A 144179-nucleotide genomic window follows, 5' to 3' on the forward strand; every position below is an offset into this window, starting at 1 on the left:
ATACCAAGCCTGGGAATTTAAATTTACAATAAGCACACCCTATTCCCATTGTGATGTACACTAGTTTAAGAACAGCTGACACCCAGGACAGCATTAATTTGGGAATGTTGTTGAATGGGTATCTCCCAAACTTCTCGAATAAAATACACAGACCACCAGTCTTCCCTAGACCTTCTGACTCAAGAAGGCTGAATCGAGACCTAGGAATAGGTGTTCTTTAACAAGCAGGCCACTGTTTTATCTTCAAAGTCAGGGGGAAACAACTTAGATGATTATATTTAGGCAAATATTGCAATGTAATACTTAAGGCCCTGGAGTTGCAAAAGAAAGGTAAACTACCAATAGGAAAAAAACTGGCTATTTTTATACTGATATGGCAATGTTTGGGAAACACAACCCTGAGGTTACCTTCTCAAGCTCCACCTCATTCCCACTGAAAAAATTTCCCCTTACTTTTAGGATAAAGACAAAACTCCTGGGGGAGGGTATAGCTCAATGGTAGAGTGCGTGATTAGCATGGGTCCTGGGTCAATCCCCTCCATTAAAGTAAATAAGTAGTGCTTGCCTTGGGAGCACATGTTCTAAAATTGGAACGATACAGAGAAGATTAGCATGGACCCTGTGCAAGGATGACACAGAAATTCATGAAGCATTCCATATCCTCACAGACATAGTAAACAAACTTATGGTTACCATGGGAGAAGGGAGTGGGAAGGGATACACTGGGAGTTCAAGATTTGCAAATGTTAATTACTATATATAAAATAGATTAAAAAACTAGTTTCTTCTGTATAGCACAAGGAATTAAAATATTTGTACTAACCTATAATGAAAAAGAATATGAAAACGAATATATATATGTATATGTATGACTGAAACATGCTGTGCACCAGAAATTGACACATTGTAACTACAATTAAAAAACAAAAAAATAAAGATTATAAAGTTAAAAATTTTAAAAATAAATAGGTAAATAAATAAACCTAATTATCTCCCCCTCCCAAAACAAATAAACAAAAAACAAGTAGTAATAATAATAATAAGACAAAACTCCTTCCCAGGGTCTACCTTGCCCAGAGGCATGGTTTCCTTCCTACTGCTTCTATGTATCCATCCAATACTCATCTTTCTGGCCTTAATTTGAAGGTAGCCCGTATCTAGTCCAAGACGAATCTCTCTACCCTTGGTGCTCCTGAACACATTTCCTCATTTGTAAAATGGGAATAATAATAATACCTATGTCACAGATGGTTCAGGATTAAATGAGGTCAGTCAAGTAAGAAGAGCTCTCTGCTCAGAGGCTGGCACAGTGAATGACAGCTATTATTTAATCAAATCAAGCCCTGTTTCTCCTTCCTTGCATTCAATACAGTTCTTCAAACCCACTTGTCATCCGGTTTCTGCACTCACCATTTCAAAGAAACTGTTTTCCCTAGGCCCACCGATTGACAAGTACAAATGACAAATTTCAGTCCTATCTGATTGACCTTTCTGCGCATACTAGACATTGCTGCCCACTCCATCCTTTGAAATCCTCCTTTGGCTTCCCTAAAGACAGTGTATTCTGGTTTCCTCATACTTCTCTGGCCAATATTTTAAAGGACCTTCTGTGGTTCTTTCATTGATTACTTTATCAATTAAAAAATGTTTTAATTTTATCAGTAATACATGCATATTTCTGTGCCAATGACAACTACTCAGCAAGGCCTTCTTTGACCATTAAATTAGCACCCTCACCCCATACCCTCTCACATCACTGTGTTTTGTCTTCGTAGTATTTCTCTCACTCTTATTCACTTGTTTATTGCCTTCCTCCCCCACTAGATTCTAAACTCTTTGAGGGAAAGGGGTATGTTTTAGTCACTGCTGTATTCAGAGCACCAAGAATAAAGCCTGGCACTCAGTAGGCTCAAGCAATACTTCTTGACTAACTGACTGAACTATCCCCCACATTCAGTCAGTCGCTTATAGATCTTACCTCCTACATCCTGAAATCTTTGCCCACTGTTCTTGCCTTACGACTGACTCATGTATCTTCCTAGATGGCGGCCACAACCATCTCCAGTCCTGTTCTCCAATCCATATCCCAAATCACTGCTCAAGTGATCCAAGTCCTCCAATAGATCCTACTGCCATTCAGATTAAGTCCAGATTCTTAAACAAAGCATAGAAAGCTCTCCATGATCTGGACCCTGGCTAATTCGCATTTAGCTCTTGCCAGCCCCTTCCATGTGCATCACGCTCTTAACCATCCCTAACTATTCACAGGCACATTAGTAACGTGCTCTTTTCTCTGCTTGGAATGACGCCTACTCCCTACCCCTCATGCCTTCATCTCTGGGGAGATCTGTCTCCTTTATTTCCAGAGTTGGGGCTACATGTCCCCCTCCTCTGTACCTTTATAGGGCACTACCTTTATCATTTCACTTATCACACTCTTGTGTGAACTAGTCCATCTCCAACACTGTATTCACAGCACCCAGCATGGTGCTTGGCCCAGAGTTGCCAAGAAATGGTTATTGAAAGGAAATCCACAAATCTAGCTCTCATATCCAGGCCTTCACCCCAAAATGCTTTACCTTTTCTGCTTCTACACCCTGACAGCTGTGTTGCTGAGTACCTTTGGAGAAAAACCACACAATAAAGTAAATGGGCACCATTTTAGATGAACGGTCTTTAATCTCATTTGTGCATTTGACACCTAGCAATTCTTTTATGGGTCCCTGGTTAGCTCCAGCTCCCATTTCTCTCAGTGATCATTAAAAAAAAAAAAAAAACAAGAAACACTTCAACATTGACAGAAGGGTTTACAGTGAAAAGAATGTGCCCTCCCCACACTCTATCTCACTCCTAGGGGTGTTAACAGTTTGAAGTGCATCTTGGCCAAATCTTCTCTGTGAGTGTGCAAATATGGATTTACACCCTCTTTGCCCCCTAAATAAAGGAAATCCAACACCACCTATTCTTCTGATTTATTTTTTCAAAAATATCTTTCCACATTCGCACCTAGAGATTTTCCTCATTCTTTTTTTGCAATTGCACATTTTTTTCACTAGCTGAATGTACCGTAATTCAACCTCTGTTACTGCCGGACATTTAACTGGTTTCCCGTTTTTCACACTCTCCCTCAATAGTTCAACACTTTTGTTCAAGCTCCCATCGCATTTTTGCTTTTCTCACTAGGATGATTTTACCTTTTTCACAGAGGAAACGGACGCTATGAAGTGTGAACTCCTCCAACTTCCTATCTCCTTCATCTATACACTGGTCTGTAACTCTCTCCTTCCTTTTCTTTGTCTCAGGTGGAAAAGATCGCTTCTCCTATGGGAGGAAATGCTATCTATGCTAACATTCCTTCCTGTTTTCACAGGGGTCTTTCTAACCATTATCTTCTCTTGCTTTATTTATTTATGTGTTTTCTTGTTATGTTTTTGTTTTGGGGGGAGGTAGTTAGGTTTGTTTATTTACTTATTTCGATGGAGGTACTGAGGATTGAACCCAGGACCTCCTACATGCTAAGCAGGCACTCTGCCACTGAGCTATATACCCTCCCCGCTTCTCTCAGTTTTTTTCCCCAGCCCCTCCCTTCTCTACTGCTTTCTCCACTAAGCCTATGTAAGCATGCTTATTTACCTGTCATCTTAAGACTCTCCCTCTTTTACTCCTCACAGCCTAGCTTCTGGAATGAGTAGTCTAAGACCTCCATTGTCACTTCCTCATCTTCCATCTGTTCCTCACCCTCCTGCTGGCTGGCTTCCGATCTCATTGCTCTAAAACCACTTTTGCTAGCTAAGGTCACCAGGGACCTCCTAGTTACCAAACCCAAAGGTTCTCTCTCTCAGGCTTTATTTTACTTGACTTCTCTGGAGTATATCTGCTAAGCCTTTTTTCCTTTTTCCTTCAAAGTCCTTCCTTGGTTTAAGAAATACTCACTCCTCAGAAGTTTTCCTTCTGTTTCTGACCACCCTTCAACAAACATTGGTCTTCACCAGGATTCTGCCCTCCACGCTCTTCTGACTACACAGGCTTCCTGGGTGAGCTCAGCTGCTCCCAAGTTTGCACAAATCTTAAGCTTTCTATGTATCCTACTATAAACTTACATGCTCCCAGTCGAACTTAGCTCTCTCTCCTACATTCCGCCTTCAACCTGTTCAGTGAATGGCATCACCACTTGCACAGTCATCTAAGTCAGAAACCTAGGTTCCCCCTTGTTTTCCCTACTTTCCATTATCCAGTCAGTCACTAAGAGGCACCTCTCTCGTTCCATCCCTACTGCCAATGACTCAGCCAGTTTTAAGTCTCCCTCATCTCTCACCTGGCTTCACCCCTCCCGAGTCCACCCACATGCACACTTGTGCCAGTGAGCTAAAACAAGCATTTGATCTTGAGCCTTGTGATCACTACATTGCATGACTTCCTTATACTCCATCCACCCAGAACTGCTTGTTGTCTCATGAACAGACTATGTGGTTTCAAGCCCCTCAGCATTCTGCTCCCTCTGCCTAGAATGCCTTCTTCCCCCCAACCCCCGCTCCCCTCCCCTGGCAGACTCCAACCTATTCTTAACCATCTATCTGAGGGGTCTCCTCTGTGAAGACTTCTCATCCTCACTCCATAAGCAGAGTTGCTAACTCCTTCCTAACACCATGAAACCTTGTGAATATTGCAATGATCACTTTTTCTTAAACTTATTTACATATATTTCTACCTCTCATTCTAGATCTTAAGTGCCCTGCAATCAGAAACTCTTACTTCCGTATCAGCGTCTGGCAGACTGCTTGCTAAAAATAAAAGGCTTGATAAATGCTGAATAAATGAATGAATACCATGGACCCATCCAATCTCCTCAACCAAAATTCTGGAAGCCACCTTCCATTCTTCCTTCTTCACCCCGCAAATGCCAACTGGTCATCAAGGCCTGTTGATTCTACCCCCTAAAGGTCTCTCAGATTTATCCTCCCAGTTTAGGCTCCCTTACCCCTTGAACTAGATGTGCCCCCTCCAAACCATTCTCCATACTACCGCTGGAATTTAAAAAAAATTTTATTACAAAAATACATTCTTGTAAAAAAATTCAAACAATACAGAAATAAAAGCACAATACTCGACCCAGTACACAAACAATCATATAGCCCCCATCCCCTCCAATCCCATTCCCCAGAGGTTATCACTGTCAAGTTTTGCATATATCCTTTCAGACCTTTTCCTTTGCATTTACAAATATATATAAGCACATATAAATATACGCACATGGTTTTGTCATTTACAAAAATGGGATCACACTTGTTACATATGATTCTTCGATTTCCTTTCATTCATTATACAGAAAATTTCTAAATCACAAGTCTGATTATATTATTCCACTCAAGCGCTTCATTTCTTATAATATAAAATTCATGCACATTAAGTATCAAACTCAAAGCTCTTGGTGATAAGCTTCCTGTCCATCTTCCAGTCACATCTCTAGCCATTCATTTCAGGATTAAAGGACTGGAACATAAACCACCTTAAATCCTTCTGGAACAAGGCAGGTACAAACAAACAAACAAACAAACAAACAAACAAACTAGGAACACACTCTGCTATTTCTAGACTTCAGCCTTTCCACTTCGTGTTACACTCTGCCTGGACTTTTCCATCTGGCAAGCTCCTACTGGATCTTCAACCATCAGCTTAAAAATTACCTCTAGGAAGACTTCTCCGACTTTTTCAGACATAATCACGCCTCTGTCTCCCCTATACTTTATATCTAGCTTCTTAATTGCACTTATCTCACAGTAATGATTTATCACCATGTTTTGAATTCCAACCCCCTCCCCCAACTTGATGGTGAGCTCTTTGGGTAAAAGGAATGTGTCTTATTTAACGCTGCATCCCAAGGATCTGACAGAGAGCTTATCATTGAGCAGATGCTCAATAACAAATCTGTTGAGGATTTTATGATTCTAGGAAAATTTACTGTGTGCCTACTCTTTGCAGAACCACATCCTAAGCATGAAAAGAAACGGAAGACACAGTCTTCTCCCTAAGGAACTTAACCATTTCCCTACTGTTTTCCCTGGTGGGGGAGGGACAGAACACATTTACATGGCAACGTATCATTTCTGATATACAGGCTGTTTCAAAAATTTATAGCTGTCTGCCTCCAATCCATTTAGGAACAAGGCATTGTATAGTCAAATAAATAATAAAATAATGGGCAGTTTGTCCAATAGCTTTATGTTTTTAGTGTGGCACAGGGTCCACCAGAACTCAAGTCTCTGCCCCAGCATGGGGGCTGTCACCTGTTCCGGCCTGCAAATTAGAAAACTGAGACGATACCATGCATGGAAATTTTCTAATACATCAAGAGGACAGAAAGCTATTAGTTCTTTCATAATTTCTCCTCCTTCTCCTAGAAAAAAAACGATGGCAAAAGCAATAGGTGGAGGTAAAGGAGGGCACTGGAGAAGGAGGAGACTGCTCACTTTTTGTTAGCGGTAGAGGGTAGGGGGTACTTGGTTTTAAATCAAACAGTGGCACTGCCCCAAGAAGATCAGGAGAGCCAATTTATTATCATTTACTATTTTTTAAAGGCTAAGGTGTTAATCTGGTGACTTCAGGATCAGACACTGTACAAATATAAACAAATGGGGGAAAGGTGAATCACCTAGGCTGGAGAACAGGGAAGGCTGACCAAGGAGACCCAAAGGAAGCCTCATTCATCAGAGTCCAAGTCACTGTCCCCAGCAATGGAGTGGAAATCCTCACTGTCCTCCTCGTCCTCTGACAGGTGGACCTGGCTTAGTACGCTCGGCCCAGAACGCTGCTCTTCCTCCTCCTCATCTTCTTCCTCCTCTGATACCTCATACCCACCGATGCTGCTGAAGCTTGTGTCTTGGGTGTTCGACTTGGGATCAGGCTCCTCATAGCTCCCATAACTGAGAAGAGAAACATGTCATCTCTCAAGCTCGACACCATCCTCTAGCTGACCAGTCCCGCTCTAGGTGCCGCCAAGGGATCTGCCCATCTAACCGCCCCTGGGAGCTAACATGGCTGGGTCTGGACTGTTCTACAGGTCCCCGAGAGAAAAATGATCCTGTTCAGAAACATCAACTTGCCAACTTCATGTACGCAAGAACCTGAATGAAAGAGACTCCCATACACCTGGACAACACCCTGCCAGCTTACGTGACCATAAATGCTCTGACAGCTTCATAGTTTCGTCTGCCACTCACAGCTTCCTCATCTACATAGCCAAGGAGTCAACAGTCCTGGAGATCCTACCTCTTCACTATATCTCTCCATCTGTATGTCTCTATCCCCTCCTTTCCATCCCTACTCTGCCTGCCTTGGCTTGGTCCTTTGTGATCTCAGGCCTGCACCACTGAAATCAGTCTTCATGCCTCCAGTCTTGTTCTCCCCCAATTTATTCTTCACATTTCTGCCAGAGTGCTCTTCATTTTTTGTTTGTTTGTTTATTCTTAATTTGACTTAAAAAAAAATCACACAAGTAATGCATGCTCACTGGTTAAAAAAAAAGTCAGAATATACACCAGAAAAAAAGAGAAAAAAAATCACCAATAACTCCACCACCCAGAAATAATCTTTTGGTAGATGACCTTCCAAATTTTTTTCTATGCACTTCATTTCAATGCTTCAACATTTTTTTAATTTACAAAATTGGAATACTCTACATACTCTTCAGGAATCTGCTTTTCCCCTAATGTTTATAATGAACATCTTCCCACGTCAGTAAACATACATCTAGAGTGTCATTTTAACAGCTGCATGGTATTCCACTGTATGGCTGTAACAGAATTTAATTCACAGTCTCTTACTAGGACATTTAAGCTTTCTTCAATTTTCCCACTATTAAAACGATGCTGTAAGAAACATCCTTATACAAACATCTTGATGAAGGTTACTTTATTATTCCCATGGAATAACTTCCTAGGTATGGAATTTGGGGGCCAAAGGGGATGCACAGTTTTTAAGTTTTTGACTTACAATGATAAATTCCTGTACTTCTCTTGCCCACCCCATTTTGTCAATTTACCAACCAGTGGTTTGAGAATGTCTTTTTCCTCTCGTCCTTTCTAATACTGGGCATTATCATTCGTTTAATCTTTGCCCATCTTCTAGGTAAAAAAATTGCATTTCATTGTTTTATTGCATTTCTTTGATTCCTAGGGAAGCTAATTTTTCATATATTTATTGGCCATCTGCATTTCTTTTGTGGATTGTTCACTCATGTCTTTTACCCAACCATTTTTCGGGGCACAGAGCAATCTTCCCAAAATAAAATGCTGATCACACCGCTCTCATTCGATGTCCACCCCAAACTTTCAGGCCCTTCATGATTTGATCCTTACCTACCTCCTTAAATCATCTCTGTCACACAGATCATGGAAAAGCTCCAGCCACACTGAGCTACTGGCTACTTACTCTCGAAGTATTTCACGCCTCTGGGTCCTCACATGTGCTGTTCTTGCTCTCTGGAGTGACCCCTGCCTGCTTCTTCATCTAGCTAATTCCTCTTCTGAGGCAGCTCAGTTTCCTTCTCTAAGCAGTGCCCCTACCCTACACCCTACTCCTACTTAAGTCCCGGAAAACTCCTGTGGTTGCCTATCACAGCACTTTTCACGTTACCCTGTGATTGTGTTTGCCTGTTTCAGGTTTCCACTAGACTGAACTCCTTGAAGGAAGGGACAAGAATCGAGTTGCTTTTGTACTTGTGACAAATACCTACTGGATGAATAAAGACTCTTAACTGCTTGCTGGATGTCCCTGGCTAGATGATTATGTACCTTTAATCCCACGTGTCCAAAGACAGATGCATGTTTTGCTTCCTTTCCCACCTCATCTAATACCTGGTCTTCTTCCTTCCTACCTCAGTGACACTCCTATTCATTATTATATCTTAATCTCCTCACTTCCTAAATCCAATTGATCTACCCTCTAAACAGCTCTTGAAAAGGTCCTTTCCTTTTCCTCTACTCCTAACAGATCCAAGCTGAGTTCTTTATCATTGCCCTAGAGTTACTGAACACACAAATTTGATGTTACTTCCTTTTCCTGAAAGTGATGATTCCATTAACCAAAATCCAAATGTCTCAGCATGCCCGCTGAGGTCCTCTACAACATAATCCCTTGCTAATTCTGAAGCCACAACTCAAAAATAATCTCTTTTCGCTCTGGAATATACTTTGTTATACTTCTGTGCCTTTGAACATATTATTCCATCTCTCAGCATCTCCTCACCTGCTGCCACTTATCTACTTTGTAGACTCCTATTCATCCTGTACCGCCCAGTTCAATTGTTCCCTCATCTGTGAAACTTTCCCTGGTTACATGAAGCAGAGTGAGACACTCCCTTCTCAGTGATGACTTGGCACTTTGTACTTAACTTATGCTATATAGCACTTATTACACTGTATTTGTAATGGTTTTGTTTGCATCAGTCTCTTCCACTAGACTGTGAGCTCCTCAAGGGCAGGACATGTCTTGCTCCTCTGTGTATCCTCAAAGGCCTAGCACAGTGCCTGGCCCTAGTAGGTGCTCAGGAAATGTTTGATAGATGAAAGTAATCTGATGGTGGGCCCTCTGATACCATAGCTGGGCACCTGCCACAGCCCTGTAGCATGTTGCTGCCGATTACCTGATGTTGCTATCCTCCAAACCATGAGAAGCCTCCCCACCGTCTCCCTCATAGGACATCAAGCTTTCTTCATTTTCCATGCCCATCCTTGTGTTCTCCTGAAGCACGCGGGGCTGCTTGGGTCTTATCCCACCAGATCCCACATCAGAGTCACTCCCACTTTCACTCAACTGGATAGCTGTGAAAAGAGACAGATCCCGAGGTGAGCTTGACAGAATTAACATCTTTGGCTTAGTCTTCCAGAACTACTTAATCCCACACATCTACATGGGCATCTTGCCTGGACTCCTCACCTCAGAGGACTGTCTAGGGTCAACACTGACAAGATCTGTAGTTTGGATACTGAATTCAAAAACCATTTCCTTTTTTCATTTCAATCCAATCTAGCTGTTTATTCCCCTATCATCTCCTCCTATAGTTTTGCCCCTGCCATTGCCAATAATCCACAAAATATCCCAAAGCAGGATCTTTTTTCTTAATCTTCCAATTGCCACATATAACACTTTCTTCTTGTTTTTTCTGGGGGGTGAGTGGTTGAGGGGAATTAGGTTTACCTGTTTATTTTAATGGAGGTGCTGGGGATTGAACTCAGGACCTTGTACATGCTAAGCACATACTCCACCACTGGGCTATATCCTCCCCCCTTCTTTCTCATTTTTATTAAGTATTCAAATCAAAGCTGCTGCTTGGGCATGATCTTTTCCATTGCCATCTTTTGTACCTCCTATGTTGTATTTCTTCACCTCTTCTAAGACTGTTGAATTTGACCATCCTATGAGTGAGTGCTCAGTACCCTGAGGTCTATTAATGGGACTTCAATAAAAGAGCAGCTTCTGGTAACAGCATACTTGGCCCAGAGCTTCCTACCAAGTCCTAAGGGTGCTATGGTGACCTACTTACCAGAGAAAGGGTTATCTCCTTCTTCATCACTCCCAGCATCTTCCTCATCATCTTCTCCCTCAGACATAAGCAAATCCTCATATAGGACACTGGCTTGAGGCTGTTGCACAGTTCCTTCCTCTTCATCTCCAAGATCACCATCTGCATCTTCACCTTCCTGAATGAGACCAGTTGGGGATCAAAGTCCCATCAATCAACCAAGTAAGAGACCAGAAGCTGCTGCCAGCCAGCCCCCCTCTTGTTACCTCACAAGAAGTTAAGTAATTTTGGTGGATAGACTAGTTTAGCTGGTTCCAAGGATTAAAGTCAGATTGGGCCTCACTATGGAGAACCTTCGATATGGACTTGGGATTTGGCCTGCTCTACACTACTGGGGTTCCTACCATAGAAGGGTATAAATTAACCATAAGCTTTCTGTAAGCATACTCACTGGGGCTGGAGTCTTAGGTTTCCCATCCTCCTCCTCCTCATCATCATACCCTTCAATATCTACATCAGAGTCTTCCTCGCCCAGCCTACCTCGGCCCTGGTGCATCTGAGTAAGGAACACAAATAGCACATCATTGAGGGAAGTGCCGGTAGGAGGAGTTAACTGAGGGCTGTCACCCAGAATGGATGCTCTTCCCTGATATCCCAGCCAACCCCACAGCTAGTGGGGGCTGTTTACACAGCTCAAGGCATGTGCATTTTCTCCTTGTTTATTCTTTGGAAATCACAAGTAGAGTAAAAAATCCAAAGAACAGGAAGGTCCTTGGTCTACTCGTACTATATCATCACAAGGAGACTCTTCCTTTCTAAGCCAAGGTGTCCCTAAGCTTGTGTTGGACTATTTGGGACAGAAAAACCCTCCTGGGTTTCGCACTCTCCAGTGGGACCCTGACTGAGCTCAGCTGATAAATTTCTGGCTTCAGATCAGGAGTATATTCAGATACCTCTAGAAAAAGGCCAATTTAAAATACAATTTTATAGATAACTTTTAGATTTTAACACACATACAGTAAAGCAGCAGGGCAATTATTCTGAACTCTGTCTCCGAATACAGTTGGTCTTTCTAGTCACCCGTCCGTCAGGTTGCTCTGATGCCTCACACACTTTTTCATACTTTGGCCGGCCCTTAAGTTCTGCTGAGCCTGACTCTGCCCATGGTCACGTGACAGCAGAAGACAATGTCAGTCATTCGACCTGACTATCCCACCTTGAAATCACATTCCAGGCCCTCATTCCCAGAGCCAAGAGGCCCAATCATCATCCTTGACACATGCTATACATATCACCACCATCACTCCCCCACCTCCCACCCCCAGGCATACTACCAATCTCACAAAGAGAAAAAGAAGATCCTACCTGTGTCACCTGCTTTTCTGGAGTGGCGGTGGGAATATCCAGGACAGACATATTGCTCTCATCTTGAAATACAGAGGCATCTCGAGACATACTGAGGGATGTGTTGGTATCATACAAATCAGGAGGCTGTGGCACAAATCATACAACTTAGCTTCTATTTAGTAAAGGGAGTAAGAAATAGAGAGAACTTCCCTTTAGAGCATTCACTGCAGAAAAAGGTCATGCAGAACAATCCATTTAAAGAGAAAACATAGTTTTGACAACACAGTTTTATGGACAGGTTTTGGGGACTCTTACAAATGTTGCTCATTCCACCAGAGAGGCATCTGATGTATATGATCAGAAGCCTGAGGCAGAAAAGCATCAAAACTATGGGACAATTCTATGTCTTAACAGCCCTTTTGGTCAATAATCTAATTTCTTCTAAGCCTTGACTGATTTTTTTTAGGCCCAGGGCTTCATATCAGTGCTATTTTGAGTGTCTGGTTTAGAGACATCTAATAAAAAATGGGATAAAGAAATTTCAATTCCAACAAGAGCATGGAATAGGGTAATAGCTTATGAGCTCACCAGAGGATGCCACGAGGCAAAATGGCATGGTGAAAACCATGGACTTTGGAGTAAACTGCCCTGGGTTTGAGTCCTGGCTCCACCACCTGCTAGCTGAGTAACTTGAGTGAATTACTTAACCTCTCTAAGCCTTGGTTTCCTCGGTTGTGAAACATAGATAATGCCTACATCAAGAGGTTGCTGGAAGAATGAAGAGGTGTGTATAAGCTAATGCCTGGTGGTCAGTAAATTACAGATCCCTTCCCTTTTCCCTCTCCTGAAGAGAACAGGGGTTCAGCAAATGGACAATTCACTGAAGGGAAGGCAGGAGGGACTAAAAAAGAACAGGCTGGAGAAGTAAGAAAAAATTTGTTTAAAAAGCTGGCTGAGAGTAGAAATATTGTGCAGTTATTAAAAAATGTTTTCAAAGACTAATGAAAACAAATGCTCAAAAAACAGTGTGAAGTAAAAACAAGACACAAAATCATATTGAACAATTTCACTTTAAAAATGTGTCTTGGGCTGAAAAATTGTGCTGAACATTGGAATTTGACACAACATTGTAAAATGATTATAAATCAATAGAAAATGTTAAAAAAAATGTGTCTTGGGGAGGGTATAGCTCAGTGGCAGAGTGCCTGCCTAGCATGCACAAGGTTCTGGGTTCAATCCCCAGTACCTTCGTGAAAAAAATTAAATAAATTAGTAAACCTAATTACCTCCGCTGCAAAAAAATATGTCTATAAATACACGCGCATGCGTGCATACACACGCGCACACACACACCCCTCACAGATTTGAAAGAAATACACCAAAATGTTCACAGTGGTTGCTTCTTTCTGAGTGGTGGACTTGATTTTAGGGAACTTACTTATTCTGTATACGTTCCAATTTTTTCCAATGAACATGTTACTTTTATGAACAAGAAACTCATGTGTTACTTTGTTGCTATTGTTTTTAAAGCGAACAAACAAGGCTGATTGAAAACTGGGTTTTAGAGAAAGACAAAACAGAATTCAAAGCACTACAGTACAGAAAAACTAATGGAACAGCAGAAGAGGAAATTAGGGAATGAAAGGCTATGTGTGAAAATGCAACAGGGAACTATATTCAATATCTTGTAATAACCTTTAATGAAAAACAATATAGAAATGAATATATATATATATATATATATATATATATATATATATATATATATGCATGACTGAAACATGCTGTACACCAGAAATTGACACATTCTAAACTGACTATGCTTCAATAAAAAAAAATGCAAAGTGAGCAGTTTTAGATAAAGTGTTACACTAATTGGATGATACAATACAAGCTGTAAATGAGAAATAGTTGAGTAAGAATACATTATTATCACCATTTAGAAGTGGAAGTAAAGTATGCTTACTGTCATGTTCCTACACAACCAAAATTGCATTCTGACAGGTAAAACTTACGCAAACACACTTTAATAGCGTTTGAGTTTAAGAGCAGTAATGAGTAAGGACCATCACTCATGTGCATCTTCCTCAGGTTTAGAGGGAAGGAACTGGGCTTACTATTTTAAACTGTGTATTTATGAGTGAGGGCAACGATGAGAGGGTGAACTGGAATATCTACACTACCTACACCCAACTCTTCATAGGAGATCCTCTAACAGCACCAAACAACAGCTACTCTCAGGAGGGACACAACCCTTGCAAGGTTTTCCTCAGCCATCTGAGATAGTGTCGGAGGGGAAGGGAAGAAAGGAAGATGGCTTCTGGGTCTAAGGCTCTGACTCACCAAAGGACTAGGCTTAGGCTGTCACAGACCAGACCAAGCCATGTGGCATTCAGTGGATGGACTCTCGTGAGGAATGATGGCTGAAACCCAGGCTTTAACTTACCAGAATGGGCCTGTGGAAGCTGTGGGCCTATTAGCAAATAGGGCCTTCCTAGGCAACATCACTCACCCAAGCCCCCTTGACCCAGTCTGCCCACACACTGCAAGAGCCTTTCCTTGCTCTGGGCCTGGAAGTAGTATCTTAGGGCTCTTTATACTTAGCCCCTCAGTGACCTAGGTTTTGGGGTGAAAGAGAGAGTAAAAGATAGATAGGGACAGTGCATGAATGAGATACAGACAGCAATTATCCAACAGAGATCACACAGGCTGCATTATTAGTTCAGAGCGAAACCTGAGCAGAATGAAAAAAAAAAGTTTTCCAGTGGGAATTGGGAGAAACGTGCATGAGAATATTTGGTTAAATCTGAAAGGGTCTCTGAGAACTCTGTAGATGACTCTCATACAGATAAGGAAATAAACATTTACTGAATGTCTACTATGTGCTAGGCAAATGACCTCGTTTAATGTTTACACTGATCTTGAAAAGTACATTTTAGAGAAAAGGAAACTGAATTAGAGACGTGAAGTCAACTTTCCAAGTTCACAAAGCTAGACAGCAGCAGAGCTAAGACTCAAACCCAGGCCTGTTTTATGCCAGACTTCATGTACTTTCCACTTTACCACAGTGCCTCCAATACATCTATATTCTGGTAAGTCCTATTCTTCAAATAAGCCAGCCCTCTAAGAGTACAGTACAGATGAAACATACTCTTAGTATATGCAAGGGTCAGATCAGAAAGGCTAAACATTTCTTATTAATCTGGCTCTCTAGTCCGTTACATGTAAATTTAAGAACATTATAAACATTCCCTGTCTTCATTTATGGGGAGAGGGAGTCAGTCCAGGAAAATGGGTGACATCTGAGCTACACCGAGACACCTCTGAGGGAATGAGTAGTCAGGCATCTATAAGGCATAGGAACAATGCAGCCCACGTCTATGCTCTAGGGACATCCTAGAATCCCAGTGTGCAGGCAAAGGAGCTCCAGAGACTCAAGAGGATGCCTCTGGCCACGGCAGTCAGGAATGTGCTATTGCTAAAGACTGCCTGAACAACTAAGACCCCCATCCCGTTTATTCACCCCACACCTGCCTCTTCTCAAGTTAACAAGGCCGCCAAGACCCATGGCCCTCACTCACCTTAGCCTTTGAGAAGACAAGAAAGCACACGAAAGGCATATGAAGAGGAAGGACAGAGAAGAAGGGTATCTCAGTAAATACATCTGTTAACATGCTCCCAATTTCCCAAACCAATAAGAAAACTGCAAGACGTGCTTCTTGGTCCTCAGACTCACCTGGGGTGTGTAAGGCCCTGGGGTCATTGGATCCAAGCTTTCTAATTCTGCTTCCTCCAGTGCTGCTTCTTTAGCTGTACAAATATCCTTCTCAAGTTGAGTCAAATGCTCATCGTACTGAGAAATAAGGAAAATGAGTGAATTCGTTCTACATGGGTTTTAGGCACTGGGGATACAAAAGTCGTAAAAAGAGCAAATGAAAATCCTTGTCTTAACGCAGCTTCTACTCTAGTGGCAGAACATATACGGTAATTAAAGAATTACACCGTTTATTAAAAACATTAAGTGCCAGGTAGGAAAATAAAACAGGGAAGGAAATAAGGGATGTGGGGTGAGGGTGGGATGCTGCATTTTAAAATAGGATAGGCAGAGAAGGCCTCCTCATCACCCGAGGGAACAAAGGGATTCCAGAAAGCTAGATCCTGAGGGAGCTTCCTCTTTACCACCTACCTCAGTCAATGTCTGGTAACAGACGTTCACAATCTCCTGAGCAGTCTTAGTATACTGACTTTCAGGCCCTATAGATGAAAAAAAGAGAATGTCATTACCTTTGCAGACTTTAGTTCCAGAAATTTACATTCTGTCACCAGCAGTGGTGTCCCACTATCCTAGACCCAAAAAACCATGCGCCAGCTTGAACTTCGACTCTTGCTCTACCTTTGCAAGTGGAAAATTTCAAACACATTTAAAAAAAAGAGAGAGATACATGAATACAATGAACTCCCATGTACCCATTACGCAGCTTTAATGATTATTAATACATGGTCAATCCTGTTTCATTTAAACCAACTTACACATTCCTCTCAAATTATTCTGAAGCAAATTCCAGCATTTCATTTCATCCACAAATTGTTCAGTATGTGTCTTTAAGGGCTCTCAAAAGATAGCTATGTATGATATTATAATGACAGATACATATCATTATATGTCTGTCAAAACCCAGAGAATGCACAACACCAAGAGTGAACCCTAATGTAAACTATGGACTTTGGGTGACAATGATGTGTCAACGTAGATTTACTAATTATAACAAATGTTCCACCCTAGTGGGGGACACTGGTAACAGGGGAGGCTGTGCATGTGTAGGGGAACCCTCTGTACCTTCTGTTCAATTTTGCTCTAAACTGCTCTAAAAAATAGTTGTTTAAAAAAAAAAAACCCAAATAAATTACACCTAAAATAGCTAACAGTAATCCTTTAATATCATTAAATGCCTAGTCAACATTCAAATTTCCCCAATTGTTTTACAAATGTTCTTCGATATCTGAATCATAATCCAAATAAGGTCCACACATTGCACTTGGCCGATGTGTTTCTTTAAGCTACTTTAAGCTATTAGGTTCTTAACCAAACTATACAACTCCCCGTACAGCCTTTATCATAAATTGCAAATGGGTGGCTTACAGGTCAACCCAGTTCTATTTGGCTCACAAAAAAATCAGTTCAGGTAGTGATCATTTTGTAATGTGCAGAAATATTGAACCACTGTGTTGTACACCTGGAATTAACATAGTGTGGCAGGTCAATTATACTTCAATTTAAAAAAATCACTTCAGTTAGTGAAAGTGGACTGAGCTGTGCACTCATAATACATACACTTTTCTGTATGTAAGTTATACCTCAAGAAAAAGTTTTTAAAAAATCTTAATTAGTTGGCAACATTTAGAGATTTCCTATAAAAACACAAATGTCTGGCTTCTCTTAAAAAATTAAAAGATATGGCAACACAGGGTCAGCATTCTCACAAGGCACCAGTGGGCTGGATCTGAGTAGCAGCTGTCCCTTTTAGATAAGGCATGTGTTCTCCAGGTTACCATAGTCCCTACCAGGTCTGCTTAACTCATTTATGCCTGGAGCCTAAAGGCATCTGAGTTTTTACTCTTTGCCTTAAGTGCTTTATAATATTCTTCAATACATTGTTCATTCACCTACTCATTCATAAAACATTTTTTGAGTACCTTCTATGTGTCAGGAATTATACACAGAAATGAGTAAGATATAGACCGTATCTTCAAGAAGCTTATATAGTCTAGCACAATGGCCAATTCTGGGATGTAAGAAGGAAAGAAGAACTAGGAAAGGCTTCACAGAGGAAGTGATCCTTATGTTGAACCTACTATTTATCAGGATGTAAAGGATAAAAAAATACAGCACATGTGCATGTGAAGTTTACATGCCACCCCTACTCTGACTATTGCAAGCTATTACATTAACAAATAAGTCTCCTTCAGTTAAAACCTCTCACAAGTATAAACCATCCAGTCTTTATAAAAGATGTAAAATAAAGTTGTGTCCTCACACAAGCTGACTGTGCTAAACACAAATAAACCAGAAAAACCTAGTCAACCAAGACATTTAGGACACATGTAAAGACAGCCAAACCAACAAGGTCCTCCTGTATAACACAGGGAACATTCAACATCTTGTAATAACCTGTAATGAAAATTAATATGAAAAGAATATACACATATATACAAATATATAAAACTGAATCACTATGCTGTACCCCAGAAACTAACACAACATTGTAAATCAACTATGCTTCAATAAAAAATAAAATCAATAAATTTAAAAAATATCCAAGTAAGTAAGTAAATAAAGACAGCCAGAGTTGGCTCACAAACAAGAACAGTTTGAGTGATAAGAAGACTGCAGCTCAAGTTTCTAGAGTTCTAATCTCCTAGGGCCACCAATAGGTTGGTCCTCAAAATACCGATGGAGACAGACTGCAAAAGCCATAAAACAAGCTTTCGTGTTGATAGTAATGCATGCTGCTAGAGCAAACAGGCTGCATACGGGCTGCAGGCCTCCTTCACCGAGCCAGTACATCAGTTTCTTACAGGATCCTGGCTCTGACACCTACAAGGACCTGCCTCATGGCTAAAATTCCAGCGTAGAGATTAAGAATTCAGCCCTTCAGTTTTGAAACCTAAACATAAAACCAACCCTTTCAGTTAGTCAATACTCTCATTCATAATAAAGGGAAAAAAATTAGGTTTATACATTTGCAAAGTTCTCTCTCACTTTAAACCATTTTAAACATGGGACCTCTTCCTTCCCCATTTTCTTTGTAACATACCACTGAAAGAAATACCCACTAGTAATGCCCCCAGAATATTAAAAATATACTTATTTACATAGCTGATACACTTGTCTATGTCTTCTTGATTACTAGCTGTGTCTGTTCTCAGTTTTGGAGATACTCTCAAGACTTACAATGGGGGGAGGGTATAGCTCAAGTAGTAGAGCACATGCTTAACATGCATGAGGTCCTGGGTTCAATCCCCAATACCTCCTCTAAAAATAAATAAATAAACCTAATTACCTCCCTCCCCCCAAAAAAGCACAAGACTTACAATGGTTTCAGCTATTTAACTCTATTACTCTACTCTTTGCAAAGTAGCAAAGAAGTATTTTTTTTAAAGTCTACTTAAAACTCATTTTATAGATCTCCATTTATTCGAGTCTTATTTAGTGGTCCTCAAATTTTTTTTAACATTTTTTATTGAGTTATAGTCATTTTACAATGTTGTATCAAATTCCAGTGTAGAGCACAATTTTTCAGTTATACATGAACATTTTTTTTCGCTGAGCACGTAAGTATTTTTGATGAAAGATGGCGGTGGAGTTGGCAAACAACTGTTAACACCACCAAAAAAGGGTAAAAATATCTAGATGTTTTCTTATCCCTACCTATACCAGGAATTCTTGAATGGGGTGGTGACAAGACAGATTCATGAATCTCCTGAAACTATAAATAAAATTCTGTATGTAATATATATTTTTCTGGGTAGAAGATCCATGGTTTTTCATCAGAGTCTCAAAGGGGGTCCATAACTATCTCCATAAAGCTAACATTACTGCTCTATATCCTGTAGCAATCAGGTGCTTACTAAGAGGAAGATGATCAGCTTTAGGTTTCACAGTTTAGGAAGAAAGGAGTCATCCAGTGAAAAACAGGGCCTCTGTGGGAATAATAAAGATGCTGTGGCTGTTGTACGTGGAGAAAAGAGTAAGAAGAAACCAAATTCCTATTTCCCAGTCCCTAAGGGATTATTATAGAGAAAATCAGAATTTATAGAGTGATTTCCAGAATGACATGAAAAAGAAGATGAAAGATAAGGCCATCTATGAATTATTGCTGTGCCCAAAGGAGAATAACTGACACAAAAAGAAACATTTTTCTGAATATATTTTGCCTTTTCTCTCTCTCCTTATTAAATCATGGTGAAACAACTGTAAATGTCAAAAATTATATATATATATATTTTCTACCTCATTTGTAAGGATTGGCAGCAGCCTACAGAATCACATGTAATTCAAATTCAAATGTCCTTAAATAGTGATAATTCCAATGACAGCTTTGGAAAGTTGATATTCCACCAAAATCAAGAAAATTCCTTTTGTCCTTTCTAAGTTAATTTCCCTTTTTAATAATGTCAGGAGAAGAAAGGAAAGTTACAAGCTCTGTGGTTCTAGTTAGAAAGGGAAAACAAGTATTATTGCTATCTGAAAGGTTTCAGAGAAAAATACAAGTTAGGCTGGTGAGCAGTCCTGCTCAACCAAGAGAAGGGGGTTTGTGATCACTCCTAAGCTCACATTTCCTTTGAGAACATTTCCACAAATACTAAAAATAACTTTCCTCCTAAGATGATGAACACTGTGCCAAAACAAGCATAAATTATTATCCTAACAGTGAACAGTGTGGGGGATATGCCTGTTTCACAATGTGAATCATTCAAATTAAAAAATAAAATAAAATCTCAGTAGCAATGAAGAGCTTAAAAAAAAAAACAGTGCCAGACTTAAAAAGAAAAAAAAAACCAAAAAAACGAAGAAAGAAAAAAATCTGCACAGCTAATTCCTAAAGAAACCAGAATTGCTAATTTCAATTATGCATAGTCCACAGATCCCTAAGAAATGACCTTGGGCTCTCCCAATTCTTAGATGTTTATCTCAAACTAGGTCCAGAAAAGGTAAAAAGAGAAGTGAATCTAATCTTTCAGACTGTAGCTAGGCTCTCTACATTAGTACAACGTGGATCAAATGCAAATTACGACGTTTAGTTTTCAAGATAAGAGGTTTGAGCTCTCAAACTCAAGTAACAGAACCTCACTTAGAATCTGGACGAGAAACTCAAGAAGCTAGAAACTATCCTGAGGGGAATTGGGGAAATAAAACTCACTGGGCACGGGTAGGATTTACATTCAGCACCTACCTGATAAAAAGGCCCAAAGAATCATAAACTACTTCTTTTCTCCCCTAAATGGACTATTCCATTTAGCAACTTAAAAAACACATTCATCTCGTATCTCCACAACAATTAGAAAAATAACAATATAGACAATTCAAAACAACTTTTCCTGTAGAGTAAAATTTATAACAGCTTGACTCTTCATTTTTAAGTACATACTATAAGTCTGGTACCATGCCAAGCTCTGATGATACACAGATAAGAAATAAAACAACAGAACAAAACAAGCAATAAACAAGAGATGTGTTCTTGTCCTTGATGCCCTTTCATGGCTTCATGGAAGATCCACATACAGAAACTCAGAATTTCAAAAACATACAAAGCACTAAGGGATCATAGAGAAAGTAGCAACTGTGTCAGAGAATGAGGCAGTACTAAAGAACACTTCACTGAAATTGTTCTCATCAAGTCAACAGTGATACGCTAACTGCCAAATCCAGTGAATATTCTTCAGACTCAACCATAGAAGTGCTGTTGTATTTGCAACTGACATTCACTTCTTCCTTGAAACGCTCTAATCCCGTGGCTTCTATAGCACCATTCTCCACTTTTTCCTGGTACTGCACCTCTTTCTTTGGCCATTAGTTCATCCAACAGATATTTACTGAGTGTTTACTATGTGCCAAGCATTATCCTGAGCACTTGTGATATAAGACAGGCGTGGTTCCTGCCTTCATGGTGCTTACAGCAATCACTTACTAGATTTAGGCCTATTTTTCTTTCTGTACTCTTTACCTAACTCTGTATAATACCAGCCACAGTAATATGGGGGAAGTTAACATTGATTTATATTCCTCATGGTAATAAGGTTTGGTTTTGTTTCTCCTGACACCACAGAAGACATACTGCCTTGAAAATACATCACAGAAACTCCCAGGCTGAAAGAGCCTATTTTTCTATGTCTCCTTTTTCTTTTTAATAAATAATAATCTTTATTTTCCCAAATGATGTTTTTTTAAATGTGGACTTTGTTGTAGCCTTAGTATTTCCTGGTGCACATTTGTTTACTGGCATATTATACTATCTCAACTCATATAAGTATGGGACTTTCAGTGAGATGCTGCCTTGTAACAGATTGCTATATCACTATTTACTAGCTCAATTCAGTACCATAAGAGAAGAGGGCTAGTAAGTTATGGACATCCTAAGTCTATTTTCTATCACATTTAAGCAGAAACTGAATTCTTGTACAACAAAGAAGTGAAAATCTCATTCTCACAGAAATGAAATGTCAAGTGACAGTTACCACTGGGCAATCTCCCTCTCCTTCAGTCACAGTATATTTTTAAAATTTATATATATATACATATACAAATATACATACATACACACACATGTATGTATATGTATTTTTAAGGTATAGTTAGGGTTAGGGTTTACAACATTATATTAGTTTCAGGTGTACAACATACTAACTCAAAATTTTTACAGATTATACTTATGCACTTATTAGAAAATATTGGCTATATTCCCTACAGTGTGCAATTATACCCTTATACTTTATTTTATACATAGTAGCAGCCACAATATTTTTAAAAGCAAAGTAGAAATCCAATTTAGATATTCTCTTTTGGAAACATTCATGACATTCAGTTCACTCTTTTGCCTTTCTGAATCACATATGAACAGATTTTACTTAAACAAGATCACATACTTAGATGAATGAAAAATCGTCCATAACATAATTGTCAAGTGAAAAAAGAAAATCATAGAACAGAATATATGCTTTCGTTTGTCAAAAAATAAGAAGCACATAGTATGCACAGAAAAAGGCCCAGAATGCTTCACACCAAACCCAACACTACTCTGGAGAGGGGGATGGGAGATGGGAGAAGGGGAAGGACACAGAGATTATTCCTTTTCAGTTTATACAAGCCTATATGGTTTAAATTTTTAAAAATGAGTATGTATTTTTTGATGGAAAATTTTAGTTTAAGTTGTATACTTGAATTTTACAGAAATCATCTGGCAAAGATTTTAAAACATTGATGATTCTCAGGTTAGAGAGGTTATAGGGAAACAGGCACTCTCCTTCACTGTTATTTTTACTATAAACAGGTAGTCTTTTTGGAACACAATTTCAGAACATCTATCAACACTTCCTACAGAAATATTCCTACAAACGTGCAATGACATCAATTATGATCCTCTTAACCCTGCTATGGAATACATTGAAAAGAATGATAGAGATCTCTACGTACTACCAATATGACAGGATCGGTAAAGGTGTCAATTCTCCCCTAAACTGATCTATGGGTTCAACTCAATTCCTATCAAAATACCAGCAAGACTTTTTTTTTTTAATAGATATAGACCAGATTCTTCTAAAATTTATGTGGAAAGGCAAAAAATAAGAAAACGATTTAGAAAAATAATAAAGTGACAGGAATCATTCTACTTGATGATAAGACTTACTACACAGCTACAGTAATCCCAGCAGTGTGCAGAGGGGTACACAGATCAGTGGAACAAAATAAACCCAGAAACAGACCTATGCATTCAACTGTTTTTTTACGAAGGTGCTCACAGCAATTCACTGGGATTAGGGATAGTCTTCTCAACAAATGCTAATGGAGCAATTAGACATCGATAGGGAAAAAAGAAAATGAACCTCAACCTAAACCTCAAACCATATATAAAAATTAAGTCAAAATGGATCATGGACTTAAATGTAATACACTAAAACTATAAACTTTTAAAAAGAAAATATAACAGGAAACCTTTGTGACCTTGGGTTAAGCAAAGATGTCTTAGAGACATACCAGAAGCACAATCCACAAAAGAAAAAACTGAGAAACTGGACTTTATCAAAATTGAACACTTCTGCTCTTCCAAAGATACTGTCAAAAAGACTGAAAAGACAAGACACAGCCTGGAAGAAAATCTTTGTAAATCATGTATCTAATAAAGGATGTGTACTTAGAATATATAAAGAACCCTCAAAACTTATTAATCATAAGAAAATAATGGAATTAAAACTAGGACAAAGAAAAGAACAGACACTTCATCAAAGAAAATATATGGATGGCAATGGCAAATCAGGGTAATGTGAAGTAAAAACACAGTCAGATAGATAAAATTTTCTTACAATAGTGGTAACACTAAATACTGCAGAGAAACTGGATTCATACATGGTTAGTGGGAACGCTAAATTGTACAAGCAGTCTGGAAAAGAGTATGACAGTTTCTCGCAAAACATACATTTACCATTACATTCTAGGGCATTTATCCGCAGAGAAAGGAAAATCTATATGCCCACAAAATCCTGTATATGAATGTTTATAGTAGATTTATTCATAATAGAAAAATACTGGAAACCTGAAATGTCCTTCAATGACTGAGTGGTTGAACAAACTCTGGTACAATGGAACGTTACTCAACAATCTAAAAATGAACTACTGGGGGAGGGTATAGCTCAGTGGTAGAGTGCATACCTAGCATGCACAAAGTCCTCGGTTCAATCCCCAGTACCCTCTGTTTAAAAACAACAGACAAACCTAAAATTACCTTCTCCACTTAAAAAGGAATAGAAAGAAAAAATTTAAAAAGGAAACAAAAAATACTTAATAAAAAAAATGAACTACTGATACACACAGTAATTTGGATGGATCTTAAGAATTATGTTTGGTGAAAAAAAGTCAATCTCAAAAGTATTGTATTGTTCTTTATATAACATGCTTAAGCTTCAAAACTACAGAGGTGGAGAACAGCTAAGTGGTTGCCAGGGAACAAGGAGACTGGTGGGCGCACGTGAAGGGATGCAGATAGAAAGAGGTAGTGTCACGGAGTTCTTTTGTGATGATGGACCAGTTCTAAATCTTGACTGTGGTGGTGGTTACATGACAGTATAAAACTGCATAAAACTAACTACACACACACACACACAAATGAATATAGATTTTTTAAAAAGTGCAAGTTGAATAAGGCTTGTAATCTAGTTAACGGTAATGCACTAATATCAATTTCCTGATTTTGATAATGAATCACAGTTATGTAAGATGTCACCTCTGGAGGAAGGTGAGTGAAGGGTACACAGCACTCTTTATACTATTTTTGTAATTTCTTGGGTCTAAAATTATTTCAAAATAGAAGTTTAAAAGAGGATCAGGATATGTTCATAAGCAAAGAGAAAATCATAGAATTATCTATTAAAATGATAACTTTTGTAAAAAAATTTGTTGCAAACTGTGAATTATTTAACATGTTTTGTGTTAAGCACAGAAAAAGCATAGGAGGATATACACTAAACCGTTACCTCTGGGGAATTAAACTATAGGAGACAGGAGTTGGGAGGGTAGGCAGAAGCTTTAATATTTACTTTATCTATTTCTGTATGTTTGACTTTCTTATAAGAAGTGTAAATTATTAAATAGGTCTATCTGATAGGTTAGGAAGAGGTAAATCTAGAAGTTGAGACATTGGCCAGGTGACTATTTATTGTAATAATCTAGGCAAAATATAATGAGGGTTTTAGTGATATGCTGGAAGTTAGGGACTTATTCAAGGGAAAGAATCAAAATCAAAATCAAAATCAAACTGAGGTTTCCAGATATAGCTACTTGGTGATGCTAGTGCTCCGTTAATCCCAGAATGGAAATAGTAAAGGACTGACTCAAGTAAAGGACAGAGGGAGAAAGCTGAACAGAGAAGGAAAGAAGAAAACATTCAGTTTGAGGCATGTCTGACGTTCCTCTGGGACATCCAAGAGGAAACGTTCAGCAAGTGGTTGGGATGTACACAAATCTTTGCCCAGAACAGAGTTGAGTCATCAGGAAAGAGGTGGTAGTTAAGTTGTAGGAACAGGCAGAAGAATATGCAGCAAAGGAGACTGAAAAGGACTGCTCTGAGGTAAGAGGAAAATTAGAACTGAAAGTCGTTATGAAGCCAGTCATACTACAGTTTCAAGGAAGGAATGGTTAATAATGTCAAATACTGGGGTGAGGTCAAGATAAGGACTGGAAAGTGCCCACTCTACCTGGCAATTATGTGATCCTGTTTACTTGGTACATTGGGCAGGGTAGAAGCCAGATTAAAGCTGAATGAGGCATGAATGGCAGGTAAAGAATAGGAGAGAGACATTACATACTCATACAAAAAGAAAAGAAATTCGGATCCACGCTAAAACATGGACGGTTGAACCTTGGAAACATTATGCCAAGCAAAATAAAAGGCAGACACAAAGGACAAATATTCTATGTACTGTATGATTCCACTTACATGAGGTACCTAGAAAAGGCAAATTCATAGAAAGTATAAGAGAGGTTACCCAGAACTGGGGAAATGGGAGAACAGGGCTATTGTTTAATGGGTACTGAGTTTCTATTTGGGATGATGAAAAGGTTCTGGAAATGGACAGTGGTTATGCTTGCACAATACTGAGTGTACTTAATGCCACTGAATTGTAAACTTAACAATAGCTAAAAAGGTAAATTTTTATGTTGTGTGTATTTTACCACAATAAAAACAAATTAAAAAGTCAGCTGTGAAGAGAAAGGATGGCAGCAAGAGGCTGAAGCAGGATCGAGGGGGATTTTATTCTCTTCAGTGATGTAAAAGACTTAACCTGCATGTAGGAATATTTATATCTTGGCCCCAATCTAAGGAGAGTCATTGACAGAAAAAAAGAACCTTAATATTCATTAATGACCAAACTAGTATATGGAAATAATTTAAGTATTATATTAACCCATGAACAATACTGAATCACTTATTCATATTCTTCAAACTGACTGAAACTTTTAGATCTAATAACCACTTGGTGGAGCGGAGAAAGCACATGTACAATAGCAGCAAAACTTTTAAATTAGAATAAACTCAACAACAAAAAAATAAATGCTCAAAAGCAACAAAAACTATAAAACGTACAGGAATAAATTAAACAAAAGGTGCCTAGAAATCATACCAGAAAAACTAGAAGTCTTTATTGAGGGAGGAAAAGAAAACGTGAATAAATGAAGAAACATGAGCTCCTAGATGGAGAACTGTATTATTATAAAGATAAATTCTCTTCAAATTAATCCATAAATTAAAATAAGATTTCAATTTTGTATTAATTGATTAGTTGACAACTTAGAATCTAACAAAAATGATCCTGGGAGTTTAGTTAGGATAACTGGGTGAAGTTAAGTCATAGCTGAGGAATTCAAACTTACAAGTCTGAATGATGATCACAGTGATACTACCTGATGATAAAAGTACAGATTAGATACAGAAGTAAATAAAATAGAATAGAAAGCTCCAAAATAGGTTTAAGAATATATAAGAACTTAGTATATGATAAAGGTAGCATTTCAATTAGTACAAAAGGATAGACTATTCCATAAATATGACTTGGACATGTTAGTTACTCCTTTGGAAGAGAAAATAAGTTAGATATTTACCTTATACCTTAGATTTTACTTTTTAAAATTGATAAACATTCAAATGTTTAAAATATTACATGTATTAAAAGAAAATATAGTTGGATGTCTTGCAGGTAGGGAAGGTCTTTAAAACAATTATACCAAAGATAGAAATCATAAAGACAAAGATTGATAAATGTTAATTACATAAAAATAAAGTTTCTCTATGTCAGAAAATACCATAAACAAAATTAAAAGACTTTCTGGGCATGATGGAGTAACTGCTATTGGACTAGTCTTCCCACAGAAAACTGAAAAAAAAAAAAAAACCAAAAAAACACTAAACATATGAAACAACTGCTTTCAACCAAGAAGTGTAGGACTGTGATTCCTGAGAGAAGGGAAATAAAGGAAGTGAGCGCTACAACCATCCTTGGCTTTCTGCTGAACCCAAGAAAAGCCTCGCTAAGTCATAGAGACAGACGTTGGCATCTGAGGAGGCTAAAACAGCTGGAAATTGTAGGACAGAACTTTCTTCATTGGCAGTTTTACTGAAATGTAGGTGGGGGTGGGGGAGGATACACAGTAATTTGGTAAAAAATTTGAAACATGTTCAAGTACAGGTTTTGCATAATGCAAAATTTGCATAAATTTAAAAGATAAAACATGAATTGTCAAAGAAATTTCAAGCTTTTGTAGAGCTGCTTTGGGATACTGCCTCAAACTGGAGGCTATGCAGGAATAATCCTCTGCTATAAAGGGTCCTTTGGTGGCAAAGTTTGAGAAGCTCAACTATCACCTTTTCTTTCCTTGCTAACACCATCTTTTCCAGATCTTTCCAATATATCCAGAAACAAAATCCCAGTCCTGAATTAATTATATCACCTGCTTTCTCAGTTCCGTAATTTGGTTTGATGAGCACTGACAAAAATTAAACAACTGTGCCAACTGATGCCGCTATAAAAATGAATGGTCTTCAACTTCAGCTGGACCCTCAAAGGCTGCTTAGTATTTCTGAAATGTCCCTAAATCAGCTCCTTTTCAAATTTCCTATGACAAATAATTCAAACCCTTATCTACATTTCTCTTCAAATTCTCTCCCACCACACCTCACTCATTCTAAGCAAAAGACCCTGTTTTCTGCTTTCTAGAGAAAGTAAGAGGCTACTGGGCAGAAACTTTCTCAATGTCTTCCCACTCTCATAGGGATCTTATCCCACATTCTTCATTTTCTTCTCTTTCACCTACACAAAGGCCCCCTCTGTCCAATTGCCTGCATCCCCTCCAACATACTGATTACAAGTCTTTCTCTTCCCTTCACAGGCAAATTTCAGTCTCCACTTTCTTACTTCTCATTCATTCATAGCCTCTGCAGTCTGGCTTTTGATTCTACCACTGCAGTGAAATAGCTCTTCTTCTTTTTTCTTTTTTTTAAATGGAGATACCGGGGATTGAACCCAGGACCTTGTGCACGCTAAGCATGCATTCCACCACTGAGGTCTACCCTCCCCCCGAAATAGCTCTTCTAAAGACCATTTTCTTTGGTCTTCTCTGTAGCATTTGACCTGTTGGCTATTTTCCCCTTCTCTTGGTTTCCAGGACATTACTCTCTTCTGGCTTTCCTTCTTTCATTTTGGCCACTCCTCAGTATTCTCCACCTGATCCCTTAAATGCTGGTTTGGTATTTGTCAAGTATATTCTCAACCTACATTCTCTCTTAACAGTGGTCCTTAACTTTCTGGGGTCACGTATAACTTTGATAATCTGATAAAGTTATGGTCTTTCTACCCAGAAAAACATACAACCATATTTCACCTACAGCATCAGGGAGTTCAATGAATGCACCCTATTCCCTATTTGAGCTCATCTACTTACATTTTTACATGCTGATGATTTTGAAAAAAATATCCACATATACAAACAGTACAGACTTCTCTTCTGAGCTTTGGACCTATATACAGATAATTATCTACTAGAAGTCTTCATTTGGATGTACTACCTCAATACAACACAGCCCAAATTGAACTCTATCACTTCTGCTCCAAAACCACTCCTCCTGTATTTCCCATTATAGTCAGCCCTCTGTATCCACGGGTTCTGGATCCACGGAATCAACCAATTACAAATTGAAAATATCTTGGGGGAAAAATTTCAGAAAGTTCCCAAAAGCAAAACTTGATCTTGCTGCACACTGGCAACTATTTACATTGTATTTATAACTATTTACATAGCATTTACATTGTATTAGATATTGTAACTAACCTAGACATGATTTAAAGTACAGGAGAGGTTGCGTATAGGTTATATGCACGTACTATGCCACTGTATATAAGTGACTTGAGCATCTGCAGATTTTGGCATCCCTGGGAGTCATGGAACCAATCCCCCACGGATACTGAAGGACAATAGTCAATGGCACCACCAGTTGCCCATGTCAGAATTCTGAATGTCATCTGACCTACCCATCCTTCCAAAAAATGGAAATTTTTTAAAATTGCAGAAGTATTTCATGCTTAATTTTAAAAATTCAGACATCTAAGTACAAAAAAGTATAAAGTGAAAATTATCCTCCATCTCTCCCTTTAGTAATTCTGCTCTATGGCAACAATTGAACTAGTGACTCAGCCCTTTAGATGGGGAATGTACGCTCCAGTTCATCTGTCCCTACTGAGCCCATTTCACTCATTTATGTACCTGTCTGGCCTCTGTAGGATCTGAATTTGCAACTCCTTCTGTACATACTGTTGAGTGATCTAGTTTTCAACAATACATCCTGGGTATATTTTGATAGCAGCAGATACAAAATACAGCTTTATTTGTTAGCTAATCTACCATTTTGACAGCTAAACCTTATTCCATCATATAGATGTACCATAATTTAACTAATTTCCTATTGTTCGATATTCAGAAGGCTCCCTGTTTTTGCAATTACAAACAATTGTACATTTGTACATATGTCTTCGCAAAGTTGTGTGGAATATTCCCTTGAGGTGAACCTGCTCAGTCAAAGGGAATGCACATTTACAGCTGTCTAAAAAGTCTACCAATTTGTTTTCACCAAGAACGTATGAGTACTTGGCATCATTTTGAATTCTCCCTGTCCTTTACGCATACCCCCAACTTCCTGCCATGTGTGAAGGTATCAATTCTACTTCCTCAATATCTCTACCGTCTGTCCCCATCTTTCGATACTTATTGCTACCTACCTTACTTAATTCAAGCTCTTGGACTACTGTCAAGTTTCTTTACTGCTCTCCATATCTCATTCCTCTATTTTTCAGATAGCTTCCAGAATGATCTCACTAAAATATCTGTTATGGTGGTCTGTCTTTTTAAACGCTTAGTGCGACATACTAGGCCTTTCATGATTTGGTCCCATTCAACTTTAAAAATTCATCTCTTAACACCAAAACTAGCTCTCACTCTGCACCCTAGCCAACATCAACTACTTGTACTGCCCTATCCAAGGCGCTCTCATCTTCTTTTGAATTTGCACTGTGTGGAACCTCTTCCCCACCCTTCTACACTTGACTAGTTGCTTGACACAGTAGGTGCTCAATGAAGAAGTAGCTACAATAATCATCATCCTTCAAAATTCAGCTCTAAAATTACCTCCTCCACAAAGAGTTTCTTGCCTTCCATACCAGTAGAGTACTTGGAAAACACATAAAAGATGAAAATGAAGACAATCCTTACCTTACATCTCAGAAATAACCACTATTATCACACTGATGGGTTTCCTTCCAGTCTTTTTTTTTCTACATATAGACATCTTTTCTTAAGAAGCATAACTGAGATGAAATAGTTTTGTGTTCTACTTTTCTCGCTTAGTATTCTAAGCACTTTTGTCATTAGTTTTAAAATAAGCTCTCAATCTTTATACAATAATCTTTCTTACAGGTGGCATAACAACTCATCATTCTCTTTATATTAACCCTTCAGGTTATTTCTCATGAATATAAATGACATTACCTTGAACAGCTTTGTCTATATCTCTGATTAGGATAGATTATTTTACCAGGTGCTAAGCACTTACATGCCTTATTTTATTTAATCCTCAAAATAGCCCTCTAAGGAGGGTATTATTATTTCCCCCATTTTATAATTGAGAAAGCAAAGGCTAAGTTACTTGCCTAAAGTTACACTGCTATGAAGTGGTGGGGCCAATATTCAAATTCAAGTCTACCTGACTATCAAGTCTGTTCACTTAACTATTTTTCAGTTTCAATACTGTCAAAGAGCATTCTAGAAATGTCTCACAATTTTATGCTGCCAACAGCACATGTGAGAGTACCTGCCTCACTAGTATCGAATACTCCCATTAAAAAAGAAACTGAGCTCATCTAATAGGCACAAAAATGGTTTATCTGTTTCAATTTGCAGTTCTTTGATTACTAGGCACAACTGAATATTTATTCATTTTCATTTGGCATTTGATTTTTGTCTTCTGTGATTTGTCCATCTGCCCTCTACTCATTACAGTTAGCATCTTCTGGGTTTTTCCTAGTGCCTTACACAAGCTCCTATAGATCTGCCCTCTATCTTAAGGCAGCCACCACTAGGCCAAGCAGCCTCTGTGACACTCTTGCTTGCTTATTACTTGTTATAATCATTTTTAGACATCTGTGAGCCTACCAACTTCTATTACCAGAATTCTGGCTGATTGCCTTTAGGTGTTTTCAGGAGACAATAATGGAGAGATAAATGATCTGACATAAGTGACCTGACAAAGGGCATTTCCACTCTCCAATTTCTAATCAGGAAGAAGAAGAGCACAAGGGACAAAGCAGATTCTTTTAACCCAATCTACATGGAACAAAAAGGGAAGGTTCATCTCCTACAACTCTGCTTAATGAAATACATAGGTTCTAGTCAAGTACAGTTCCCTGAATCACCCTGTTCTTTCATTCCTCCATGATATTGAACATTATATTGTCTTTGCCTGGAATACCCATTTCCTCATCTGTCTTTCTGGTTGTCGCTTCCTTCATCTCATCCTTCTAATTATCTGTCCCTTCTATCTGGCAAACAGACAGCCACGCTACTTGGGCTGCTGAATATTGCTGATGAAGTTATACAGTTGTGTGGAATTTTCACTGAGACCTCAGTATGCTGCGCAAGTCTCTCAATTGCCCTTAGCTCCCTCTTCTATTTTGCTTCAGGAGTTAGTCCTATGGGATTGCCTTTTGGCTGCTTAAATCTTTTAATGTCTTCCCATTTAGGATAAAGCAAAAACTCTTGCATACACAAGGCCTTCTATGATTGGACACCTGTCTACCTCTCCACATATAACCACTCACCAACATATACACTTAACTGCAACCCCAATAACTTATTTCTTAAACCTACTATGTAATTTCAGGCCTCCATGCCTTTACATATTGCTGTTCTCTCTGCTTAGAATGCTTTATCCTCCACATTCTTTGCTTAGCAAACTCCACTGATCCTTTAGAACTCAGTTTAAGAAAACTCTTCCAGAAAGCTTCCTCCAGTCCCATTCTGTTTTAGATATCATGTTTTTGTGTTCCTTTGGCACTCTGCACATGCAACCAGCATAATATTTAAGTTCTGTCATTTTTCTTCTCTGTTTCCCCCACTAAACTATAACCAATTGGGGGCGGAGAACATATCTAATTTGATTTTAGATTTGTAGCACCTATCAGTGCCAGCACATATTAGGTGCTCAATCAACGTTTACTTAACAAGTGAGCTATTCAAAACTGAACTTTATTAACTTGTTTATTAACTTTATTAACCTTCCCTAACCCTTAGGTGAAGGTACTGCTTCCCCTCTTCTAGGGTGCTTTGTATATTCTTTTAATATAGTCCTTGTCAAGTTGCCTTTAACTATTTCTCTCCACTAACTGGATTGTGAGTTATGTGGGGACAGTAACTATGTGTTTCCCATCAGTAGATTAAGTAACTAGCACAGAACCTGGCATGTATTATTCAAATCAGTTCATATATTGAGCAGAAACTCCACCCTCCGAGGAAGTGCACCATGGACTACAGTTAATACATTTCCCTAAGGCCCATCTAAGGGTCTTGGGCATAGGTGAGTTTTCATACCTCATGGAAAGCAATGATGGCTCAAAGTCATGTCCATTTGATTTTTATTGTCATCTCATTTTTCTGTGCCTTCCAAAATTTAGAAAATAAATGTACACTGCTTTTTCATTATTAAAAGTTATTAATAAACTTTACTGAACATGCTAAAATATCTGCTTGTTTAAAAAGAAAAAGCAGAGTAAGTCACGTGACTGATTCTGCTATCACTGCTCAAGACTGCTTTACGCACTTATACATCGTTGTAATGTTAACCAATGTTGGAGGGATAGAGTGATGGAAAAAGAAAAAGAAAGAGAAATACCCACCATTATATTTAACACTGTTGGCCAGAATAAGGTTGACATCGTCTAGAAAGCTCTCCCGACTCTGATACTTGTGCTTGGAGATATTCTGTGATTAAAAGAATCAGGGACTCAGATACACACACAAAGTTACTTGATTCCAAAAAGACATTTTAGACCAAATCACTCACCTTACGTATGGTCTCTAAATCCATTGGACTGACAATCACTTTATAATAATCTGGAACAAACTTCTTATTAACTGGGTGATGAAATGGCCAAGACTAGTAGAAAGAAAGCATGAGAAATTAAAAGGAAATCATTCTTTATACCAGAGATTCTCAACCTTCACTTCACTAGGTTACTAACATTCTTAAGACTCTGACAAAAGCTATGGACCTTTCTCCCAGAAAGATGCATTATTACACAAAACTCTGCATATAATTTAAGGGGTTCATGGATTCCTTTAAGGATTCCTATGTCCTGATAGGGTAAGGACCCCTGCTCTATAGTCACAATTAAAATCTCTTTTTCCCTAGTCCCATGCAGAAGTTTTATAGCATTACACATATCCAACAGATATCTACAACACAAAAGGAAACTCAGTTCAGAATTCCTAGGGAGGATCATTACAACAAAATGATACATAGAATCAACACGGTGGCCATGTCATAAAGTTGCAAAAGCCAAAAATGAAACAAAAGACAACAAACCATGAGTAACTATCAAACTGTTATTTGTCAAGAAGTATTTCTAAATCCAAAGCCTCCCATTAGCTGGCATCCTAATCTCTTTCCAGGGCTATTAAGCAGCATTAAAATACTGAATGAGAACAACAGGAATAAAGAAACTTTCTATATCCATAAACTCTTGGCCTCTTTGATTTCAATAATGCACTCATACAGCAATAAGGTTTCTTTTTAAAATTTATATACATTTGAATTGACGAACACCACCCTCCAGACTCCCACTGTATGTACACATACACATCCTATCATCCTTTCCTTTCCCCCGTATTATCTTCACAATATTTAACACAGACCACTTACATCTGGAACTGCCATCATTTTCTGGGTAACAATGTTGTCCAGAATGAAAGAAAATGCCACTTGGTCATCATCATCCAGCAAGGGGTTGATAGCTTTCTCCAAACGAGCCAATTTGTCTTCTTTCTGATATGAAACAAAGCAAAGCAAAGGCAGAGGTTTCCCTGAGGTGTGATCACCATAGAAAACTAAGGATAATTCAAGGTTCAGTTGTCTACTGCCCTTGTCCCAAAAAAACTAACTTTGAATTTTCAATGACTCACAAAAAGTCCAAATAAATAACATTCCAGTAAAAGGATCAAAAGAGATGCACCAACCACTCCTTTAGGTAGTGTATCTTATATTCCTGTAGATAATTAACAATATACATCCCTGGGCATCAACAGCTTAGCTCTCACAACAAAAACATCTTCACCAAATTAAGTTTTAATATCATATTGTTTTTGCTATAAAACTATCAATGAAAACACTGAACACAGTATTGTTGGTAAGTGATTTTTGTGTAAGGGAGTCTAACCCAATAAATTCATTTCAGACAGTACCAGGAAAAAGTTTGTGTACTGATTGTTCCATACCCTCACCAAGACTTGGCATTATCAGTCTTTTTTTTAAAAGTCCTTTTTAATTTTAGCCTTTCTGCTGGATACGTAGTAGTGACTAATCATGGTTTAAATTTGCATTTCCCCAATGATCAATCAAGTAGAGAATGTTCTCATGTGTAATGGCCACTTGGTTATCCTCTTCTACGAAATTTTTTTTTGAGACATCGATGATTTAACAGATGGGAGATCTTACACGTCTGAAGCAAAAGGGTCCTGCAATGACACCCCATCGAGGATGGCAGATAGCAGGCAGGACAGGGCAGCAGTCTTCTTATGAAATTTCTACTTCAATATTAACACCATCATACTTGTATTTTTTAAGCTTGTAAAGGTGCCATATTCGTTTTGTTAAGAAGATGAAATACAGATTGTCTTTTAAAAATTAAAAATTTTCCTTGCCAAAACAAGTCTCTCAGCTTCTGCTGATTTCCTGAGAAGTCAATTTCCTTGGACCTCTCTAAAGAGTTCTGTGGGTTTTAGATTTTAATCCTAGTTTCACTATTTAATAGCCATGATGCCAAGGACAAGTCATTTTCTTCTATGGACCTCAGTTTTTCCATCTACAAAAGGGAGGGATTAGACTATGATTTCTAAGGTTCCTTCCAGACTCTAACATACTATAGATCTGCTACTTCCACAATTCTCTACCTCCTACTTCCGTTACATTCCCTACTTCCTCAGTCTTGCAACCTGCCACTTTCAAATTCTACTGCCTTTCTCTCATTTTAAATGTCTTACCTCTTTAAGTTTTTCATCACAAAGATCCAGCATGGATTGAGAGATCTGGGTCAATGAGTGCTTCGGCCCTAAATTACAGAGGAATAATAAGTGATGGGAGTAAAATGGGAGGCAAGAGCTGCCAACACCTCTCTATACTTTCCACTCATTTACTTAAGCACCTAATATATGCCAGGCACCAGCCTAGCTACTGAGTTACAGATAAAACAGTCTTATCTCCACTTTTCAGTGCCTAACACATAGCACATGCACGACATGAATGAATCAACCAATTTTAACTCTCTCTCTTATTCGTGTATATCCATAGACAGCAGCACTACTGTCAATACTGTTACCTTTAATACCTTGAAAACAATACTACGGATGGGGAATGATAATTTGTTTAAGGATGGCTGAGGGGATCGATGCATGATTTATAATCTTCCATAGTTAGCATGCAAAATTTACAACAGTAATTTGTTTGTAGAACTCATGGTTTGTGATGCCCACCTGACATATGGCTAATTCAAAGCCTTTGTCACGAAAGAATCCCATCCCACCTGAGACTATTACTTTAGTTTCCTTGAAATCCGTAACAAGAGCTTCAGAAAATCCTCCAACTATCTCCTACATTCTCTGCTTGTGGCTGCCCTAACTTAAACTCATCATAGGGACAGTTAAAGTATTTTCATCTAAACAATAATTCTGACCACTTTCTTTCAGTATCCTCTGCATAAGTGCTCCCCGGAGCCTAAACCACAGCTCTATTCTCAACTACTTATTAATTCATTTAGCAGGCATTTGTTTATTCATTCAACAAATGTTTAATGACCGTCTTGGAATATGCTCAATGATGAGAATAAAGGGAAAATAAAACACAGTTCCTATCTTAGAGGGTTCTTGATTTAGGCAAAGAGAATGACATGAAAATAAATCAATGTAAGACTGGGTATAAGTGCTTGAAGTATCTATGGATGAAATGACATGATGTCTGGAAATACAGACTAAACAATGAATAAGATCAGCCGTATGCTGAATGGGAGAAAATATTTGCAAAAGATGACTGACAAAGGCTTAATCTCCAGAATATATAAACAGCTCATATGACTTAATAAGAAAAAAACAAACAACCCAATCCAAAGATGGGCAGAAGATCTAAACAAGCAATTCTCCAAGGAAGACATATGAATGACCAACAGGCACATGAAAAAATGCTCAATATTCCCAATTATCAGAGAAATGCAAGTCAAAGCTACAATGAGGTATTACCTCATACCAGTCAGAATGGCCATCATTCAAAAGTCCACAAATGATAAATGTTGGAGAGGCTGTGGAGAAAAGGGAACCCTCCTACACTGCTGGTGGGAATGCAGTTTGGTACAGCCACTGTGGAAAACAGGATGGAGATTCCTCAAAACACGAGGAATAGACTTACCATATGACCCAGTCATCCCACTCCTGGCTTATATCCAGAAGGAACCTTAATTCAAAAAGACACCAGCACCCCAATGTTCATAGCAGAATTATTTACAATAGCCAAGACATGGAAACAGCCTCAGTGTCCACCGACAGATGACTAGATAAAGAAGTTGTGGTATATTTATACAATGGAATACTATTCAGCCATAAAAATGACAATATAATGCCATTTACAGCAACATGGATGTCCCCGGAGAATGTCATTCTAAGTGAAGTAAGCCAGAAAGAGAAAGAAAAATACCATATGAGATCACTCATATGTGGAATCTAAAAAAAAAAAAAAAAAAAAAAAAAAAAGAAAGAAGACAAATGAACTTAAATATAAAACAGAAACAGACTCATAGACATAGAATACAAATTTGTGGTTGCCAGGGGGGAGGGGGGTGGGAAGGGACAGACTGGGAGTTTGAAATTTGTAGATACTGATAGGTATATATAGAATAGATAAACAAGATTATACCGTATAGCACAGGGAAATATATACAAGATCTTGTGGTAGTTCATGGTGAAAAAGAATGTGACAATGAATATATGTATATTTATGTATGACTGAAAAATTGTGCTCTACACCAGAAACTGACACAACATTGTAAACTGACTGTAACTCAATAAAATTAAAAAAAAAAAATCAGCCGTATGCTGGTAACTGTTGAACTGTGAGAACAGGTGCACTGAAGTTTATTTACTTTCTCTCTACTTCTGTATATGACTAACAATTTCCATAACAGTTTTTAAAAAGTGAGCGTAAGTGTAAATACAGGAATATACTGATTGCTATGAACTATGGAGGGGTTGCAATGTGTTTTAAGCTGTTCTACAACAACAAAATCTGCATACCAGGGAGGAGTAGGGAAGGCGTGTTGTGACTGACAATTGGGCAGTGTCATTAATGATGAGTAGAAGTACATCAGGCAGACAACAGGGTAGAAAAACATTCCAGAGGGAGAAGAAAGTGTGTAAAAACACATAAATAAGAAAATTCATGGAAACAGGAAGCAACACATTTCACATGATTCCTGTTGTGAAATGTGTTGGTACAACTGGACTACAGGTAGGTATGTGTGGAGGAGAAACAGGAAACAGAACTTGGAAAGGCAGAGAGGAACACAAAGGTCTCACAGGAAATACAAAGGTACCAAAGATTTTAAGCTAGAGAGTAATTTTTCAAATTTGTCTATTAGAAAAAAAATACCCTGTCAACAGTGTGAAGAATTAAAGCAAGCAGCACAGAGAAAGTCTGGAAGCTACTGTGAAAGGTCAAAGAAGAGATGACAAGGGCTCAACTAAGATAGTAGCAGCAAAGACTAAAAGGAAGGGGATGTGTTCCAGCAAATTTAGAAGCTACAATCTGTGGCACTTAGCGATCTATGAGCATAGGGGAGGGAGAGTGGAATCAACAATGAGTAATATTTCTAGGTTGTCCAACTAGATGGACAGTAATAGTACTATTATTAGCATTTGGGCATGCGGAAGAAAGAAGATTGACCTACGTAGGGATGTAAGGAGAAAGTCGTAACTTAGATTTCCAAATTTTTACTAACACCACCACCTAAATGACCCACAGGTATCTCAAGCTCTGTATTTTCAAAGTCAACTCTTAGCTTCCCATTCCCCTTCCAAGCTGATTTTTGTTTAAGCATTTATCTTTGCTAGTTTGAATGACATTTGGACCTAAGAGATTTATTCTTCTCTTATATATAGCTGGTACTTTGCTAGGCCCTCAGAATGCAAAGATGAATAGTCTCTCCAGGTGGTCACAAATAATGCATAAATAATTATGTATAATAGAATAAGAGCTATAAAATTTGATTTACTTATGTTAGGGGGTCACAGAGGATTGAAAAATGGGTATTTGGGGGCAATCTGACTAAGCCTTCATGAAGAGATAATACGAGTTGGTCTGGAAATATGAATGAAAATTCACCACTGAAAGGGAATAAATGGCATTCCACACAAAGGGCAAAGACTGTGCAAAGGCATGAAGAGATGGCATAGGATATTTAGTGAAACACAGTGCTGAATGTGGCAGGGGTCTATATCTGTAGTAGGTATGGGAGCCAGTCACTGGAGATGAGACTAGATAGACTGCTTGTGAAAAGTATTAAAATCTAGGTACTACTATTGTCCCATGTGTACAGATGAGAAAACTGAAGAAGCTATGAGAGGTTAAATAAGTTGTCTAAGGTAACTCAGTAAGTGGCAGACCCACAGCTCATACTCTGTCTGTACTCTTAATCCCTACACTTACACATGAACCTGGGCTCAAGGATACAACTGGAAACCAGAAAACTTTATTCTCTATATGCAGAAGCTGTACTATTACCCCTCTTAAAAAAAACAAATTTCTTTCTCCTTGTCTTTCCAAGCTTTTGCACAAAGTGGACATATAACAGCCCCTATGACAGATCTGTAGACCAAATCAAAGATTCACACATAGCAAATATAGTCACAAGCACATACTCTGCAGGGAGTTTCATCCACAATGAATGCCTCTCCCTTCTATTTACCAAGGCCCACTTCTTCCTCCCACTACTCCCCATTCCATTTCAACAGAGAGACTCCAAATTCTCCAGAGGTTACAATAAAAAGTGGGAATAAAAAGAAGCAGTACCTATTAAATGACTAAAATGTACATTACCTGATTTTCATAACCCCAAAACGCACGAATACATTGTAGGTCCTTTTAGTCAGTCCAATCTAGTCTGAATTTAGGACCAATAAGAGATAAGTAAGGATCTGAAAGGTGACTTTTGTAGTCAAGGAACAGATGATTCTTACCATTGTAGGTTGCACTATTTTTCACAATTAGCTCCAAATGCTCTCTGAACTCTTCCCGAGATGGGTAGAGGCGTTTACGCACATTTTCACGGAGTGTCTGTAAGTCCATGGGCCGAGTGATGATTTTGTAGTAGTCTTTTACAACTTTTGCATTGACTGGAGTGTGGAAAGGGTATGTCTGTGCAAATAAGAGCGGAAATCATCCATGAGCAAAGAACACTTGCCAGAACCAACGCCTGAAGACTCTCACATCTTACCCGTCTCTACCTGGCCATCAGTTCTCAAGGGAATCTTGCTAGATGGAGCAGGTCTGACTGTATCCTCTACTGAACTACTAAAAAATAAATTAAAAACTATATTCCAAAGAACTAGGAGTTCCAGGTTCCTAGGACTATAATCTACTGCCCTCTATCTGAAATCACAGACAGAACAAAGGGTCTTGCCATCCATAGATCGGAATGCACTGAACTCACATTTGGAAGATCTCTCATGTCATTGATGATAGACTCCAAGATGGATGACAATGTCACCATGGGGTCTGTCCGGCGCCGGTGGATGGACTTATGAGGTCTCTAAGGAGAAATATGAAATCAGAATTCTGTTTTAGATTAGAAAAAACCACAATACAAATATGTGTACTGTTCACTACAAGATTTCCAAAATATAATTATCAGGGCAAGCCCAAAGGAAAACCTGAGGCTGTATCAGGGCCATAGCTTAGAGAGCTAGGGGAATCAATGAGAACCCCATCTGGTCAGAAAGCAACAATGCAGATACTCACATTCAAATAGTCACAGTGAACAGTGGTTCCAACTCGCCGTTTCTTCTTGGGAGGAAGTTGCTGCTTAGGGAACTTGAGAACCAGAGATTTTCTGCGAACCTCATCTGCACTGCAATCAATAACACTTTCATAGCGTGCAGTCCCTATTTCTAGTCCCCGTAGAAAAAGCGACTACAATGAAAAAGTCCAAAGTACCTGAGCATGAGCCTAGAAGGAAAAAGCCAAACCAAAGGCCAGACACCCACATTTTAAGGCTCAGATCAGGCAAGGTCTCATAGGATCTCCAAATTAATAAAGAACTAGGCAAGCCACAACTTCACCTCAGTTTCCTATTTGGAAGATAAGGGAACTAGACTAAAGGAATTTCAAGAATCCTTCCAGCTCCAACATTCTATCCTAAGGTTAAAGGGCTAGATTCAACGTAGAAACAAGGAAGAAAATAAAAACTGATTTGAAAAGAAAAAATAGTCTCAGATTCCCTCAATCATTAAAAGCTCATCCACTTTCTTCCCTTCCAACATATGGGATCAAAATACTACAATTTTCCTTTTCAAATGTGCTTCAAAACATAATGACTATTCAGATATTGACAAATTAACAAGGATGGGGGGAAAAACCTCAAATCCTAACAGAAACAAAAACAAATAAATATAACTGCATATCGAATTGACAAAAAAATCACACACTCAAAAAAGAATTCAAATATATTTGAATTACATATATTCACTGACTGTACAACATCAGTGGATATAATCCAAAGGCAACAAATTACAGAAAACACCCTGGATCTACTTTACGAGCTTGTTGTTGGTAGTAGTATTGGTATTGTAATTCTCAAACTATTTTGTACAAATCATAGAACAGAGCAAATGAATAAATATACTGAGGTTGGGAACCAGAGAAAGGATACAAATATGAAATGAGAGAAGATGAAGAAGAATCTGTAGATACAGTCTGAATTGGAGGTATCAATATGAAGTTGTGATTTATAATACAGGTATATTTCCTAGTTCTGCCTACTAAGAGCTTAGAAGCAATGACATCTCAGTGGCAATGAACATACCTAACACCTAGATCTTAGTTTCTAAATACCACTCCCAATAAAAGGAACCAGGAATCCTCAAGAAATGGCTGATTTGGGGTCTGGAATAGGGAAATTTCAAGGAGAGGCTGGAACATCTCATGCCAGAGAGCAAAGAAGTTTTCAAAATTTATTGGGTCATTTCAAAAGGACAGAGGATCTGGCCTGAAGGGGTCAATTTGGGACAATATGGGCATCAAAATTAATAATGATGCTAATGAATTGTAATACATTAAGTGTACAAAAGAAAGACTTTCAGAATCAATAATACCCAAACAAAAAAGGAAGAGGAAGCGCTTCTTTACAGAATGTCAGTTAATGAAGAAAGGATGCTAGAATTAGAAAACCGCTGTTAAGCAACCCCCAATGTAATAACTGAATTAGGTAATGATCATCAATGGATGCTAAAACTATTAAGAGAAAGATTGCCAGAGAATAGGATATTCACCCACATGTTAATTACAAAGGAAAAAGTATACCTTTATTATAGAGGGATCTGGGGATTAGCACTTTAACATGATCAAAATAGTATGAAAACCTGACATTATGTGCTTCCTGATGTGATGCAGTTAAGTACATGATATCTATGCAGTAATCTTGCCAAAGACATTTACTCTGAATATAATCAATGAGAAAACAGATAAATCCAGAATGTGGGACATTTTATGAGACAATTGGCCTGGACTCTTCAAAAAACCCAGCATCATAAAAAACTAAAAAGGTGGGGAAGACAGTTCTAGATTAAGACAGACTCAAAATACTTTATGTTTGAACTGGGATTGGATCCTGAATTGGAGGGAGAGGGGGCAGGCAATAAAGGACATTGGGAGAACTGGAGAAACTTGAATAAGGACTGAATACTAGATATTACTGAATTAATGTTAATTTTCTTAGATGTCATAATAGGATCATATTTGTTATATCCTTATTTTTAGGTGATGTGTGCTAAAGAATCTGAGTAAAATGCCATGATGCCAGCAATTTCCAAATGTTTCAGCAAAAAAAAGTTATATATATATAAAGATGAAATAAATGTGACAAACGTTAACAGTTGGTGAATTTAAAGCAATACTACACTGTATTTTTCCTTCAGCTTTTCTGTAAGTTTGCAATTTTCAAACTAAAAAATCAGGGGAGAATCTTTTTTAATTTAAAAACTTTTCTACTTGATTATCATCTATTAAATTCTCTGAAGGTAAGAGGTAGGTATAAGTATAGTTTGTTTCCTTAATCTTTTTGGATGGTCCGTTATCAGAACATCTGAAATTAGGGACCTTACAAATATTACAAGCGCCTGAAGTAGGACAAGAAGAGCATCTACTATATGCCAGGTGCTATGCTATATGCTTTATATAGTCTCCCTCATTTTATCATAATAGTTACCTTGGTAAGAGTAGTTTCATTTTGTAAATAAGGAAGTTGAGACTCAGAAAAGTTAGGTAGCATGCCCAACGGCAAGTAGTGGAGCCTAATGAACATGTTTCAAGACTGTAATTTTCTTTACCAGCAACGATTACTGAGGAAAATCCTATGCCCTCAGTTCCACTTCAGAGAACACATCACATTCACCCCTGCTATCCACCAATATCACCAACCTCCAATAGATCTCTCCCGTGGCACTTCTTGCCTGCTATCCCTTACCTCTCAATTAGTTGTTTCCCCAAGACAATCTTAGTCCCCTCAACCTTGATAAGTTCTTCATTATCGTTATGAATGACCGTCTTCTCCAATTCCTCCTCCTGCTCCTCTGTCATGGCAACAGGGTTGGAAGGTGGAGCATTTGTTTGATAGTAAAGAGGGCAGAATTTGTTTGTCCTCATGTGCCCAATGGCACCACAAGCCCCACATTTCAGCTGCAAAAAAAAAAAAAAGTATCAACATGTCAGAGTTAAGCAGGCTTCATGCTAGCTTTAAGAAATTCGTAGAAGGTAGAAGAGAAACAAAGGCAGGCCCAGAACTTTTGTTCCAATAGAATCATTATACACCTTTCAGCCAGAAGCCACTGGACAAAAGTACATGTATGGAAATGACACATTAAAAACCAAATGAAATCCAGAGACTGAACATTTCTTTAAAAATCAAGTGAGGTTGCAGATACTAACTACTATATATAAAACAGATAAACAGCAAGGTCCTACTGGGTAGCACAGGGAACTGTATTCAATACTTTGTAATAGCCTATAATGGAAAAGAATATGAAAAGGAATATATATGTGTAACTGAAACACTATGTTATACACCAAAAATTAACACAACATTGTAAACCGACTATACTTCAATTAAAAAAAAATCAAGTGAAGAAGAAAGGGAGAGGATTTCCACTGTCAATTTAAGTTGTAAACTATGAAAATATTAAATATGCAGGAGAAAGGCTATTGGAAGCCCAAGGTTGCATTCAGCAGCACAGGTAGCCAGTATGGTTGTATTTTCAGCTCAAGGAAAAGGCTTAATAATACCAAGTCTCCATCTCAGTTTTGCAACTGGCCCCAGCTTCATCTGCAAAATGGGATCAAAGCTGTATCATACTTATGTAATATCACATACAAGAAAGGAACATTAAAATACGTAATGATCTTAGTACACATTAACAGCAGTTTACATTTGTTGAGAAGTTTACAGTTTATAAAGTCCTTCCCATGCATTACATCTCTTAATACACCATTACTGTGAGACAGGTATCATTTTATAGAAGAGAGAACAGGTTTGGAGAGGTTATGGTCACAGAGCTACTAAATGGCAGAACAAGAACCTGAACCCAGATCTGTTTCCAAATCCACGGTTCTTTCCACTGTACCACAGTTGCCTTATTTTGTGGTGCACATTAGAGTGACACTGCACAGTAATATCTGGAATCCTACCTAAATCATGCAAAGCAACCTGTATTGTGTGTTTTTTTCCTGTTGCTTCTTTTAATATGTGCAATTTAAAAGCAAGGTGTATGTGTATACATATATGTACACATTAAAAAAAATCCACCACACCTATCTTAACTCATAGGAAATATTTCCAATGGATTAAGTATAAAATGACACTCAATGGCACGAGATTAGGTCTGGTGTTGTCAGTACCCATCCCAATAGTACTGGTAACACCCAAGTAGCCATACCAACTCAAACCAGTTTTTCACAAAACTGTCCTCATTCCCAGCAAGGGAGGATGTCAAAGCTAATGGAAAAGGTAAGGTTTCTTTCTTTGCTTTGTTAGTTACAATCACACAATATTATGCTTACTTTTAGGTCAGGACGTTCTTTCATTTTTTTGGGCTTCTTCTCAGGAGGACCCTTAAGCTTCTCCTTTTCCTGGTTCCGTTTAAGCCTCCTCAGTTGCTCCTGAATCCTCCGCCGCTCTTTTCGCATCTCTTCTCGATGCTGTTCATCAAAAAGGGCAAATTTTCGACTAAATAATGGGAAAAAAAATCACAGATCCATTAAGCAAACTTAAATCAACAAGACTGTCCTGATATCTAAATATCTCAGAACTAAAGTAATTCAATGCTGTAAACCAACTATACTTCAATTAAAAGAATATTATTAATCCATCAAGACCAAAATAAAGGGGCTACCTGACATTCTCATCTCCCCCACTTATCAGCCTTCCATGTGCAGAGAGGCACCTCTGTCAGAACAAGTCCAGAGGAGTCCCTAAGATTTTTACCAACCCATGAAAATGCGAAGGACCCAGGTCGAACTGAAAACGTGCCTTTGCTTTGCAGCAAATTTGGAATTCTCCCTGTGCTTCGGCTCTGTACAAACTCAAAATTCTAAAGGCAAGATGGTTTCCAATTAACATAGACTGCCAGAGACAACTGTGCAGAATCCTATCATTAAAACTCAAGCATCTCCTCTTCCCTCCTTCCTCATGATTATTACCCGTCCCCGTATCACACTGGAGAGTGGGGAGTCAAACTTACATGAACTCCTCATCTTTTGTGGTCCGTATGCGCACATAGGCATCAATGACAGCTGGCTTTCGGACCGTCTCACAGCGAACATACTCTTTCCCCTCCTCATCTCGAAATGTGCGATAAATCTTCAGACAACGGCCAGTGGCAGAAGAGTTAAGGCTAGTCACAGAAGCTGTGTCATCATCTCTGTGATTGTTTCCTGCTGCTGCTGAGCCTGCTGCTGCAAGGCAGAAAAAGATTTCCACACATTCCCCCCAAATGGCCATTTCTTTGGGGTTGAATAGAGACCCTGAAGCTCACCATGCCATAAAACTATGGTTCTACAGAAAGCATCAAAGTCACCACCAGCCCTAAGAATACACTGATTTGTCCCTTCCTGACTTCACTTGACCACACTGTCAATGCTCCAATTTTTCTAAGTACAGGAAGTTCTGAAAGGATCTCAAAGACTACATGTTTGTTACATAGGGAACAGAAGAATAGTAGCTGTATTCTGATTCCTCTGAACAACAGCGCAAGAGGAAAGTCCAAGCAGCAAGTAGTTGAAGATCACATTAAAGGAAAGCACCCAAGCACCCAGGGGAAAAAATGGCACCACAGAAACAAGTCCAGAGTCTTAAGGCCTAGAGTTTGTTTCTCAAACTTTAATATGAATGAATAGGAATCATCTGAGGATCTTCTTAAAATACAGATTCTAATCCAGTAGGTTTGAGGTGAGGCCTGAGATCCTGCATTTCTACCAAGCTCCCGTGTGATATAGATACTGCTGGTCCAGGACCACACTGGAGGAAAGGCTTTATCACATCTTTACAAAGTAGTCAGAACAACAAAATTACACAAAGCTTTTACAGAGCAGAAACAAAGGAAAGACTACTGTGAATGAGAAGAGTCATTTAAACCTTCATCTTCAGCCTTTATCCTCTCTCTCAGTATCTACACCCAAGTTTTCAACTGTCTGCTTGACACCTATACTGGGAAGTGTCATGGGAACCTCAAACTCCACATATTATAACTTTCTATCTTAAACCTGCTTCTTTCTCTAAAATGCACTACTTTAATCAACAGTACCACCATCTCTCCAGCAAGCCCAAAGTGAAATCTTAAGATCACTTTGATTTTTCTCTCTTCATTCCCAGTGACCATATTCCAAACCAGTTCAGGCCTTTATCATCCTTGCCCTCAACTTAAGCGATTTTGGGTCAGTGATTTTAAACTTTTTAGTGTCTAAGACTCCTTTGAGAATCTTCTGAAAGGCATGGCTCTTCTCCTCAGAAAAGGCACATTTGTACAGAATTTTACATATGATTTCAGGGGGTTCATGAACAACCCCCCAAATGCACCCACAGATTCTGTATTAAAAACTCTTACCCTCTAGAATGAATGCTCAGAAAGCTCACTTCATGTACAGCACTGACAGCCCTGGCCTGGCCAGGCCTGATACAGACAGAGGCAGTAGTAGATTGGCAGCATCTTTTCAACCTGTGCCCCACAGACAAACCTAGAGTCCAGTTTGCAGTAATCTCCCTACCTCATCTGTAGGCTTTTCTACACTCATCTCCTACTTCTTCTGCCTCCAGCTTTACCTCAGTAATTAGTGTGCAGTTATTTACACTTTTTCGATCTTTCTTTTTCTTGTCTGTCTGTCTGTGAAGTCACTACCCTCACCCAGTAGCATCCGCTGTAGTTCCTTCCGCTCCTGCTCCTCCCGCTCACGTGACAGCTGAGAGCTGGTTTTCTTATTCTGCAACATGTTCTCGATGTTCTTTCCCATTTCCTCAAAGTCACTGTCTTCAGCTGAGCTGCTGTCTGTGTCAGTTGATAAGACTTCGGTTGATGACAAAACCCTAAAGAGAAGAAAAACAATACTAAATTGAAAGGAGGGAAAACACAGAAGTGGAGAAAGAGCTGAAGAAATACAGCTTTAGGTTAGGTGAGAGTAGGAAATTAGAAAATCAACCTTAAAAAAGGAATATTCACTCTATGTCTTTTGACTGGAGCATTTAGTCCATTAACATTTACAGTAATTAATGATAGATGTATGTTTATTGCCATTTTGAACTTATCTTTGTAGTTGAATTGGTATTTCCTCTTTAAGAAAAATATGTGACAATGAATATATATATGTTCATGTATAACTGAAAAATTGTGCTCTACACTGGAATTTGACACAACATTGTAAAATGATTATAAATCAATAAAAAATGTTTAAAAAAAAAGGAATATTCAAAATCCACTAAGACACTGGGCCCTGAACAGAAAAGCTTTTACAAGGTTTTCCTGTAAATCTAGTCAACAAGGCAAAGTCAAAATAGGAAATAGTACAGCAATTCTTTCAGAATTCCTGGAAAAAGCATGAGAAACAGATCAGCACACCGGTCATTTTTAATAGGCCATTACCATCCTCTCACCACTAAGCCTTCAAAAAAAATCCCTACTGTCCCCTATCACCACTGTAATGGCTGCCAGGCCCAAGTAGGCTACAGAAGTTGCCATGGAACCTAGCACTTCTTGCCATTCAAAACCTTTGCCAAGTTGCTTTGAAGTGAATCGGTACTCTAGCAGTATTATGAACAGATACCTGACCACCTAGTCACATTATCAGGTGACCTTCTCTTCACTGTGAAATAGTGTCTAGGACCCCCCACCCCTTTCCAGCTTGGATTTTCTGCAGCACTCAAACAACACACTTGTTCTGCAGGTCAAAGATGCGCTGACATTCCTCTTTGTAACGCTCTTGATGCTCAGCCACAGAAAACCTCGATCCACGGGCAAATTTACTCATGGGCCCCTCTCCAGAGCGGGCCTGTTCTGTTGACATTGTGCGTACTACATCAATCACTTCCCAGCGGGACAACTTTTTAATCTACAAGAGAGACACACACATACACACAAATCATTCAAGGATTTCAAAGGATAAACCAGGGCACACGGTTAGAAAGCCAGACCAAAATAACAAAACAAAAAAATCCCCAAAACCAAAAAACCCAGAAAGCTTTAGGAAAGCTAACACCTGAAAAAGTATCTAAGATCCAGTCTACCATAACCTATACTACACAATTCTCCAGATAGTTCCTAACACCTACCTGACTCCAAGCTTTTCCCTCTCTTTGTACAAAGTCCCTAGAAACCTGTAAGTTTTCCTCTTCCACACCCACCTCTTCCTCGGGAACACCAAATTTACGTAGAAGCTGCTTGGCATTTTTCAGTGAAAGGCGACGGAGGTCTGCATCTGTTCCTGTCACTGTCTTCTTCACTGGCTGAGGCTCTTTATCATCCTACCTCAAACATAAAACAAAACAGGAAAGAATCCTAGTAAGTTGAACTCCTTAAGTAGGCATTTAAATCATCCTGTCAACTGCTTTCCAGATCCCCACCCATTCATCTCCACTCCTTAACCTCTAGTTCTTCCTCCCTTGATTTTTCACCTTCTCAAAATTCAGACAGTCTCACCTTCTGCTGTGTTGGTTTGTTTGGAATCTTCACATAGGAGAATCCTTCACCACACCCTGTGGGATCTGCTACCCCAGTCACCTCCAGGAGACACTTGCCCTTCATGGCAGCAATGAAGGCCCTTGTGGTGTTCCAAGGAGCAGTGCGAACCTAGGTATAGACAAAAATTTTCTAAGGATGGTGGGAAACATTTGCTCTATGTCTCACTATACTTAAAAGGTAGTGATAATTACAAAATGTCCAACTTGACGCTTTCTTAAACTGTCCACAAAAATCAATAGTTACATAAAGCTGCCCAATACTCAGTCTGCTGTTCTTTCCTATGGTGCTTAAATTATGATAATAGAGGTCAAGATCTCAGTCAGTATAAGAAGGAATTTTGGCCCCATATCCTTTGGATTTCACTGAGAGTTCTCAAAGATGGTGTTGCCCTCATGATGCTCAAGAGTTAAGTTAGATTGATGATCGCATCTGCTTGTCCAATTGCTCAAATGCCTTCTTTAGAATGACCTATGTAGTCCCACAATTAGATGATAAGCATGCTTTACAAAGCACTGGTCCTAATCCCAGTAGCAATAAACCAAAGTATATCTTACCTCTGCCACTGATTTGGTCTAAAAGGCCTGTCCCCTCCTGGACCCTGAATAGTGTTCACAGACTCCATAAAACAATCAGGCAATTAAGACAGAGGGAATGTGCTTGTCCAAACAGACCAGTCAAGAGTATACATGATTAGCTAGAGAGTGGTCAATTTCCTATTCAAGATTCAATCTTGAAGGCCTTTCAACAGACTCTTTAATTTTGGAAATTCTTAGATATCCACTCATTGTTCATTCCAACCTCAAAAGAACAGTACAATGATGCTTTTTTTTACTCACTCTTTCTCACCTCATTTACAATTGTTCACTCATTTACCAACTATTTACTGAATACCTACCACATGCTAGGCACTACTTTCTCAAGGGCCTTATGTTAGTGAGGGAGAGAAAAATAACCAACCAAATTCAGTACTGCATGATCAGTGCCACAACAGGAAAGTAAAAAGTGCTATATGTACATAAAGAAGGAAAGAATGGTGATCCAATCCGAACAGAGGGTAGGAGCAACGGCAAGAGTCAAACGGTAGAGGAGTGGAGAGAAAATATTCTAGGCAGAGGGAACAGCAGATGCAAAATCCTAGATGGCAACAAAAAGAAATTTAAGGAACTGAATGAACTTCAGTATGTCTGAACTTAAGAGTATAAGATGGACAGTGACAGACAAAAGAAGGTTAGAGTTACATTACAAGACCAAAATCATGTAGAGCCTCGTAAATCATGTTGAGGACTTCTTCCTAAAAGAAATGAGAACCCAAAGGAACCCTTTGGGCAAGAGAGTGGTATGATCAAATCTTTGTTTTACATTTTTGCTTTAACAGATTATTTAACTTTTTGATAAATGGTGCTAGAATAACTGGACATTCACATGCCAAAAAATGAACCTTAATCTACACCTTGTACCCTAAATAAAAATTAACTCAAAACAGATCTAAACATAAGCTCTATAACAATAATACCTTTAGAAGAAAACATATGAGAAAAACCTTTGTGACCCTGAGGCAGATAAAAATTTCTTAGATATAACACCAAAACTATAAGCAACAGAGAAGATTTTTATAAGTTGGATTTGCTGCTCTTCATAAGATGCTGTTAAGACAAAAGACAAGTCACAGATTGGGAGAAAATCTTTGTAAATCACATACCTGATAAAGGACTCAGACCTAGAATACATAAAGAACTCTCAAAATTCAGTAAGAAAATAAGCAACTATTTAAAAATAAAAATGGGCAAAAGAAATAAACAGACCCTCAACCAAAGAAGATAACTGGATGATAAATAAGCACATAAGAAGATGCTCCACACCTTTAACAGGGAAATGCAAAATAAAACCACAGTAACAGACCACTTCACACTCACTATAGGCGGGCCATAATAATAATAATAATAATAATAATTGGAAAATAACAAGTGCTGACAAGGATGTGGAAAACAGGAACCCTCATACACTGCTGGTAGGAATGTAAATGATGCAGCCACTGTGGAAAAGTCTGGCAGTTACTCCAAAAATAAAGAGTTCCCATACAACCCAGCACTTCCACTTCTAGGTGTTTACTCAAGAAAAAAAGGAAATGTATGTCCATACAAAGATTTATACATGGATTTTCACAGTAGCTTTATTCATAATAAGCCAATAACTGGGAACAACCAAAATGTCCTTTAATAGGTGATAAAACAAACTGTGGTACATCCATACTATGGAATTATTATGCAGCAATAAAAAGAACAAGCTATCAATATGCACAACCACCTGGATGAATCCCAACATAATTACAGAGTGAAGAACACACATGAGAGAACACATACTTTCAACAAATGGTGCTGGGAAAAAAAGAATATCCACACACAGAATAATGAAGCTGGACCTTTACTTTACACCATACACAAAAATTAATTCAAAATGGATCAAAGACTGAAACATAAGAACTACAAATATAAAACTCTTAGAAGAAAAAACAGAGGGGAAGCTTCACAACAGTGGATCTGGCAATGATTTCTTGGATATGGAATGAAAAGCACAGGTGATGGAAGTAAAATTAGATAAACTGGACTACATCAAAACATAAAACTCTGCATCAAAGGACACAAAAGAGCAAATGGCAACCAACGGAATGGGAGAAAGTATTTTCACAGTATATCTGAAAAGCTGTTAACATCCAGAATATAAAAGGAACTCCTATAACTCAACCACAAAAAAAACAAACAATCCAATTCAAAAACAGGCAAAGGGCTTGAATAGACATTTCTCAAAAAATGACATACAAATGGCCAACTTGCACATGAAAAGATACTAATCATCAAGGAAATGCAAATCAAAACCATACTGAGATACCACCTCATACCCATTAAGATGGCTACTATCAAAAAATAATAAATAACAAAGCTGGCAAAAGTGTGGGGAAACTGGGCTGCGACCAGTGTGGAGCATGTGGGCCCAGACACTGCCCACCAGTCCTGCTCTGCTCTCTGTGCATAAATTCACAGACAAACATGAATGGATGACAACAGAAACCAGTGTTGGAACAGTGGGAATCAGCAACTTTGCACAGGGAGCTTTGGGAGATGTTGTTTACTGCAGTCAGCCTGAAGCTGCTTTCAGCAAAAGAAACTACTTGCAACAATGTTAGTAGAAGAAAATACCCCTTAACTTCCTAATCACTTCAGATAAACATTATGCATCTTTTTCACTGATGATTTTTAGGCTAGGCTCCAGTTATAATATTCAGAATTCTCGAAATTATCTGTGGTAAAACTAGTTATAAAAAGCATGCAATTCACATTGTAATATGACTATAACTCAATAAAAAATGTAAAAAGATAAAGTATGCAATTCAAGCATAACGTTATCTTAAGCCTTAGGTAATATTTTAACTTGGTTACATCCATCCCTGGATTTGGGTCAAAATACTTAATGATTTTCCCATTGGAAATAACTGGCAGTAGAGTAAAGTTCTGGTTAGTTGTACAGTGTCAGATGAAGAACAATACTATCTTAATTTTGCAATATACTGTGTTTGCTGGTACTATTTTTATACAGTGAAGCAACAGCCTCACAGGAAAATAAGAAACAGTTAAATAAAAAAAAAATTCAACTTCTTAATTTGAAAAAAAAGTGTGGGGAAATTGGAACTCATATACACCATTAATAAAAATGTAAAACAGTGCACCTGCTTTGGAAAACAGTATGGAGGCTAAATAGAACTACCATATGATCCAGTAATCCCACTTCAGGGTATATATGCCAAAGAATTGAAGGAAGGGTCTTGAAGAGATATTTGCACACTCATGTTCATAGCCAGCACTATTCACAATAGCCAAGAGGTAGAAACAATGTCAATGCCCATCAACGAATAAATGGATAACCAAAATAATATTCTGTGCTATGTATACGTATATACCCCAGAATATTACTCAGTCCTAAAAAGGAAGGCAATTCTGACACAAGCTACAACATGAATGAACCTTGAGAATATCATGCCAGATGAAATAAATTAGTCACATAAAAACAACACTGCATGATTCCACTTAGGTGAAGTACCTAGGGCAGTAAAATTCATCGGGACAGAAAGTATAATGATGGTTGCCAGAGGTTGGGGGAGGGAGAAATGGGGAATTACTGCTTAATGGGTAATAGAGTTTCAGTTTTGCAAGACAAAGAGTTCTAGGGATTGGTTGTGCAACAATGTGAAGGTACTTAACACTACTGACTATATAAACTTAAAGATTAAGATGGTAAATTTTATGTTATGTGTATTTTACCACAATTTTAGAAAAAAGAAACAGTATATGTAATTATATGATACTATGTATCTAAAATTCTAAAAACTGCAAACTAATCTATAGTGACAGAAAGCAGATCAGTGGTTGTCAGGGGAGAGGGAGGGTAGACAGAAGGGAGGAGACAGGAAAAAGGGATTTCAAAGGGGCACAAAGAAACTTGTCGGGGTGACAGGTACACTATCTTGTCACAATAATTTCACAGGTATAAACAGACATCAAAACATACCAAATAGTACACTTTTAACGATGTGCCATTTGTTTTACGTCAACCATCTCAATAGAGCTGTTTTTTTTTTTTTTTTTCAAAAAAAGGATAAATGGGATGTACTAATAACCATTACCATAAAGCCTTACCTCATCATCAATCTTCATCTGGAAGTCTTCCTCATTTTCCTCTTCTGGAGCAAAAAAGGACTTCTCACCATAGCCAGCATCCTGGAAGGGGACAAATCCACATATAAATCAATCAATAAATTGGAAAGCACAAGTTTCACTGAATACCAAGTACAGAACATCAAAGCACATTCTGCACAGAGAACGGATTTTGTAAAGTCTTAGGTGTATCTATCACCATTCTGCATCCTTAGGCTGATATATGTGGCGTTAAAGCCCATAAAGAAGCCGACTAGAGATGCTCATTAACTCAGTGGTACAGAGTTGTGCTATCCCATCCCAGCTAGATCTTTCCTATTTTGGCCTGATAAGGATATAGTGCTTCTCTAAACAACACGCCCAGCTCTCTACCTGGAAGGGTGTGGAAAACAACTGAGAAGTACTTTCCCTGCTTACACACGTCTTGTAAAGAACAGAAATTAAACTCATCATCTGAATGAATGAGCCACCATTTTCAAAGCAAGATAATACACCCTAAGTCCCTCATTAACCCTTCCCACTGGTATTGAGCGACACTGTGGCTTACCCTAGAACTGATATACAGAGTACCTCACGCCGTTTGAATTGTTAAATAATTGGTAATGATCTAGTAACCATCATTTCTATGCCAGTGAGAATAGTCTTCACCCTCGTCTCCCTGAAAAGACCCACAGGCACAGGCAGTGCCTAAGAGGAAGGTGTTCACCTTCAGTCGCTGCTCTGCAGCTATCATGCTATAATAAGCACAGCACTGCTCTGGAGACACCATAGCTCTGATCTCCTCTTCAGTTGGTAAACGAAAATCAGACTTCAGCACCCACCAGTTTGAGTCCATGCCTAGAAAAGATAGAGAGAATGAGACCGTTCTGAATGCCAAAGCCCTTTCACTGACAGCATCAGGGATAGCAAACCAAGATTAAAGCAGGCAATGTTCTAGACGGTACCAGGCCTAGCTAGCCACAGTTAGGCTGACTGTCCAGTCAAGAAAATCCCTGCTGCTGGATTTCTTACATCTCATATAAGACATCCAACAGTCATACTGAATTTCCTGACAGGCAACGTTAAATAGCAATCAGAGCCTCTGTAATTAGAAGATTTTTACCTCCTTTCGATGACTACAATTTTTTTTCTATCAGTTGTATGCTTATCCTTTAACTGGAAGCCCTAATTCTTTCCTGGAAAGAGGCAGAGAGGACAAATAATCAGTCACAATTGATGACCTGTGCGTTTGAAGTCAGCGCAGAGCTTTAGCCTCTTCCGGATGCTGCTCTCTGAGTGGGAAGGAAAGGCTTTTTTTATATCTTCCATTCGGATCCGCCGAGGCCGATCTTTACTCTTCCAGAACAGGCGGTAAATAAAAACCTGCCCAACAAACCAAATTTTTATTTGGCAAAATTAGGATAAAAGCCCTTACCAGGGCCCCTTCCCCTGCTAAGTCCCTATGTGTTTTGATCTTTCCTGATGTGCCCCGAAATCCACATATCCTTTTATGTACATCCAGATGCCCTCCCTATCCTCTCCTTCTTACCTGGAGAAAGTCTCGGATATGTGTATTGGCCCTTTTGGAGTTGGGCCCAGGAACTTCAAACAAGGGGCACTGCTGGCCAACCACAAAAATATCCACTAATTCTCGAATATAGTAACCTTGTCTGGTGCGAATGATAAGGAAGTCAGTTTCTGGCATCTTATGAAGATAAATTGGGGCACGAAAAAGGTTGTTCTCAAATGCCTAACAAAAATAAAAACACCGAAGTTATATACAGAGAAGCCCTAGAAATGTAGTCTAAGGAAGGAATAAGGAAGGGAAACCAAGCTAGTTTGTTCTCTATCCCCATTATGCCATCTAAGGTCTATCGAGTAATATAAACAAATTGTAATACAGAACATCAAATGGGATTAGATAATTTTTTATCCACTGGCTACCTTTAAGAGTCGGTAGCGGGGAATCTACTGGATTTGGATTCTCTTGATATTGACTCTGCTACTCACTGTATGGTATCACACAAATTATTTAATATTTATGAGCTTAATTCTCCTTATCTATAAAGTGAGATACTTAAAATGCCTATACCTCACAGGATTGCTATTAAGGTTACATGTGAAAATCACTTTATAGACTAACAAGTACTACATATTATTACCCTAGACCCCAGCATAGCCCTGGACATAATATATGAGATCAAAGCATTTGTTAAGTAAATTAATTTTAAAAAAACAATGAATTAGAAAGTGTGCTAAAGAAGACAGACTAAACATGCAGGACAAAAACATTTGAGCTCATTTAACATGTTGATCGCCACATCACCCAAATCTGGGTGACAGTTTCCTCAGGGCCCCTGTCACCCAGATATGGGTGACCCTTTCCTTCATCCAATTATGTAGAATTTATTCCGAATTTAATCCGTGCAGAATAATGACATCTTAAGAAGAAATAAACTGTAAAGAGGTTGAAAATTGAAATCAAGAAAAGAAATTGTTTTTTTAAAACAGTTCCAATTATACTGGAAATACAAGCAGATTAATTATAAGCACGTATATTGCTAGTGTGTCACACTGCTGTGAAGTGTGAATCTGGGCCCTGCAGGAAACAGACCTGATCCACAGTGGGCAATCAACATGTTAAGTAGTAGCCAGGTGGAGATCAACTGTCACAAGAACCTGTGATTCTAAGGAAAGACCTCTCAAAAAATCAGAAAAGTAGACAGAAAGAGGGAAGATCTTCAGTACATAGGTGGGGAAAGAAAATTCTAAATGTGAAAAAGAGTTACAGGGGAAGATGAAAAAGGGTCACTAACAGACAGACTACAGATGTAGCCATGAAAGAAGGGGATAGATTGGCAGAAAATCTCAACAGAAAGTTGCAGAGAAAGGGATGCCAGGAACAGTATAAAGGCGATACTCAAAACCTGGTGGGAAATGGACTAGAGATGCAAAAGATAAAGAAAAAAAAGTGCTTTGTGAATGCTTTAGGAGAATAAGCAATAGAAATAACGGAATAAACAAGGTACAAAAGCAGGTAAAATGGTTAAGATTGCCAAGAGAAATGGCAGTAGGGGGGAAACAAGGCAGGAGAGTGCTAGGGATTTCTTCATGTCACTTGTAAATCTCTCTACTTTCCCATGACAAAATATGTAAAAGCTAGGTTACCAGAGGGCATCTCTACACCCATCAGAACAAAGAGGGGGAAAAAACATTTCACTATGGCTGGGGACGGTAAATGGCCCAGTTCAGGTGTGGTTCAATACTCAAAATGACCACAACTAATATAATCAAAACACACCAATTTTACACATACGAAGTAAACATTCATAAATTTTTAATTCTCATAAATTATTAATTCCAGGTTGACTTTCCTATGCCACCCAGATGTTTCTGGACTTCTTACCACTGTGTATTTTCAAAAACAATTTCAAATTCAGCTTATTGAATAACATAATTAGGAGGCAGTTTTAATAAAAGATGCAAAGAAAGTTTTGGATTAAAATCATACTGCTCTTTCCCACTGTTGATGTACAAATAACATCTCAATCGACTAGAATCAGTCCTTTCTGGGCTGGCTAGCTCCTCATCTATCAATTTCCTTAGGAAACAGTTACATCAGGAAAGAATTCCTCACCTGCAGTAATTGGCCAGGATGGAGAGAGCCAAGGAAAGGAGATGTATGGCAGTAAACAGTCTCTCCATATTTACAATCTGGGGCTCCGGGATCCTTTCCTGGTTTCTGTAAGGAATGCAACAGACCCAGTTACTATCACAGAATATAATCACTAAGTCCACACAAAATATCCCATGAACATAGCATTCTACTTATACTACTAACTGCAACAAAGATACTATTCCTTTCTCCCAATAAATATACAGTATAAAAAAGACGAAATACATGTTCACAGATGATCACTGGACATTTAACTATAGTTATAATTAAAAACAAAGATTTTCTGAGCAGAGACTCACCCGCTTATAATAGTTTTTTATCTTGGTTGCCATGCCAACCTGCATCATTAATGGTCCATTTTCCTCACTATATTCTGCAAGAATAAGATCTCCATCTTTGCCTGTGAGGTCCTGAGGTGTACGCATAAAAAACATCTCTCCACCACCTGAAGCTTGCCTCTCTTGTTCTCTCATCTGCCGAGGACAAAGAGAATACAGTGCAGCTACTGACAGAACAGTAATTATACACAATAGATGTTGTTCACTCAGACATCAAAAACTTTTACTTGTCTTTTTTTTTCAATTTCATTGCAAAATTTTTCAAACATATAGTAAAGACAAAACCACGAACACTTATTATCCCACCACCTAGCTATAATTGTTTATATTTTGCCATATTTGTTTTATGTATAACTATCTCTCGACAGATTTGGCTGAAAACCATTTTTGAAAGTTGCAGTTACCATAACACTTCACCGTATTTTCACGTGCATCTCCTAAGAATAAGGACATTTTCCTAAATAACCACAGTAACATTCTATCACATCTAAGAAAATAAATAATTCCCTAATATTATCTAGTATCCAGTCCACTTCTCTCCATTTGTACTCCAGTGTCTTTACAGTTGTCGGTTTTTTTTCCCCCTCACCAACATTCAAATCATACCTTAGCCTTCTTCTTGATGTGCTTTAGCAAGGGCTGGACTGAGTGGGGACCTGGCTGAGACAGTGCCCCAAAAGAGTACTTCTTTAGAGGTGGGCGATGGAACTGCCGGAGTTTGATGGGCCCCATGTGGGTGGGAAAGAAGGGCTGCCGTAATTCCACAGCAGGAATTGAGTGCTAAGACAGAAATACAAGGGGTCATATTAAACTCCAGCCTAGGCAAGATTTACCCATATCCTCCACCAGAACAAATCAGTGGTTCTCATCCAGCACAGAAAAAAATGCAAGTTTTACCTGGATAATATTTCCTCCAAAGGTGCCTCGAAGACCTTGTTGCTTAGGGTAGTAATATTCATCATTGGAGAGATTCCATGGGTCTTTCACTTCTGGCTGAGACATGTTCTAATGATAGGTAATCAAATAAACCTTAGTTAGACTACCCTTCTCCATTACCTTTCTTTGTTTTTCCAAACACCAAGTCCCTTTTCCCCCCACAGACCTGCTGTGGCTCCTCCTTGATGACTCCTGTTTTCCCTAAGAGAATTCGACTCTTCTTCAGGGATGATTCCTTCTTACTCTCTTTGGAGGGGGAGTTAGAAGTAGCCTCTTCTTTCTCATCAGGAATTTCTGAGGATGAAACAAAAGTCACCCTGGAGTTGTTATCCCTGAAGAACCACCTTTTCTACGGATACCTTTGCAGTTCCTAACCAGATTTCTCATCCCTCCCCAGACCACTTCTAGCCCATGATTAACTCCAACCAAACACACTACACTCCAGACACCTCTAAGGTACATTCCCACATTTGAGTTTTCCCTAAACAATACACAACTACTAGAGACTTTGTGTCTCAAACTGCTATCTAGAAGCACCTACTCTTGAACTTCCCAGCCTTTCTGATTTCCTTCTGCCCCCTGACATTAGCAGTAAGCTGTCAATTACAGAGAAGGAACACCGGTCTCGCCAGTACCATACCCAAAATGAGGTTCTCATCATTGGGATCAAGTGTCAAAACAGGAGGCTCCAAGAGCCGCGGCATGGCCTGAGCATCCCAAATGATATTGTCCTCCCAGCGTCCGTATACCAGCTCCTCATTGTCAATGGGAAAAATGGAGTACCAAGGCTTGTCATCATCCAGGGTTGCTACAAAACCTAGTCAAAACGTGAGGAAACAGTAACAAAACATTTATGCCCCCTTCAATCTAGCAAAGGGAAAAGGAGTAAATATTAGTAGTTACTTACGTTGCTACTTAGGAACACAGTGGATACAGTGTATTTCTCACTTTTAAAAGATGTTACAGACAAAATATTCATTGCAGTGTTTTAAAAAAGTCAAAATTTCAATGGCCAAATGTTTAATAAGGGACTGATTAAATAAATTATGACACTAAATGATATAAAATATGCTAACAATAAACTCTAGTAGTAAAATATATTAAAAATACAATAATTACTGGTAAATTATGAAAACATTCATATAAGACTACTATGTAACCAATAAAGTGCTTAAATAGAATGGAAGGAAGAAGAAACAAAATCTCTTGGATATTTGGTTGTCTTGACCTCTGAATTATAAAAGTAATCCAGAGTAATTCAAGAAAATTTGGAAAATACAGAAAAGGTATAAAAAGAAGAAAACTGAAGCTGCTTGTGACCTTACAAGCCAGAAAGAACCACTGTGAACCCCATAAAAGTATAGTTCCTTTTTATAGTAAGCTTTCTGTTTATACAGCGTGCTTTTTTTCCTTCATTTACCCAATCAGGGTAATGAAATATGCCACCTCGTATCTGTTTTTTCCCCATTTAAAATGAGTTTCTCATGCCATTAAATGTTTTTTATGAAGAACTTTAAATGACAGAATATTATGTTAAGTGAAAAGCACAACATATAAAACTGTATCAATAGGAATGAGCTCAACTACAGACACACAAAAGATAAGAAAACTCAAAGCAAAATATACCACAAAGTTAATAATAATAATAATAATAATAATAATCCTACACAGTAGGATTACCAGTGATTTTTGACACTATATTTTTAAAGTTTTCTACATTAAGCATATCAGATCTTTCGTGTGTGTGCATGTGTATTTAAGGAGGGAAAAAGCAAATTCAGAATGATAGTGACAAAGGGCCTTTGGAAACAAAAGTAGACTATAAAGATAAAAGCATTGTTCAGAAAGATGTTTAACTTCAAAGTAGTTTTCACATAATGAGAAATCAGAGTCCGTTCTAGCTCATTAACAGTGTAAAAAAATCATTATGGACTAGAATCGGGGCTCAGATCCAAAACACCTCACTGTCCCTCAGCAGCAGCAAAAATTGCAGCTCAGTCCACTTAAGATGACTGAGATGAAGGACAGTGTGCTGGACACAGCGGGCAGAGATGCATACCTTGCTGAACATTGTAAGCCATGGCATTCCTAGTCATGCTGGAAGGAAGCCAGCCCGCCAGGCTTGCACGCTGAGGTTTTGTTCCTTTGTGTTTGACATCCTCCCCATCCCAGATGATATCATCCTCCCAGTGCAGCTGTGTCACCATCAGGAAGTTTTCATCAGCCAGAAGATCAGTGCCATTGCTTTCCTCAAGTTTCCTGCAGTCCTATAGAAGTAGGGGAGGTACAACAAATCCCTGAATGGTCGCTCGTCAAAGTTCCCACTCCGAATTTCACATCAGATGCATCAAATGTGGTCCCTGACTTGAGAGAAGAACCTGATAATGAAGGAATATCTGCTTCCTCCCACTCCTAGTCTGGCGCAGCACTCATTTCACAAACAGAATCCTTGCAACGAGGCTCAGTTGCCAGGGTGACAGACCATACCAGGCAAAAGGTTTAGACACACCAGAACCTCCCACGAAAGACAACCTACCCAATCTCTCTCCAATTGAGAATTACAGCTAAATAAAATGGATAGGGCCCTGGGCTCACTGATGTGTTTATTACATGCCAGGGTTGCTTACCTCCACCATCCTACACTTTATCACAGGTTCATGATCCATCTTTCTCAGTTTGAAGCCATAGTCAAACCCACTGCCATCTTCAGGGACACCCAGCATATCATACCACAGTTGGGCAGGCCCATAACGCCATTCAGCCACTCTTGGTTTGGTGTCTGTCACTTTATCTATATCTCCAGTTGACTGGGAAAACTTGGACTCCACGGGAGCCATCATTGTGATCTGTAACAGAATGAAGTAGAAGGGGAGGAGGATATCCTGATTCCAGATGCTCTAAGGCTATAGGGAGTTAACCAGCAGCAGGGGAACTTAGAGCAGCCACGAGGATGATTCTTGAACAGGACTACAGTTAGAACATCAACAATGGAGGTATATCATGGCACACCCTACCTAGCGCTCAACTTTCCTATTCACCATCTGCCTGCCTCCAATACTTTTCCAATACCATAGGGAAGGGACAGCCACTGGGACTAAAATCATGATTACTCAACCATAAGCAGCACAGGATGCTGCCTGCTAAGGTATTCTTTTCAATTTAGACATAAGCTAGGGAGGAACACATTTGTTCCCCTCGTAGGTCTTAATTCCAGGTCTCTATTTTGCCTACTTCATCATCAGAGAGACACTGTTCTGGAGGCGGTGGCGGAGCATAGTCGTAGTTCCACAGAGACTTCTGGCTGACTTCTGACTCTACTGAGCACTCCATCTCCTGGGTCTGCTCTTCCTGTATCAGCTCACGGTGCTTCTTCTTCCTCTTTCTCCGAGCGCTCCGCCAAACAGATGGGACGTTCTTCCCCGGTCCAAAAAGACGTAGGAAGCGTAGCACCTAGAACACGGAACATGTCTTCCTATCTGACACTGAGTTTCTAAGTAAGTCAGAGACTCAACATCAGACAGGAAGACAGCAGTGTCTGGGTCTGGAAACTCCCTTGAGGAGTCTATTCAACTGTGAGAGAGGGACCAAAAGGTGCTGAACACAGATTTATAACATCTACCAAGAAGGTCAACCGTTCCTTAATAATTTGGACTAGTTCTTTTAAGATAGCAAGAACAATTTCTAATGAGAACTATATAAATCACATGTACTCTCAATGCATAAAACTTAAAAAAAAGACCCAATACAATGTCACTGAATAAGGAAACCTTTAGATTTTATCCATTCTATATTCAACATCTTAACAACACAACTCAGTGTTTAGAAGACGGCAGTGGTTTGCAACGTAGGCATTCTCCATAGAAAGAAAGTACCTTCCCGGGACGAAATTCTGGGAAAAGTTCCGTGACACTCGGCAACAGCTTGGTGGCATCATGCTGCATAATCCCAGCCAGTGGTAGGGTCAGCTTTCCATCCTCAGATTCTGCCTGTGTTGCTTCCTGAGGTCCCATCTCAGATTCTGAGTCAGAGGAACTACTGAAGTCCACTTTCTCTGAGGCCAAAGAGGAAGGGGCAATGATGGAGGGCAAGATGATGCCTTCTCCATCCTCAGACACTGCAACAAGGAAGAGAAACCCCTTTGGCATGTAACTGTGAGCATATTTCCTCAAATTCAGCCAACACCCACTCTAGGCTCAGTGGCAGGGGATACAGTTCCAAGCACCCAGATTTCTAGTATGCAACCCAGAAAACTCGTTCCAACTCATTATCTCCCACCATCCCCAAACTCACCTTGTACCTGGTACCCTGGGGTTGTGATGAGAGAAAACAAACACTATTACTAAATTTACTACTTTCTGTAAGTATTTCAGGTTAAAGTAACGTGACCAATAGAAAAATTACATAACACTTTTATACCAGTCAGGCCTTACCATGTCTGATTCAGGGACCCATAAACTGGAGAATTTTTTTTAAGCCCACAGGGTAACAAATCAAGTTATTTAGCCTAAAATAAGATTTATGCCATAAAGTTATCAAATGCTGTTTAATCTGCAGACTGAAAAGGAAATGAGTCAAAACTCTAATAGGAGGCACTGAAGTTGACATAAGCCTCAAAATACAGGAGATCAAAGACACTGCTCTTCCTCAATTTTCTAGCCTCGGACCAGGTTACTTACTACTGATGCAGACAAAGGAATAAGTGAGATGATCATTAAGGACCCTTCCTCTGAAATCTCTGAATCTGACAGTTGGCTCTAAATGACTTATATATACTCGAGGGTGCCTTCCCATTTAATCATTTCTTTTTTAAAGAGTCATCTAAACAGGTAGTTTCCAAATACCAGTATGCAGATCAGTTATATCAGAAATTATTTGGGGGAATTCTCTGAAATTCCTGGGCTCTACCCTAGATCTTCTGAATCAGATTCTCCAGGGGTGAGAGCCAGAAATCTATATTTAACTACATTGATCTAAACTACTTTTTCTTCAGCGCAGGTTAAAATACTGCTGCTAAACATTTTACAAGTAAAATTTCCCTTTCATACTGAAATTTGAAAATTGTATGAATCACTTCTAGAAGCTGTATCCTTTCCCAGCAGCTTAATTTTAACAGCCCCCTATGTGCATGGAACTTGCTCCTTAGACAAAAGTAGACAGTCACTACTTACCACCAGTCATAGCATCCTGGTCCTTATCCTTCTTCATTGGTCCTGGAGGTGGAGGTGGAGGAGGCATCAACTTGCAATCAATGTCTTCACAGTCAGCATCATAGTCATCCTCATCATAATCTAATAAAACCAAGAAAGTGATCTCAATATCTAGAACGTCACATGACAGCCTTGAGTTCCCTTGTCACTCAAGAACTTAAAGCACCACACGAAGAACTATGCAGATCCCCTTAAGAACACACAGGAGAGGCAGCTTCTGCCTTCAGAAGATGACATCGTTATCACCAAATGCTGTAACATATGTATATGTCATGCAGGAATTTAGGGAGCTCCAAAGAACTGTTTAAAACCTTTGCTCCTGATCAAATCCTGTTTCTTTATTTTCACCCTGCTTAATCTCATAATTGAATTTAACATGCTCCTTTTCTGTCAGTTTCAAGACTAGACTTTCTCTCTTCTCACCTCCCAAGTACTTTACACATCGTTTCTGTCTACCTTCTGCAGTCTGTTATTCCTTTCACTACCCTTTAACCACTGGCATCACTCAATACTTCATCCTGAACACTCTGCTTTTATTCCTCTACACTCTCCATTCCCTTTCTCAAGAATCACCCTTACCCAGACTACACTCCAATCTGCAGTCTTGCCCTGACTTAGCACCTCTACAACTGCACTGCACGTTCTGCTGCCTAAAGAATCTTTCCATTCAGATATTCAACAACTGCATTTCATATCACACTTAAAGACCCTTCACCTGTTTTAAATTTCCTTTTGTTACTATCAATACCACCTCCATCCTCATTTTCACAGCTTATGAGCTTATGACTCGTCTCCATCATCAATCCCTTACCCCTAACACACCTTTTCCAATCAGTCACTAATAGTAGTCATTACAGCAACTTCCATTTATTGACCTCCCATTATGTGCCAGGTATTTTTAGCTATTTTATCTATAATCCTCCCAATAATGCTGCAAAGTAGGAATTATTCTGATACAAAAGTGAAGTGACTTACTCAGGGCCATACAGGTTTTGTTTTTGTTTTTGTTTTTTTGGTGGGGAAGGTAATTAGGTTTATTTAATTTGTTTTAATGGAAGTACTGGGGATTGAACCCAGGACCTCATGCATGCTAAGCACACACTCTATCACTGAGCTACATCCTCCCCACCTAGGGCCATACAGTTTTAAGTGCCAAAGTCAGAATGCAAGCCCATTTTAACAACAAAGACTGTACTCTTTCTAACACAGTTCCTCACTCACCAAATTCTACCGATGTTTTATCAGCAATTCTCAAGTCTGACCCTGCCTATCATTTCCCGTAACTGTCATCCTATTCCATACTTTGATAACTTGACATCTAGACCACAAGAACAGTCTCCAAGTTAAGTCTCCCCCTTTACCCATTTTCTAATCAAAACCCCAAAGCAACAAGTATCACTTTTCATTTTCATTTAGGAAAGAAAGGCAACTAACATTTACAGAGCAGCTACCAAGACACTGTTCTATGTAGGTGCTTTCATACCATGGGATAATGAACTTAAATTCCTACTAAAATCCTATTAATGAGGTAGGTATTGGTACATTTATTTCTGATAAGAAAACTGAGAGATTATTATAAATGAGAAATTCAAGCCTCGAAGACTAAGCAACTTTCCCAGGGTTAAACTAAATATGGAGTTGGGATTTGAACCTATGACACCCTGACTCCAGAGTCCATTTTCTTTTCATTATATCACCCTGCCTCTTACTCAACAATCTGCATTGGTTTACGATTCTTCATGGCATCAAGCCCCAAGTAATGCATACATAAAGGTGTTGTTAAATTGCTCTATGGTCAGTTCTTGCTATTTGGCAGTATGTTTTCACTCCTTTCAAGAAGACCTGCTGTCCAATGCCCCCTGCATGGCTTGCTTATTTCTATCTCCAAACCTTTACCCAAGCTATGTTTCTAAACTAAAATGCCCTCATGTTTCCTCTCCATCAAACCTTATCTTTCAAAATTCTGCTCAAAATTCGCCTCCAAGAAGCCTTTTCTAATGACCTCCATCCACTTCTAATTATTCCAAAGAAGCGCTCTTATAAATCAAGCTGTGTGAAGGGGCCAATGCCAGGGAAAGAGGAAGCTAAGAGTGTAGATGAAGGCACCCTCAGAGGACAAAAGAACTTGGAAATGAGCATCCCAGAGTATTGAGACACGATCAAATACAGCATCCTCCCTTTCCAGGAGGTCAGCTCACAAAACGCAACTAGGAAACCCCCATCCATCCTCTTCCTCACTAACCCTAGCCAAGACAACAAATCCAAACCTGAAAATTACAACATCCCTCTCAGCCTAAGTCAGGGTGCTTAAACTAACAATGCTAGTTGATTTAGCTAGTCTGGCAGTCCCTCAAAACTAAATATTAACACCATATACAGATATATGAGCTGGTAGCTGGTTTGTCTTATTATGAATAATTACGTTTTGCATTCTTTTACCGCACCTTCTTCGAATGATAACAGTATCCCTGAAAGTAAGGCCTGTATCTTCTATTTTTCTAGGTTACTTCTTACGTATGTGCTGCAGTTAATTCTCTTTATATAAGCACCCAAATCCATTAACCGGCTCTGAAAAAACTAAGTCAAGTATTTACTAAGGCTTCATATACATCTCTTAGCAGCCTGAATCGTAATTAAGAGATGGACAATGAATAAACACTGAACAACTTCATACAAAAGTCCAAAGCAGTGAAAGGTAATACAAGTCAGTGGAAAGAACGATCTATGACCCGTAAGTCTAGGTTCCAGTTCACAGAACTGAACACTCAAACTCAGAAAATGGATTGTATTATGTTTGTACTATACTTTCAGTTTATAGCATGTAACAGGCACTCAACCGATGTCTAATAAACTGAAATGTTGAATTAGTCAAGGTCTGTCACTATCTAACTATAGAAGTTTTGATAAAGTTTCACATTTTGTTAAAAGTTCTCTGAAGTTCAAGTTTTCTGTACCTATGATGAGGTTAAGAATAATCACGAAGACACCTTCTAGCCCTGACGTTCTGATTCTATAATGCAGCACCTTATACCAGTGGGAAAACCTACGTTGTGAGCAAGCATTAAGTGCATTGTGTCAGCATATAGGTAGAGAGTGACTAACAAAAATTGAGCCAATAAATACATGTGCTCATTTATATATGGCGTTGTATACTTAATCCTTCTTGAACTACCAATTCCTCAAGGGCAAAGACAGAGTTTAAATAGAATCTAAAACAGTACTTTGGTAGGGGGAGGGTATACCTCAGTGGTAGAGTGTGTGCTTTGCACGCATGACGACCTGGGTTCAATCCCCAGTACCTCTACTAAAATAAATAAATAGTGAACCTCATAGGTATTCAAACACCAGATGATGAGGAGGAAAGCATTATTATTCTTACTTGGCATTCACCAGGAATGTGGGACTGACCATCTGAAGAATAAAAGCCTGAGTATAGTAACACTGCTCCAGAACACAAAAGAGGATAGTAGCTACTTGGAACTGAGCTGACAAGGAAGAGAAGCAAAGACATGAAGAACAGGAATGACAGAAAGCCTGTATAGAAACAAACTGGACTACACAGCAAGGAAATGTACTGGAGTGCTCTTATTGATGGCACCAAATGATCACCTGAGTGGCAAAGGGGCTGCAAGCTCCCCATTGTCTGCTGATATCTTCGGCTTTCATCTTCTGCTACCTCATTGATGTCTGAATAGTCCACAGCATCTTCTGTACTCCTGATCCATCCTATAAATAAAACGGGGGGGGGAGGTAAATCTCAACAAAGAGCAAGCAACTCTCACTCCCTTAGATAATTCCCCTTGAAAAGTACATGTACAGTAAGTGGCTAGCCCCCTCCCCCACTTTACTCCCCATGACCCAGACTTCACCTTCATCATTTACCAGGGCACCATCAGTCCCAGTCAATTCTTCATTTGCCGTGAGTTCAGTGATCAGGCTGCCCAGACCCAAAGCCCCCAGGCCTGCCAAGTGCTTCTTACACTCCTGAAAAAGGGACAGCACCAGACTCAAAGACAAGAACTAAACTTAAGTTTCCCACACCACAAGGCTTATCTCCCAGACACATGACAAATCTATAAATTCATATGAAAAATGACCTGGCAGTGTGCTAAAAGGAGCAGCACGTTGATCAGATCTTTATTAACATGTCCTGCCCAACTTCATCATCACCCTTTAAAGTAATGTAAAAAAGATTATTCAAGGAACCACCAAGACTAAATGAATGGAGCAGCAGTTCCCTGAATAGACTATAGCAACTGAGGTTATTCTAATTTAAAAAGGCAAGGCAAAAACTTTTTTTCTATCTTTTGCGTGTGTTGCAGGAGAGGAAGAATATGGGTCAGTACTTTCTCCTTGAGAAAATGAATTCAAGTGAAAATAGGTGAGTTTCGGTTGGACACAGGAAACAATTTCATGAATGTCAGTGAACAGTAGGAAAACTATGTAAGAAGTGCTTTGGGACCAGAAGGGGGTCTGTCCTGGATGGTTTGAACATTGACTGTTCTAAGAACTGGGGCCTGAATCACACTATTTGTTGCAGGTCCAGTCCTCTTGTTCTAGAGCCACCGTTAGTCAGCGATGTCACAAACGCAGCCAGTTTCAAGAATCTCCAAGGTTCTCACAGTAACGGTTTCAAAGCAACCTCACTAGGTTAAGCTGTTTTTCCTACGGCCTGGTCAGGAAAAAGTATCTCCAAAGGCACTCGTATCACCGCCCCTGACCTACTGGGGCTTGCCTATGGTTTGCCTCTCTTCTCCCCACCCTCACCCAGAACTGAGCCCCCTCACTCTATGTTACTGCACAATCTACTCGCTTCTCTTATCCTCTTGTCTTTCGTTAAGTGCGCCCTCTCACTGAGGGAGGGCCACATCGCCCTCTAGTCTCGTTTCCTGAACACCCTCAACTCTCCTCACTTCACCTATTCTGAGCCGATCCACCCCCCAGCCTTATCCCCACGCCCACTCCCTCACGTCGTCCAAGACGCTTTCCCCCTCCAGCTGCCCGGCCCCATTGATGTTGCCGAAAAGGAAACCGGTTAACGAAAATGGGCCGCCTCCAGCGGAATCTTCATCACTGTCCGTGTCTGACATGATGGCGGCGTCGGTGCCGGCAACAGCTTCGGGGAGCAGCAAATCGCGGCCTAGTCCCACAGACCGGAAATAAAAACATGAGTCGCACAAAAGTGACTTACATAGTTCTTTGACCCCACCCGCCCATACCGGAAGCGGAATGAAGGAAAAAAAGAACCGGAAAGACCGCCCGTCCTACGAGAAGGGAGAATTGGTGTCACTACTTTACTAGCGGCTATTGATTGGATTATACGCGATCAGGAAGCGGGAGACGTGAAAGGCGGTTGGTCAAAGAAAATGTTCGGTCCCGCCCCCGTCTACTTATATGTGTACGCCCTTTCTCATCGCACTGGATACGAGTGACGGCCCTCCGTCCAATCGGAAGGCGCCACCTAGGTCACGTGACCTACGTCCCGGTACCAGCAAGTCACCGCGCCGCAGTACACGGAGTAAGGATTAGAACCCGTCTTTTTCGTCTGTGCTGTCTGATCCTGTACTGCTTCTTCCCAAAGAGAAACTGTTCGTGAATTGCACCGTGCCAAAGGTACCTTTGCAAGTTAGTTGTTTTGAACTGAAATTTCCCCCAGAAATGGGTACCCCCCCCCGTTTTACTTTGGGAAATGTGAAAATAAAAAACGAGTGAAGTGAATAGCCGACCTTTCACCTACATTCACAGTTTTAACATTTTTTTTTTCCTGAACCATTTGCAAGTGGATTACAGATACTGCGATTCTTCACCCCGAAAAATATTTTTTCCTACATAACCACAATACCATTATCACATGTTTAAAACTTAACGTTAATTCAGTATCCTTTAACAAATGGTCCATATTTAAATTTCCTCAATTGGCTTAATTGAGACCTTTTACATTTCTGTCTGGGATCCACTCCGAGTTTATGCATTGCATTTGCTTTTCTCCCTTTAGACTGAATCCGGGATCCACCAACCTTTTTTCTTTGTGTTTCACCACACATTTTTTGAAGAATCCAGGCAAGTTTTCTTGAAAATATTCCATATTCTGAATTCGTCTAATTTTTTCTTCAAAGTGATTCAGGTTTATTATCTTACTCGCCATCAGAAGACACAATGTCAGGTTGTCCAAATATTGGTGATGCGAAATTTGATCACTTCGAAAAAGTGGTGTCCACTTCTCCATGGCAATGGCACATTTTTCTTTTTGTAGTTGGTAAGTACTCTGTGGGGTGATACTTCGAAATTGTGGGAATATTCCGTTCCCCATCACCTCTACATCCAATAGTTTTAGCACCAGTTGATGATCCTTGCCTGAATCCGTTATATTGGGAAATTGCAAAAGGGTGATTTTTCTAATTCTTTAATTCCTTCTAAAAAAGAAAAAGAAAAAAATTCCTTCTACATTTATTAACTGCACTTACTCAGTAAAGAACTTTCCCTTTTCTTACCTCCTTTCTTGCATTTTTATTTTCATGTGTTAATAATCCAACACCATCATTATCCTTTTTGATGCTCAAACTGTCCCAAATTTGTCCAGTGGGAATCACTTCACTCTGGCTCCTGTGTTCTTTTGACATGACCCCATTTGTATCAGAACTTCCTCGCTTTTTGGCACAAGATGTTCCAGGCTTACTCTATGCATTCCCTGTCTGGGACCTGATATAAGCCATTTCTCCAAGGAGTCCTGGTTCCTTTTAGTGGGGAAGGGTGCTTAGAAACTGGGGCATCATTGCTTATAGGCCCTTTCAGTGGAGAGAGCTAAAAAAATTTAATGAATAATGAGTTTATACCAGTACCTTCAAAATCTAACCCAGAGGGTTCTCTTTTTCCTTTCGCCATTTCATATGTGTGTCTTGTTTCTCTTACAATGAAAACTTTGATTCCCAACACCAATATATTTACTCTTTTCAGAAGTACAAGACCAATACCACTACCAACAATAAACCTAAGTTCAGAAGTTCTTTGCACTTTTCTGTCCTTAGAATATGTATCCTGTTCAACAATATATGGTGACTGTGTTTAAAAATTATTTGAATCATATTTTTTCCTCTGGAATTGTCTCCTTTTTTATTCAACTTTGGGACAAAAATTTTACAAAATTTTTATTTTTAAAATATGTAAACTTCCATATCGTTCAGTCAAAACTATATAAAAAGCTGTTCCCAGAGAAGTCTTGCTCCCATGCCTATACCCTCTGCCCCATTGCCACCCACTCCTTTTAAGTAACCATTTTCATTAATTTCTGGCTTATTCTTCCTGTGTTTTTTTTTTTATTTGAGGTGTAATTGACATTAGCATATTAGTTTCAGGTGTACAGCATAATGATTCAATATTTGTACTTCCTGTGTTTCTTTTTGCAAATACAAGCAAATTAGTGTATATATTCTTGTTTCTTCTTTTTCATTACAGAAAGATAGTATACTATATCTATTCTTTTCACTTTCCTTAATAATATGGCCTGGAAATCACACTGTACCACTTCACAGTGCTCTTCCTCGTGGTTTTTTTTTTTAATATTTTATTTCATTTATTGGCTTTGTTTGTTTTGGGGGGAGGTAATTAGGTTTATTTTACTTATTTATTTTAGCGGAGGTACTGGGGATTGAACTCAGGACCTCATGCATGCTAGACATATGCTCTACCACTGAGTTCTACCCTCCCCTCCTTGTTCTTTTTTTATGTCTGTTTAATACTTCATTGCATGGATGTCCCATGGAATATTTTAACAGTACTTTCATTTCTAGGCCAGATGACAAAGGTCTGCCAAAACCTGCATGCAGCTGAAATTCACTTTGGTAATGAATGGTTAGTAGAATACTATTGCTATACTAATATTTTAAGACAAAAAGGCAGAATGGAATATGTTTTTAAATGTATCTTATAATGTCTCTTAGATGCTTTTGATTGAAGAAAAGTGGGTTCAGTGATCGGTAGGTAGAGGCTTATAGAATGTGGAAGGGGACCTCAGATACTGTAAATATTAAAGATGCCATTCTTGACTCAAAATGTGGTTTTGCATTAATTTACCATGTGACCCAACAATTCCATTCCCAGGTATATTCCCACGAGAACTGAAAACACATCCACACAAAACCTACACGAAGGTTCACAGAAGCATTATATGTAATTGCCAAAATGTAGAAACAATCCAAATGTCCCTCAACTGTGAGTAGATACGATATACAATATGGTATATCCATACAATGAAATATTTTTCAACAATAAAAAGAAATGAAGTACCCATACGTGCTTCAAAATGAATGAACATTAAACGAAGGGAGAGTTCCTTCCACATATTGAGTCTATTTATATGAAATGTTCAGAAAAAACAAAGTAGATGAATGGTTGCCTAGGGCTGGGGGTGAGAACAAGGATTAACTGCTTGAGGAATCTCTTTGCAGTGATGGACATGTTCTAAAACTGAATTTTGGTGATGGTTGCATGACTCAGTAAATTTACTAAAAATCATTGTTGTACACTTACATTGGATGAATTTCATGGTATATAAAGTGATACCTCAATAAAGCTGTTTAAAGAAACCAAAAACATGGTTTTGCTCTTCCTTAAATCATGCACTTAATAGGGCACCAGCACTATTTACAATCACCAGCCAGGATTAGTTCATTTTTATAACAGAGGAAGGATGTTTTCCTGAGATAACTGGAAGAGGCAAAAGACATTAAATGATACATCTTATCTTTACAACCCAGTCCCCAGCACAGTAATGCCTGTACCACAAAAGGAGCTTGAGAACTGTTGACTGAATGTAGTGTAACAAGTGAGAAAAATCTCCCAACAGGGAAGCAACTGATCTGTCCTTGGTGAAAACCAGGAAATGAAGCTAAATCCTGGAGATGAATAGGTGGGGGGTGGGCAGGAACTAGAGAATCAATGTTAGCAGGGCAGACAGTTCCCTTCCCTGAGTATCTGGTTTAGAAAAGTAAGTACAGTTATTCACAGGTGCAATGTGCAGCATGACAATTACAGTTATTTCATCCGTTGTAAATTGAAAAGCATTTAGAAACCACTCCAAACAAAATGGGGAGGGAGTGAGGAATTGCTTTGATTTTTTTAAGAAAGCAACAGACCCAGTAAAATCAGAAAAGTTTATTATCATTCATTATGAATAACTTAAAAGTGATATTAGCATGTTAGTCTTCATACAAATTTCTTTTAAGTATAAAAACCAGGATGTCAGTGTATGCTTTGAACCATTAAATCAGTCCAATACAAAACCACTCTCTCAGACTTGTGGATCACACCTCCATTTATTAGAGGACACAAGTTTGCCCAAACCACACCCAGGCTTACATTTGGGAATTTGCCAAGCAAAGGGCGAGTAGGAGGCACTATTCAATTGAAAGCCAGCTTAAGAGGTTTCAGTAGCTAAACAAAAGGTCCCAGAGACACAGATGACAGCCATGTTCCTAGCTCCTTTCAACCATGAAGTCCTGTGAGCCCCCAAGGTGGCATCAATCAGAACATCCTGAGACTGGAAGACACTTTCATTCAGCTGCCTGTGGTCAGTGGGCACCATGCCCACAGGCCAGTTGACGCCTACAGTGGCCACGCGACTATAATAGAAGCCCCACTTTCCAAAGTGCTACTGGGCCACCCTCACCCTCTTCCAGTTAACACACTGTTCATATAGAACCTCTGCCACTTCCACAGGAGGCCCTGGGTCACACGCCAGAAGAGAGAGACAGTACATTGACATTGAGATAGGAGGCATATGCTGGACAAGAGTATTCATCCCGGCTTCTCTGCAGCTTTAGACAATCAGTGGTGTAGAAATATACACCAGTGAAGTACTGTGTGAAGTGGAGGGCACAGTGACAAAGGAAAAACAAAACCAAACACTTTAGGCCAACCTGAGGGAAAAGGGAAACCAGAAGAATAGGAGGAAGAGAGAATTTACATAACCTTGTATCTTCTATCAAGACTTGATACTTGCTTGACCTCCAGATTCCAGATTATCCAAGCGTAGGGTTGCCAGATTGAGCAAATAAAAAGGCAGGATGCACCCATTAAATGTGATTTCTGATAAACGGCAAACAATTTTTTTAGTGTATGTCTCAAATACTACACGGTACATACTTACACTGAAAAAAAAATTTTGAAAGAAATTATTTTATCTGGCAACCCTATCCAGGAGGATCAGTTAGCCTGAGGTTACTCTGGTCATACCTTGTCAAAGAGCAATGGCAAGACCATCACAGAGCAAAGCACAGACATGTCACCCACCCCAAGGGGAGGTATGTGATCCTTTCCGCTCCATTCCAAACTCTCAATCCCATGCTATTCTGGCAGGGTGAGAGGCTGTCCACACAGAGGAGCTGCCAACCACTCTCTGCCAGGTGGAGAAGTTGTTTTCCTTCTGTAGCATGTGAAGAAGGTCAAAGATACAACTAGGGAGAAAGGGCAGCAGGTCCACTGGGATGTGGACTCTGACTCCCACAGCCCCAAGGCAGGCTGGGCAACTCCAGCAAAACCCCCATGAGGGGGACAACAGCCCTGTGGTCTCGAGACCCAACGTACCCCAAGTCTCTTGGTGCAACGGAAAGACCTCAAAAGGCACACAGGGTGGAACACACACACACACACACACACACACACACACGGAGACGTAGAGAGAAGGGAGGAACAGGAAGAGAGCAAGGTAGCCTTTAGAGTGACTCCAAGGAATGACATCAGAAGTCTCAGGGAATCATAGAACCCCCTGACCACGACTGGCAGGACATCTGGTTGGTTGCTTTGGTTGGTTGGTTTTATTTAGGGGGTTAGTCTTCAGTGATCTTTGCTTAAAGCAGAAGGTGACAGAAAAAAGGGGCCACACAGAAGCCGCAGAGACACAGCTTTTCAGAGCGATTGTTAATTCCACGTTACCGGGCCCATAGTGCTAGCAGAATCAGACAGCAGAGCTGAACATCAGATCCCACATCCAGTGCGCTATCGTGACTTAAGTGCCAAACCCACCTCCTGAGGACGGGAGAGGAACCAGTAACAAGTCCGTGGCTGGGAAGCATTCCTCTCAAAGGCATGAAGAGGGAAACATCACAAAGAACAGGACCACGTATGCTTTTTTTCTTCACAGTCTCCTCCATGGGAATTCCTAGACCCTTTTAACCCGACATCTCTGAACCTGTGTTCCCAAAGATGTTAACAGGTGTCACATGGGACCAAAACAAAAAAGTTCAATGAAATAATTTCGGGAAATATTGCATACTTACTAAAATTATACATCCCTGCAGTAGAAGAACCTATTCAGCATTATTTAAATCACTGGTTCCTGCCTTATTAGACCATAGGAACCCTTTTAAGAAACATCTATTGCCATATCATCTAGAACTCTGAAAAATGCTGCTTAACCATTATTGCAAAACTTGTCTCATCTCAAGAATGGAAAGAACATGTCAACACTGGTAAACACCCAAGAATCATACATAAAATGCTTTTCAGAAATTAACATGGCAGAAAGTTTAAGGCAATGATTTGAAAACTTGAAGAAACGTGTCCTTCTGGGAGGCACTTGTTCAATGGTAAATACAGCCAGGGAAGCTGAAATTGGATTTAAAAACTAGCCAAGCAGAAGCCTCCAAAACAGCGTGAGGCTGCTCTGCTCAGTCGTGGCCTGGCCAGGACAGAAAAGAACAGCACTTGGTGGCGTCTCCTCTTAACGGCTTTGACACAGGAAACACGCACACTCACACGCTCTCAAACTTCCTCTAAGAGATTCAGACCAAACATCAAAGCCACCAGGTACAAACTCGCCTCTCTTCATTCCTCCAAAAGCCGAATAACCTGGAGTCTAGGGTTTCCAGGAGAAGAGAGAAATGGCTCATGCTGGCACTGTTAAATGCTGTCAAAGGGATCACACCCCCCACCCCCAATTCTCTTGAGGTGCAGTCCCCAAGCAGCACCCTGGCAGCTATAAGAGGACACACTTCTTGGTGTTCTTCTTTGTGGCAGGGTAAAGCACAGCCCGGACAGCTTCCGAAAATACCTCATGGACCCCATCCTGCATCAGGGCTGAACACTCCAGATACTTCACAGCCCCGACCTGCTTAGCCAGGGAAGTGCCTTGCTGAGGGGTTGTGGGCACTAGGCTCTGTTCCTTCAGCCTTTTCACCGTCTCAAGGTCACTCCGCAGGTCCCTCTTGGTGCCCACCAGCAAAACAGGTACGTTGGGGCAATGATGGGAGACCTCTGGGTACCACTTATGCCTCACGTTGGCATAAGAGGATGGGTTGCCGATGGAAAAACAAATGACAAAGATATTGGTCTGGGGGTAGGAGAGAGTTCGCAGTCGGTCATACTCCTCTTGGCCAGCGGTGTCCCACAGATTCAGGCTGACGATTTGGCCATCCACAGACGTCTGGGCGCTATAGTTGTCAAAGACAGTGGGGATGTACTCCTCAGGAAAGGCGTTCGTTGTGTAACTGATGAGGAGGCAGGTCTTACCCACTGCCCCATCTCCCACAACCACACATTTGATCGTCTGCATTCTTCCCTTGGAGTCCTGTGTACAAGAGACAAAGAAAGAATGTTCATAGACATTTGATTAATTTAGGGAGCCTAAGTTGTATCAGCGTTTCTCTCTGAGGAGGAAGAAAGGAGGTAAGACCCCCACTGTCTGGCCCCTTAACACCATAGAAGAGTCAGCTGGGAAAGGTTGTATAGGGCAAAAGTTCTCACCACAGAGTCCATGGGTTCAGGCTTCAGTAGATTCTAGAAGCCGCCTCTGAAGTTTGCAATATTATGTGTACGTGCATAAGTAAATGTTTCTTGAAAGAGGATCCAAAGCTGTCATCAGACTCTCAGAAAGGGCCGTGAGCCCCAAAAGATTATAACCCGTTGTATACATAGGTATTTATGTTACACTGTTGTCATAAGGTCTGCACATATTGTATCAAAAGTGCCAAAATATAGTAGATGCTAGATAAATGTTAACTAATTTTAAAACACTGGTATAGAAAGAAGGTTGCCAAGGTTGAAACAAAAGGAAACAAGGTTCTCACTTCGGGTCTGTGGCTATGGACTCAGCAAAGAAACACTCTGTTCCTGAAAAATAATAACATCATAATATTGGAGAGAAAGGCCAGTCAGACTCAGCCACACAGAGAAGCAGTAAAAAGTCCAGACTCTGAAGTCAGACGGCCTGGAGTCATAAACTAGTCCTCTCTTTTCCTAAGCTTTGTGAACTTGGGCAAGTTTTTAACCTGAAGTGTGCCGTCCTTTTGAGCGCCTGCCATATAGGAAGTACTCGTTAAGTGTTAGAAGCTACTCTGACTTCACAATAATTACTGTTCTGCTAGGGAAGGCAAAACTTCTGTAATGTGATTACAGTGCTAGACAAACCAGGGGTCTCATCTCTTCCCACTCTATCCAGGTAAAACCTACAGGTTATAACACCACCATATTCTCATCCATTTCTTCATAAATCAAGTTTTTGCGAGTTCATGGTACAACACGGTGATCTCCAAAGAGCATGTTTACTACGAGTTGCCATGTTTATACCCCCATATTAATCTCCTGTCAATGCCCTACCCTGTTGGTGCCCCCAATGCACTCCATTTTCTTTAGCTTCTTAATTACTGCCCTAATTTTAGACCCGATCCTTATAGCATTAACTTCAAGTGTCAGAACATGGAGGAAAGGGGAATTGTCACATGTACTTGATAATAGAAAAAAAATTGGGAATCAATTCATTTCTCACCTTGGGAACCTGGGGGAATAGATACATCCCCAACCCTGTTGTCTTATCAGTGAAGGTCTACATTAGACCCATATCATGGACAAAACCAAAACAAAACAAAACACCTCATTTGGAGTAAAGAGAAGTTGGCCTTCTCAGTGCACTTCACATGGGCCCACTAGGGGTAGCTCTCTCCTCACACAGCCAATTCTGACCAGCGAGGCATTCCACCTAGAAGCCTTTCTTAGTATGGGGCCCACAGCTAAAAGTCCAGAGCCTAATTCAGCTCTAGTAGGCAACCCTCCCAGAGTAGTAACTGACTGTCAGTTCTGTTTTTTTCCATCTAGGAATAGGCTTAAGGACCAAACTCGCAAGGCCAATGGAAACAGGGCAAAGTCACCACCACATTCCTTGAGAACAGGCTTCCTTAACTTTCCCAGTCTGGATTAATTTCCTTCTCCTCCGATAGCAATTACTGCGTGTACCACTCATATTCCCCGCCTCCTCTAAGTATCATCCAGTGTCTCTGCTCAAAGTGACTGCTTTCAGGACAACAGTGCATCTGAGGGGGTTGCAGAACCAGAGCAAAACTCTTAGGCACACTTTGTACCCCAAGTTTAGCTTCTCATTTCTATAACTAGGAAAAGCCATCTACACTCATTTCTACTTGTTGACGTCTGCCAATACTCCTGGTACCTATAATACGATCTGTAGATGGGCACTCGAGTCACACTGATGGTGGGCCTAGATGATGAAATGCAGCTAGAATATCCCGGGTCTGAACAAAACCAAAACATTCTTACCTGTAGCAAACTCTCAATGGAAAGGAGGGTTCAGCAAAAGTCCCAGGTATTTGGGGCAGGGAGTGGGGTGCTGCTTTGTACAGTTGACTCACTTATTCAGCCCACAGGGTCATTATATGACTTTCTCTGCTTGTGTGTATGTTTGAAATTGTCCATAGTTAACAAGTTTAAAAATAACACTAAAAAATATATCCAAGAGAATTGAAGCCAGGACCTCAAAGAGATAACTGCACAGCAGTGTTCACTGCATCATTATTCACAATAGCCAAGAGGTGGAGGCAACCTTCAATGTCCATCACTGGATAATGAATAAAGAAAAAATAATAATAGTAAATATTTATTATCCAGCCTTGCAAAGGGGGAATCTTTTCATACACTATGACATGAATGAACCTTAAGGACGTTATGCTCAGTGAAATAAGCCAATCCCCAAAAGCCAACGACTGCATGATTCCACTCATATGAGATATCTAGAATAGTCAAACTCATAGAAACAGAAAGTAGAATGGTGGTTGCCAGGGGCTGGGGGGAGGGAGAAATGGGGTGTTGTTTAAGGGATACAGAGTTTCAAATGAAAAAATTCTAGAGCTGGAGCACAACAATGTGCATATAGTTAACGTTACTATACCGTACACTTAAAAATGGTTTCAAATACCAAAAATAAAAATAATACTTTTTAAAGGGTTGGGAGCTCTGAGAGAGGCTAGGAATTACAAGAGAAAGGCAAATATTCTGTTCATCACCTATATGAGAAAAGCTTGTTCTGTTCAGCTCCAGGATGCAGCACGATGCTGTCCTGTTACAGATCACCCACAGCTTTCCCTCACCTCCACCACTATCCACACACTCTCTTGGGTACTATGATGCACAATGCATTGCTAGGAGGGACTCAAAAAAAAAGGCTGGTTGTTTGGTTTGCTTTTTGAAAGAGTGATGCTAGAAGCTTACAGTCTTATGGTAAAGGCAGGACTTTCGTAAAAAGGCACACAGTAATACACAGTAGTGCATGGCCCAGAGGGGGAAAAAAAAGTTGCTATGCGGAAGCAAAGGGAAACTAAAAATTGAGAGCCTATTATAGGCACTGTGCAAAGGGCTTTCACATATCTTATTTAAGCCTCACAGGAGCACTGTGAAGTAGCCATCAGATCAGCTCCGAGATCATTAATTATGCCTTTAGGATTAGAAACTGGAAGAGGCTTGAAGCTGCAGAGACCAACACCCCAGAAGGCTCCCTTCCGAGTTGGTCATTCACTTTTAACCTTAGAATTTATAGTTTCTTCGAAATCCTCCAATCTCATCCGACAAAGCATCCTTCTTCACGTGTACCCTGCACAGCAGTCAGTTTTCTCCTAGGCTGGACACACAACATAAAAGACCGAGTAGCAGTCAAGAGAAGAATGCAGCTCGAAGTCTTACGGTTTCTAGCACATTTTCCTCCCGTTCTCACCCTTTTCACAAGTCTAAGTCTAATCCACTGGAAATCATTCTGTGTAATTTTCTGAAACGAAAACAATTCAGCAGAGGACCCCCATTTTTATTTACTGCTTTCTGCAACTGAGTTATCTACTAAATCCGGGAGGCCTTTTCACACTGAAGACTGACTTCTTTGGTTCAAGTTCAGTCAAAGACGACTTCAGGACCCTCGGGGGCAAAGGAAGCCATGAGAACACTCCCCAACCCGGAGCCTGGGGACACTACCCTGCGCCTGAAACAACCAGAGAGGCAATTGCAGTGACCCAACGATAGCCGCCACAAGCCCGCTCGGGACTTCCCTCGCACCTTTTCCACCAAGGGTACTTGGTTCTGGAACTTCAGTTGGACTCATAAGCCTGGGAGAGAGAGGTGCCTCACGTCGGATTCACAAATCGTAAGAGCTGGCTCAACCTCCCTCGGTATACAAACAACTCATCCCACCCTCAAATCCCTCCCATCCAAGGAGGGGCTCACAGACGAAGGCAACCGCCCCAGGGACGGGGAGACTGGCGGAGAAAAGAGCGGAAGTGGGGGCTGCCTGGAGGGTGGTTCTCGATGAGGATTACCGGACAAAGTGGTCTTCTCCTTGCGCCGTTCAACCGCAGCTGGCAGCCTCCCTGGCGTCTCTCGCTGGGCTGGGCAGGCTCGACGGGCTCGGCGCCACATCCGGGCAGCGACCAAGTCCCGCCCCGTCATGGGACGCAGCCTCCACCCGGTGCCCCGAGACCTCCTGGGAAATCGAGTTCTAGCGCCCGCCTCGCGCTCTGCGAGTCGCAGGCTTCTAAACTACACCTTTGCGGAATCAAGGATCACTGAGATCTGGACCCCAGGACCAGTTCCTCGGTTCAGAGGTCCCCGAGCTTCACGTTTCCCTTGACAAAGTGAGGCCACCTGCTCCTCCCCAGACCCCTGTTTTCTCATCAAGACAAATATTTTCATAAAGAGACAGTCAGGAAACTGAAAAAGCGTTAGGAAAAATGGAGACGAGAAAAGAAAATGTGGTAGTAAATTAGAGTGGCTCTCTGTCACCAGATAGTAGTTTGCATTTTCTAGAGTTTTATATAAATGGAATCATAATTTATGCAGTCTTTTTTTTAAATCACTGGGAGTCCAAGCCCCCACCCTAGATAATTAAGTCAGAATGTTTATGCAGTCTTATTTTAACAGCTTTACTGAGCTATAAATTCACAAACCATACGATTCACTCGTTTAAACTGTACAAGTCAATAGTTTTTGGTATATTACATTATTTTTTAAGTTGTGGTAAATATATATAACAAAATTTGCCATTTTAAGTGTACAAGTCAGTGGCATTAAGTACAATACAAAGTTGTGCAACCATCACCATTGTCTATTCCCGAAACTTTTTCATCACCCTAAATAGAAACTCTGTATCCATTGAGCAATGACTCCTTATTCCCCTCTTCCTACAGTGCTGGAAACCAACCTCTAATCTACTTTCTGTCTCCATGAGTTTGACTTTTCTACCTACTTCTCATCTATTGATGGGCATTTGGGTTGTTTCCGACTTGTGGCTATTGTGAATAATGCTTCAATGAACATTGGTGTACAAGAATATGGTTTAGTTCATTTTCTTTATTGTTTTTGTTTTCTATTTCACTCATTTTCACTTCAATCTTCATAATTTTTGTTCTTCTACTTTGAGTTTTATTTGCTTTTCTTTTTACTGAAGTGAAAGCTGAAGGTTTTGAGACTTTGTTCTGTTCTTTTTTCCCTTTTTTTAAAATTCAGTGCAGAGATACTTTCTTTTTTATAATTTATTTATTTTTATTTATTTTAATTTTGGGGGTAGGTAATTTGGTTTACTTATTTACTTATTTATTTAATGGAGGTACTGGGGATTGAACCCAGGACCTGGTGCATACTAGACATACACTCTACCACTGAGCTAGACCCTCCTCCTCTTCTGTTCTAATATACGTGTTTAGTACTTAAAATTACCCCCTATCGCTTTTGCAGAATGCCATAGATTATATGGTGTGGTTTCATTTTCATTCAGCTCAAAATATCTTCTAATTTATTTTTTATTTTTTCTTTGGCACTTGTGTTACCTAGAAGTGGAATAGTTTTCAAATATTTGAGAATTTCCCAGAGATCATTCTGTTACTGATAGGTAATTTAATTCCATTGTTTTCAGAGAATATATTTTGTGTGACTTGAATCCTTTCAAATTCATTGAGACTTATTTTATTAACTAGAATATAGCCTATCCTGGTAAATACTCCATATATACTTGAAAAGAATGTATTTTGCTGTTATTGGGTGGAATGTTTTATAAATGTCAGCCAGGTCAGTTTGGTTGGTAGTGTTGTTTACTTCTACTACATCCTTGCTGATTTTATGCCTACTTGTTTCATCAATTATTGAGAGAAGAGTATTGAAATCTCTGACTAGAATTGTGGATTTGTCTATTTCTCCTTGCAAGTTTATCAGTTTTTGATTCATGCATTTTGTAGCTCTTATATTAGGTGCACAAACGTTTAGAATTATGTCCTCTTCATTAATTGACCCCTTTGTCATTATGAAATTACCCTCTTTTTTTAATTCAAGTGTAGTTGATTTACAATGTTGTGTTGGTATCTGGTGTACAGCATAGTGATTCAGTGTATTATGCACATATATTCTTTTTCTTATTCTTTATCATTATAGGTTTTTACAAATGATATCATTTGTATGTGGAACTAAAAGAATAGCACAAATGAACTTATTTACAAAACAGAAACAGACACACAGACATAGAAAACAAACTTATGGTTACCAGCTGGGGAAAGGTGATGGGAGGGATAAAATTAGGAGTTTGGGATATGCAGATACACACTGCTATATATAAAATTACCCGATTTATTTCTGGTATTTTTGCTGTGAACTCTACTTTGTCCAATATTAATATAGCCTCTCCAGCTTTCTTTTGACTAATGTTATCATGGTACATCTTTTTTTACATACTTTTAACCTATTTGTGTCTTTATATTTAAAGGTATTTCTTGTGGGCAGCATGCGGTTGGGTCTTGCTTTTTTACCAAATCTGATCATCATTCCCCCGTAATTGGGGTTTTTAGACTGTCTGCATTTAACGTGATTGTTGATATGGTTAGGTTTGAATGTCATCTTGGTTTTTGTTTTCTATTTGCCCCATCTCTTCTTTGTTCTTTTTTTCCTCTTTTTCTGCTTTCTTTTGGATTAATCAATATTGTTTTCATTCCATTTTATCTCCTTTGTTGGCATATTAGCTATACCTCTTTGTTTTGTTATTTTAGTGGTTGCTTAAAGGTTGATAGTGTACATCCATAACTTATCAGTCTCCCTTCAAGTGTTATTATACCACTTCACAAAGAGTATGAGAACCTTATATGAATATACTTCCATTTTCTCTCTTCCTGGACTTTATGCTACTGTTATGAATACTACTTTTACCTCACAATATATTGTTCTTATTTTTGTTTAAACAGTTACTTTTAAATAGAGTTTTATTTTTCTAGAGCAGTTTTAGGTTCAAGGCAAAATTGAGCAGAAAGGACAGCGAGTTCCAATGGGACATTTATTACAATCAACGAACCTGCATTGACACATCATTACCATCCAAAGTCCACAGTTTACATTAAACTTCATTCTTGGAGTTGTACCTTCTATGAGTTTTAACAAACGTTTTCACCATTATAGTAGCATACAGAATAGTTTCACCGCCCTAAAAATCCTCTGTGGTCTGCGTATTCATCCGTCCCTCCCTTCCCCAAAGCCCCCAACAACCACTGATCTTTTTACTGTCTCTTAGTTTTGCCTTCTCTAGAATGTTATATAGTTGGAACCATACCATATGTAGCCTTTTCAGATTGGCTCCTTTCACTTAGTAATATGCATTTGAGTTTCTTCTATGGCTTTTCATGGCTTTATAACTCATTTCTTGTTTTAAATAGTTTGTTTTTCAGAGCAACTTTAAGTTAAAAGCAAAATTGAGCTGAAAATACAGAGAATTTGCATATATTCCCTGCCCTCTCACACATGCAGCCTCCACCATGATCAACATTCTGCACTAGAGCGGTATGTTTGTTACAGTCGATGAACCTGCATTTTATAGATACATTGTTACTACCCCAAGTCCATAGTTTATGTTAGACTTCACTCTTCATTCTGAATTTTGACAAATGTATGATGACATATATTCACCATTATAGTACCATACAGAATAATTTCACTGCCCTGAAAAATCCTCTGTGATCCACCTACTCATTCCCCTCCCCCACCCCAATCCCTGACAACCACTGATCTTTTTATTGTCTCTATATCTTTGCCTTTTCCAGAATGTCAGATAGTTGGAATCATACAACATGTAGCCTTTTCCGATTGCCTTCTTTCACTTGGTAATGTGCATTTGCGGTTCCTCTATGTCTTTTTATGGCCAGATAGCTCATTTCTTTTCAGTGCTGAATAACATTTCATTGTCTGGATGTACCAGTTTATCCATTCACCCACTGAAGGACATCTTGGTTGCTTCCAAGATGTGGCAATTTTGAATCACACACTATAGACATCTAAGCATAGGTTTTTGCGCAGACATAAGTTTTCAACTAATTTGGATAGACACCAAGAGGCGTGATTGCTGGATCATATGGTCGATTATGTTTTTCAAACATCTTTATTGAGATATAATTTACACATCAGAAATTCACTCGTTTTAAGTGTAGAACTAAATGATTTTTAGTAAATTTATAATATTGTGCTACTATCATCCCAATTTGATTTTAGAACATTTCCATCACCCTCAAAATATCCCTCATGCCCAGGTGCAGTCACTCCCTGTTCCCAACCCCCAGGGAACCATTAACCTACTTACTGTCTCTATGAAGTTGTCTTTCCTGACCATTTCACATGAATGGGATCACACAATGTATCTTTTGGTATCTGGCTTCTTCCACTTAGCGTAATGTTCTTGAGTTTCATCCATGCTGTAGCATGTATCAGTACTTCATCTCTTTTTATTGCCAACTTCTATTTTTTTCTTTTTAAATCAAATTTATAGAGGTAGAATTTATATACCAGTAAATAAGCTCATTTTAAGTTAGTCACAGCGAAAAAAATGTGACAATGAATATATGTATGTTCATGTATAACTGAAAAATTGTGCTCTACACTGGAATTTGACACAGCATTGTAAAATGACTATAACTCAATAAAAAATGTTTTAAAAAACCATAAAATAATATAAAATAAATAAATAAATAAAAATTTAAAAAATCAAATTTATAGAGGTAGAATTTATATACCAGTAAATAAGCTCATTTTAAGTTAATCATGTGATGACTTGACAAATGTGTGCACCATGCAATTACTACCACAATCAAGACCTACATTTCCATCACCCCAAATAGTTCCCTTATACCCAATTACAGTCAATACTTACCACCCCTAACCCCAGAGGACACTGCTGTGCTTACTGTCACTAAAGATGAATTATGCTTTTCTAGAATTTCATATCAATGGAATCATAGAGCATATACTCTTTTGGGCCCATTGCTTTTGCTCAGTATAATGTTTCTCATGTTATTGGGCATAACAGTAGTTCATTCCTTTTTATCACTTAGTAGCATTCAGTTGCAATGATATATAGCCATTTGTTTCCAGTTTGGGGCCATTATGGATAGAGCTGCTATGAATATTTGTGTGTAAGTCTTGTTGATAAAAAAAATCAACAAACAATGTATAATAGGAATAGAAAACAGTTTTATTTGAGCCAAACTGAAGACTGTAGCCTGGAAGACAGCCTCTCAGATAACTCTGAGGAACTGTTCTGGAGAAGCATGGTTTTCAGCACAATTTTGTATCTTGTCAGAACAAAGAACATCAAACAAGTCATGGACACATTCTTTCAAGGTTTTAAAAAAACAGATCAGCATGTACACAGCAAGTCAATACTGGCCTTGGCATCTCAGAAGGGAGTCTTGTCATGTAAGGAGTATCATCAGTACAGGCGTCCTCAGGAAGAGAGGCATTTAATCTTTATTTCTAACATGGACATTCTTTAATTCTGGTCAATGCACTCTTTTCTTTAATAATTAAAGCAGAAGTACAGTGTATGTTTGATAGGCCACAAACAGGCTGTTTTAGTTAGCATAAAATTCAAGTTAACTTGTGTATAAGCCAGAATGACTTCCTCATACCTCAGTATTTGAACATTTCTTTCATCAGTCTTTTTCTGGACATATGTTTTCATTTCTCTTGAAAGATACCTAGGAGTGGAATTGTTGGGTCATTGAGTAGGTGTATGTTTAAACTTGTATATTTAACGTTATAAGAAACTATCAAACATGAATGACTGAAAAATTGTGCTGAACACTGGAATTTGACACATTGTAAAATGATTATAAATCAATAAAAATGTTAAAAAAAAAGAAACTATCAAAGAGTACACAAAAGTCGTTGTACCATTGAAAATTCTAATATATGAGAGTTTCAATGACTCCACATCTTCACCATCACTTAGTATTGTCTTTTTAATTTAGCAATTCTAGTAGGTATGTATAGTGGTATTTCACAAAGCTAATGATTTGAGCAGCTTTTCATTTACTTAACTGCTATTCATGTGTCTTTCCTGGTGAAGTGTCTGTTCAGATCTTTTGTCTATTTTGCTATTAGGTTGTATTTCTTATTTAGAGTTGTGAGTTATTTAAATGTTCTGGATACAAATCCTTTATCAGACATATGTATTATGAGTATTTTCTCCCACTCTGTGGCTTGCCTTTCATTTTCTTAAATGAAATAGCAGAAGTTTTTAATTTTTATGATGTCCAATCAAAATTTTCTTTTATGCTTAGTGCTTTTTTCCTCTCCTCTCCTATGTAAGAGATCACTGCCTAAATTCTTATGTATTTTATAGCTTTTGTTACTATTGTGAATGAAATTTCTTTTTATAACGTTTCCTGCTTAGTTATTGCTTATATTTAGGAAAGTTATTGATGTTGATATTATATTTTATAAATGGCCATCTTGTATGTAAACGTTCCTGTTTTGTTTAATAACTTGTAATTTGATTCTTTTGGATTTTCATATTAGCTGGAAATAATGACAGTTTTGTCTTTCCCTTGCCAATATTTATACCTCTTATTTTGATTTCTCATTTCATGGCATTGGTCAAGACTTCCAGAATAATGCTAAATGGGAGCTAAGTTATCTGTGAAGATCCGTAATTAGGTTTCAGGGAGTAACAGTGAGTCTGGACAGAAGTAGAGTCACTACAAGGGAAGAATCAATAGAACTTGGTAACTAACTGAATAAGGAGAATGAAAGAGAATCACAGGTTAGAAATAAGTAGGGTCTTAAACTTAGGAAAAAGGAGAATGAAATTGCCATTATGAGAAATGACGGAATGAAGAATTATGGAAGGGAAGATAATAAGTTTAATTTTAGATATTTTCAGTTTGAGTTTACAATAATAGGGCTTTGATGCAGAAGTGTCCTTCCTATAGGCAGTTAGAGAACTGAGTTTGAGTGAGAGGCCTGGGCTGGAAATGAAGATTTTAGAGTCATTAGCAAAGGTGGTAGTTGTTTTGTTTTGTTTTGTTTTTTAATTGAGGTATAGTTGATTTACAGTATTATATTAGTTTCAGGCTAAGGTGATAGTTGAAATAATAATGTAGGAGAAAGAAGGAAAATTAGAGAAAAAGAGAAAAGAGTTCAACATTGGGCCTCAAGGGTGCAGGTAGAAGGAAGGAGAGGAGCCAAGAAAAAATAAAGAGGATTTAGAACAGAAGAACATCTAGAATAGCTTTAAAAGTTACAAAGAATAGCTCAGTGGTAGAGCGCATGCTTAGCATGCATGAGGTTCTGTGTTCAATTTCCAGTACCTCCATTGAAAGTTACACAAATAAATAAACTTAATTACCCCCCCAAATATAATAAAGTTAATAATTTTAAAGTTATAAGGAATAGCTGTCATTGTCAAATAGGAAAAAGAGCTTAAGAGAAACAAGGAGTGGGAGTGGCAGAGCTGAAACTGAGCATAAAAATATCCAAAGGTTGGCAACTGCAAAATAAAAAGATTTTGAGCTACTAAGGGAAAACTAAACATAGACTAGGTATTAGATAATATTGAGAGAATGTACATTTTATTGAGTGTGATAATATTATTGCGCTTGTATTTTTTAAGTCTTTATCTTTTAAAAATATAAGCCAAAATATTTAAAAGTGAAATGATATGATCCTTAGGATAAACATTAAAATACTCCAGCAAAATTTTAATAATAACAATATTAATTATAATAATAAGTGAAAGGGATAAATAAAACAATAATAACAGTGTTTGTTATTATTCAGTTGGGTGACGGGTACATAGGGGTTCATCCTATTATTCTTTCTCCTATGTATATGTTTGAAATTTTCCACATTAAAAGGTTTAAAAATTCATAGTTTGGAATGACCTCCAAAATATATTTTTAAGGAGAGAGTATAGCTCAGTGGCAGAACGCATGCTTAGCATGTACAAGGTCCTGGGTTCAATCCCCAGTACCTCCATTAAATAAATAAATAAATAAATAAACTAAAAAAAGATACATTGTTAAGATAAAGGAAAGATTCAGAACATGTGGATGGTCTCCTCTCATTTGAATAGGAAAAAATGAAAAGGAAGACCATGAATATTTGCTTGTATATGCATAGAATATCTCTGATAACATGCTCAAGAAACTGATAAATGTAGTTGTTTCCTAGAACGAGAACCCCTATGGCTTGGGTACAAGATTGAGAAAGAGATTTTTTAAATGTATATCTTCTTAAAACCTTTGAAATTATGTAAACATTCAAAAAGTAAATAACATTAAAAATAAATAATTTCTGTGTGGTTGTGACTTTTATACCATTGTTAGGAAAGGATTCTTAAAATAAAAGAGATATAATACAGCCAAGAATTTTAATAAATCTAGAACCAAAATTTCAAATAATTTGACAAAAACATTAGAGGTAGGGAAGAAATATGAGGGGAGAATTTACAGGTGTTGAATACTTATTGCTATGTATAGAAAAAGTATGTTTAAATACTTCTTAATATAAGGGTTATTGTTCATTGACTAGAAATAGGAACTAGAGGGGGAGGGTATACCTCAGTGGTAGAGCACATGCTTAGCATTCCTGAGGTCCTGGGTTCAATCCCCAGTACCTCCATTAAAATAAATAAATAAACCTAATTACCTCTCCTCCCCCCAAAACCCAAGAACTAGAACTAGAACTAGAACTAGGAGGAAAAAAGGAACAAAGACAACTTGATCATCCGGACAAAAGTCAGAAGGTGAAAATACAAGAAACAAGAAAGCATCATGTCATCATTCTAAGTGAAGTAACCCAGAAAAAGAAAGAAAAATACCATATGATATCACTCATATGTGGAATCTAAAAAAAAAAAAAAGAAGAAAAGAGAGAAAAAAGAGGACACTAATGAATTCATCTACAAAACAGAAACAAACTCGCAGACATAGTAAATAATCTTATGGTTACCAGGGAAAGGGAGTGGGAAGGGATAAATTTGGGAGTTTGAGATTTGCAAATGTTAACCACTATATATAAAAATAGATAAAGAATAAATTTCTTCTGTATAGCACAGGGAACTATATTCAATATCTTGTAATAACCTTTAATGAAAAAGAATATGAAAACGAGTATATATATATGTATATATATATACACACACACACATATATATATATATGAATGGGACATTATGCTGTACACCAGAAATTGACACATTGTAACTGACTATACTTCACTTAAAAAAACAAACAAAAACAACAACAACAACAAAGAAAACATCATGAAATAAGATGGTAGCATATTATTAAAATACTAAATACTATTGATCACAATAAATGAGAACAGGTTATGTTTCCTTATTTTGAAAAAGACTGTAAAAACTAAGTTTAAAATCCAATTTTATATTGTTATATTGTTTATAGGAGACAGACCTGAAATAATGACACAGAAATAATGAAAATAAAAGGTTAAAGACATATCAGGCAAATATGATAAAAATGACAACAGCAATAACAAAGGAGAAATGGCAATATTAATGTCAGAGAAAGTAGGGTTCAAGACAAAAGATACTAAACGGTACAAGAAAGGTACCATTTGTTTAAATTGGCAAAGGGCACAATTAACCAAGAAGGAAGATACAGCTGTCACTGAACTTTTCATACAGAACAACATAGTAGTGAAATATAAAGCAAAAACTGTTAGAAATACAATATGACAGAGACAAAAATCATGATGGGAGACAAACATTACTCAAATTGACAGATGCAAAGGGCCAAATCAGGTGAGGATATAGAAGATTAGAATATTACATATAATTTGTTGGATTTAATAGATTTGTGTAGAACTTTCTGCCACAAAACAGACTACACTTTCTTTTCAAAAGTTGTAGAACACTGGTGAAAACTCATCATATTACTAGACTACAAAAAAAAAACAGTAATAAATTCCAATGAGTAAAATAATACCCGCCAGACGTCATGGAAGATGGCAGAATAGGAAGATCTAGGAATCCATCCCTCCACCTAAACAATTATTGAGCTGGCAGGAACTGTCTGAAGAAACAATTTTGGAACTCTGCAGTCTAGTCAAATACTGGCAGAGTCCAGGGCAGAGCTTGATAAAGAGGCTTGTAAGTTTTGGTAAATTCTTGAAATGTAGGCCTTTCACATAGCTGTTGCCATCCCCCAGTCCTGAGGCAGGCAGGTAACGGGACATTTCCTGGTGCAGCTTCCTGGAGCCTGAGTGGGTGATAAGGATATTGTCCTCCAAGTATCAGGATTGTATGGTTTGACTGCTAATTGATATTTTTGATAGCTGAGAGGCTAGCACAGAAGCCTGCCATTGTTTCAGTCCCCACAGCCTGAAGCAGTTTACAGTGGATTTAAAGAGATAGTGCTTGGTAGGGGGAGGATGTAGTTCAGTGGTAGAGTGCATACCTAGCATGTACAAGGTCCTGGGTTCAATTCCCAAGTACCTTCACTAAATAATTAAACCTAATTACCTTCCCCTCCAAAAGAGACAGTACTTGGGTTTTGTGGGAGGGTTTTGTTTGTTTTTCCTTTTACCCCTTTGGGAACACAAACATTTAAGGAAATCTTTTTTTTTTTTTTTGCAGGGGGAGGGGTAACCAGGTTTATTTATTTATTTATTTATTTTTAATGGAGGTACTAGGGATTGAACCCAGGATCTCATGCATGCTAAGCACACATTCTATCACTTAAGGAAATCTTTGTCAGGTCATTGGCTGACTACAGAGATAATAGAACAGAAACTTCAGTAACCATGCACAAGTAATAAACACTTTGCAAAAATAGTTTGCAAAATTCACAGAGGGCTCCAACCATCAACAAGCAAGATGTATCAATCCCAGAGGAGAAATAGATCTCCAGAGTTACCACAATAATAATACTCAAAATGTCTACTTCTCAAAAAAAATTACAAAATAGACAAATAAACATGAAAGTATGGCCCAATCGCAGGGAAAAAAGGATTTGACAAAACCATCCCAGAGGAGGCTCAGACATTTGAATTACTAGTCAAAGACATTAAATCAACTGTCTTAAATATGTTCAATGAGCTCAAAGAAACCATGGACAAGGAATAAAAGGAAATCAGGAAAACAATGTATGGGGAAAAATGAGAGTATAAGTAAAATAGAAATTACAAAAAGGAACCAAACAGAAATTCTGGAATTGAAAAGTACAATAACTGAAATGAAAAAACTCAACAGAGGAGATCAGTAGCAGACTTGAGGAGGCAGAAGAAAGGACTGACAAAATTTAAGATGAGACCATTGAAATTATCCATTTGAAGGAGAAGGAAAAAAAAGAATGAAGAAAAATTAACAGTGCCTGAGGGACTGGTGGGGCATCATCAAGCATACTACTGTACCCATTATAAGAGTTTCAGAATGAGAAATGAGAGAAAAAGCAGAAAAAAATATTTAATAAATAATGGCCCCCAAATTCCCAAATCTGAAGAAATATCTATCTATCTATCTATCTATCTATCTATCTATCTATCTCCAAGAAGCTCAACAAACTCCAAGCAGGATAAATTCAAAGTTCCACACTGAGACAAATTATTGTCAAATTGTCAAAACCCAATGACAAAAAAAGAATGTTTAAAGCAGTAAGAGAGGGGGGAGTGTGTAGCTCAGTGGTAGAGTGTATGCTTAGCGTGCACAAGGCCTTTGGTTCAATCCCTAGTACCTCTATGAAAAAAAAAAAATAAATCTAATTACCTCCCTCCTCCAAAAAAAGTAGAAATAAAAGAAGAAATTTTTAAATAAAATAAAGCAGTGAGAGAGAAGCAACTGATCATGTTCTTCTCTATTTTTCCTATGTGATTTAATAGGCTAATGCATAAAACATAATTGGAAATCTATGTTAATGGGCCTAAAATATATCAATATATAATCTGTCACAATAACAATATAAAGGGGGAGGGATGCTCCCAGGCTTCACGCAATATTACAGCTACAGTAACCAAAACAGCATGGTATTGGCACAAAAACAGACATATAGATCAATGGAACAAAACAGAGAGCACAGAAATAAACCCACAGACCTGCAGTCAATTGATCTTAGACAAAGGAGGCAAGAATATACAATGGAGGAAAAGATGTTCTCTTCAGCAAGTGGTGTTGGGAAAGCTGGACAGCTGCATGTAAACCAATGAAATTAGAACCCTCCCTCACATCATACACAAAAATTTAACTCAAAATGGCTTAAAGACTTAAATATAAGACATGACACCATAAAACTTTTAGAAGAGAACATAGGCAAACATTCTCTGACATAAATCATAGCAATATTTTCTTAGGTCAGTCTCCCAAGGCGATAGAAATCAACGTAAAAATAAACAAATGAGACCTAAACAAATTATAAGCTTTTGCACAGCAAAGGAAACCATAAACAAAATGAAAAGATAACCTATGGACTGGGAGAAAATATTTGCAAACAATGCAACCAATAAGGGCTTAATTTCCAAAATATACAAACAGCTCATACAATTCAATAACAAAAAAACACAAACAACCCATTCAAAAAATGAGCAGAAGACCTAACTAGATATATCTCCCAAGAAGACATTCACAACATTTACAACAGCCAAGAATTTGAAGAAATCTAAATGTCCATCAACAGATGAATGGATAAAGAAGATCCACACACACAGTGGATTACTACTCAGCCATAAAAAAGAATGAAATAATGCCACTTGCAGCAACATGGATGGAACTAGAGATTATCATACTAAGTGAAGTAAGACAGACAAAGACAAGCACCATAAGATATCACTTATATGTGGAATCTAAAATATGATACAAAAATGAACTTATTTACAAAACAAACCGACTCACAGACCTAGAAAATACACTTATGATTAACAAAGGGGAGAAGGTGTGGAGGAGGGATAAATTAGGAGTTTGGGTTTAGCAGATACAAACTATGATATATAAAATAAACAACAAGTTCCTACTGTATAGAACAGGGAGCTATATTCAATTTCCTGTAATAAACATAATGGAAAAGAATATGAAAAAGAATACGAAAAGAATATGACAAAAGTTGCAGTTGGGCCAAGAGAACTGGTAACCATTTAAACAGTAAATCACCCATGTGGCAGTCACAGAATCTTTAGTTCCTCTCAGAAGTAACTAGATAACAGTATATGATGCACATTTCCTGAGTTGTTTTATAGATGCTAAAACCCCCAGCAAATGGATGAAGTTAACTACTTGATGACCATGAGCACACAGCCCCCAGACCTACTGGAGCCTAATGATTGTAATGTTAACCCCTCTGACATTGCTCTGTTACCTTACCATCAAAAAATCAGAGAATTGTGCACGAGCTGATCACACACCATGCAAATCCCCTCCCTCACCTTGCAGTTAAAAAATGCTTCCCTGAAACCCATCAAGGAGTTCAGGTTTTTTGAGCATTAGCTGCCCTGGATTCCTTGTCCAGAATCTTACAATAAACACTGAACTTTCACCACAAAAATGAATAAATAAATACAATTTTTAAAAAAACAGAGAGGGATGTATAAGAGCAGAGTGTTTGTATACTATTGAAACTAAGCTGGCATTATTCAACTAGGTTGTTAATAAATTTAAGATGTTAATGGTGGTCCCCAAAGTGACCACTAAGAAAATAACTTTAAAATATACATAAAAGGAAAGAAGAAGGGAATCACAATGGAATACTACCCCAAAAAGGCCATAAAGGAGGAACTGAGAAGCAAGTAACAAATAAGACATAATGAAAATAAATAAATGACAGAAGTGAATCCCTTTTTATCAGTACTCACATTAAATGTAAATGGTTTAAACTCTCCTAGTAGAAGGCAGAACTTGGCAGATTGGATTTAAAAAACAGGGTCAGGATCCATTTGCTGTCTATAAATAGAAACACAAAAGTTGAAAGTAAAAGGGCTGAAAAAGATATTCCACTCAAATAATAACCAAAATAGCTAAGGTAACTATATTATTATCAGAAAAAAATGGGTTTTTAAATCAAAAAAGTTTATGAGGCCAAAAAAAAAGACATTACATATTAATAAAAGGTTTGATCCAACAAGAAGATATAATAATTACAAACATATATTCACCTAACAACAGAGCCCTGACATATATGAAGAAAAAACTGGCAGAACTGAAAGGAGAAATAGCTCTACAGGTGGGAATGCAGTTTGGTGCAGCCATTATGGAAAACAGTATGGAGATTCATCAAAAAACTAAAAACAGACTTACCATATGATCCATCAATCCCACTCCTGAGCATACATCTGGAATGAACTCAAATTCGAAAAGGTACACACACCCCAATGTTCACAGCAGCACTATATACAGTAGCCAAGACATGGAAACAACCTAAATGCCCATTGACAGATGACTGGATGAAGAAGCTGTGGTATATTTTTACAATGGAATACTACTCAGCCATAAAAAAGAATAAAATAATGTCATTTACAGCTATATGGATGGATCTGAAGATTGTCATTCTAAGTGAAGTAAGCCAGAAAGAGAAAGAAAATACTATATGATATCATTCATATGTGTAATCTAAAAAAGAAAAGATAAAAGAAGACACTAATGAACTTATCTACAAAACAGAAACAGACTCACAGACATAGTAAACAAACATATGGTTACTGGGGGAAAGAGGGTGGGAAGGGATAAACTGGGAGTTTGAGATGTGAAAATATTAACCACTATATATAAAATAGATAAAAAACAGATTTCTTCCGTATAGCACAGGGAACTATATTCAATATCTTGCAATAACCTATAATGAAAAAGAATATGAAAACAAATATATGTATGTATATGTATGACTGGAACATTATGCTGTACACCAGAAATTGACACATTGTAACTGACAATGCTTCAATTTTTAAAAAAGTAGAGAAATAGCTCTACAATAAGTTGGAGGCTTCAACACGCCACTTTTAATAATGGATAGTATAACCAGACAGATGAATGCAAAAACAGACAACTTGAATAAGATTATAAACCATGACTGGTGGGTGGAGGCTTCTGGATAAGGATGGGAGGTGATAGCCAGGGAAACCAACCATGTGATTAGAGGACTGGAAATTTCAGCCCCACCCCCTGACCTCCAAAGGATAGGGGCTGGAGATTGACTTAATCTCCAATGGTCAAAACCTCTATAAACGTCCTAATCAAAGGAGTTTGGAGAGTGTCCAGGTTGGTAAACATGTGGAGGTGCTGATAGGGTATCACACCCAAAGAAGTCATGGAAGTTCCACACTCCTTCCCCATACCTTTATGTGTCTCTTCCATCTGTCTATTCCTGAATTTTATCCTTTTACAACAAACCAATAATCTAGTAAGTAAACTGTTTTCCTGAGTTCTGTGAGCCATTCTAGTAAGTTATCAAACCCAAGAAGGGTTTGTGGAAACCTCTGATATGTAGCTGCTCAGTCAGAAGCACAAATGACAACCTGGACTTGTAATTTTCATCTGAAGTGGGGCACACTTGTGGAACTGAGCCCTTAACTTGTGAAGTCTGATGCTATTTCAGGTAGGTAGTGTCAGAATTTAGTTAAATTGTGGAACACCCAGCTGATGTCTTCTGAGATATGGAGAATTGCTTGGTGTGGGAAAAACACCCACACATTTGGATACAGATAAATTCTATGGATAGAGAAAATGAGCATGTACCTTTCATAGACGATCTACTAAAATTGGCCCATGAAGAAATAGAAAATCTGAAAAGGACTTTAATTAGTAAGGAGATTTAATCAGTAATTGAATGCTTCCCAACAAAGAAGAGCTCAGGATCAAACAGCTTCACTGGTGAATTCAATCAAACATTTAAAGAAGAATTGACACCAGTCTTCCTCAGACATTTACAAAAACTTGAAGAGGAGGAAACAGTTTGTAACTCACTCTGTGAGGCCAGCATCACCCTGATAGCAAAGCCAGACAAAGACACCACAAGAAAAGAAAACTACAGGCCAACATTACTGATGAACATGGATGCAAAAATCCCCAACAAAATACTAGCAAATTTATTTCAACAGCACATTAAGGGGATCATATACAATGGCCAAGTGGGATTTATCCCTGATATGCGAGGATGGTTCAACATACACAAATCAATTAATGTGATACCTGACATTAACATAATAAAGGATTAAAAATCACATGATCATCTCAGTAAACACAGAAAAGGCATCTGACAAAATCCAAAACTCTTTCATAATAAAAACACTCAAAAAAAAAAACAGGAAAAGAAGGGAACTTCCTCAACATGATAAAGAGCATATATGAAAAACCCACAACTAACATCAATTATGATGAAAATGATGAAATGGTGAAAAATGAAAAGCTTTTTCCATAAAATCAGGAATATCTACATTTGTCACTCCTATTCAACACAGTAGTGGAAGTTCTAGCCAGCAATTAAGCAAGAAAAAGAAATAAAAGGCAACCAGTTTGGAAAAAAAGAAGTAAAATTATCTCTGTTCACAGATGACATGATCTTATGTGTAGAAAACCCTAAAGATTCCAGCAAAAAAAAAAATATTATAGCTAATTTGAAAATTCAGCAAAATTGTAGGACACAAAATCAACACACAAAAATCAGTTGCATTTCTATACACTAGCAATGAAAACCACAAAACATTGCTGAACTAAATTAAAGAAATAAATAAATGGAAAGACATCCTTTGTCCATGGATGGCAAAACTTGATATTGTTATGATGAAAATACTCCTCAAAGTGATCTACAGATTCAGTGAAATACCAATCAAAATTCCAATGAAATTTTTTGCAGAAATAGAAAAATCCATCCTAAAATTCACATGGAATCTGAAGGGACCCTGAATAGTCAAAACAGTGTTGAAAACATATCAAAGTTAATAAGGGAGGAAATAAATAAAATAGAGATTAAAGAAACAATAGAAAAATCAATCAAAGTTAGAGGACTCACGCTTCCATATTTCAAAACTACACACTATTACAAAGCTACAGTAGTCAAAGCAGTGTGTTACTGGAATAAGGAAAAACACATAGACCAATGGAATAGAATATGGAGCCCAGAAATAAACCCTCACATATATAGTTAATTGATTTTCAACAAGGTGCCAGAAGATTCAATAGGGAATTGCCAAGCTTTTGAACAAAAGCACAAGCAACAACAACAACAGCAAAATAGATAAATTGGAATTTGTCAAAATTAAAATCTTTTGTACATCAAAGGATACTATAAAGAGAGTGAAAAGACAATATATGGGATGGGAGGAAAATATTTGCAAATCATATATCTGATAAGGGATTAATATCCAGAATATGAAAAGAAATCCTACAACTCAAACAAAAAGTCCAACCCAATTCAAAGATTGGCAAAGGACTTGAATAGATATTTCTTCAAAGAAGATATGTACAAATGGCCAATAAGCACATGAGAAGATGTTCAACATGATTGGTCATTAGGGAAACGCAAATCAAAATTACAGTGTGATACAACTTCATACTTACTAAGAAGACCATGATTTAAAAAATGGAAAATAACAAGTGTTAGTGAGGATGTGAATAAACTGGAAATCTAGTCAATTAATTTATGACAAAGAAGTCAAGAATATACAATGGAGAAAGGACAGTCTCTTCAGTAAATGGTGTTGGGAAAATTGGACAGCCACATGCAATAGAATAAAACTGGACCACCATCTTACACCATACATAAAAATTAACTCAAAATGGATTAAAGACTTGAACATAAGACCTGAAACCATAAAACATCTAGAAAATGTAGGTGGTAAGCTCCTTGGCATAGATCTTGTTGATGATTTTTGAATCTGACATCAAAACAAAAGCAACAAAATCAAAAATAAACAAGTGGGACTACATCAAACTAAAAAATTTGTGCACAGCAAAGGAAACCATCAACAATGAAAAGGCATCCTACTAAATGGAGAAAATAATTGCAAATAATATATCTGATAAAAGATTACTATCTAAAATATACAAAGAATACACATCAATAGCAGAAAAAGAAACAATCTAATTAAAAATGGGCAGAAGATCTGAACAGACATTTTTCCAAAGAAGACATACAGGTGTCTAACAGGTACATAAAAAAATACTCAACATCATTAATCATCATGGAAACACAAATCAAAATCCCAATGAGATATCACCTCACACTTGTTAAAATGGCTATTACAAAAAAAAGAGAGAGAGAGAAATAACAAGTGTTGGCAGAGATGTAGAGAAAAGGGGAACTCTTGTGCACTGTTGGTAGGAACGTAAATTGGTGCAAGCACTATGGAAAACAGTATGGAGTTTCCTCAAAAAATTAACAATAGGACTACCATATGATCCAGCAACTCCACTTCTGGGTATTTATCCAAAGAAAACAAAAACAGTAATTTGAAAAGATATATACACTCCCATGTTCACTGCAGCATTATTTACAATTGCCAAGATGTAGAAAAAATGTAACTGTCCATTGCTGGATGAATTGATAAAGAAATTGTGGCATACATTTGCAGCAACATGGATAGAGCTAGAGATGGTCATACTAAGTGAAGTAAGTCAGACAGAGAAAGACAAATACCATATGATATCATTTATATATGGAATCTAAAAAAATAATATAAATGAACTTATTTGTAAAACAGAAAGAGACTCACAGACATAGAAAACAAATTTATGGTTACCAAAGGGGAAAGCGAGGAAGGGATAAATTAGGAGTTTGGGATTAGTAGATACAAACTACCATATATAAAATAGATAATCAACATAGTCCTATTGTATAGCACAGGGAACTACATTCAATATCTTGTAATAACCTATAATGAGAAAGAGTATGAAAAAGATATAACTGAACCACTATGCTGTACACCAGAAACTAAAACAACATTGTAAACCAACTAAACTTCAATTAAAAAAATAAATTGTGGTATATATATAAAAATATATAACTATATATATAATACATACATATGTATATATAAAATTCAGCCATAAAAAGAATGAAATCTTGCCACTTGCAACAACTTGAATGGACCTCAAGGGCATTATGTTAAGCAAAGTAAGACAGAGAGACAAACACTATACAATTTCTCTTATATGTGGAATTTGAAAACAATAACAACTAAAAAACACAAGCTTATAAATACAGAGACCAAACTGGTGGTTGCAAGAGGCAAAGAGGGGTTTCAAGAAGTGGGGGGAATTGGGTGGGAGAAATGGGTGAGCTGTATGGTTTAAAATAAATTGAAGAAATTTTTTGAATTGAATAAATTGAAATAAATCTATTTAAATAAACTGAATAATTTTTAAAAAGGAAATTAGAACTTTTGTGCTTTGCTGATAGAAATGTAAAATATTTGCAGCTGCTGTGGAAAATAGTTTAATGGGTGGTTTCTCAGACTTACCATTTGATACAAAAACTCCACTCCTAAGTATAAACCCAAAGAAATTGAAAGCAGGGACTCAAACAGATACTTGTACACAAATGTTCATAGCAGCATTATTCACAATAGCCAAAAGGTAGAAATGACCTGTGTCCATCAACAGATGAATGGATAAATAAAATATGATATGTACATGCAATGGAAAATTACTCAGCCATAAAAAGGAATAATATTCTGATACATGCTACAATAAATATGAACCTTGAAAATATTATGCTAAATAAGACAATTACACTCATATGAGGTACCAAAAAAGGACAAATTCATAGAGACAGAAAGTAGAATCGAGTTTACCAGGGCTGTTGGGAAGGAACAATAAAGAAGTATTGTTTAATGGGTACAGAGTTTCTCTTTGGGATGGTGAAGAAGTTCTGGAAATAAATAGTGGTGAAAGTTTTACAATTCATTAATGCCAGTGAATTGTACACTCTAAAATAGTAAATATTATGTTATATATATTTTGCCATAAAACATGCAAAAAGAAAATCAAAGGCTAAAGGAGAAATTTAGAAAATATATTTCAACCCATATGACAAAGACCTGATTTTCTTAGGATACAAAAAGCTTTCACAAAGCGGTAAGAAAAGAGAATTAGAAATAGACAACTAGGCAAAGGACATGAGCCATACACACACACACACACACACACAAAAGGAAATATATGTGACTTTTAAGTATATTAGAAAGCTTAACCTTACTCATAAGAAAAAGATTGTGTTAAGATATTACTCTTATCCTACAAAATGGCAATATCAGAAAGTTTGATAATATATTGTTTAGGCAAGGCTGTGGAGAAACATTCATTCTCATATTTTGTTGTTGGATTGTAAATTGGTATATCTTTTGTAAGGCAACTTATCAAAAAATGTTTAAAGTTCATATGCCTTTTTATTGGTAAGTAACAGAAAACCCAACTCCAACAGGCTTAAACAATAAAAAGGATTTATTGGTTCAAATAACTGCAAATTCAAGGGGATGAGTGGGCTTGGAAATTGGTTTGATTCTGTGAATCAGCAATATCAGCAAGGACCTAATTTCCTTCCATCGGTCAGTTCAGTCTTCTAAAGTGTAAGCTCCATTGTAAATGTGACTCCCTTCTTGGTAGCAAATGGGCTTCATCACTTGACGTCTTCGTGTCAGCTACCCCATACTGTCCAAAAGAAGAGACAAAGCTGGCTTTTGTTCTCTCTCAGAAGAGCAAAGAACAAAAATAAAGAAAAACAAAACAGTAAAAACCTTCTTCCCCCCAAAACTTCAACAAATATTCTCTAACATTTAATTAACTTGAACTGGATCACTGGTGCATTCCCGAACGTTCCCCTTGACAAGACCATGGTATGCATTGATTGGCTGACGCCTGTGTTGCCTGAACCAATCACTGAAGCATGGTGGTGGAGGGGAGGACTTGCCCTGATTGGGTTACATGGGTAGTGCACCCCCTCCAGAAGCTTTGGGTAAGATCAATTCCACCCCTTCAAACTTTATGACTGCTAAACAATGGGGAAGCTATGAAACGGATGTTGGGCAGGGAATAACATCAACCACTATATACTTTGATCCAGCAACCATACTTCTAGGATTGTATCCTAAAAATATACTGACACATGTATACAAATAAGTATGTTGTAGGAGATTGTAATAACAGGATATTGGAAACAACCAAAATGCCTGGCACTGGTTGAATAAATTATGATATAGCTATACAAAAGAATAAGGCAGCTGTAAATTTATTGATATACACAATCTGAAAGATACATTAAGTGAAAAAAGTAGAGTGAATAGCCTGCTACCATTTGTGAAAAAAGAGAGAGGAGATGGACGTATAGATATGATGTATCTTAAGTGAAAAAAGAAAAATAAACTTACATTTTTATCAATAAACCAGACCAGATAAATTTCCAAACACTTGTGCACACACACATATACGGCCATTTATACTTGCATATGCATGATTTGCATGGAATATACCTGGAAGATAAACAGGAAACTGACAGTGGGAGGTCTCTGGAAAGGGAACCAAGGGAACTAGGGAATAGGGGTAATATATAACTTTAATTGTATATCCTTTTATAATGCCCACATTGGTTTTTTTTTTATCATATGCATGTATTTTAAGTTAAAAAATATATACTTATAAGTTTCTATATTTTACCTGTCAGATTGTCAAAGATAAAAACATTTGTTAATAGATTTTTTTTTTGGTCAAGATGGCAGAGTAGGAAGACTCTGAACTCACCTCTCACAGGCACACCAATATAACAACTATTTACAGAGCAACTATTGATGAGAAAGATCAGAATCTAACAGAAAAGATCTTCTACAACTAAAGAAATAAAGAAGGAACCACAACGAGATGAGTGGGAGGGGCAGAGTCACAGTGTAGTCAAGACCCATACCTCACACATAGGAGAATAATTACAACTGCAGAAATTCTCCCCAAGGCATGATGGGTCTCAGCCCCACATCAAGTTCCCCAACCTGAGGGCCCAGCATCAGGAAGATGATCCCTCAGAATCTGAGGCTTTGAAGGCCAGTGGGGCTTACTTTCAGGAGAGCCACAGGGCTGTGGGAAATAGAGACTCCACTCTTAAAGGGAGCACACAAAATCTAACACATTCCAGGACCCAGGGCTGAAGCAGTGATTTGAAAGGAGCCTGGGTCAGACCCACCTGCTGATCTTGGAGAGTCTCCCAGAGAAGCAGGAGGCAATTGGAGCTCACCCTGGGGACACAAATACTGGTGCTGGCAAGTGCCATTTTGGGATCCACCCTCTAGCTTGTTAGCCTTGGTACCCTGCCCTGCCCCTGCCCACCAGCCTACAGGCACTCATACTGGGATGCTTCAAGCCAAGCAACTAACCAGACAGGTACACAGCCCCACCCATCAGCAGGTAGGCTATCTTAAGACCCCCTGAGCCCACAGCCACCCTGGGAAATGGCCCTGTTCACAGAGGACCCAGGACCTAGCCCCACACACCAGTATGCATGCGCTCGACCTGGAACCCCCAGGGCCCTGCAGCCAGAAACCCCAGGACCCATCTCTGCCCCACAATGGACAGGTACCAGCCCCGGGACCACTGCAACCCTACAGTCTGTCATGGAAAGACCCAGCCCACGCACCAGTAGGCTAGCACTAGCCACAGGACCCAATGGGCCATGACTTCACCCACCAGCAAGCCAACACCAGCTCTGAGACACCTTGAGGCCCTCAGCCAGCTGCTCCAGGATCCAGCCCCAATCATCAGGCTGACACAAGCTTCAGGACACCCCAGACCCTGCAGCCATGTCAAGAACTGGCCCCATCCACCAGTGGTGTGACACCAGATCTGGGACCCCTGGCCCTGCAGCCAGAGGCCCCAGGACCTGGCTCTGCCCACCAGTGGGCCGGCACTGGCCCCAGAACCCAGCTTCACCTGTGAGTGGGTGGGCACCAGTGGCAAGATCTCCTGGACTCCTAACCCATCCAACTAGTGGTCAGACACTAGTCCCAGGACCACTGTAGCCCCAGAGCCTGCCATATCAGGACCCAGCCAAAAGACCAGCAGGCAGAGAGCAGCCCTGATAACCTCTGGGACCCTGGCTTTGCCCACCAGCTGGCCAACTCCAGCTCTGGGACCTTAGGCTCTTCAGCCAGTGGCCCCAGGATCCAGCTGCACACACCAGTGGGCTGATACCAGTTTCAGGACCCATAAGACCCTAAGCTAGAGACACCAGGACCCTGCTCTACACAGCAGTGATTTGGCACTAGCCCTGGGCCCTAGCCACACCTACCAGCAGGCCAACACCAACTGTGAGATGCCTTGGATTCCTCAGCCAGCCATTCCAGGATCCAGCCCTACTCACCAGTGGGCCAGCACCAGCATTGTGACACCCAGGAACCTGCAGACAGCCATGTCAGGAACCAGGCCCATCCACCAGCAGGCTGACACTAGATCCAGAAACCCCAGTGCTGCAACCACATACCCTAGAAACTGGCTCTGCTCATCAGTGAGCCAGGACTAGTCTGGGACTCCTCTGGGTCCCTCAGCCAGGATCTCATGACCTGCCCTTGCCAACCAGACAGTAGCCTTCACAAAATACAGGGCCTGACACTCAGACAGACCAGGAGCCAGCCATGCCTACCAGATTGCCCACAGTAGTCAGCCCACCACAACAGAAGAGCCCACGCAGCCCATACAGAGGGCACCCCCTAGAGCATATAGTTCTGATGACCAGAGGGAAATGCACTGCTGGGATGCATAGGACATCTCCTACAAAAGGCCACTTCTCTAAGGTCGGGAAACATAACCAACCTACCAGATATACAGGAATAAAAATAGCAAAGTAGGCAAAATGTGGTGACAGGGGAACATGTTCCAAATGAAGGAACAAGATAAAACCTCAGAAGAACTAAGTGAAGTGGAGATAGGCAATCTACCCAATAAAGAGTTCAGGGTAATGATCATAAAAGTGATCAAAGAATTCAGGATAAAAATAGATGAACAGAATGAGAAGTTAGAATTTTTTAATAGACTTTATTTTTTTAGAGCAGTTTCAGGTTTATAGCAGAATTGAGCAGAAAATACAGAGTTCCCACACAGCCCTCCCCACCCACATGTATATACTCCCCTACCCTCAATGACCCTCATCAGTGTGGCATATTTCGTACAATCGATGAACCAAGATGGGCACATTATTATCAACCAAAGTCCATAGTTTACATTAGGGTTCACTCTTGATGTTGTACATTCTATGGGTTTTGACAAATGCATAATGACATGTAGCCACCACTATAGTATCATACAGAGTAATTTCACTGCCCTAAAAATCTATCTATTCATTCCTCCCTCACTCCATCTCCCCAAACCCCTGGAAACGACAATCTTTTTATTGTTTCTGTAGCTGTGCCTTTTCCGGAATGTCATTTGGTTGGAATTATACAGTTTGTAGCCTTTTCATACTGGCTTCTTTCATTTAGTAATATGTGTTTTTAAGTTTCTTCTATGTCTTTCATGGCTTGATAAATCTTTTTTTTTTACTGTACATATATTTTTTAGTATATGTGCTGACGAAGCGAGCACAACTGCACATATATTTTTAAATTTACATATATGTACTGTTCATTGTTTCTAAGAATGTTTAGGGCTTTAGCTTTTTAAAGTTACATAGTTATCAAAGGAATAAAGCCAACCGCAAAATAAGAATTAACTCAAAAAGATACATATACCTTGCTATTAACAGCAACGTTATTTGTAATTGCCAAGATATGGAAGCATCCTAAGTGCACATCAATAGTTGAATAGATAATGGAGATGCAGTGTGTGTGTGTGTGTGTGTGTGTATGTATATATGTGTGTGTGTGTGTGTGTATGTGTGTATATATGTATGTGTGTGTGTTTATGTATATATATAAATAAATAAATAAATAAATAAATAAATAAATAAATAAATAAATAAATAAATATATGAATAAAACTCACCCATAAAAAAGAAGGATATTTTGCCATTTGCAGCTCTTCATTCACTTTTTTTTTCACTTCAAAAACCAGAATTTTATAACTGGCAGAGACATTTCCATTACATCAAAAACAACAAAACACCTAGAAATAAACTTAACCAAGGAGGTTACTTATACTCTGAAAACCGAAATGACACAAAAAAATGGAAAGATTTCTTGTGCTCTTGGAGTAGAAGAATCAACACTATCAAAATGGCCACACTACCCAAAGCAATCCACAGATCCAACACAACCCCCATCAAAATACTCACGGCATTCCTCACAGAACTAGAACAATTCCCAAATTTATAAGGAACCACAAAAGACCCTGAACAGCCAAAGCAATCTTTTGTAGGTCTCTCTCTTTTTTTTTCTTTCTTCTTTTTTTCTCTTTTCTTATGCTTTGATGACTAGAGAAGGTCCTTTAACATTTGTTGTAAAGCTGGTTTGGTGGTGCTGAAATCTTTTAGCTTTTGTTTATCTGTGAAGCTTTTGATATCTCCATCAAGTCTGAATGAGAGCCTTGCTGGATAGAGTATTCTTGGTTGTAAGTTTCCCCCTTGCATCACTTTAAATATATCGTGCCACTCCCTTCTGGCCTGTAGAGTTTCTGCTGAAAAATCAGCTGATAACCTTATGGGAGTTCCCTTGTATGTTATTCGTTGCTTTTCTCTTGCTGATTTTAATATTTTCTCTTTATCCTTAATTGTTGTAAATTTGATGACTATGTACCTTGGTGTGTTCCTCTTTGGGTTGATTCTGTGTGGTACTCTGTGTGCTTCCTAGACTTGGGTGACTGTTTCCTTTCCCAATTTGGGGAAGTTTTCGGTTATTATCTCTCCAAAATTTTTCTCAGGTCCTTTCTCTCTCTCTTCTCTTTCTGGGAGCCCCATAATTAATGCAAATATTAGAGCACTTCATGTTGTCCCAGAGTTCTCTTAAGCTACCCTCATTTCTTTTCATTCTTTTTTCTTTTTTTTTCTGTTCTGCAAGAGTGATATCCACCAATTTGTCTTCTAGCTGACTGATCCATTCTTCTGCCTCTTAATCTATTCTTGCTTCCTTCTAGTGTGTTATTCATTTCAGTAATTTTATTCTTCAACTTTGTTTGGGTGTTCTTTATATTTTCCTACTCTTTGCTAACAACTTCGCTCTGTGTATCTATACTCTTCTTGAGTTCTCTGAACATCTTGGCCATCATTACTTTAAACTCTTTCTTAGATAATTGCCTATCTTCTTATCATTTATTTATTCTTCTGGGATTTTATCTTGTGCATTGGCCTGGCAGATATTCCTTTGGTGCCTCATATCATCTATCTTTCTATGTGTTTGTGGATTCCTTCCACAGGCTTTGGGATTGCTGTTTTCTTATTTCTAGTATCTGCCCCTGGTGGATGAGGCTGGACTAGAGGCTTATGTGGGTTTCCTGGCAGGAGGAGCCAGTGCCTGCCCACTGTTGGGTGAAGCTTGGTCCTGGACCTCTGGTGGGTAGAGCTGTGTCTAGAGGCCTTTGTGGCTTAGGAAGTCTGCTGATGGCTGTGGCTGTGTTCCCACCCTGTATGTTGTTTGGCCTGAGGCTTCCCTACAGGCTCTTGGGTGGGGCTAGGTCTTGGTGCTAATGATCCAATCAAGGTGTCAGCCTCCAGGAAAGCTCATGTAGATGGACACACTTGGAATGTCCGCCACCAGCTTTTATGTCCCCTGAGTGAGCCACAGCCGTCCTTCCACATCCCCAGGAGACCCTCTGAATCCAGCAGGCAGGTCTGGCCAGGTTCCTATGAAAACACGGCCTCTGCCCTTGGACATGGTGCACATGAGTTTCTGTGTATGCTTCTCAAGTGAATGGAGTCTCCGTTTCCCCCAGTCCCGTGGGGCTCTCAGAGCCAAGCTCCCCGGCCTTCAAAACCAGATGTCCTGAGGTCTCCTTCTCTTCTCAATGCCAGGACCTGAGCTGGAGAGCCTGACGTGGGGCTTAGAGCTCTCACTCCTGTGGGACTTGTAGGATACAAAATTAATACACAGAAAACTGTTGCATTTCTATACACTAACAATGGATGATCAGAAAAAGAAATTAAGGAAACAATCTCATTTATATTGAATCACAAAGAATAAAATACCTAGGAATAAATCTAACTAAGGTGGTAAAAGACATGTACTCAGAAAACTAAAAGACACTGATGAAAGTAATCAAAGATGACACATATAGGTGGAAAGATATACTGTGTTCATGGACTGGAAGAATTAATAGTTAAAATGGCCATATTACTCAAGGCAATATACAGATTTAATGCAATCCCTATCAAAATACCCATGGTATTTTTCACAGAACTAGAACAAATAATTTTAAAATTTGTATGGAAACACAAAAGACCCTGAACAGCCAGAACAGTCTTACAAAAGAAGATCAGAACTGGAGGAATCACACTCCCTGACTTCAGTACAAAGCTGCTACAGTAATCAAAACAGTATGGTACTGGCACAAAAGCAGACACATAGGTCAGTGGAACAAAATAGAGAGCCCAGAAATAAACTCACGCACTTATGGTCAACTAATCTATGACAAAAGAGACAAAAATATACAATGGAGAAAAGACTGTCTGTTCAGTAAGTGGTGCTGGAAAAACTGGACAGCTACATGTAAAAGAATGAAATTAGAACATTCTCTAACATCATATAAAAAATGCAAAATGGATTAAATACCTAAATGTAAGACCAGAAACCATGAAACTCCTAGAACATAGGCAGAACATTCTTGGAGATAAATCATAGCAATATTTTTTGGACCTTTCACCAAAGGCAAAGGAAATAAAAGCAAAAATAAACAAATGGGACCTAATTAAACTTAAAAGCTTTTGCACAGCAAAGGAAACCATTGACAAAACAAAAAGACAACCTACTGAATGGGAAAAAATATTTGCAAGTGACATGACCAATAAGAGGTTAATATCCAAAATATATAAACAACCCATACAACTCAATATCAAAAAAACTCACAAACCTGATCCAAAATGGGCAGAAGACCTGAATAGACATTTTTCCAAAGAGGACATACAGATAGTTAACAGATGCTCTACACTGCTAATCATCAGAGAAATGCAAATCAAAACCACAATGAGATATCACCTCTTACCTGTCAGAATGGCTAACATCAAAGAGACAACAAATAACAAGTGTTGGTGAGGATATGGAGAAAAGGGAACCCTCGCTGTTGGTGGGAATGTAAATTGGTGCAGCCACTGTGGAAAACAGTATGGAAATGCCTCAAAAAACTAAAAATACTTAACTACCATATGATCCAAAGAAAATTAAAACACCAATTTGAAAAGATATATGCTATATTTATAGCAGCATTATTTACAATAGTGAAGATATAGAAGCAAGCTAAGTGTCCATCAACAAATGAATGGATAAAGAAGATATGGGGTGTGTATATATATATATATATATATATATATATATATATATATATATATACACATACATATATATATATATATACAATGGAATACTGCTCATGCATAAAAAAGAATGAAATTTTGCCATTTGCAACAACAAGGAGGGACTTGGAGGGTATTATGCTTAGTGAAATAAGTCAGAGAAAGACAAATACTGTATGTTATCACTTACATGTGGAATCTAAAAAAAATAACAAAAGAATGAATATTTTTAAAAAACATAAAAAGACTCACAGATACAGAGAACAAACTAGTGGTTACCAATGGGGAGAGGGAATGGGGAAGGGGGAGGGGATTAAGAGGTATAAACTACTATGTATAAAATAAATAAGTACAATGCCATTTGCAGCAACATGGATGGACCTAGAGATCATCATTCTGAGTGAAGTAAGCCAGAAAGAGAAAAAAAAAATACCACATATCACCCATATATGGTATCTTTAAAAAAAAAAAAAAAGGGACACTATGAACTCATCTACAAAACAGAAACAGACTCGCAAACTTAGTAAACAATCTTATGGTTACTGGGGAAAGAGGGTGGGAGGGGATAAATTTGGCAGTTTGAGATTTACAAATGTTAGCCACTGTATATAAAAATAATTTTTTTAAAGTTTCTTTTGTATAGCACAGAGAACTATGTTCAATATCTTATAACAACTTTAAATGGAAAAAATATGAAAACGAATATATGTATGTATATGCATGACTGGGATGTTGTGCTATACACCAGAGATAGACACATTGTAATTGTCTGTACTTCAATAAAAATTAATTAATTAATCAATAAATTAAGTTAAAAATAAATAAGTACAAGAATATATTGTAAAACACAGGAAATATAGCCAATATTTTACAACTTTAAATGGAGTTATAATCTATAAAAATTTTGAATCACTATGTTATACACCTGAAACTAATATAATATTGTGAATCAACTATACCTTAGTTTTTAAAAATTGTTAATAGTTGGCAAGGATGTTGGGAAACAGACCCTCATGTATACTGTTGGTGGGTTTATAAATTAATACATCCTCTTTGGAAGGCAATTTGGCAAAATCTATTAAAATTAATAATACACATATTTCTCCTAGCACTTACACATCTAGGAGTTATCCTGCTCATATACATATTGGCAAAGATGCATGAATAAACATATGCACTGCAGTAGTGTTGTAGTAACAAAAGACTAAAAACCATTTAAATATCTATCAATAGAGGATTTATTAACTACATTATGATATATCCATAAAATGGAAGTTAATTTTAAGAAAGTAGAATTCTACACAGCAAGGAAAAAGAACAAACTACTGATATATTCAACATAGATGAAGCTCACAGACAATGTTGAATGAAAGTCGGAAGCAAAGAGTACAAACTCTGTATGATTCCATTTATATGAAATTCAAACACAGGCAAAACTAATCTATGACCATAGAAGTCAGAAAGTGGTTAATCTTGGGAGTGGATAATGACTGAGAGGGGGCTCATGGAGCTAGCCTCTGCAGTGCTGGAAATGTTCTGTATTTTGCCCTAGGGGTTGGTTTTACAGATGTATACATATGTAAAAATGTATACTTCATATTTGTACATTTTACTATGTTATACTTCAATCAATGAAAAAAAAAAAAGAAATGAAGTGGGTTATATACTGATACAGAGTGAATGTCAAGATATATTTTAAGTATGTGTGGAGATACATACATATCTTTATCCGTACCCACATATATGGTGCACTGGCAGAAAGCAGAAGAAACAATGAGTAACTAAAACTCTACTGGGTAATTGCTGGAGCAGACTTTTGCTCTGAAGTCATCTGGTCCCTGGTGGCCTACAGCCTAAGTTTTAAAAGCCTCATGTTTACAGGTGGTATCTAATTAGAGTTCAGGCAAAGAACAGAGAAAACAGTGGAGCAGCAGTATTTGAAGAATAATAGCTGAGAACTGATGAAAAATGTCAGTCTTCAAAACTCAGGAATCCCAAACAGGAAAAAGAAAACAAAGAAAGAAATCCCCACCCAGACACATTGTAATTAAACTTCAGAACATCAAAGAGAAGATCTTAAAAAGACCAAGATACTCTGTGTCTACTTATAGAAGTATACAACATTACGTATCACATATTCTTGCCCCCCAACAATAGAGGAGAAAAACCTAAATCTAATCAAGCATCTAGACTTAATCAATATTCAGGAAATACAAGGAATAGGGGAAAACCACCACAGGGATGCAATTACTAAAATCCATTTTATGTAAAGTGCTATAGGAAAACCATTCCGTTTTTTCAACAAATAAATCCTATGGGAGGATAAAAAAGGGAGAGAAGGAAGGGGCACCTATAGATTAATAGATTTAAGGAACATATCAACCAATTGCAGTGTATAGTCAGTATTTTTTAATGTTTTATTTATTTATTTATTGTTTGGTTTTTTGTTTTTGTTTTAGTGGGGAGATAATTAGGTTTGTTTGTTTGTTTGTTTGAAGGGAGGTACTGAGGATAGAACCCAGGACCTTGCGCATGCTAACCATGCTGTATATCACTGAGCTATACCCTCCCCTCTAATCTGTATTTGGATACCGATTCAAACAAACTAAAAATAAACACACACTTATGAGACAATCAGGAAAATTTGAACAATGACTGTACATTTGATGATATTAAAGAATTGTTAATTATTTAGAGGTGGTAGTTTTGTTGTAATGCTATGAAAAGTCCTTATGTTTTAGAGATATATACCAAAATAGTTATGGATGAGATAAAATAACACAATGTCCGATATTTGCTTCAGAATAAACTTGATTGTGGGTAGGGGAGCAGGGATTAGTGGAATATAGATGAAACAAGATTGGCCATGAGTTAATAATCACTGAAACTAGGTGACAGGTACGTGGGAATTCAGTATACTGTTTTCTTTACTCTTGTATGTTTGAAATTTTCTATAATGAAAGCAGGGGGAAAAAACCCAAAAGAAAAGACAGATTGATTACCTATAAAGAAATGACTGAAAGCTGATCTATCAACAAAAAAAATCAGGATTTAGAATTGTGTTTATAGTATGCCACTATTTGTATAAAAATAACATATTCACACATATGCTTATATTTGCATTGATTTATCCCTGGTAGTTCACGTAAAAATTGCTACTAGGAATTGCCTCTCAGTAAGGGAACTACAAAACTGGGGAATACAAATGGGCAACTCTCACATAACCTTTGGCACTATTTGAATTTTTTATCCTGTGCTTGTATACCTTAAAGATATTTTCTCAGTAGGCTAGGGACAGGAGAATTTTATAACTCGATAAAGAATATAGAAAAAAACTGCAATCATCATACTCAGTAGAGAAATACTAGTGGCATTCACCTTAAAGTCAGAACAAAAACAAGAATATTCACCTGATTACACAACTGTTACTGAACATTGCCCTGCAGGTTCTAGTCAAAACATTAAGACAAAAGAAAATGAAAGTTATAAATGTTGTAAAGGAAGAGTCATAAAATGCCCTTGTTTATATATGATATACAGACAGTCTAAGAGAATGAACTGAGATACTATTAAAGTTAAACAGAAAAAGAGTTTAATTTTTAAATTAGTAACTTCTCTCTATAAAAACAGTATCCAATTAGAACACAGAACGGGAGAAAAAAGTCCCATTCACAGCAGTGAAAACAAATTATAGGAATAAACCTAACAAGAACCATACAAAATATTTACATGAATAAAATTACAAAACACTACTGAAGACTGTAAGTATGAAGATTTGACAAATGGATAGATGTACAATATTTCTGAATAAGAAGATTCATAATTGAAAACAAATGTTCAAATAAGTATAAATTCCTATAATAATCTCATTAGGATTTGGGAGGAAAGGGTAGGAGTACTAAATAAATTGGTTCTGAAGTTCACCTGGAAGGACATATAAAAAGAGCCAAAAAACTTAAAAGATAGAAATGAAGGAAGACTTATTTAATAGATTATCAATTTATTAAATAAAGCTGTGATATGTTTCAAGAATAGATAAATATATCAATAGAACTGAACAGAGAGAATTTAGTATATGACAAACATAGCATTTCAAATCCCTTCTGAGGCACTACTAAAAGTATACTAAAATAATATATAAAATATGTACAAACCCCAAAGGACAAAAAGTTCTGGGGGTTCTCTAGATGCAGGAAAGCCATTTGAGACATGGTAACTGAAATAGTAGTTGGGAAGAAATTTTGGTATAGTACAGAGAAGGATACAGATGAGAAGGTGACATTTTACCAATAAAACCATGGAAAGGCTCCAAGATCCAAGACACCAGGCACAGCAGAAGATCGGCATGACAAATGGGGCTGAAAACAGAGTTTAATTGAAATTCTGTACATGAATATAGTCATCACCCCTTATCCGCAGGGAATATTTTCCGAGACCCCTAGTGGATGCCTGAAATCACGGATAGTACCAAACAAACCCTATATATATATATACTATGCTTTTTTCCTATACATACATATCTATGATAAAGTTTAACTTATAAATTAGGCACAGTAAGAAAATATCTGAATTGTCAGCATCTACTCTTGCACTTTGGGGCCATTATTAAGCAAAAGGCTTACTTGGACACGAGCACTGCGACACTGAGACAGTTGGTCTGATAACCTCCAGGATAGCTACTAGTGACTAATGGGGGGGGTAGTGTATACAGCATGGATAAGCTGGACAAAGGGAAACTGAAACCGTGGACAGTGAAACCATGGATAAGGGGGACCACTGTATTAAGTAAAAATATGCTTACCCTTTCCTGTAACCAGAGGAAATACAAGATAAAAATGAGATACCATTATTTGCACATCTGGTTGGTAAAAATTATTTTTTAATTGATAACATAAAGTATTGATGAGTGTATTGGGGAAACTGGTACCTCATACCCTGTTGGGTGGCCATGTAAAATTGAAACAGCCTTTGTGGCGGGAAATTGAGCAATATCTATTAACATTTTAGATGTATAAGGATGTATATACCTTCTTCCCAGCAATCCCACTTCTAGGAATCTATCCTCAAGAAATATTAGCACAAATATTCAAAGATACATGTACAATGATTTTCATTGCTGCATAATTTGTAATAACAGAAAATTGGAAACAACCTAACTGCCCACCAATAAGGAAATAGCTAAATAAATCATGGCATATCCATACAATAAAGTACTATGCAGCACAAGAAAGAACGTCAGAGATCTATATACATTGACATGGAAATATCTTCAAGGACTTTATCTTCAGTAAAGTCATATGCTTAATGATTAAGTAAGTTATAGAAAAATATTATAGAATGATTCCAAGTTGGCCAAAAAGAAAAAAACAAACTTCTCCATATGTATGTAGGTATCTGCTCAAACTTAGTGTCTCTACATGTTATATGCTTATCTCTGTTTGTAAATGCATAGAAAACGTTTGTAAGGATACACACCAAACAGCTAACAGTGACTTTCTCTGAAGAACAAATTTAAGGGTTCAAAAGATTGTATTTTCCATTTCATTCACTTCTGCAAGTTTTTTTATTTCTTAAAGATGAAGGAAAATCATACCAATAAGTTGAATGTTTAAGTGTCAGATTGATGCAGATAATACTCAAATCTATCTTCAGTGCCGACTTGTCTCATGAACTCCAGTTTTGCACTGACAATTAACTGCCTGCCAGCATTTCCATTTGTATGCTTTGCCGTCATTTCAAACTCATACCTAAAATAAAGTTCACTATGAGAATATTCAAATAATTTTAGTTCTAGTTCCTGGTTTTCCTATTTCTGTTAAAAGCACTAGCCTTCTACCTGTTACTTAAGCTTGAAGCCTTGGAGTGGTTATCTTATACCCTTCCCTCCCCTGTTAGAAGAAAAAAAATCAAGTCCAAGGTTTTTTTATTCTTTTTAAATAATATCTTACATGTCTCTTTCCTGTCTTTCTTTGCCACCCAAATTCAGGCCCTTCATTCAACAAACACTTATTGAGTGTATATTATATATGTGCTAGGCAGTTTTAGGTGCTGGGAATAGTGCAGGAAGACCTATATGCTAGTGAAAGAGAAATAACATACAAGTAAAAAATAATTACACAATAATGTTGTTAGCATTTATAATGCTTATCCTGTGCCAGGCACTGTGATAAATTCTTTAGATATGTTAATTCATTTAATACTCCCAATGACCCCATGATACAGGCATTATTAATCCTATTCTGTAGTTGGGGAAACTGAAGTCCATACCTCCTGAGTAGTTTAAGGTCAGAGAGTTAGTAAGTAGTCAAGATTTGAACCCAGGCAGCCTGATGGTATAGTTTGTCCTCTTAACTGTTATGCTATATTGCTTCTCATGTAAGGAAACCTCAGTTGATGAAAGGGCTTTGGAGAAAATCAAACAGGGTAATATGATAGTAACTTGGATAGTTACGTGCCAATTTGGAGAAGATGGTCAAGAAAGGCCTCTCTGAGAGGTGAATTGTTTATGGAAGAACTCAAGTTTGACCTGTGAAGTTGCTCACTCTGCATTTTGCTAATTGCATAGGCATCGTACAGTTTCTATGTCTGTATTTCCTGCAATTGGCAGCTGGACCCAAAGGCTAGATCAAACTCAGGCTCCATCCCTTTTGTATGACTATAGGATAGACATAATGTCTGATGTCTGTTTATAATCTGAGAAGCTGTTGATGCTTACTACCTCTATCTATTTATTGTGGATTGCAAAATGGTGATATTCTACCTTTATTTCTTTTTATTCATTGTACTAGTTTTGGAAAAAGACATATCCCCTAATCTACTATTTCGTTACCTAGTTTATCTAGGAAAGGCAGGATAAGTGCTTGCTTCTCTCCCTTTATTGATGAATTTTTGAGATTGTGAATTGTTTCCATATCATGAGTGGTGATATTTGAGCTGAGACGTGAATGACAAAAAAGAGCCAGCTACTCAAAGACCTGGAGGAAGACTATTCCTGGCAGGGGGAGCAGACAGTACACAGGCACTGAGGAAGGAGTGAACTGCTTAAGTTTAAGGAACACAGAAGACCAGCAATGGCCACATTATTTTTACTCCTACCTTTGTTATGGACTGAATGTTTGTGTACCCCTAAAATTCATACATCGAAATGCCATCCCCCCATGTGATGGTATTAGGAGGTGGGGCTTTGGGAAGGTAATTAGGATTGGATGAGGTCACGAATGGGATTAGTGCCCTTATAAGAGTCATGAGAGAGTTTGTGCTTCCTCTCTCTGCTCTCCACCTGGTAGAGGTCCCTTGCCAGAACTTGACTCTGCTGGCACCCTGATCTCAGACTTCCAGCCTCTAGAACTGTGAGAAATAAATTTCTGTTGTTTATAAGCCACCCAGCCTATGGTACTTTGCTCACAGCAGCCTGAACTGACTAAGACATATCTCTTAAACCTATTATTCTCTCCTCCATTCTTATTAACCCACACCCACTTAGTCTGGGGTCTCATCTTTCTCCCCTGGCCCACTGCAATTCTCTTCAATTGGGTGCGCTGCCTCCAAGTCTCTATCTCTTCCACCTTAGTCAATTAACTTCTTACTCACAAAAAGCTTTCAATTCGGTGTATAATTTTTTTTGGTGAGAATGCATCCATAATTTTATTAATAGATGTTATTGGCAAAAGAAGATCGATTTAATGGAGGGAGGTGTTTGCTAGAAAGTATCGCTGGACATCAGAGAGCACAGGCTTTGTAGTTAAATCTGGATTTGAGTCCCAGCTCTGACACCTGACAGCTGTGTGACCTAGGGAAAACTATGTAACCTCCCTGAAGCTCAGTTTCCTCATCTATTAAAAAAAATAATCCTTTAATACACTGTTGTGAGAATTAAGTGAAAATATATATCCTCATTTGAGATATATGTACATATAATATAGAAATATAGATCAGAAAATATGTGTATGTATACACATATTTTATTACAGTGCTTAGATCATAGTAAAGGTTTAATAAAGAGTAGTTTAATTTTTTTATTCCCCTTCCCACCATGTATCTTGCAGAAGTTCTAGTTTCGGTGATGAATTCCACCTGTTTAAACGTCAGTCATTGCTAAGAGCTGTCCTAGAGCCATCTGAGAAGATCCAAAACCTAAGGACCCAACTGGGATCTTAGAAGAGGAGCTTGATACCACACCCCTCTAGCCCAGCAGAGTCTCTTTGAAAAGCCTGCCTGGGAACCAGCGAGGCCCTTGGTTGATCAGTGATATCTCACATTGATTTAATGCTTTTCCAAACCACTTTTAGTCTCTGATCACCTCATCCCTAACCTCAGCGGGATCTCTAGAGGTACTTTACCTCTCACTTCATCCAGATCAGTAATTATCTCCCAGTTACACCAGATTCAGTGTTACTGACTCTGGGACCCCTGCCTTTCTGCTCCTGAAGTCCCAGAACACTGCCAGAGGGAGAACCAAGCAGACCAATATAAATTCACACTGTCCAATTTCAACTTGGCCCTTGCAGCTGCTCAGCAACCCTTCTATTTGTCTCATACATTCCCTGGCACTCTCCCCCTGGAGGCTGTTCCAGACCTTCCTCTTTTTCCCCAAACCACAAATTCCAATCTCCCTGCCTCTACTTCCACAGATTTCACATTAGATACTTTCATCAGATTAACTGTCCCTCCTGCAACAAATCAATAATATCTTTCTCCCTTTCAACCCTGTCTAGCCGTCCAATTCCCTTCCTGGGAAAACAATCAACGTTCTTGATCTCTTATTTATCCTTTCAGAGATATTTTATGACTCTACCAGCAAAAATATGGAAAAGAGGGAACTTGCACTGGTCATTAATGATATGTAGGATTTTGATAAATGGAGAGAATGGAGATGATATTCCAAGCAGAGGAAACATTCTGGGCAAAGGCACAGAGGTGGAAATGAATAAGATATATTTAGAAAATAGGGTATAGCAAGTAGAGTAATCCCCTGAGAAATAATCCCAGCTGCCGCCTCAAGTGCTTCCTCTCCTTTTCTAGTTCTGACTTCAGCCTGATCATTGCTTCCCTGACTGTCCTGCTCTACATACCAGCAGAGTAGAAATCTGACACTACATGGCCCCTCACCCATCCTCTCTTGCCTGGACCTCCGTTACTATTTATTGAGCTTTGACCCCAACCATCTGTTTCAGTCCTGCTAAAGAGGTCCTAGCTCCTTCCTGAGTCACTCTCCGGGCCAGACAGCTTCCACTTCTTTGATCACATGGACAATTTCCCCACAACACCGAAAATAGGTCAATGAATATAGAGTATGCATTGTACAGACATTATTGGTCTTACCAATACATACAACAAACAGAGGTCAACGAAACATGTTAATCTATACAACAGAGATGTAATTGGCAAAATCCAGACTGTGAAACTCTACTGAAAAACAACCCAACTTCCTCAACAAATAATTGTAAGGATAAAAAAAAAGACGAGGGGCAACTTTCAGTTTAAAAGTGATATATAATACATATCCACCAATCACAATGTGTGGACTTTATTTGGATACTAATTCAAACAAAAAAGCTGTAAAAAATTCTTCTGACATTTTTGAAAGTATTGGAAATTTAAATACTGACTTGGTATTTGATGATATTAAGGAAATATTGCTTTATTTTATTTGTGCTAATGGTATTACAATTATGCTTTTTTAAAAAGAACCCTTACCTTTTAAAGATATATACTGAAATATTTAGGTATGGAATGATGTCGTATCTGGGATTTGCTCCCAAATATTATGGGGTGGAGGAAATAGATGAAACAGGAGTGTCTAAGAACCAATACAAGTTGAAGCTGAGTGTTTGGTAAATGGGGATTCATTATACTATTCTGTCTACTTTTGTACATGTTTTAAATTCTCCATTAAACAGTTTTTTAAAATGTTGTTGAATTGTCAAGCATCTGATGAAAGTGCGTGTACTAGTCTGAAGGAGTGGAACAGGAGGAGCTGGAATTTGAGAAGAGGAAGGTCTGGAACAGCCTCCATGGGGAGTGTGCCAGGGAATGTATGAGACAAATAGAAGGGTTGCTGAGCAGCTGCAAGGGCCAAGTTGAAATTGGACAGTGTGAATTTATATTGGTCTGCTTGGTTCTCCCTCTGGCAGTGTTCTGGGACTTCAGGAGCAGAAAGGCAGGGGTCCCAGAGTCAGTAACACTGAATCTGGTGTAACTGGGAGATAATTACTGATCTGGATGAAGTGAGAGGTAAAGTACCTCTAGAGATCCCGCTGAGGTTAGGGATGAGGTGATCAGAGACTAAAAGTGGTTTGGAAAAGCATTAAATCAATGTGAGATATCACTGATCAACCAAGGGCCTCGCTGGTTCCCAGGCAGGCTTTTCAAAGAGACTCTGCTGGGCTAGAGGGGTGTGGTATCAAGCTCCTCTTCTAAGATCCCAGTTGGGTCCTTAGGTTTTGGATCTTCTCAGATGGCTCTAGGACAACGACTGAGGTTCTAATCAGTAGCTGTGTGACCTCAAGCAAGCTATTTCTTTCTCTAAGCCTTGGTTTCCTCATCTATAAGAATTTGGGATAATAATGCCTACCTCACAGAGCAGGTGTGTGGATTAAGTAAAATAATGTGGGTAGAAGTGCCCTGCACAGTGGCATTCTATACATGATACTTTACTCCCTCAGCAGGTGAATACAATTTTCCTTAATCCTGAAGTTGATGCAATGGTATGGTAAATATGTTATCACTTTATAGAGTAGCAAACCTGACAGTCAAGAAAATCCTATTTTCTTACTGAAATAAAAAAGTGAATATTAGAGATGGGATTTTTTCCCTTCTTCTCTGAGGGAAAACAAAAACAAAAACACCCCAACCTTCCCAATAGGCTGAGGTGCAAGCTTTTGGTGAAGAGAAAGAGCAGTAGTAGTGGTACTAATAATAGCAAACACTTATATAGTACTCACTATATGCCAGACACTGTTCTAAATCTGCATTAGCTATTATTATTATAATACACAGATCTGGACCTCAAAGGAAAGATATGGCCTAGAGATAAAAATGTGTGAGTCATTGCATGTAGGTGGTATTTGACGTCATGGGCCTAACTGAAAGTGTCTAGAAGGGAGTTATATACATGGAGACCAAGCCTAGACTGAGTCCTGAGGAACTTCATCACTGGAATGCCAGGTAGAAGAGGAGGAGCCTGTAAAGTAGACTGAAAGGAATGGTCAGAGAAGTAGGAAGACAACCAAGAGGAGTGGTGAGTCATAGAAGCCAATGTAGGAAATGTAGTTCAAGAAAGAAACCATCACGAATGTCAAATTTTGTTTGAGAGATCAAGTGAGATGAGGACTAAAAGTATCCATTGGATTTAGTGACTTGGTGGCCAATGGAGACCTTACCACCACAGATTGAGGGGGTTGGAAGTCAGATTGAAGTATGCTGTGAACGGAGTAGGAAGAAGGAAATGGAAAAAGAGGGGTTATTTCAAGAAATTTGGTTATAAAGGTAAGTAGGGAGTTAAATAGTAGCTGGAGAGGGATGTGAAGTCAAGAGAAATTGTTTTTTTAAGATTGGAGAAACTGGAGCATGTTTAAATGTCAATGAAAATACCCAATGAGAGGGAAAGGTTGAACAAGCAGGAAAGAGAAAGGATAATTAATAGTATAAAACAGACTCATAAACATAGAATACAAACTTGTGGTTGCCAAAGGGGGTGGGGGGGTGGGAAGGGACAGACTGGGAGTTCAAAATGTAGAATAGATAAACAAGATTATACTGTATAGCACAGGGAAATATATACAAGATCTTATGGTAGCTCTCAGTGAAAAAACAAAGTGACAATGAATATATGTATGTTCATGCATAACTGAAAAATTGTGCTCTACACTGGAATTCGACACAACATTGTAAAATGACTATTACTCAATAAAAAAAAAGTTAAAAAAATAGTATAAGGTTTCTGGGAAGGTGTGAAGGGATGGGATACAAAGCACAGTGGAAAGAAATGAGAAGTACAAAAGGAGGTAGGGAGAGGATTTGTGCTATTGTGAACAAATATGTAGATTTGATGGTGGGAAGTGGGGGATTAAATGAGATAATACATGCAAAGCATTTAGCATAGTGACTGGCAGGTTAGTTTGTATCAGAAGTGGTAGCTGTGATTATTGTTATTGTTGTCGTTAATAATGTTATACACCTGTTTGAAACTTTCTTACATTCTGGACTTTGGGCTATGTAAAATGAACTAGCACATTACTTTACTAATGCTGCAAATTTGAAGTTTTCTATACCAAGTTTATATCCAACAAGCGTTACTTGAACTTTTTGATTCCTCACCTCCATCCTCTCCAGGAATTCTGAGTAGTTGCTGGTCCCCTGATTTTGATAAGATAGAAAAAAATTTGGACATTTAAAATTAGTGCACTTTATGCACTCTCCTATATACATTTTACACTTCTACATTTAAAAAAAATGTCCTCCAAAGCCCCTATTGATGTTAACTCACCCGTGGAAAAATGACATTAAAAGTAAGCTGTTGCCAGGATTAGAAAGGATCTGAAGGGTTTGGTTCAAGGGGGAAACTTGATTTGCTCTTCAAATCCACAGAATGAGAGCAGAGAGCTGATCCAGAATTGTTGAATATCCTGGAGGTCCAGGAAATCCCTTTACCTCTGATCAAACTTCTCTGCAAGGTGGAGGTCATACCTTTGGATGCATTCCCTAATATCCCCTTATCTTACCTCAATCTCCAAATCCTTAGCTATGCTATGCTGTGATCCCTCATCTTTGCTGCCCATGTCCACTCTCCCACCCTCATTTCACTCCTAGCTCCCAGTGAAACCTTATGTTCCTTGAATCTGACCTGGGAGGAGAGGGGGCTATGAAAAATACTTAAGACCATCTGAGGCTTGGTGAGCTTCCTAGTTTGATGTTTCTTGGAGGTTGAATCTCCCAGGTTCTTGGCCACCCTGTTGAGGGAGTAAATCTGACTCAAGGGAGACTCAAAAAAGAGACATCACTCCTCTGATTAAGAATCTACAGTTAAAAAGAAAAGGTCTAGAAATTGACACAACATTGTAAACTGACTATAACTCACTAAAATAAAATTTAAAAAAAGAAATGGTTTATTGTGCCTTTTAAACTCTCTTTTAAATCCTTGATCTAGAATTTTAAGCTCCTCCCAATCCAACCACACTCCACTTAACTTTTTTGTTCCCTCCCCTAAACATACCCTCTGATATGTTAGCAGTGGTTACAAGCAGCAAAAGGACTAAGCTTGGAGAGATTCTGAAGAGAAGCATTTACTTCTTCACTGAGTCTTTTACAGTGACAATGTATTGTTTTTGAAATTTAAAACAAAACACAAAAAGTAAAATAAAACACCTTCCTACCCAAGCTTGGCTCCCTCTACTCTTCCATACCTATCCAAATGTCTCATTCTTCAAATTTCCATTCAAAATGCATTTCTTAACCCTCACAGTTATGGTTAATTGATTTTCAACTAGGGTGCCAAGGCAATTCAATGGGGACAGAATAGTCTTTTCCACAAATGGTGCTGAGACAATTGGATATCCATATGCAAAATGTAAATAAAGTTGGACCCCTACTTCATACCACATACAAAAACTAACTCAAGAAGGATCAAAGACCTAAATGTAAGGTCTTTGAAACTGTAAAACTCTTAGTAGAAAACATAGGAGTAAATTTTCATGATCTTGGCATGGTTTCATGACATTAGGCAATGGTTTCTGGGATATGACATCAAAAACACAAGCAACCAAAGGAAAAACAGATAAATTAGACTTCATAAAAATGAAAAACTTTTGTGTATCAAAGGACACCATCAAGGAAGTGGAAAGACAACACACAGAATGGGAGAAAATATTTGTAAATCATATATCTGAAAAGAGAGTTGTCTCCAGAATACATTTTTTAAAAAACAACCTTTTACAACTCAGTAAAAAGAAAAACAACCCAATTAACAAATGTGCAAAGGATCTGAATAGATATTTCTCCAAATAAAATACACAAATGTCCCATAAGCACTTGTCAAGATGCTCAGCATCATAAGCCATTAGGGAAAAGCAAATTAAAACCACAGTGAGATTCCACTTCACACCTGCTAGATGGCGACAAAAAAAAAAAAAAAAAAAAAAAGACAAACAACAAGTGTTATCCAGGATGTGGAGAAATTGGAACCCTCTTACACTGCTGGTGGGAATGTAAAATGGTGCAGCCTCTTTGGAAAACATACTGGCAGTCAGTCAAAAGGTTAAAAGTTACCACCTGACCCAGAAATTACACTCCTAGGTATATATCCAAGAGAAATGAAAACATGTCAACGTAAAAACTGGAACATGAATGTTCATAGGAGCATTATTCATAATAGCGAAAAAGTGGAAATGACCCAAATGTACCTCAACTGATGAAGAGATAAACAAAATGTGGTATATCCACACAGTGAAATATTATTTGGCCAAAAAATGGAATGAAGTACTGGTACATGTTATAACATGGATGAACCTTGAAAATATTATCCTAAGTGAAAGATGCCTGTCATAATCAACCACGTATTGTATGATTCCATGGAGGCAGAAGATAGATGAGTGGTTGCCTAGAGCTATGAATTTGGGGTGAAATTATGAAGTGACTCATAATGGGTACAGGGTTTCTTTCTGGAGTGATGAAAACATTCTAAAATTGATTGTGGTTGCATTAAGTCTGAGTATACTGAAAAAAAAAACACTGAATTTTATGCTTTGAATGGGTGAATTGTATGGGATGTGTATTGTATCTCAGTAAAGCTGTAAAAAATGTACTTCTTCCACGGAGCTTTCCCTTTCTACTACAGTCCACATTAATCACTCCATTCTCTCAACTCCTACCATTTTTAAAAACTGTACTGTACAATGTAGCATTCAGTAAAACTACCTGATAATGTTTATTATTATTTCATGGAGAATAGCCTTGACTTGTCAGCCAGACTGTAATTTTCTGGAGAGGAATGAATAAGCCTGTTTCTCAGATACCTCTAAACCACCTAACACATAACTGGGCGCACAGTAAGTACTCAGTAAATACTTGGTGGTTGTGAAGAACAGACTGAATGTGCATGTGCTTGTTTTCACCCATGTGTGTTGAACACACACGGAAGTTGGGGGGAGTGGATATAGTCTTGGATAGTGAGGTGAGAGAACGACACTATGTGAAACTGCAGAATACAAGATTTATTTAAGGGAAAAAACAACATGGTTTGGACACTTGTTCTCCCCTCCTTCTGCCTCCTGCTGCTCAATGACACCACAGGGCCAACCATATCCTGGTCTCTGAGATCCTAAGGGAGTCACTGAGAGCCTATCTAGACACTTAACTGTCTGGTGTCACTATTCCCCCATCACTTCCTCCTCTTCCTCCTCCTCTGTCCAGCTCAGATCATCATCTGAATCCTCAGATTCTTCCTCATCCATCTCTAACCCAACCCCTGCCTTAGCCTTCTCAGCCAGTGCATCGGGGTGCTCCAGCTGGGCCCAGGATCCTGGGTCAGCCTTGACCAGGGAGATTTCAACCCGAGATGGCATCAAGGAGACAGAGCTCTGCTCCACGTTTATGACCTGAGGAGGAGGGAAAGATAGAGGAACACAGAAGAGAAAATGAGGAAATCCAAGCGATTGGGATCAGGGTGAGGTGGTGATGAATGACAGGGAGAAAAATTTTAAAAGGTAAGGTGGGGGAAAATATAGGGGAGGAATAAGATCATAGGAAGGTAGAGAGGAAAGCAAGGGGAGAGGCGAGGGGGAGGAGAGGGAGAAAGAGAGAGAGAGAGGGAGAGAACATCAAAGCAAATGAAGAGAAAACCTCCACTTTCCCACTACACTCTTTCCCTCAAGACACCCCCTATTCACCCCATCAGCCTCCCCTTCCTATGCCCCCTTATCTTCACTTACCCCCCAGAGCTTCATCTGTTCTTGGAACACACGGTTACCATCAAAGACAATGTGGACGTGAAGCTGAGAGAAAAGAATGACAGGGGTAGTAACAATCCCCGAAGGTCAGAACAAGTCATTGTGACAGAGAAGCAGGCCAGTGGTGTGATCCCTACATCCACAGGTCAGCCAGATATCCCCGACCTAACAGCTCTACCTTCCCCTCACGATAATGGAGCCTACATGTTAACTGCCTACACCAACTCTGCCTGGAAGGTTATAATATCACCCAATCCACTGGCTGCCCATCCAGCATCAGACATTCCTCACCTCAGTTTGACTGGCCTTCACCCAGTTGAAAGCAGGAAGTGGAATCTGGCCATATACAGTCACCACTACTAAGGAATCTGTCTGGTGCCAATCATGACGGCAAGATGCTGGCAGCTAAAGAGAAGGTGTGACATGTGAGTGGTAAGAATGAACTCTTAACCCAAGAAGAGTTCTCACGGTGTATGTGGAGAAGAGACAGAGAGTCTCCAAAAGATTAACACTGCCTCAAATTGCAAAACCGCTGGGCTGGTGAAGGATAAGGAGCAGACTCTTATTTGGTCCACGAAGAAGGGAAAGAGAGAGAGCTTGGCCATGAGGTACAGGGAGGAGAAATTATTTCTGGAATTGGGTTTGAATCAAGGGTTCAGGAAAGTCAGGACTTACGTGCTTCCCCCAGTCATGTCTACCAACTCTGCATCCTGGCTGTGCCAGGAATGCTCCGAAATCCAGGGTCTGGATGCCACAACAGCTCCAAGACTTCATCCTGAGGTAGGAATAGAATTCATCTAAATATCCTTTCCCCTCCCCATAAGCCACCACTTCCATCTTATGATTAACATTGGGAGAAACCGGTCTCACAGCCCACCCACTCCCCTCCATCACCCCTCATGGAATCGAGGTGCTCCTGGGTGGTAGGTACATGGAGTAGCATCACTCTCTGGGCCTTGGTAAACCTAAGACAGATAAAGGAGAATCAGGAAAAGAATCAGGTCATTTAAAAATGTACCCCGCGCAGCCTCATACCTATACCCAGTCATCTGTCAGGTTTAGCATCTCTCAGTCATATGCTTGAGTCCTCCACAAACTCTCACTTACAGCATCACATCCTGGATTCTGGCAGCTGGCACCAGTCCGGATCAGGCTACTGTCAAGTCCTGGGCAAAGGAAATAGAGTTAGGAACCTATTCATTTCCTCTACCTTATTGCCACTTTCACTAAATTCCGCTCTGTGAAGCCTGTCCTACTAAGCACTCACCTGCTCCGGGTTCTTGGTCTAATTCCTTCTGTTCCAGTGCCATTTCCAGGGCTTGGGATATATTTAGTGGAAGCAGTTTTGGAGGCAACTCTGACCTAGAGGGTATGGGTGGTCTGATTTAGTCCTGACCCACTAACTGTGATCAACGGCTCCAACACTCCCACCAGAGGCAATGGAATCAAAGAAGTCTAGTGAAAGCGGGGCAGGGTTGGAGAAGATGGCTAGCAACCCCACTGCCTTTGTTGCCTGTGGACATGTCAAATCCTTGAACCCCAGGTAATTCCCCAGGGCTTCTCTTGCTCATTTACTCAGTTGCTCTAAATCTAATCACATTTCTCTGCAGAACTGCATCATTTCCTCTTCCTCTTCATCTAATTAATCGCAGACCTCATATGACTTTTCTTGTTACTATTTCCACAAAATTAACTCACTCTTTTCTGCAGCCTCCTAGCTGCCAATATATCCTTTGCTTGATGTAGAACTTATTTTAAAGCTCTTTTCCAAAAAGAAAAAAAAGTCATACTCAACAATCCCCCACATATGATCGCTAAGTACATGTTTGTGAGGGGCTATCTACTGTTGACTCAAAATATCTATCCCATCACCCCATACTACCTTAGAGCAAAGGACATAATTTCCAGACACAAATTTCCCTTAAGGCATAAAATGTACCCCAAACCTTGACACTTGGGTCTCCTCATATCTCTAGTCCCTAGTTCCCAAACCTCAGTGACCCATTAATCACTCCTAGGAAGCTCCATGAAGTAGGAAAAACCCAGGGATCTCCTCTTCTTTACTTGGGCCTCTCCAGGCGCAAAGTCTCTGCTGACTTTGGAATCATATTCGGAGGGTTTTGCTCCTGAAGTGAGCTGCTTGTGGCAGGGCCCTCAGGTTGAGGGGCCTCAGAGAGCTTCTCAGGACAGTGTGGTCCTACAGTACAGCCCTAGTACAGACAAGGAGAGAGGATTAGGGATAGAATCTTTCTATTAGGGGCAGAATCTAAGGAAGTAAAGAATTTACCTTAATGTTTAAGAACTCAGAGAAATCTACAGTTCGCTTCCGGCAGCAGGACCAACCCTGATAACAAGAGACCCAGCTCAGCTTAGATTCCTGGGTGTGCTTCTTTGGGGAAATGCTCTTTCTATCCCCCACCCTTGCCTATTTCTCACCTTAAGTGCATCATGGAAGATTGGGACCCCGGGGTGATGGCAACAGGAATCTGTGGATATCAGTAGAAGGATCAAGGAAAGAAAGGTAACTATATCAAATATCACTTACCTCTTCCCCAGGTTTATATGCTTACGGTTTTTCCGGATGATGCCAGAAACAAACAAAAAACCAGTAAAGAATGAAGCTCACCTAGACCAATTAAATTAGGGCAAGTACACTAAATTTCTTTCTCTGTTCCTTAACAGACTACCCATAGCTTACCACTCCCCCAGCACCCAGAGCCCCTTTGGCAAGGTCAGGATTACTCACCAGGAAGGTTGGTTTTGGGGTCAAAGTGCTGCCCGCAGCCTTTGTTATGACAGAGTAGAGACATGGAGGCGTTGGTAGAATGACTGAAAGGGTATTTCAAGGAGTCTGGCTGCCGAGTGGGGAACACCTCTTAGTCCGGAGGCTTTTTAGCTGCCTGGAAGGGCCAGCTGTTTCTATCTTTAGTTCAGGAGGCGTACACCTCCTAACATGGGCAAGGGAACTTCAATTGGCCTCCCCAGCCAATAGGAAAGAGCTCAGGAACATTTTAGCTCTGAGGCTCAAGAAAAAAGGATCAGGCAAAGTAGGACTTGGAACTTGGGTGAGGTCAGCAAACCACTGCTGAGACAGTTTTAGATTTACCATGCCAATTCCAAGCCTCTGACCTACCAGCAGCTGCTCAGAAATGAATACCAATTTTGAGACCCCTCCCAGCATGGTGAGGGTACCCCTATTCCTCCAGCCCATTTTCTTCCTCTTTCAAAGCAGCCACTTTCCTCCTACCCTCATTACTTCTGTCTACCATGAATAGCCCTGGGCCTTTTGTCAATACACTTCAGCCATAGTATGTACCCAACATTCGTGTTTGCCTAGATGGGTGATTAATACTTTAAGCAAATGGTCATAAAGGATTATTCTTACAGCCTTGTGCTCATCCAAGACGGAACTCCCCTCCCTCCCTTTCCCTTCAAAAACAGCACAGAAAATTAAAAGGTTTAAAATGTATTTTAATAAGTTGATGTTGCATTACTTCTCCATTTCTCAGAAAACTCCAAAGATATCAGGGACAAATCAAACATGGTACACCAATAAAAAATGCACAGCGTAACTACCTAAGATAGGCGAGGCTAAGAGCTACTGTCCGACCATCAGCATACAGCAACCCTGTTCTCAAGATTGTACTAGGCCTATCAAGAAAAGCTGTGAACAGCAACATCATAGACACAAAAGGGCCATTCCTGGGTTGTTCTTACCCAAGAAAAAGATGGAGGCAAGTTAACACAAGATTTTTTAAAGATATACTAAAATGAAAACCTCTAAGAGAAAATGTCTTCCTTAGGACATGAAGGGGTAATATATGGGATACAACAGAACCGTATGTATGCTGTCTGTGACCTCTGTGGACATTTGCCTGAATTCCCACCTGGGAGTGAATGGAGCAATGGGGCCAAGGTCATTGGGGGATGTTTGGTTTTTGTGGTATATGTGGCAGTGTCTCTGGGGTGGGGGGTGTAAGAACAAGAAAGCAAATAGAACAGGATGGACAAAGAGTGGAATGATTAAGATTAACGGGGGGCTCTAACTGGATCCATTTTCCATGGCTCCCTGCCCCTCCCAGACTCTCAACAATTACATGAGACTTCAGGAATGCACCACACAGAAATGGTTAGTTAAAGGATATACCACACAGAACTGATTTGTTAAATATCGCCCCTCCCTTACCCTCTGCCTCCAGCATACTCCCTAGAGTAGTACAGGCAGGGAAGACCTAACTATTGGGAGGAATCCCTAACACTTTTCCAGGGTAGAATTCTGGCTAGTCCAAAAAGGGTCCTTCTTTTAAGGGTTTTGGGAAACTAGACACTGCAATTTTATTAGTATCGGCGACGTTTGTTTGGAGCAAATTCAGCTCCAGGAGCTGCACGGTTGAATGCAGGAGGGGTTCCACCAATTGCCCCAATTCCTTCCATTGTAGCAGCTTGGCCAAAGCGCTCAGTTGTTGGTGGGGTCTTAAAGAGAAAAAAAGAGGAACGTTATAATAGAACCTATGCGCTAAGCTTCCCAATAATCTGTAGTCCATTTCCACTGAACTATTCAAGGTTTCTGATGGTAGGGGTGACTAAGCCTGTCACTAGTGAATGTCCCTGAAAGGAAGGCCTGAATTAAGGACCCACCCAACTATTCTACCTTTAACTTTTTATCCCTATTTCTATAGGCTAAGCATTATTACACACTAAATTCCTAGGCTGGTAAGTTCTAAGCTAAGTCCTTTTTCCTGAACTAGGTATATGGACAAGGGCAGATCATCACTCTTGACCTCAGCAACTTTAAGCCTATCCAATTTTAACAGTTTGACACTAGAACTAAAAGCACCTCAGGATTGTATGAGCCATATAGCTTTTGGATTCACATCTGTTTTATGTGGTAATGCCTAGCCTTCATTGCCTTCCCTCTAAAAAAGAACCTATTCACCCAGGGTAGCAACTAAACAATCAATCAGACTAGCCAGTAAGACAGAGGTATTTGCTTAATTCCTAGATAAAATATAGTTTAAGACTGGGTTTCCACAAGATTCAAAAACAAAGATCTTGAGGTAACATTTTATGGGTAACAATGATCCTAAAAACTGGTATCTGTAGCAAGATCATGGCAGGCCCAGGGACCACGAAAGCGAAGTCCTTTCTCCTATCACCAGAGTTATTATTAGGCCCTGAAGTTTATTACCAATCCCAAGGTTCCATCTGGCATCATAGTGGCAGGTCCTGGAGGAGCTGGGGTACCAGCTGGCACAGGAGCAGGGGGCATGGCGCCTCTGTTGTTTATGCCCATAGCACCTAAAACATAGTAGTGTGATCAGTATAGGAGACAGAGATTGTCAATCTTTTTTGTGCCAAAGGAAACAATTCAACAAGACCTCTGGGTTAAGACATGTTACCCTCCCTCCAAGATGATGCTCCCAGAAATGCCAAGCCCTTAAATCTGGACTAGGTAGAAGCTACATAGTTCACCAGAGACAAAACAAAAAAGGAAATCAGAGCTATTAACCTCCTAAGTCCTTACCTCCCATAGCCATCTGGCCCATCCGAATCTCCTGCTCTCTCTGAAAAACAAAAAACACTCAAGACAGTCCAAGACAGCACTGCATTCATTCTACCACAATCCACTGAGTACCATATACTGAGGGAAACAGAGTGATAACACATCCTAAATGCACTGAGACCAAGCTGAGGAACATCAATAGCTCCTTGCTAGTTGTACAATGAGTTCAAGGTCAGAGCTACTAGGACACAAGTCAGTTTCCTACTAGGAATAGGAGGAGATGAAAGGGGAGAGAGAGTTGATTTCTTCTAGGGCTCCAACCTGTACAACTGCCGAGGACATCAGAAGACTAGTCAAGGCAGGCTGCTACAGGACTGGATATATTTCATCCTGTAGTCATTGAGTTTAAACAGCATACACTGGGCCACAGCTTTTCATCCTAAATTGCCTGTGAGGCAAGAAGAGCTCCTCTTCAAACCTTACCTTTCCGTCTTATGAATGTTTCTTTCTAAAAAGAGTGTCAGAACGAAAAAATCGGTCATAGCCTGGTGTGTTTTATAGTCCATTAGGACTGAATTGTGTTTTATAGTCCATTAGGACAATTCATGGTGGGTTTGTCATATCATAACTGGCCTAGTATACCAAGGGCACATGGGAGATATACCGCATCAGGGAAGGTTCCCTTGAATCCTTCCTGCTGTCGCCGCATCATTTCTTCTTGTTGCCGCCGCATCTCTTCCTCACGGCGCCTGCGCTCCTCCTCCTGCCTACAGAGTCACCGTGATATTTAAGCAGAGGCATTCCAGAACTTGAGCAGATTATCTTAATAGGGGACTCAGCCAAGGAGATCAAGAGCCTACTGAAAACTATCATCTCTCCAGGAAACTCACTGTTAAATGTGCCCAGCCCTAAAGCAACCCACGTGTGTCCTTCAGGGGAAAAAGTTCTTTCCCAAAGGAGCCAGCCTCATGAGACCAGCACTCAGCTGCTTTCTCTTTAGGTGCGGTCCCAGGTAATTCCTAGAACCACAAGCTGAAACACCTCCCATCTAAAGAGAGAACTTGAGAAGCAGCCAGCACATTTACAAATGCATGAGGGTAGCATGGTGGTAGGAAGCAGGAGTGAGACATTACCTTTTAGAGTTGTCAGAGAAAGAACATTTGGAAAAAGAGTTACCTGAGCTCCAGCTGCTTTCGTTTTTGCACTTCTTGGTTGTGCAGCTCTTCCATCCTCCGAAGTTCTTCTTGACGTCTCATCAAATCTAGAAAAATAACAGATTGAGAGTATTCTTCATTCTCCTCATACAAGCCCAATTATTTTCCACAAAGATACAGAAAGCAAAGGGGATATTTAATCTGAGTGGCCATCTGAGGTATCCAGATTCCAAAAATGAAGTCAAACCTATTATTTCCTTCTCCACAGAATCCAGTATCCTCTCCCACATCTCCAGGCTCATTTGCCTACCAAGATCAATAAAATATTTCAGAGAATAAAAGTAGAAGTTTAGGTCTTTCTCTACTGATCCATACAAAGAAACACCTGAAAAAAGTTATTTTGTCCTTCTTCTAGTTTTAAGACTTACAGGCCTATACTCACCCTGCCTCATTAGCATGACCTGGTGCTCATGGCGAGCAGCCTCCATCTCCATCTCCAGCTTCTCACGAGCTTCCTTGATGTTGCGGTCCACTTGGTCCTGCTGCTGCTTCTCCATCTCAATAAGTGCCTTCCAGCGCATGGCATACTCATACTCAAAGGAGCCAGGCTGTGCAAATCTGGGTGGCTGCTCTCTCTCCCTATGGACAAGGTTCCTGGGTTACTAAAACTGTCCAAGATTCCCCCAGCTAAGCACTGCATTCCTCCTGAGGGCCAAGATAATGGCTGCCAGTGAACACATATAGCAAAGACATGCCTCTTTTTATATATCCCTTTACAAGCTTCCTTAATAGGCAAACACCCTAATAGGGAATCTGTCATGACCACATACTTGTGAAATTGTTGGTTCTTTATAACCAGCTTCTCTGGAAGTCCCTCTTCATCATCTAACTGGTCCATGGGCTCCACAGTCACAGGCCGAGGAAATCTGGGAGAAAAAAATAAACTCAGTGTTAATCAAATTATACCCTACATTAGGCTACCTCTCTACATGTGTCACTGGCACAATGAACTAGTTGGGGTCAGGACTAGACAATTAAACATAATTCTGAAGGGATTTTATACCCAGCCCCAAGTAACTAAGTCCTTTTAATGACATTATGTTGAATTATGTGGTTGACAGGATGAAGTCAGGTTTCAGATCTCTGAATACAGCCTTTAAGTAGGTAGAGTAATTAAGTGCAGCCTATATATCTGGTATCCACAGAACTCAAGATAATGACTTCGGATAAATACTGAGATGATGCATGCACAAAACAACTTTTCAGAGTTCTAAAACTTCAAAGTAAGGGGAGATTTAACACTGATTAAGTAACAACCTTCCACAAGACTGAAAAGGTTTTTATTTCTTAATTCTCATACCATTTCCATTCATTTAAGATTACACTGAAAACCTTAGTACAAAGCTGAATTGTATCAAGTCTTTAAATGAACACAGGAACACGGTTCCTAGAGGTTAACTCCCAAGACCACAGAAGGAAGTAGCAACCTAAGGTATTATTTCTAAAAATGACCCTTCACTCACGTGGTTAGCAGGAAGGAGCCTTCACTGCATCTGTCCAGAGCTTTCCGAGCAGCTGGCTTCCCTGAGAATTCAACAATGCCTTTTCCTGAGGGCCTTCCTCGATCATCCACAATGACCACAGCCCTCTCCACCTGGCCAAACACAGAAAAGGCTTCCTCCAGCAGTTCATTGGACACATACTGAGGAAGGTTTCGGACTGTAAGGGATGCACTATGGCAGGCAAAACGCACACGCAGCTGCTTTCCACGGAGTGGCATGTTGTCCAGCTCTACTTTGGCAATCTCCGCGAGGGTCCGGGTTTCCTAGGAAGCAAAGGAAGTCAGAATAACAGTTTTTGTCAGTTATTTTGTCAGTTTTGTCTAACTTTGTCAGTTAGACAAAGACCACCTGCATAGCCATCAAGAGTCTGAAGTAGCATAGCTCAATACCCCAATGTCTCAAAACAAACAAACAAACCCCTTGGCAACACACATACAAAGAAACATGACTAGAACTGGAAGAATGGAGTCATGTGTTTCAGATAAGTCTTTGGTTAGCCTAATTGCTCTGATGGCCTTGCAATAAATCAACTGGAAATTGTAGAGTTAATACCACTTACATGGTCATCAGTATCACAGGTTATTCTCTGAAGTGGTAACAGATCACCTGGGCAACAATGACCAGCATAAAACCTACCCTTACAATATATCAGCCACAATATTTTAATTTTAGCTAGCTATATACAGGTTTAAGCAGAACCATCAGGCCCTCCAAGAGGCTTCTTTAGAGCCACAGACTTTGATGGGATCCCCCTCCATATTACTAATGAGAAATCTGAGCCTCAGAAAAAATGACTTGCCTACAAAGTCTTGATTAGTGGTAGACCTGGAATGAAGACTAGTTCTGATCATATCCAGTGATCTTGCTAGCACATTATGTTCCTCATTTACAGAGATAGATAATGCCTAGAAAGGTTTCCCTCCATATACTTAAACACATTTCCTAAATCAAATCAGATTTTAAAAAAAGATCTACACTTAAAAACGGTCATGATAAATGTTACATTATGTGTATTTCAGCACAATCAAAAAAATTTTAAAGTAGATACAATTAAAACTGTCTTCTCATGGTTTTGAAGAGTCTTAAGTGAGACAATACATGTGTTAGGGCTTTGGAAATAAATTATATAAACCTTGATCATTACTAAAATAAAAACCTTTTTCCATTTTTCTGAAAAAAATCTAACTTACTCAAATATTTATGGGGGGTAGTAAATAGGGGAAGAGTATAAATAAAACAGTATTAACTATGAGTTGACCTTTGAAACAAAACAAAAACCTATGAGGAAAAATAAAAATAAAATCTGCATTTTTCTGTCCTGTTCCACCAACTATATAATCACAAAGCTTTTAAAAAAACACCGTCTGAAAATTCTTTCTACTTCCTAATTTTCCATATCCATCATTCCCCAGCTTCCCCATATTTTAGAGTACATGCTGTAAAAGCCCACAGTTGCTCACCAAGCGGATAAAGCCAAAGCCCTTATCCTTATGAATGAAGACTTCGCCTGCCTTCCCATATTTCTCAAATAGTTTCCTCATTTCCTCCTCAGTGATGTCAGGAGGAAGATTGCCTACAAAGAGCCGGCTACGTTGGGTGAAGGTCTTCTCTCCTGGTTTCCTAAAATTCTTCAGGTCAATAGTCAAGCCTTCATCTGAAAGATGACACATAGTCACTCAAAAGATTGGGGAAAGAGATTTACAGTCACATTCTTATAGTTACAAGTGCAGCTAGATTAGGAAACTTAATTGCTATAGAGAAGTCAAACACTATTTCCCAATGAAATCTATCCACCAACCACTTATAAGTAAATTGCACCTTAGAATGTGAAAGCAGTGTGCAGAGATCTGGGGGACTTCTCAACAGCTGTACTATGGGCCAGGAGTCAACATGGAACAAGTCAGAGACAGAAAGACAATACAGGAGCTTATTGGTCAAACATAAAATTAAGCAAGTCAAGGAGTTCTATGTCAGAAGGGATTAGACTTTTAAGACATAATTGCTCCATTTCCCATCTCCCACCAATCTTTATAATCTTAAGAGTTCCCACTCTTTCAGGCTTGGGGTAATGGAATGAAAAGAAATGAGTTAGGAAAGAGTATTCTTTGTAGGACTCTCTGGAAATAAAGAGGGTTGAGGTTGCTTCTAGTCTTGGAGGCACACAACAGGTGCTCAAAGTTTGCTGAATGGATGGGAACATACCTTTAAAGACTTTTTACTGATTAAAAATGATTACCTCTAAGAACCAAGCTCTGAGGTAAAACACGCAGCCATGTGTTTAGCAGTAAAATGTGCCAATACAGCAAAGCAACCTGTACTCAACTGCTATCCTTACAACATGTCTGTCTGCTCTTTATTTCAGAGAATCAGCCCTTTTCTATCCTAAGAAGCCTTAAGAGGTAAATAGTGAAAAGAACAACAAAGGTGTGCCACAAAGGCCTATTCCTTTATAACCCTAAGAGTATAATCTAAAAATCAAGAAACTGTTCCCAAGAGGGAACCTATTTCTACCCCATTACCTAGCATGTACTCACTCTGGCTGCTGGCTTGCTGCCCATTTGCAGGTATTGGTGGAGGTGGTGGCTGCTGCTGTTGCTGCTGGTGGTGCTGCTGATGGTGATGCTGATGATGCTTCCTTGGAGTGTGGTTTTGCTTTTCCAAGTTAAAAGTCTTATTGCTCTGCATTTTCGCACCTTGAAAAAAAAATGTGTAATGTCAAATACATTCAGTGCCAAGAACACAATCAGTCATCTTCCTGATGACTTACATGCGGTATCTTGGCTTTTGCCAAATCCAAACAATTGGTTATTTTGAGCAAGTATTGCAAAGGAGTAAATTCAAAAATCTAAAAACAACCAGCACTAGCAGTTGTGTTGCACACAGAAACCATAGTCAAGTACTAGATAAAAACAGCTTGCACTAGAATGACTTGAGGAAACTTCCAGTTCAATAATTATGTGCATTAATAACAAACCTCCCCCCAAAGCTTCTACTTCTTAAAAATTGGCCCTATCATATTAAAGCCAGGGGATAATAACATTAAAGCATATTTAAAAGAACACTATGATTGAAATAGATTCTAACTATCACAAAAACTAATAAATAAGTTATTCTTCACTGGCACCTCGCAGTCCTAGCCTACTGTAGATACTGTGAAATGAACAGCAGGAAATGTATGGACAGTGGAGTTAGCCATACTTAGATTTGAAGCATGGTCCTAACACTTACTTACTAGCTATGTACTACTCAGTAAATTATTTCACCTGTTTCTTAAGCTGTTATAAAGGGGGTAATAAAAATACCTATCTCTCAAGGTAGCTATGAAGATTAATTAAATGTGAAGACGCAAGTTCTGTACTGGCATATAGTAAGCACTCAGTAAACATTGTTACTATTCACAATGGAAAGATAAATGACTACCAAAGCAATAAAAGCAGCAAACACAGAAAAGAATATACAATCACAAAATCTTAAATTCTGTCATTTGATGGTTTAAAAATGGAAATTTCCTAATGGATCAAGTTAAGCTGAGGACCATCTTCCTCATCCAAAGGCAGTTCTCCAGTAAATAAAAGGGCAAAATCAATCCTAATCTTTCCCCCTAAACAAAAGACCCTCCAGCCAGATTTAACTTAAAATGCAGAAAAGGATCTTTTTTTCCTGAATACTGTATTGGTAACATTGCGTGAGTCCTTTAAAATAAATTATATTCCTCAGATGAAGCAAATATGACAAAGGCTTGGTAACTGCTACTTTTTTATTAAAGTATAGTCAGTTTACAGTGTGTCAATTTCTCATGTACAGCATAATAGTTCAATCATACATATATATATACATGTATTTGTTTTCATATTCTTTTCCATTATAGGTTACTGCAAGATATTGAATATAGTCCCCTGTGCTATACAATAGAAACTTGTTGTTTATCTAAGGCTTGATAACTGTTGATTTTGGATGATGCGTATTAAGAATACTTTTATGTGTATCAAAGCTTTAGTACATTTCACATCATATCCTACCAAAACTGAAAACATCAATGCAATTATTAATTTCTGTATCTATAAGTTGTTTCATTAAGAAAATAGGTAACAAGAGCTATAAAGATGTTCATATTCTTTAACTCAGGAATCCTACTTCTAGAAATTTATCCTAAGAATTTTAAAATATAAAAACTATATCCATGAACCATTCAATGTAATGGACTCTATGGTAAAACAATAAAAATGACTTAAATACCCAACATTAGGGGCAATGTTTTTAATAGGTTATGGTACATCAATACAGTAGAATGTTACACAGCATTAAAAATATAAAGACCATGTAAACATGAAAATGTTTGATGCTTTAAGAGGGAAGGGGTTTTATTAAAAATGCATGAATGTAGACCAGAAACAGAAGGTAGGCAAAAATGAAAACTGTTCTGCTTGTAGGTTATTCATAATTTTTTTTTTTTTTACTACTTCAACAAATAGTCACTGAATGCTTACTATTTGCTAGGCACTACTGTAGGTGCTTGGGATTCATCAACGAACAAAGCAAAGATTCTTGCCTTCAGCAGGGATAACCTTCCAGTGAGAGACAAAGCAAGACATATAATAATTAAATTAGATAGTACTTAAGAAGAGGTTAACTATTAGGGGTAAATAAAAGAAGTAGGGGAGCCAGAAAAGTGGACAGGAGGTGAAGGGGGAAGACTGCAATTTTAAATACAGCTGTGAGGTTATTAACTTCACTGGAAAATAAGACGTTTAAGCCAAGACTGGAATTCTCACATTTATATCATTTCATCAATCTTATGTTTCTCATTAATAAGGTACCTATTACAAAATACATCTTTAATACAGAAAACTTAGAAATAAAAACAAAAATAAAAACCCAAAGACCAACCACTAAACACTGTTAATTTTGGTATATACCCTTTCATTGATTTATATATTTGTATGTACTGTAAGTGGGATATTATAAAAACTATTTTGTAACCTGCCTTTTCTACTTAATGATACACAACGGACAGCTCTCATATCACTGAATCTTTCACATTAATTGTTAATGAACACAGTATTCAGCTGTCAACCAAGCCCCTATTGTGTTGGGCACCTGGACTGTTTCTAATTTTTTGCCATTATAAACAATGCTCACAGCTAAATCTTGGGGGCACATCCGTGAGTAAATACTCCTTCCACAATTTCCATTTTTGCTTGTCTACCTTTAAGACATACATTATCATTTCAATAACTGCAATCATAAATGCATCATTGTATATCACCCCTTCATTTCTACAGTGTCAACATAATTCCAACTTTTAATGGCTACATAAAGTCCACGTGGATGTACACTAATTTACTCTACTCCCTACTGAGACGTTTTGGCTGTTTAGTTTTTTTCCTATTATAATGCCACAATAAATATCTTCTTGCTTACAGCTTTATGTTTATTTCCTTAGGAAAAATTCTAAACATAGAACAATTCAATGTCTTTGTGACTCTTGCCACATAGTGTAACAACTTTCAATACCATGAATAAGTTTAGCAGTTTCACAGCAAATGGGATACATTTTAAAAAAAAAAGGAAATCATGTTTTTAAGAATAAGATAGAAAAGTAGAAAATTAAAACATACAAAATTTAAAGTCTACTGCAGCCACAGCTGGGGATGCATAAGGTGGACATTAGAATCAGATCTTTTCCTATTTGGGTCCCACGTATTAAAACACCTCCCCATTCCCTTGACCCCAAAGTGGTCTATAGCAGAAACTGAAATTATTTTCACAGCCATCTCTCCAACTAGTTCTTCTTACCGCTGGCTAGAATCCAAAGAGCCTTTTTTTCCCTCCAGCTTTTAATTTAGGAGTCATTGGCCCTAGCCTCAACACCCCAGCATCCCACTCAGGAACCCACAATTTATATGCTAATAGAAATCCTTATAGAGATCCATTCAAAGCTGAAATATTATAAAAACTCTGTATTTAAATCTTAACCACACCTCACCACTCCATTTCAAAAAGGCCATTTTACAACTTGTTAGTAGAAATGATCTCCTTGAGGATAAAGCACTGGGATGTTGTAAAGCATTTAAGATGACTTCAAGGTAGGTTATTTTTGGTTTTAGAAAGTATAGCCTGGTAGTTAAGATGATAATACCAGATATTTATCGATCACTTTATGTCGAGCACTGTGCTTAAATCTCTATTATCTCATTTAGTGTTCACAACTATTATTCTTCTGAATAAGAAAACTGATGCACGTCCAAGATCACACAAATGTGATGGAGCATGGAGTAGAACTCAGGTCTGTTGAACTGTTAAGCTCATATTCATCAACGCGACAAATTGCAAACTCACCTTGATTTTAGGGTTTAGAATACAAAAACTTACTAGCATGTCAACCTCTGGGCCTCAGTTTCCTCACCTATAAAATGGGGGTAACATCTATCTCACAGGGCTGGTTATTTTAAGGATTAAATGAGATTATGTACACAGCTGTCACTTGTTCTGCTGGCAACCATTACCCTATGTAGAATATGGTGGGTGCTCCAGTTAGACAAATGTCATCAATTACATTCTTCCCCTCTTCTGGATTCTAGCAAAAATCATTTTTTACAACCAAATTGCCTACCTTTGTGTTTTTTAAAATAAATGTCTCCAGAATGCTAATCTTTATCATCTTTCCCTTCAGTTTATTTCTCAAGCAGGCATTCAATGATGAACCCTAATCATTGTATAAATCTCCTAAAACAGTGCCCACAGGGTAGCAAGTTCTCAGTAAGTATTGTCCCTATCTATCATCCACTTCTGATGATGATCACCAATGTAATTTGGAAATATGTGCAGATATCTCTTCTGAGTAATAAATTCACTGCCCCCAAACCACTGGGCCTCTGGGAAAAGAACAAAGCACAAAGATGAGCAGTAAGTATTTTGGTCTACTCATCTGTCCTAAGGACTAACTCTGATGGACCTTCTGGAGAGGAAGTACGTATTGTTGTTAGAAAGACTGGGGCTATCAGGCACAATGCAGCTGCACAAATGTTTAGATACAGGACCAAATACTACATTACACATTCTGAAATCTAAATAAATGTCCCCTTAATTTCCAGGAAAAGGATCAACTTTTTAAGTGGAAACTGTGGAGGAAAATCAGGTAAAAATCTCCCAGATGGAGAGCCTGAAAGCTATAGGAAGCACTGGTATGGTAAGGTCCCTTCCTAAGAGTCTTAGGGCCTTTCAATCAGTAACAAGGAAGTTGGATAAGAACACAGTATAAATCTAGCCAATAGCCCCCCCCCATTAGAGTTGCCAAATTCATGAAATAAAAATACACTACAGTTAAAAATTTGAATTTCAGATTTTTAAAAAATGAGTGGTTTTTGGTGTAAGTCTCACGCAATGTATACTAAAAAATAATTTGTCGTCTTTGTGAAATTCAAATCTAACGAGGTGTCCTGCATTTTATATGGTAAACCTTACCCCCTACCTCAAGTTAAACTGAAGATAGCAAGGTGCCCCCAGTCCCCTCTAACCTCGACTTGTCTGTTAAGAACACAAAGAAAAGTGTCAGCTTACGACAACAGTTTCTCCAAATGGAAAATACTCGATAGGAAATCCATAAAATTAATTTTCATTTAAAAAAGTGATGCCATAGATGAGTCGGGTAGCTAGGCAACAAGAGTTTAAAAAAAAAAAAAAAGAGGCCTCCAGGAACCTACCTAGGAAAACGGCGGGATCTACAATAGCAAATGAACTTCCCAGCTAAGAGTTTTGACAAAGAAACATCGCTCGGGGGGGGGCCCACTTTCTCCTTCGGAATTAATGGCCTCGCTAGGCCGAGAGGAGGAGCGCCCGACAAAGCGCCTCCTCCTCCAGCCGCGACTTCACGGCTCTCGGATAATAGACCCCACACCCTCAGGCCCACGGCGGCTCCAGGGCCAGGAACTTACTGACAGTGCTTAGATTCCAGGATGAGTCGCACAAAGAAACAGGGCGGGAAGGGAAATGCGAACCAGGTTAAAGCAGAAGGCGAGGCGTGTTGAGAGCGATGGGCCCCCGCGGGTGGGCTGAGGAGGCCGTGTGGCGGCAGGGACAAGGCCTCAAGGGGCCTCGGAGCGAACGGCCCATCTCCCTCCAAACCCAGCCTTGCCCTCGGCTCTTCTTTCACAGATTGTCGCGAGAAATGCTACTCCCCTCTCGAACAAGAACTCAGTCGTCCCCAAACTCACCCTCTACCGACTGTTTTCTCCTCAGAGTAACGGCGACGCTACACGGCCTCTACCGTCCCGAGAAAAGAGCGCGCGACCGCCGGAAACGAGACGACGGAGCTCGGTGCCTCCCAAGGGGTACAAAGGGGCATTCTCAATTGGCTAGCCGACCTGCCAATCAAGGTTTATCTCCAGAGGCGGAATCGTTTTTCCACCATTCCTTCGATCTTATTGGCTACTGAATGCAAAAGCCTTGAGTTCGTGTGAACGACAGATGGGGACAAAGAGCGAGGCTTTATACCGAATGCGCATGCGCAAGTTGCGTCCGCTAGAGACGGAAAAGGAAGGGGGGAGGGGGATAAAGCAATAGGTGGGTGGAGGGTCGGAGGGAGAGACATCAACGGACTAACGGAAAGACTGAAAGACCAAGTGATGGGAGGAGGAAAGGAGAGGGGGAAAAAAGGGAGAGAGGTGAAAGTGGAAAGAGAAGGGGAGAAAATGTGCGCGTAGGCGTGCTCTGAGAATCCCTGCACTGCGCCTGTGCAAGCAGCAAGAGTAACAATGTCATTGTATTCAGCGTAGTTGATCTAGCCTTTTCCTTCTGAAAAAGTGCCCCGCCATGTTTCTTTTTTCACACTCCTCATTAGGGCTTGCACTCTGACACTCCTTACTTAATCGGATTTCTAGTTGCTTCTGCTGCTGCCAGGTCTACTCCTGAAGCCCAACCGAAATAGTCGTCACTATGGTTACGGTTATAGAAAAGCGTGGGGGAAGGGAGGGTGGATCGATACTTTAGTCTCTGCGTGATTACACAGAATTGTAACCAGCACTTTCATTTCCATGGTAACCAGGGAACCCAGCAGTCCAAACACCATTATTGTTCCTATGATTTACTGAGAGATTCAACAGGTGTCATCTTTGCCGTGGATACATAGTAGGCCTCCAGAGAAGACTGATTCTGTATTCCACAGGATGCCAATCAGGTAATCACCTTCATTTTTCAGTAATGCCTATTAGCCCTGTAGTTAATCCAGGGCTACAAGGCACAACTGATAGGTGTTTATAGTTAATTCCCACTGATTAATTAACATTCAGGGTTTCAGGGTGTCCCAACTGGCATCATCTTCTGTGGGAACTCAGTGATCTATATCTGCACTGTCCAATAGAATCTTATGCAACGATAGAAATGTTCTATATCTGCTCTGTTCAGTACAGTAGCTTCTGGCCATATGTGGCCATTGAAGGCTTGAAATACGACTAGTGTGACTGAGGACCTGAATTGTTAATTTCATTTATTAATTTTAATTAGCTAAAATTTAAATGGTCACATATGGTTAGTGGCTACCATGTTGGACATATCCAGATAAATGGTTCCCATTTTGAGAATAAAGGATACCTCTGTTATGAAAAAGGCATTTTTTTCCCTGCTTACAGAAAAAAAAAAAAATCAACACCCAAGAGTAAAAAAAGAAAAGTCTCTCCGTGTACCCATTACAATGGTTACAATTATGACTACATTCTTGCATTTCTATTTTTTATGTTTGTACTGTCTTGGTCAAACAGAAAAGTTTATGCCTTTTATACATGTAGGATTAAGCTATACATACTTTTCTGAGCCATGACTTTCTCACTTAAAAAGTACTTTAGCTGTCTTTCCATATAAAGGCATAAAGATCTATGAGGACTTTTAATATCAAATATTTTAGACTCCCACATGATTGTTTTTAGTGTCTGTGGAGTGAAAAAATACATAATTACAAACAAGCTACAATAACATTTTAGTGAACTTATACTTTGTTAATCACATCAGCTGTTTACACCATTGGAAAACTAAAATAACAAAAGATAAAATGCACCTTGGTGTTATCTCCTCAAGGCAATCACAACAGAGCAGAGAAATGTTAATGGAAACAATTTCAGTACTGTAGGCAAATAAAATCATAGTATCATATTAGAGGTAAAAGTAGCACAGCTCGGCTTGAGTGGATCGAGAATGGCTTCATAGAAAAGAACACCCTGAACTGAGTCTTAACAGACTCAGAGATCAGTGTGCAAAGGGTCAGAGTCAGAATGACTTATGTTTTAGGTAACTTGTCATGGCTGAAGAGAAGTGGGGAGGCTGAGTGACAGGAAGTCAGGCTAGAGAGAAAGGCATAGGCCAAATAATTAAGGGCCTGTGCCATGCTGAGAATTTTTTATTTTATAGGTGATGGAGAGATATTGAAGGGTTTTTTTCTGATTATAAAAGTAATATATGCTTGTTGAGGGAACAATTCAAAAATACACAGAAGTGTAAAAAATCATCATAATTTATCCCCACTATGCAGAAATAACTTAACATTTCGGTATATTTTCTTCCAGACTATCTATCACAGATATACACAGACGCATATGTGTGTGTTCATATAGAGAGGGAGAGAGCAAGACAGAGGCAAAGACACTGAGAGACAGAGATAAAGAGAATAAATTTTTTCCATGTATGATAGGTTTGAACTGCATAAAGATCAATATATTAATGTCCTGAGGTTGCTGTAAAAAATTATCACAAACTTGGTAACTTAAAGCAACAGAAGTTTATTCTCTTACAGTTCTGGAAGCCAGAATTCTGAAGTCAGTATCATTGGGATGAAATCAAGGTGTCTG

General features: G+C 38.8%; 4 protein-coding genes and 1 non-coding gene across 16 annotated transcripts; 1 reads left to right on the top strand and 4 right to left on the bottom strand.

Annotated features, from left to right (window-relative positions):
* Positions 1-557: 557 nt before the first annotated feature.
* LOC123613896 (U6 spliceosomal RNA) lies at positions 558-664 on the top strand. Its single transcript, XR_006721326.1, has one exon. It is a non-coding gene; the product is annotated as a U6 spliceosomal RNA (small nuclear RNA).
* Positions 665-5025: 4361 nt separating this feature from the next.
* TAF1 (TATA-box binding protein associated factor 1) lies at positions 5026-69448 on the bottom strand. 5 transcript variants are annotated; one of them, XM_074359913.1, is made up of 39 exons: positions 69240-69448; positions 68139-68253; positions 67879-67995; positions 64231-64350; positions 62935-63113; positions 62294-62512; positions 61690-61908; positions 61122-61329; positions 59703-59879; positions 59229-59356; positions 59024-59131; positions 58733-58906; positions 58088-58261; positions 57750-57854; positions 55662-55862; positions 55354-55495; positions 54840-54970; positions 54116-54196; positions 49386-49535; positions 49091-49210; positions 48623-48798; positions 47601-47779; positions 45942-46155; positions 45262-45427; positions 43673-43884; positions 40951-41059; positions 40643-40741; positions 40170-40347; positions 35934-36001; positions 34597-34719; positions 33739-33831; positions 33572-33656; positions 16053-16120; positions 15603-15719; positions 11885-12010; positions 10971-11075; positions 10541-10697; positions 9641-9818; positions 5026-6920 (listed from the first exon to the last, which is right to left on the bottom strand). In XM_074359913.1, exons 1-39 carry the CDS (start codon positions 69357-69359, stop codon positions 6698-6700), a joined length of 5664 nt encoding a protein of 1887 aa, XP_074216014.1. In that variant the 5' UTR covers positions 69360-69448; the 3' UTR covers positions 5026-6697. The 5 variants fall into 5 exon arrangements, with proteins under 5 accessions (XP_074216014.1, XP_074216013.1, XP_074216012.1 ...); XM_074359912.1 differs by having other exon boundaries at positions 45942-46152; positions 62935-63176; XM_074359911.1 differs by having other exon boundaries at positions 62935-63176.
* Positions 69449-73404: 3956 nt separating this feature from the next.
* LOC105083684 (rho-related GTP-binding protein RhoG) lies at positions 73405-80997 on the bottom strand. Its single transcript, XM_010973598.2, has 2 exons — positions 80850-80997; positions 73405-76831 (listed from the first exon to the last, which is right to left on the bottom strand). The coding sequence occupies exon 2, from the start codon at positions 76814-76816 to the stop codon at positions 76241-76243; it is 576 nt and encodes a 191-aa protein (XP_010971900.1). The 5' UTR covers positions 76817-76831; positions 80850-80997; the 3' UTR covers positions 73405-76240.
* Positions 80998-101194: 20197 nt separating this feature from the next.
* Positions 101195-128029, bottom strand: ITGB1BP2 (integrin subunit beta 1 binding protein 2). Of its 7 annotated transcripts, none has more exons than XR_012504862.1 (14): positions 127872-128029; positions 127562-127611; positions 127413-127469; positions 127190-127335; positions 126393-126487; positions 126233-126291; positions 126020-126090; positions 125801-125900; positions 125417-125530; positions 125108-125170; positions 121500-121538; positions 105728-113539; positions 102136-102237; positions 101195-101419 (listed from the first exon to the last, which is right to left on the bottom strand). XR_012504862.1 is itself a non-coding variant. In XM_045509194.2 (12 exons), the coding sequence occupies exons 1-12, from the start codon at positions 127933-127935 to the stop codon at positions 113465-113467; spliced, it is 933 nt and encodes a 310-aa protein (XP_045365150.1). In that variant the 5' UTR covers positions 127936-128029; the 3' UTR covers positions 101195-113464. The 7 variants fall into 7 exon arrangements, 3 of the variants coding, with proteins under 3 accessions (XP_045365150.1, XP_045365149.1, XP_010971901.1); XR_012504864.1 differs by adding an exon at positions 114775-114928 and having other exon boundaries at positions 102136-113539; XR_012504861.1 differs by having other exon boundaries at positions 102136-113539.
* Positions 128030-128575: 546 nt separating this feature from the next.
* On the bottom strand, positions 128576-141704 carry NONO (non-POU domain containing octamer binding). Of its 2 annotated transcripts, none has more exons than XM_010973601.3 (11): positions 141558-141704; positions 135879-136037; positions 134805-134998; positions 133306-133607; positions 132613-132708; positions 132225-132421; positions 131805-131889; positions 131293-131395; positions 130650-130689; positions 130314-130423; positions 128576-129598 (listed from the first exon to the last, which is right to left on the bottom strand). In XM_010973601.3, the coding sequence occupies exons 2-11, from the start codon at positions 136027-136029 to the stop codon at positions 129464-129466; spliced, it is 1413 nt and encodes a 470-aa protein (XP_010971903.1). In that variant the 5' UTR covers positions 136030-136037; positions 141558-141704; the 3' UTR covers positions 128576-129463. The 2 variants fall into 2 exon arrangements, with proteins under 2 accessions (XP_010971903.1, XP_074216019.1); XM_074359918.1 differs by lacking the exon at positions 141558-141704 and adding an exon at positions 141279-141298.
* Positions 141705-144179: the final 2475 nt, after the last annotated feature.

Source organism: Camelus bactrianus, chromosome X, assembly GCF_048773025.1.
Source record: "Camelus bactrianus isolate YW-2024 breed Bactrian camel chromosome X, ASM4877302v1, whole genome shotgun sequence".
NCBI lineage: Eukaryota > Metazoa > Chordata > Mammalia > Artiodactyla > Camelidae > Camelus > Camelus bactrianus.

What these genes read in the sequence shown, in the direction of transcription:
- TAF1 (XM_074359911.1), bottom strand. Translation starts at nt 69,359, where the DNA reads ATGTCAGACACGGACAGTGATGAAGATTCCGCTGGAGGCGGCCCATTT. An exon ending in GGGAAAGCGTCTTGGACGAC is followed by an intron (nt 68,254 to 69,239) that starts GTGAGGGAGTGG and finishes TCCCTTTTTCAG; the next exon opens with GAGTGTAAGAAGCACTTGGC. An exon ending in ATATCCGAGACTTTCTCCAG is followed by an intron (nt 55,496 to 55,661) that starts GTAAGAAGGAGA and finishes TTTGTTGGGCAG; the next exon opens with GTTTTTATTTACCGCCTGTT.
- LOC105083684 (XM_010973598.2), bottom strand. Translation starts at nt 76,816, where the DNA reads ATGCAGACGATCAAATGTGTGGTTGTGGGAGATGGGGCAGTGGGTAAG.
- ITGB1BP2 (XM_010973599.3), bottom strand. Translation starts at nt 127,935, where the DNA reads ATGTCTCTACTCTGTCATAACAAAGGCTGCGGGCAGCACTTTGACCCC. An exon ending in AGAATCCAGGATGTGATGCT is followed by an intron (nt 126,091 to 126,232) that starts GTAAGTGAGAGT and finishes TATCTGTCTTAG; the next exon opens with GTTTACCAAGGCCCAGAGAG. An exon ending in GACATGACTGGGGGAAGCAC is followed by an intron (nt 125,531 to 125,800) that starts GTAAGTCCTGAC and finishes CCTTCTCTTTAG; the next exon opens with CTGCCAGCATCTTGCCGTCA.
- NONO (XM_010973601.3), bottom strand. Translation starts at nt 136,029, where the DNA reads ATGCAGAGCAATAAGACTTTTAACTTGGAAAAGCAAAACCACACTCCA. An exon ending in CGAAAGCAGCTGGAGCTCAG is followed by an intron (nt 131,396 to 131,804) that starts GTAACTCTTTTT and finishes GTGACTCTGTAG; the next exon opens with GCAGGAGGAGGAGCGCAGGC. An exon ending in GGGCCAGATGGCTATGGGAG is followed by an intron (nt 130,424 to 130,649) that starts GTAAGGACTTAG and finishes ACTATGTTTTAG; the next exon opens with GTGCTATGGGCATAAACAAC.